The sequence below is a fragment of the Hetaerina americana genome, unplaced genomic scaffold (assembly GCF_022747635.1).
Source record: "Hetaerina americana unplaced genomic scaffold, ioHetAmer1.1.p SCAF_2, whole genome shotgun sequence".
Lineage (NCBI taxonomy): Eukaryota > Metazoa > Arthropoda > Insecta > Odonata > Calopterygidae > Hetaerina > Hetaerina americana.
In genome coordinates this window covers 46,800,257-46,911,933 of record NW_027286763.1, presented here as the reverse complement: position 1 = coordinate 46,911,933, position 111,677 = coordinate 46,800,257, and the positions used below count along the sequence as shown (strand labels likewise).

The window sequence follows — 111,677 nt, the reverse complement described above, 5'->3', positions numbered from 1 at the left end:
GCGTTTGAGAGAGTGAATTGGGAAAAACTAATGAGTATACAGCAGAAAATAGGAATAGATTGGAGGGACAGGAGACTAATCCGCAACCTGTACATGTCTCAGACTGCGCAGGTCAGCGAATCACAAGCGAATGGGGAACGGGGAGTCCAGATGGGTAATGTTAGGAAGAAGTGTAAGGCAGGGTTGTCTATTATCACCGTTGCTGTTCAACCTGTATGCAGAGGAAATGGTTGAAGACGCATGGGAAGAATTGGAGGTAGGAATGAAAGTCAGCGGGGAATTCGTAAAATCAGTTAGGTTTGCTGATGACCAAGTTTGCCAGTCAGCCAATGGGTTGCAAGCATTGCTGAGTGAATAGGAAATTCAGTGCGATAGATATGAGATGAGAATCAATATTTATAAAATATAGGTTATGCGAGTTTCAAGAAAGATAAAGGCTAAGCTTAACATTTAAATCGGAGGGCAAAAACTAGAGCAGGTAGAACAGTTTACGTATCTTGGAAGTGTTTTGGACTAAAATGGTCAACGTAGAAGCACTATTCAAAGAGGCTTTCACAAGGAGGAGGGAGTTGATGACAGAGACTAGGAGTACCGATGTTAAGAAAAGGCTCGTCAAAACTTTGATACGTCGATTAACTTAAAATATATAGGGAAAATTTAGCCTTTTCTGCCCTTTGGTCACTGGGTTTAGAAGACGAGCCAAGTAAAGAACCGCAGGAAGGCGAAAGAATCTTTGCCGCATGATAGAAAGAAAGTCCATTCTGAAAGTTTGAAAGGTATTTGGGCAAAAAATAGCAAAAAACTTTGATGAGGCGGGAGGACTTGTGCGTTCTAATAACCTCTGAAGCTATTCTGGCGGGGGGTGTCAGTTACTCTTGATAGGATCACGAGTGCCATATAGTTCGAAAGGTAGGATTCAGACGAAAGGTAGGCCGCTCAGAATCTCTTCCCGATGAGGCGGTTGCAAAGGCATCTGACTCCAAAATGAGTATCGGTGTCACATGAAAACACTATAGAGGAAGCAACGGGAGAAAACCTCAATTATTCATTTCCCCCATAGTACTACGATCTGCATAAATCGGAGAATGCGTCCGGGAAATTACGGGATGCGGCCATATCGAACCAGAGAGCGGTAGAGGCAAGGCTTCCCGCCAAGTACGTAGCGTCAAAGAACCCGTACAGGATACAGAGAGTTGTAATCGTACCTATGTACTTTCCTGCGATTATTCCATTGTATCAGTCATTACGAGATATTTGTGGAATCATCACACACGTTGATATGTCATTCTGTGTTAAATTTGTTTTTTATCCTTTATAATCATGTTTTTCATGTATTCTACGATTTTAGTGTAAATACTGTGAATACTGCTCCTAGGCTAACGTAATTAACTAACTGTGCTACCTATCGTTCCGGATATCACGACACACCGGCGTATTAACGAAAGAAAATCTGCCGAGAACTGGAGGCTTAAGTCATTAGTGAAAATGTGAAGGAGTTGAAATCCCGATAATGAGCGGCTACCCTGAATATTCACGACTCCATCCTTAGTCTTTGTCTTTAATACTTGATCATTTCTCGTAGGACAGGAGTAGTTGTATTCCGACATTAATGAAGTGGAAGGCAAAATCAACAGTGAGAAAGAAGGGAAGATTTTTCTCATGATGGATCACCTTCCCATTGTGTATCTCCCTTCAATGAAACTTGAACGTTGAAGTTCTTGTTCGAGTGTCCATCTACACAGATAAGTGTTCCATTATAACTATCTTAGATATTAATATTACCAATGGTTAGAATTACTAGAATATAGCCAAATTGCATCGTTATCTGGTGTACCAATAATTAAATATCTCAACGAAGCCAATGCCCTTCCTTCTAAGAGGAAATTCAGTGCTCCTCGAGGCGAGAGTTATGGACACTGAGAATACTCGTACTTTGGGAGTTGAGTAAGGGGAAATATTTAGAAAATATTGAGCTTGAAAAGATTTAGCTTTTGAGTGGGGAACTGTCTCGTCGTCAAGCGGAGAAAAGACTATGGAAAAAAGAAATACGAGGGTCATCCGGAAAGTAGTACCCGTTCGTGCCGCATGAAGTGCTGACGACGCGAGTAGCCGCTGGACGAGGTCAGATAGCTTCAGTGGCTTGTCTGCCTTCTCTGAGCCAAGTTGCGTGACGCTAGCATTGCCTGTGTTGTTTCTGTGATTGTTTACAATGTTTAAAAAAATTGAGAATGCCGCCAGTTGTGAAGTGAGGGCAGTGATTAAATTCCTCAATGCAAGAAACGTTCGCCCATGTGATATTCATCGCCAATTAAAGGAGGTGTATGGAGACAATGTAATGGACGAGTCGTCTGTTCGGCGGTGGTGTCGCAACTTCAACATGGGGAGGGGGAACACACACGACGATGAGCGTTCGGAGAGACCGTCTGTCATTACAGACCAACTGGTGAGCTCAGTTGACGAATTCGTGAGGAACGATCGGCGCGTCACAATTGATGACATCTGTGAGCATTTTCCCAATGTTTCTCGAACAATTGTTCATGAAATTGTTAAACACCATCTGCATTATGCAAAAATTTGTGCAAGATGGGTCCCTCGCGTATCTCAATGAGCTGGCGGCGAAGGACTATGCAGCAGGAATACAGAAACTTGTCACACGTTATGACAAATGCCTTAATTTGCTTGGAGATTATGTTGAGAAATAGTTTAAAGTATCCTCTTTCAAATAAAATTTTTTATGTTTGTTAATATTTACTTTTGTGTCTTTATTTCACGAACGGGTACTACTTTCCGGATGACCCTCGTATTATAATGTCACCGCTTGGCCTGCTCCTCTGACAATCGATTACAACAGTAGCATACACTTATAGCAAGCCAGTGAATCATTTCCCCACTAATTTGTACAGAAAAATTAATAGAAATAAAATTTTAAACAATATAAATAGTGCCTCAGTATTTAAAATTAGCAATCATCCACTGTTTAAGTTAAGATGCTAGCACGAGCACTGTCCTAAGACCGCGGCATCTTCTGGGTCCAATGTCGCCAGCAAGACACCGCCTGATGCTGTAAGTAGCATGAATTATCTCGTGGCTACGAGAGAGAGCGGTATGTTCCGAGGGCTCATCGTATGAGCCGCATCGTTCGGTTAGCGGTCCCGCTGCCCGCGGAATCAAAATTTAAGCATGCATTAGGCTACGTTTTCATGCATCCGGTTTTGCATTGCGTTTTCACCGCAGCGTGTGTCGCCGTGCACCGCTTCAACGCATCACCAACAAGGAAACATAAGACAAGGATGACAGAGATGGGTACCTGCTCTTGAGATGTGTGGCGACGGAAATCCGAATGCATGAAATCGAAACTCGATCGGTCACTTGAACGAAGCCACCAACCCGAAGTCGCGCGCATTGTGTGTGCGGTTGTATATGTATGTGCGTGTGCAATATATATATATATATATATATATATATATATATATATATATATATACACACACACACACACACAGATATATACATAGAAACATATTTTTATTCATTAGGATTTATATATTTGTGAGCACTATATCCCATGTAACTGAATTTCATAGAAATGATAAAAACCAAATACATACAAGACAGGTATCCTTGACTCCTCCTGGCTCTCCAGCACATATCAGTGATGAGTCAATACCTTTATCTAACCAGGATGTAGTTGATATTTCAACTTCATATGATTTATTGCACGTAGACTGGTCTATTACATTCAATTCAACCTTTAGGAGGTCAGGACTCAAATCCTCACCTAAAGTAAGAGAATAAACCATTTCATGATTATTTTGCCTCAAATAAACTTAAGTAGTAAATGATTACCTATCTAAAATAGATTACAATTACAATGGCTATACCTACGCTGTAAAATTAGCATATTAATTCTTATATGTACTAGTTAATTAAATTCATACCAACATTTCAAAGGTCCTGTTTCATTCAATATAATTTAATAATCAGGAAACTGCTCCAGGAGTAAATATTATTAATTTACTGTGAGACAGACTGAGGAATTGCCATGAAATAATTAGAATGAAAATAAGATGAAATTATTGGCTTATGGTCTGACTACAATGCTGTTCATTAAATAACAATTTTGATGTAGAGTAGGATGTTGTGTTTTGTTAGGGGTCACAAATTATTTAATTAGTAATTATGTCCATCAAAAAACCTACCATAAACGATAGATTACCTAATAATAAAAATAATAAAATAAAAATTTATATGGGCATAGATCTAATTTGCCTTTTAAATATAATTATTTTCAAGATATGAAATAACTTTAAAAAACTTTTCACCATAAAACCTTTTCCACCTTTCCTCCACTAATGGAAGAAAAAAGAATAATAGCGTAATATATGCAAAATCCACCCCTGAACCTTTTCTATATTCTATAGTTTAGTGTCTGCACAATACCATATGAACCACTGTGTTCTATTTTTAACAATCACACTTCATATATAACATATTGAACCATGGAAAAATTAGAATTTCATATTTAATTAAATATAATGTTTAAGTCTACCATTAAGAAGTAATTAGTTTAGCTAACCTAGTCCAACTCTACCCCAGCCTGTAGCAGTTGCCCTGGAAATGGACTCATCTTCATCTACATGCAGACAAGCTGGATAAATTGAAGTACTCATGGTGGGCAAACTTGCATCCCCGTTAGCTGGTCCAAGTTCCAACAGGGCAATGTCGTTATACTTGGAAGGAGGTCTATAATCAGGATGACGAATTCGACGAACAACTGGGTGAGTCTGACCGGACATAGCTGCTAGAGTCCCACCTCTAAGACTGTCTTGCAATCTCTCTGCACCCAAATGGACCCATTGAGCTGGTCCCCTGGGCAATACCACATATAAACATACATAAAAAAGTAATTAGAATCTTTTTAGCTAAAGAAAATGTTACTTATCCATGTTAGTGAAATTACCCAAGGTATTTATCATTATTTAATAAGTACCTATAAGACTGAGCTTTTTTCAGTATAGGGGATGAGTATTAAATTTATCATTTTGAAAAACATGTATTTTCCATGGCATCTGCTGAAGGGAATAATAATATGGCAACATTATCTAAATTAACTATGTCAGATACATTAGAAAGAAATTAATTTAACATATAAAATGTTGATTGTCATAAAATATTTTGATCAAATTCCCTTTGTATTACATAACAAATCTTTTCCACAAAATTTTATTTTTTTCTGAACATATATGATGAAATCAATAATCATTAACCCAACAACTTCCTTCACACATTCATTTAACAAAAACATTTTAATATTATTTAAGTGGATTCTAATAATCTCTTCTATGAGTTTTTTTAAAGTTGGCATCTAGAATAATCAATATCTCACACCAGAAAATGGCGGAGCCACTTCTAAATTCTAAGGCCTTCTTGAAAGGTAATCTTCACAAGAATTGCGCTCTTTGCATTATATAGATGATTTCAACACCAAATGTCATTTTAAATGAATTTTTGTCATAAAAATTTGCTGGATATAGGATATTATTTATTTAAGTGCACCGACTAAGTTTTATTGGAAAATTCATTTTATATGCAATGCCCTTTAATAGCAGGTCGAGGTAATCCAGGGGGTATAGCATTGGGCTGCTGCCCGGAGGGGCCCAGGTTCGACTCCCGGGAAAGTGTCTGGGCACCGACAGCTCCACCCAAGCTATGTGATTTTTTGGTACCAGATCTTCCTGGGAAACCATAACTGGCACATGGAAAGAAACTGGCCCCCCTACCCTGATGTGTGAATTTTACATGCCCTCAGGCTTAGTTTTAGGGTGAACTCTACCATCACCTACCAAACCGACCTTTTGGTTGATTACTGTGTTTATGGTAAGAGTCAATTAATATGAGCCCCTAAAGCTTTCAGGTCATTTCTTTTCTTCTTCAGAAAAAAATATTTTAATACATTTTCTTTCCTTTGAAAGTCTTTTTAATAGGCAAAACATACAAGTTTAATACCTTCATATCAGGTCATTCAGGAGATTTTGCAAAATTAAAATAGCTATTTTTGATATAATGCTACGTTAGAATTACATTAATTCAACCTTGCTCATATTGAAACATTGACAATTTGACTTTCCATATTTTTAAATTACATTTGACTCAAATGAATAATTCATAGCAATGATAAAGCATGGTTCAAGAGAATATTTCTTAAAAACATGGCTTAACTCTGATCTTTGTATTCAATTCCATTGAGTTGCAATTGTTTCCAGAAATTCAAGGTTGCATGGTGGCCTAATAGTGGGAACATTCTACTACTGACTTGAGGCTCCCATGATCTTCTAAACATAAACGACTTGATTCATGCACCACTTCACCAATTTAGCTTAAAGAACGAATGCAAGGGAATCAGGAGTGTGAAGTGGCTAATGAGCTAGTTTCCTATCAAGGAAGCCCAGGTTCGAATCCTGGCAGCAGCAGACCTTTTTCACTGGTCTCTCGATCCCTATTTAAGGTACTTTGTGGAGAGTACTATAAGTGAGTAAGTCTTCCGTCGGACGGGACGTTAAACTGTAATCCCCTTGCAGCCTTTGGTTAAGAGTAGGCTAAAGCCGATGCCAAGTTTCCCTCCACCCTTCCACCTTTCCCATCCATCCCTAATGACGCAAATGACCTTAGCTGTTGGTTGCCTCCCCCAAAAATTACTACTATAGCATACCAATTTCATCCTTTCTTTGTAAACTTTCCATAACATTGCCTTGTATCTTCCACCATGCTTCTTTTACTCTATATGTTATCTACGTGAGTTTATTATTTAGCTCTTCGTACTTCCTACTACCTATCTCTGTATTTACATTCTTCCATATCCTTCCCATATCTTTCTTATCATCTTGTCTATAATCCATGGCTTCTGGCTAATTATATGATGAAGTAATTTTCATAGAAATCACATTTCATGGAAAAATCATAAAAAGTTGTTTCTTCCAGATTCCTATTCTACAGAAGTTGAAAAAATATTTCCCTTTCCTTCATGAACCCTGAAATAAATTTCCCACTCACCCCAATTGTGATACATTCCATTGAGTTAATTCCCTGGCTTGCTTCAAGAGTGTTCCATCAACCCAATAATATATTGTAAATGGACAGTTCAGATAATAAATTTGCCCCAAGCTTTTGTTGCTTTTGATTGCCCACTGGGAAGTGATCTCTTCATGCTGAAGAATGAAGAGTGTGTCTCATAACCAAAATGCGGGGACTGCCTGCAGACAATGAGGATTTGAATTCTAAATTCTAAAGAATCATATGGTTTCTTGAAGTAACATATTTCTTGACCCATAACATGCATTTTTTTACTTCAAAATACACTCTAAAATCACCATGAATCTTATGGGCCAGGGGTATATCGGTAAAATTACAACCTATGCCCTCTTGAAAAATACTACTGCTTATTTTTTCCTGCATCATGAATAGAAAATGGTTGCCATTATTTCCAATATCAATACTATCACTGTTTTGAGTCAGTGGTAAGCAACAGTTTTAATAACGAAATAATTTGATCTTTTCTGGCACACAAGTATTTCTCTTAAATTCTGACCTGAAAAGTCAGGGTACATCTTGTGGGCTGGGAAATATGGTAATCAATTGTGGAAGGAGATGATGAAACTTTAAGAAGGGAGAAAGTAATAAAGGAAGAATAGAATGGATGACCACGGAAGCATCAGAAGTTGTGGAAGAAAAGACGATACGGTATTGCATTGGTTGGATTTTAGAAGTGTTGGACATTAATTGTGTACAAGGCATACAATATGAAGATCGAAATACTGGTTGAAAAATTTTAGGAGGATGCATGAAAAAGAATGTGGTAAAATAGGTCATTCTCTGGAATACAGAAGATCTGCAGAATACTGGATGTTAAGAAACATTAAAATGATGAACAATCCTGAACCAGCTTTACAGTCATTGTGTATAGTGCAATGGAATCCATTTCAAAGAACTATTAGTTCAGAAAAGAATGGATTACAATAAAATTGTTGGGACATTATGCGAACTCAGGGTATTGAGCCCATTTTAGAAGTAGAAGTGAAACAGGCACTTAGGAAGGCATGGAATGAAAATGCTAGGAGACCAAGGGAAATTGTGATAGAATTATGGAAATATAAACCTTTGCAGTTGATAGGGCTCATCTGCAAAATGCTCAACCAGATTCTTGAAGGAGATGAAATAGTGGAGGAATTTAGTTTATTATATTTACCCACTTTTAATAATGAAAGATAGGGGGATTAATAATGGCATCCATCAGTGGAATTTTTAGCAGTATTCAAAATTATAGGTTGGACATTAAATCAAAGGGAAGATAAAGGAAAATAAGTCAGGGTGCACCATGGGATGATGCTGCATGGATCATATTTTTACCCTCAGGCAAATAAGTAAGAAGATGAATGCTATGGGTCAAGGAGTTCATTTGATATTTCTGGATAACGAAAATGCCAATGATTCTGTACCTATTAGTCAGCATTGGAACAGACTGGTTTTGGATCACACTGAACATTACTTATTAAGGATATACACCAGCAGTTTCAAGCATCAATTAAGATAGGAAAAAAGCTCTCTGCTTTGTCCAGAACATCTGAAACAACTTACACTACTGGAAATAAAGAATAGAATCCTATATTCAGAAGTGCAGAGCCTACAGACTTATTGGGCACAGATCTGGTCATTGAGTGAACGCAAGAAAAGTAAAATAAAAACTGTTGAGATGGAGAGGATCAGGTGAGGAGCCAGGATATTCAAGTTAGAAAGGGGAAAATTAATCCATTAGACTAGTAATAGATATGAACTAATCAAAGAATCCAGAGGCAAGCTCTCCAATAGTATGACCAGGTTCAAAGAATGGATGAGGAAAGATGGCTATTAGAAAGAACTCTATTAGAATGATCACTACCATGAAGAAGTAAATTTGGATGGTCTAGGAAAACATGGAGAGTGGAAATAGCCTTCATGATGCAGGATTGAGGCTTTGAAGAGGGATATCGTGATGACCAAGAAGACTGGAGGATGGGAATGCAAGGTTGCAGCTTAAAAGTGGAAGGGCCTTTAAAAGATAGAAGAAACATATATTCAGTACAATAATTTCATATAATTTTGTTGATCAGTAATGTTTGGGTCCTCTAAAATTCTCATGTTCCCTTTTAACCATTATTAGCACTTGTTTTAGGTTTTCTTGCAAGTGCACTGTGTTTTACCTTAAAGCACAAAACACTGCTGCATCTGAATCACACTGGCAAGCACCAAAGGTCAGTTTGGGTTGCTTAGTGCCTCCATTTGTTTCCGACTTTTTTGAATTTGGTGCTGTAGGTCTACGGCACTTGAACTAACCCAAACTGACCTTTTGTGTGAGGAGTATTACATACATAGAAGTATTGTGAGAAGAAAGAAAGGTGATAAAGATGATTTAGCTAACTACCGCCCCATTTCCATAGTCCCCGTTTTTGGTAAAATTTTTGAAGCTATTATGAAAGATCAAATATGTAATTTTTTTGAGTTAAATAATCTCTTTTCCAAATCCCAGTACGGCTTTCGATCTGGGAAATCTACAATTTTGGCAGTAGAGTCCATAGTTAATTATGTCATTAATGCATTTGAAGAAAAGGAATCAGTCTCAGTGACACTATGTGATCTTAGTAAGGCCTTCGACTGTGTTAATCATTCAATATTACTAACAAAGCTAGAATATTATGGTATTAAGGGAGTTGCACTGAAACTAATGAAGTCATATTTGGATGATCGCCACCAATTGGTTGAACTTGATGGCTGTCGGTCTGCAGCTCTTAAAGTAAAATGTGGTGTACCACAGGGCTCTGTGCTTGGCCCAGTACTTTTCATTATCATGATTAATGATTTGCCCTGTAATATGAAACCTAGATCTGTTTTATATGCTGATGACACTACTTTTGTACAAAAGTGTCAACATCCAGAAGATGCAAAGTTACGATCTAGCCCTACCCAAAAACAGGCTAAGGAATGGTTTGATGTTAATCATTTACAATTAAATACTAACAAAACTCAGCATATTGTGTGCAGTCTTAAATCAAAAACGACTAATATTGAAACTGCTAAAATACTAGGAATTTATATTGATACAAAACTTAATTGGGAGACTCACATCAGTCAGACCTGTAATAAACTTAGTAAAGCTGTTTACATGTTAAGAAAGCTCAACTTTATCATTTCAAATGAGTATCGTTTAACACTTTACCATGCCTTCTTTCAATGTCATTTGAATTATGGTGTTGAGTTATGGGGTCATTCCCCTCATGTTAAACAAATTTTGCTACTGCAAAAGAGAGCTATTCGCTCTCTTGCTAATATACCACCACGTGATTCCTGCAAACCTTTTTTTATTAGGTATAGAATCATGACTGTATTTTGTTTGTATATCTTTAAGGCTCTGATTCATGTGAAAGTTAATCTAGAAACTTACCAATTAAGATCCAACCTCCATAACTATTCCACAAGAGGTAAATCGAATCTAAATACTACTTATTGTAGATTGTCATCAACTTACAACACATTTCACAATATGAACATACGACTGTATAACTATCTGCCTACTCAGTTGAAATCAGATGGTATCCAGAGTTTCAAGAATAGGGTATATACCTGGTTACTTGCTCACCCACTTTACTCATTGGATGAATTCTTTTGTGACAATCTTCATCACATTTAAGAACTTATGTTTATATATTAAGTAATATTATGATTGACGACATTTAATATGGTTGTACCATTTTTAAAATGAATAAAGTATTATTATTATTATTATTATTATTATTGCAGCAGGGATGATTGACAAAATAGCCATAATTCCTTCTATTAATTGCATTTGGGTACTCTTGACACAGGTGGGTTGTATAGGGAGAGGGGGAGAGATTGTGATTCAATGTCCCTGGTTTTCATACTCATTCTATTTTCACCATTTTCAAATTATTTTTAGATTTTAAAGAATTTTTATACATTTGTATGTATGCATTTTTCCCTTTGGCATTCTTTCCAGTTCCCCAAAATGCTATTTTGCACTAGATTTTCTCACCAAAATTAACTTCTGCTAACTATTGTCAGTCAACTCTGGCCCCTTCTAGCACACAGTTCACTCTTCTTCTTTCCCCAGGATTAGGAGAATATCCAGGCCCTAGAATATCACAATTTCCAATTCCGTCCATGTCTTCATTTCTCCAAATTAAACTCAACATGTATTTTACCTGTATGGCCTACTCAATGATGGATGCTCTTCTGGGGGACAATACTGTAAATTCTTAAAATGGGTACTGTTAATCATGTATCTGAAATTTCAAAGTCTACTTTAAAATAAGTATCCCTTTTGAGGTTTTTCTTTTTCATTCACTGTGTATACAACAATGGACATGGCTGGCAAATATAAGAAAAAGACATAAATATAGCCATTGTTGTCGAACTCTCCCTTGATTTTTTATTCACACTAAAGATCAACGAAGATCTACCCTTTTTTGTGTCATAGAAACAGGTGGAATTTGGTCAGGTGAGGAAATGAGTTTCATGATAATACACAGCTCTTCAAGAATTTAAAAATAAGATATTATTGTAATTTTAAAAACTTGTTTTAAGAAATAAATATCAACTCACAATGTCCTTGATGACAGGCAATGAGCAGCAGTCAAAATAAATTTTTCACTGATTAGTGAACCTCCGCATAGCCATACAATATTGTCAACATCTCCATATCCAACAGCAGCCTGCAGAGAATCAGAATAAAAGTCCATTAATCCAATTCCAATTATTCCAGTCACTAGGGGAGGGAACTGAGTGATGACATTCATGAATGTCATCATTTAGAATAGTAATTAGGAGAACTTGACACAAGAACAAAATTACTATCACAAGGTAGTTTGTTATGTCTATCACTAGGGTGTTTCTTACGTTAGGTAGTAGCTCATGTTAATAAATACATTCAAGGGAGTATTTCAACCTGTCATGTTCATGTATTGGGCCCACTTATCACATATTAGACTAACAGCTAGCATAATCAGTCTTAGGCAGAGTAGACTGCTTGAATATTGAGGAAGGAAAAAAACTCAGGAGAGATGTTACACAGTTATTTTCAGGCTAGTTATCTTTGGATGTGAGTCTACTAAATAATACCATTGGTTAAGATTGAAATTACGTGCTCCCCTATAATACTGCACAAATTCCTATGAGAATGCATAAATCAATGATTAATCTAAAAGTATAATGTGATAACTTTAGAAGCTCAAGGTGATGAAAGCATTTGATATCTAGCTTGATATATTGATTTGCAAACTGTACAGCATGAAACTTTTCATTAACTCAAAAAATCATGTAATTCCTGAATAGATGATGATAATATGGAATCTACAATAACTAAGAGTTTGTTACAAAATACCATTTTGGCATAAATTATGCATAATTAAAGTAACAAACAGGGAATCATTGTGCCTAAAATAAACTTACACAGTGAATGAATTTACATTAATTTTATGGTTCAGATTGTTCTCTACATTAATCTTTACAATAAAAACTTCAAACTGACATAAAACCTATTCTTACGAGCTGATATGTAATGTATTTCTCCCATGTTTAAATGCTTTGAGATATTGTGTTAATGTTTACATTATTTATAATCCTACATAAAAATCTGTTTTTGCTAATCAATTTTTATAAAAAAAAGAATTTTCAATAATTAACAAAATTTCTATCAAAGGAGTAATCTGCCAGCACATACATAAATGTGAACTGCACAAAATGCTGTCTTTTATGGCAGGAGTGAAGCTCTCGAGATCAGCTAAAATGATGCAATAGATGTTTACTGACCTCAGTTTATACCCTTTTATTTTAACATTGATTTATACTGCTTTAAAATGGTTCAAAGATTAAAAACATTGATGGTCAAGTATAAGCTGGAAATACTGCAAGAAGTACTACTACCTATGAATATGTTATATGATATACAGGACAGTTTATATTAAGTATGGTAAATTTGGCCTCAAAAGTCAACCATTGTTACAAAATGTAATTGCAAGTTAAACATGCATGCAATCGATCACACTCTTAGAACTTTAGAGAGATTAACAATGCTCCATGGGCGATTAGTGAATAATAACTAATTTCCATTCTCCGATCCATTAATGTACAAGGTCTGTCCCTAAACTAGTAGGACTTATATTTTCCCAAATAGACAGATGGACGGACAGCATCCCCTCCTCCTGGACCTCTGGCTGGATAACACTGGGAAAGAGACTCATAACATGCTCAAGGCAGCTTATAGTGATAATGCCATGTGTAGATCAGGTGTTTTTGAGTGGCATAAGTTGTTTCGGGAGGATAGAGAAGATGCTGAAAATGCTGAATGTTGAGAACGTCCTTCTACCTCAAAAAGTGACGTAAATCTTGCAGGAGTGAAGGCTTTCTTGGACAGGGATCACAGATTGTTTGCATGGTTTCTAACGAACTTGGCATCCCTTATAGTGACATGCATTGATTTGTGACCGAAAACATGGTCATGAGAAAGGTGTGTGCAAAGTTGGTGCCATGTGTACTCTTGGACAAACAAAAGGACACTCAAATGCAGATCTGCCAAGAGCTTCTTGACCATATAAGTAAGGATTCAAATTTTTTAGACATATCCCACCAGACTTATTCCTCTTCCTGTGTCTCAAATCTGTGCTGAAAAAACGTCACCATGGCCCGATGGAAGCGTTACAACAGGCTGTGACAAGGGAGCTTGGTAGCATTCCAGGCGCCACCTTCCAGAAGGTATACAAGGTGAGGAAAATCTATTGGCAGCGGTGTGTGGAAGCACAAGGGTGCTACTTGGAAGACTTTTGAGTGTATCTATCAATTCCGGCAATACATTTTTTCCAATTGACTCATCCTACTACTTTTGGGACAAACCTTATATAAATGTCTGATGCCTACTTCAAGGTGAAATATAATGTTTTGAATGTTACTCGTTGGTTCTGCTTGAAAATTCAAAATATTAATGCCAATCAACTGTAGTTCCTAACATTTTTGCACATATCTTGTCATATGCTCATACTTACTGGAAACATTTGAATAAGCAGTCAATAGACAATATGGAGAACGAATACTCAGCCTAAATCTCTCAGGTTTCCAACATGGTCAATTTCTTCATTTACTCCTCTAACATTTCGACATGTTACTCTCCCATCATTTTCATGGATTCAGGAATCCAAAGGTGCCATTCTGTCAAACTTGACCAGCTAAAATACAAAGTTGAGCAAGTCAGGTAACCACTGATTGTTCAGCCATCATTGTTTTCTCCCAATGATTCATGTCTGGTGGTGTGTTGTTACCCCTGGTCTTCAGGAAAGGGGTAACATGGGCTGTACAAGGGGTTATTGTAAAAATTAACTCTTGCTAAAAAATTTCAAAATAGGAACTTAATTTTTATTTGATATTCTTAAGAATTCTCTATGTAGTCACCATCCAGGGTAATATGCTTCTTCCAGTGTTTCTTGACCTTACAAAAGCCATCATGGTAGAGCTCTGTGGATAGCATTGAAAGCCATTGTTCCACCTCTTGAATTGTGTCATTTGTGTCGCCAAACCTCAAACACGCAATGGTTTTTTTGAGTTCTGGGAATAAGAAAAAATTGCTTGGGGTGAGACTGGAAGAAAAAGGTTGATGTGACAAAATTTCAAATATGTGGCAAAATCACTGTGATTGCCAGTTGTGCCGTGGCTGTGATTGCTGGTCGCACCATGTTTGCTTCTGAAAAGGAGTCAGTAGTAGTGGAACCTAATGCAATTGTGTCTTTGACATGAGCAGTTCTTCGTGAATAATTTTCCAGACACTACTGCAGTTACACCAGTGTGACTGGAAAAGACTGGTCAGTCTCATGAATGATCATCTAGATAGTTGCCCTTTGTTCTAATAGGATAAAGGCCTCCACTTTCTTCACTGTGGCAGCATCATCCATGAGTGATGGCCTTCCATTTTTTGGATTTTCTGTGAGAGGAATGTGGCCAGTTTGATAATTTCTTTTCCCCCTTACAGCTGTGTCATATGACAGAGTTATCATTTCCATAAACATAAATTCCTTCATTTTATTATGGATTTCCTGTCATTAACCTTAATGGCCAGAAATGGAGATTCTGGACATGGAGGTGTCTATGGTGTTCTGTTATCCTGGTTTCAATCATGTGTCCAAACTCACAAATATTGATTTCACTAAAGAGGCATGGTATCAATCAGGAACCTGGGCCCCTCAAATAAACTGGCAAAGTTTGATGAAATAGCACCTTTGTATTCCTGGAGCCTTGAGGATGATGGGCAAGTTACACATTGAAATATCGGAAGAGCAAATAAAGAAATTGACCTGATTAGAAATCTAAGAGATTTTTACCTAGATTTTTTTACCACCGGGAAAGAATTAAGTTGTATATAACTCTGTATTCAGTCAATACTTATGAAATTATTTTGCACAAAAAATTATTCAAAAAACTTCTTTTATCTATTTGTGGCTATATTTCCCTGGTGTAAAGTGCCTGAGAAGCTGATTGAATAGCTAGTATTAGGATGAATGGCATGCAAAAGGCTTAACTTTGTTGGTTGCTGTACAGGTCTCCAGAATTCCAACATATGTTAACATATGAAGGTAGATTTAGTGAATTGAAATTAACTTATAATACTATCATTACAATCAGTTTTAAGGAGTCTTATAGCTTATATATTACCTGGAGAGTCTTAAAAGATGTATGAATATCAGCAGAAAGCTAAAAAAAGACCTGAATTTTTATTTTGTAACTCTGGAAACCCCTGAATGAGTCTAGGAATTTTTTGGGTCTGTTTGACCATCCATAAACTTGTTATTTTGCTAACCCAATTATTTTCCAAAACTCCTTACTACCATGTCCATTATTGTTCTGTATACTGCCCAAATACGTGAATTTTTCAACCTGAGTCATGCGATCCCATTTTGATGTTTCAGCTAACATGATTGGAAAAATAAATATAGTTAAAATTTTTAGGAATATATTAGCCATTGAATTTAATGTTAACAAACTTTTTTGAAAAATTATATTGTAGTTTAAAATACTTTGGTAGGAATTAATTTCACCATCCCTTTTGGTAAGATCTTCCACTGTAAATGATCAAATAGGGACATGACATCATATGGATATAAATCGAATGTACACATTTGATTAATGCAAATTATTTTCAATCAATGCCGCTATCCTTCAAACATGTCTATGGCATAAGTGAAGCATAGCCGGGATATATTTCATATTTAACCTAAAACATTTTAATAAATTGCTTATGAAGTATTGAATGGGATATTCTACCAGAATGGAAAATACACAAATATTGATTGCCATTCAAAAATTGAAAAGAGATCTTAAGTCAAAATGAAGAGCAAAATATTTAAAATTTGAGCAAAAACTAAGACTTACCATATGAGGAAATTCATGTTCCAGTGTTTTTTCTCCTTGAACAAGAAGCTGGTTATAAACAGTTCCTGTAGTGACATTAGTAATAGATGTATTAGGGCATACCTGTTCCATTATTTCAGAGCACTCTGAAAATAAAATGAGGGCTTCAATGAAAAAGTGTTATCAAGGTATGCACACAGTCATAATTGTGGACAAAATTTTATATGCCAAAATTAGTGATTATTTTACAATAAATTTACTTTGTTGGGCTATTTTTCCAGGTGATTGTTTTTTCCTGAGAGTTTTATTTCCAATAACAGTCTGATTTTTATTTGAATCCCCATTTTCATCTGGCAGCTTCCTTCTTCCTGAGAGTTTATTCCAATTCCTAATTTTTTTTATATCAAAAGTGTAGTCCCCATAGAATGCATCATCCACCTCTTCATGGACTGGTGCTGGTGGCTTTCTGTTGTATGGTTTACTGGCATACAAAGGCTTAGTTCTATATGAAGGAATCTTTTCACCAAAAGGTTTGTGTTCTTTGTTGGATGGGTGATAAGAAAAAAAGTCCTTTTCTGGATCCTCATAGACTGGTGCTGGTTCAGGTTTCACAATCCGTGATTTCACTCTCCTACCATATGCACAACATATTATTGGGTCTCTCTGCCAACCAGAAAAACCACAGGGAGTGGGAGATACATTTCGATAGAAGTCCTCATGAGCAGATGAGCACTCCTTAAGCAGCTTACAAGTCCCTCGACGACCAGAACTTGTGTAACATACACCACCTAATCATGCAATTGAAAAAAATAGATACTGTTATAAAATATTAATGCACCATGCTAAGAACTTATTTATTATATAAAAACTATTTTCAAGACCTTTGGAAATGTTATTTGGTAAGATGCCACTACATCACTAGGGAAGGCCAATTAAGATACATATTTGGTAGTAGGCATTGAAATGGGAACAATAGATTCTTAATTAACTATTTGAGGTAAAATACTTCTTGACGACAATACCAGTGTAAAAAATAAACATCACATCCATGGAGGAATGCAACACATAAAATAAGTTCATGACTGATCCATGAATCTCTTAAAGGCAGGCCAAAAATAAACATGAAGATTTAATCAAATCATTTGAAGGAGAATCGAATGATAAGCTTTGTCAAGCTAATCTTATGGCTAATGATTACTGACACAATGCCATTTAACAGTATAAAGAATTCCAATATAAAAAACTCAGGATGGTATTAGTAGTAAAAACCAAGAAGAGGAGACATCCCATATCCTTTATCCTGGGCCATAAAAACATATTAAGGCTAAAAATGTATTTAACATTGTTTAATAAGTATTATGTTCATTACATTCCTCATAAACATATCTAATTATGCACATAATACACTTTATAAGACACAAATAAAATTAGCATGTACATATATCTTAACTATTGAATCAAAAAGCAAGCTACTCTCATACTTTATCCAACTAATATGAGAGAGAATACCTCACTATGAACAGTAGGCAAATTAAATACTCTAAGTTTACTACACACTGCTTAAATAATTTAAGTTTACATTGCATGTACATGGGATTACAAGGTTTATCCCTCAAAAATGTCCTCAGTCTCCACTTTTTTTCCAAATGTATAGATTCAAAATTATTACATTTATAACTGAAAGTTATTCTGTAGTTTCTCATTACCTCATACTTTCAAAAAATCAAATAGTTGAATGATAAAATTAAGTGATATGTCATTAATAGATATGAATTATGAACTGAATATCCTTCAGACAAAACCTTGCTGAAAACAATCCATCATGGTTTTTATGGCTACCAAATAATGTATCTTGTAATGAATTTTATCAATGAAACTTTTAATTTAATTTCAGAATCAAAACCAAAAAGATGAGTAATTCGATGGGAATGTGTTGCTTCAATCATAATTTATTAGTCAAAGATAATACAGGAGTATACATACTTATATATAATTACTTCCACAAATAAAAAAACTGGATTTTGGAATAAACTCATTTTGTGTAATAATCAACGACTTTTTCTTCCGAAATGTTAATATGTCATGAATTAAACAAAAACTTAATTGAATAACCAAGTTTTCCCTCCATAGGTAGATAATTAAAAATATTCAGAAGTCATTTCTTTCCTTCTTATCAGAATTCGTCAGGTACGGAGCAAAATTGAACTAGATTTGCAGATTAGAACCCTTATATCCGAGGACCTATGATAAGATCTCCAGTACCCAATGAAATGTCTTAATGCCGAACTATAATCCCTGTATTTCTTTGATTTAAAAGTTAATGGAGAGCAAAAGAGATAAAAAAGAGTGAAAATTGCAGATGATTACATGGGGCTAAATATAATGCGACATAGTCCTAAACGAACATGGACTGTAAACGATTGCTCATATCCGGTCATAAATGAACATAAAAAATCAAAACAACCGTAACATATTTACACGCATGCACTCCGCACTTCACATTTCTCTGATTTTTGTCGCTGAATACTAAAAGTAGCCATCATTTCGCTTGCATATTCCCTGCCACCATTCAGTTAATTGATAAATTATCTCAATATTTGTTAATATTTCTTCCTCCAATATCCTTTTAAACTAAACTATTTTCAACATTAATTTAAATATTTTTTTTAAATGCGACAAACAAGTTAACTCACTGGGATATGAAGACACCTGTCGTAGGAACACAATGAAGAACAATGATAGAATCCATTCACCACACTCCATGGCAATTTCAACGCTTTGTCAAAAAGAACGTCCGACAATCGTCGAGAAAACGGTGATCTGCATCCATGCACGCTGGAAGGTGTCACTCACTCGTGGATCTACAGGTGCAATCAACTGGCCTCCAGAAAATGGGTGCTCTCACTCTTGGACAATTTGCCCTGAAATTCACTGCAAACCGACGAGCCACAAATCACTTCTGATCACACTCGGGTAATCTTCTGAATTGTCCGCCTTTTGAGAGCGCAAGTTAATAGGAGAAACGAAAACCAGCTTTTCGCAAGGTCATTAATTACCTGGCGCTCAACCGTATTATGCTTCCGTCCATTTAAATGCCGACCTTGAAGAGAGCGTCGATTCAGCCCTTAAAAATACGTCAATTTTAAGAATTCTCACTTAGAATGATGAGGTTTTTCTCTAGAGATTCGCCGTGGTACTTCGTCGAGTACTTAATTAAATTGACGATTTTCGATCATCAGTTTTCACCCCAAAAAATAATAATAAGTACCCTAAATTGAGCTGGGATTTTATAAACAGGAGAAATAAGCCACTTAATAAATAAGAAACATTTTATTTAGCTTTTATATATTTTGAGAAAACTAAAATATGTACGTAACCCTCGGTATGATTCTTGATAAAAATGAAGAAGTTCCCGAATCGTAATCATACTGAGGGAAAGGTAATCAAAGCCAAAGTTAATTACTTGGACCAACATTGTACACAGAGTAGGGACGATCGCCATCGGACAATAATATGGGGGAATGATGAGAGGAATAACACGACATTCATCTGAATTTAATGAATGTCATAAAAAATCATACGCGAGAAGTGTTTCGGGAAGTCCTAATGGATAATAATTTCAAGTCCCGTAGCATTCGCAATAACCCGAGTTCAAAACTGTTTTTTATGCATTAAAAGCTGAGATTCCCCTCGAGAGGAATCCGCAACCAAGCGAAGCGAATCATTCCGCGGGGGAAGGTCATCGTGGCTCCCGGAAACGTTTTATCTCGAGATGATCGCTTCGATAAGACAAAATTATGGCGAGAAATCGAGCTGCTTTCAAATTTAGACACTGTAAATGGCAATCCAGAAACAGAATAATGGCAACTCATTAACGCAGTAGGTAGGCAACTTACATTCCATGTCACTCCCTACCCACGACAGCAATTTCCAGTCTGCACAGCAATCCCTCATAGAAAATGTCAATGTGCAGAAAATGTGGGCGAGAACTTATATTGATCATTTATATTTTTTAAATACCAATTCCTTCATAGCCCATCCTTTGGGAAAAGCTTCAAAGCTAATGAATATTACACTGAAAGTAATTTTATTGGTGAAAGCAGGACGTACATCCATGAAATTTCTCTGCTGAAAGATTTTGCATTGTTTTTACAAGCCCTCCAATGAAGTAAAGCGCTGAAGGACAAAGTCCAAATGAGCATAAGCCATGGAACTAATGAATGAGGTTGGTGTGCAGTAGATATTTTAAATAACTGTTTATAGCATTCATTTGAGATGTAATTTCCTATCATGGCTGTATTCTGCCATTTTTTTTGTATAATGTAGTTTTTACAAATTTTTCCGTTCCTATTAATTTTATTGCATCCAACTGTATCCAGGTCATTCCTATTGCAAACTTGAAATAGCATGCACTGTATTTAAAGATTGTGTCACAGTCTTCCGACCCGCAGTAAAAATATTGAAACATAAATATAAAATAACTTGGCAAGCAAAGAAGTATTGGCATTAATCAGTGACAGTTCTTGCCTTAAATACACCCTGTCATCCAGGTATTGCACCAACCTCAATTTGATGGCAGCAAATGTTAGTGGTGGTAAAGTATTTTTGCACCCTACTGAACTTTTAGAATTGTATTTTAATGTTCAAGGCTTGAAGAGAAGATGTTAATGTTACATTTGAACCAATCTCAAATGAATGGACCAATTGATGCTACGCCTTGCAGTTTTATCATGCTCTCAATAAGCTTTTGACTGATGCCAACTGGCATAGCTGAGCCACAGTTTCTGGCTTCCTGTGTTAAGTAAAGGTAAGTTTTTCACCAAGTTCAAGGTTTTGAGCTGGCATAATTTTTTTTTAAACTTAGAGTTAAACACCATTTTATCCAATCATTTAGCTTGCTTGTCACTCAAACTGTACAATAATGGTCAACTGCCACACCACAAGTCTCAAAACAGAGGTGCCCTGTCTATAAAGTAGAGAAATGAAGGTAGTTAACCATGCAGTTTTATTGATAAAAAATCAATAGATCTTGAGAGATGTATTCCTTTGAAAAAGTAATTAAAAGTTAAGAATATCTTCAATAAAGAATTGATAATCACATTGGCTATTACTACCCTGGTCATTGGCGATAATCAGGTGGTGTCTTCTACTGCCAATGGCTTCTGACAGCTGAAAGAAATTTGAGCTATCACTATTCTAAGGGAAAGAGGCAAAGAGTTCACAGGAACAGCTGAGTACTGGAGAGAAACATTGGCCATAGCTGAAGGCAGGAAGGGCAAAGTAGGTGATTCCTTGGCCACTGGACATATGATTGACCAAGAAATTTACCCAATTGATGAATAAGATTGAGATTTTTAAGAGAAAACATCAGGAGCGGAATTTTCAGTATAAAAGCATAACTGTCAAACTTTGTTCATATCTATCATGAGAATGTATTTTTTCCACTGTGATTGCCATTTAGCCATGCACTGTTAAGGCAATGCACCATCAGCAAGTACTGAGGGTGGTATCCATTTTAAAAAATCCTCACATATCAAGGAAGTGCTCCTTATCCAAATTAGAGGTTTTTTGCTTAAGAGTTTATCTTAGGAAAAGGTGGGCTTTAATCAGTCTGATGAATGAAGTTTGAAATAAATCTGAATTTTAGCATACCTAAATAGATTAATTACTTTTCTACTGGTCTCAGAACACAATTTGTACGTGAATCATGCAGCAATACTACAGAAACAGTGATCAAGATGATGAGATGCAAGAGTGTTGGCATCTCACCCTGATGACCCCATTTCGAATCCCAGCAGTTGCAGGATTCTCCAAGATTATCCCAACCCTTAATTGGGCACCATGGAGAGAACTCACTACCACATGGGATGTTGAATTGTGGACCCTGTAGTGCCACCAGAAGAGACTAGGCTAATACTGATGTCGGGTTTCTCTCCACCCTAGATCACCCTAACTAAACCAATCACCCACTTATGCCTAATGGCACAAATAACCTCCTTTTTCAGGAGGCTCCCTTAAAAGCAACTACCACTATAGAAACCAAAGTTACATTTTAAGAAGTGTTAACAATAAAAGAATGCATATAAAAATGAAAACAGGGTTTTATTTGAAATAGAATACATGTATACATTATAAAAATACAAAGTTAAATAAACATAATATAAAACAAGAATATGAAGACACTAGTGTAATAACATTTATTACTGTTTACCACAAAAGTAGCCTTGTCTTATTGCTCCCATTAACATCTAAATTTGTAATAATCATTTGTACCAACATTTTCAGAAATAGCAAGCACATACCCACTATTTCAATATCTTTCAAGTGGATCTTTCAGCTGCTTGTTTCATTGCTTCCTCATACTGCTTTTCCCAGAATGCTGGCTCAGTATCACCATTAACCTAGGGTAAAAAATTGACTTTTTAATTATTTTATTCCCATACAACAGTATTAAAAGTGGAGCTCTCCGTCTCCTTTGCGTTACAGATGAACTAACCCCCCTCAGTAGGATCACACCCTATTTATAGCCCCCAACTAAGTTTCTTTCATCATCATCAACAACAATTTAAAAAATCTGACAGGAAAGTTTGCCCTTTTAGAAAAAATATACGATTTCAAGACCCATATGTACTGGACCACATCAAAAAATCATCCAATCACAAACAGGAGTATAAACAATGGACTCCTGGTGATATGGGCAAATGAAAATGTAAGAACTGATGGATACACCATGTCAAGAGAAAGTGTCACATGGGCATAGCCTATCAAGTATCTTAAAGGCAATGCTAAGACTTCAAAATGATCACAAAATACATCAACAATTCACTGCAACATCGGAATTCGCAAAACTTTAACCTGTTAAAACATACACCATGGAACTTACTAAACTTACTTTGCAAGCAAATTCTAAAATCTCCTTTTTGCTGATTTCTTCTGTTGCTCGCTTACCCCATTTGAATTCATATTCAACAGGATCTGTTCCCGGTATCACATCATAATCTAGATAAGCCCATCGCACATATTTCTGAAATTGAAAATGCAAGAAATTTGAGTAAAATTTGACACATATTTCTGTGATATTTTATTGGATAACTTTTCACTGAAATATTTGCCATTCTATTATATCTATCACAATACATTATGCCACACCTTTTGTACTGCACTATGTTTATTTACTATCAGTAAGAGCATCACCATTCAATAGCTCCACATTACAATCAGTTATAAAATATTGAAAGGAATGTCAAACATGGTACTTCACCACACTATTTATTTAATAAATGTAACTGATTTTAACTAAATAAGGCATCTTCTGGAATATATTTTTTTTTAAATAGCATGGAAAATACCACATTAGTCACTTCCTTTGAAAACTGGCTCCTACACTATCATAAAACTATAAACACAGTAATCAACCCAAAGGTTGGCTTGGTAGGTGATGGTAGAGATCAACCAATACTAAGCCCATCGGCGTGTGAAATTCAAACATCAGGGTAGGGGGGCCAGTTCCTTTCCCTGTGCCGGTCATGATTTCCCAGAAAGATCTGGTACCGGAACAATCGCATAGCTAGGGTGGAGCAGCAGGTGCCCAGAGAGGCTTGCCTGGGAATCAAACTCCAGCCCTCCGGTCACTAGCTCCACCCCTGGATTACTGCGTCCCACTGCACTATCATAAATAACCTAAAATCTGACACAAACCATTCCACTCTAATCATGTGACCCTGGAATATTTTTCCAAATGCAGTCCTTATGTTACATGGATTGATGGTCAACCTTTGGTTTTTGAGGTATCAACAAAAAAATAACAACCAGGTATAATAAAGTAGACGAAACTACCTGGACATCAATTCACCATTCATTTTATTTCCTTGAAAGTGATAATTGGCAATATTGGATAATGAAACATTCACACTCTTGAGAAACTTTTTTTTATATTTATTATTGGAGCAACAAAAATGAAATTTCGAATTACCTACTCCTGGAATGCGACTAACTGCCAAATTATGATCAATCACTTTGCTCTAATTTGGTTCTACCGAGTTTATTACACGTGAATGTGTCCATTCACAAGATCAAATAGAAATCAAGTTTAGAGACAATGAACAATATAAGGCATGAACTCAAAATTTATAAAATGACTAATGCTACCAAAATGAATAATAACTTGATGTAAAAATTTGCCTACCTTTTTAATGGCTGCCTCAACATCTCCAAAATAATCATGCTTCTTAATTTGTTTTGAGCTTAAAATTTTTAAGTGCCTCAAAACTTCAAAAAGTGTACCTGAAACACAATCGCTCAATAGATTATAGTCATTTAGAATATCAGCTTAATAAAAAAATGTAAATTGGACTCAGACTTAAACTGTATGAGTAAGGAATTTATGATGTTGAAAATCATTTCTTAAAATCATGCAATGTCAATCATCACTGTCCTTCAATATTAGCTTCCACGTTTGCCCTTAGTGTGGATGGATATAATAAAACATCCAACAGAAATTAACATGAAAATGAGGATGCTTCAACTGTAGTCCTGGTAAAAATATTCATACTATGCAAAATGAGTAGGATGATTTTCAAATATCCTCGCAGCATACCTAACATACAATTTGCAACAACTTATTTCCCTGCTGCTACATGATTTAGAAAGCTTGCCTTTCCGTGTATATTAATATACGTAAGCTGGTCAAATGTAATTAATAACACAATTTGAATTTTATCATACATACAATTTGACGGGTTACATTGGAATAATACAGCACCTAAATATACTGCACTAGTATAGTGGTCATATATGTATTGCAAATGTGGAAGTATCACTTTAAAGTATTGTAGTAACATGAAATGTATTCCATCAGAAGTTATGTGCAGCAGCTATTTATAGATTCAAGACCTTCTTCTGGCCAGACAATGCCATCTTCACATCCATACGCATTAATGAAAGAACTTCCTCCTCATGAAACATTTAGTTGGTGGTCACCTTGATCTCTAAAGAGGAAGTGCTGGAGTGACTCGGTTGCAAGGATCCGAGGTCTCATACATGAACTTCCAATTTCACAGTTCAAACTTTGGTGCAGATGACAGGGATTCAACAGTATTCGGGGGGTTAACAGAAGAGATATGATGATACATGAAAAATTTAGAATATTACCCAGTGTGGTGACTTATTTCCCAGAGTCCAGACTCCCAAATTCACCCAACAATGTTCTGCCTTTTTACCCTATTCTTCTTTCCAGTTTTTGGAATCTGACCGAGTAATTCTTGCTTGAGTAACCACCCCTTCATATCATCATCTCATGGCATCATCAAAATTAGTCTTGCTATGGTCCTTGGTTTCAGAGTGGCATTTGATATGATTAAAAGCAAACACAAATTGATCTCCAAACTAAAAGGAACAATTTTCAATAGAAATTTCCAATGTCAATACCATATTCCAGGTCTTGATATCAATTTTCTGACAATTTCAAAAACTTTTGGCCATTTCTTCATACTATTTTAAAGATGTATGTATATTCACAACTTTTCCCAGATTTTACCGACTAACACTAGATGCCACCCTCTGCTCCCTCGTCTTTTTGACAATTTTGTTTGTCATGATTAGTCCCTGAACTATTTCGACATTCATTGCTTGCCTGTGTGTAGCATGTTTATTTAGCGTTTGACATTGACACCTTAATGCATGAGCAATATGTTCAAACAATAACCAATAATGTTGTCTATATGGTCTCATTTCATATTTTTTCAAGCTTGTTTGGTAATTTATTCTCTCGTAAGGTGACACTAGGGGAGAAGAGCAGTCATTCCGCCACAGCATCAATCTTGTAATTGACTGCACCATATCAGAAGTCCCCATCAGTGTCATCGTTCATTTTCTAAATAAAATTCTAACAGAATAGGGAAAAAGACTTGGACTGTATGTACAAATTTAGCCACGAATAGATAGATAATTATTACCAGGCAGAGTTGGGCATCATTATACAGACATAAATTAAGTGCCTTGAGGTCACGGTTTTTCATGCAATTGTTGATCTTGAAAAAAAACACCACTGAATTACTCACACTCCGTCATCGTGCCATTGTTCATGAATATCATGGTTAAGACTATAATTAACAAAGTCCTATCGGCTTCCAATTCTGCTGAAAATGTGTTTGACTTACTACGCAGACGATTTATCAGGGCGTATTGCTTGTTTTGATCGATGGCAACTAATTCCAAGTTCAGAGTCTGGAAATTAAAGACGGTTGATCTCGTTTAACATGGAACATTAAAAAATGCAAGAGCTAATACCATCACAAACTGTCAATAAATTCATCGCAGGCAACTTACCTCGAGCAATAATGTCTTCACCCTCTCTATAACGGTCGGAAAATGTTTCTTTTTCTCTTTAAGGATATACTTCACGATGTCTTGTCGTTTGATCAAATTCAAACATTTTTCATCGTGCAGAATGTACAACACTGTATCATTTACTAAAGAATTAAGTTCGTCGGGAGACAATACACTCTCAGTTGCCTGAGATTCAGCCATCTTCGATTTTACTTCTAACAAACTTTCAAGATTAATACAAAATACTGATCAATAAGCCGTAAGCACTGTCTCTAAGTTAAGGTGAAAACAGTTCTTGTTCCAGGTTTCCATTCAAATATGGACTACTTACTGACGCAGTTATTTTGTTTTCTATTTCATGATACCGTACGCGGAAGAATGTAGTTAATGAAACATCGCGATCCGAATTTCGCTGCTAGCACTTGCATGTTTTATAAATTATACATTCCCGATATGCTACTATTGTGGAAATTAAGGGATAGTAATATTTTAACTCAATCATACATATATACCGGAAATTAAGTTTGAATCGCTGCGGGGAATACTGTAGTCAAGTTCAACTGAAGCGCACCGTGAGATCCCTAGAGGGCAATTACGGAATAAGGCGCGAAACAATATATTCTATTGTTTCAGGCTTCACTTCGCGGAAGTATTTAATATCCATACTAAGAAGAAAGACTTGTACTTTTCCACAGATTTTATTATATGGTACAACGCGTTTCACCGACTTGCGGTACAGTATGTACGTGCCTGATGGTGCCGCAAGTCGGTGAAACGCGTTGTACCATATAATAAAATCTGTAGAAAAGTAGAAGTCTTTCTTTTCAGTACGGAGAAAGTGAAATAAGATAAAATAAGTTTACCTGATTAAAAATGCTAGCGCAATTTGAAGCATTTCAGGAGATTTTAAGAATACATATGTAACCCAAGGAAGTGGATAATTACGAAAAATTCATAAAATGGCTATTTTGTTATCAAAGCTTGTTTAATGTTTTTAAAGTAATACCGCTGGGTGTTTCCCGATCACTAGAAACGATATCAGTTGATTATATCCAGCGTGCAAATGCTTCCAGTATTAGTTTCTTGCATCTTTCACTTCAAGGTATAAATCTTATTTAAAGGGATCTTAGTGCTACATTTAGTTTCAAACTTCATTGTAGAGGTAGTCAATAAAGAACTGGAGAGGAGAATTGTGAAGGGCAGAAACAAGTTCCAAAAATCCTGCTATTGACTTCAAAATGCCTTAATGAAACACCACCATTTTTTTGGGCATTTGGTTTGATGAGGGGTGCGAAGATGATGATAAATACACTTATTCTCTTCAGTATTACATCTTATTTTTGAGTTGGGTACAAGGCTTGCATAAGAGAAAGATCTATTTTCTAATAAGTCACGATCATCTAAAAGGAAATGGTACAAGTTCCTAAATATAGGCTATTGAGCATGTTCACCTACTCCTGGGTAGGTATAAACCCTGAAGTGGTATGTACAGTGTTGGAGGCACCAGATATTTGTAAAAATATTTGATCAGAGATGAAAGTATTTGACCCAAAATGTTAGGACTGGTGGTCAATTCTGGCCTAAAATTGGTAGGTAAAAGATAACCTCTAAGGATATTATCAATCACAATTATTTGTCAGAGATTGGCATAGTGGTAAATTTTTGTTAATTCAACATATATTTTAAAAGTTTTTTTTAACTGTCATTTAAAGAAACCTATCAGACTTTATCTAGGAATATCGTTTCTGCTACCTATTTTTAACGACAGAAAATGGAAAGAAGGGTTGGACACACCCCATCCCCATTGATGCTGGACAATTTAAACCAGACAATGGATCAACATCTTCAACACAACACTCCACATGAGACAAAATAACAGGCCCTCAATGATAAATTAGGCAGAGGCAATCATGACAGATGAGAAACTGTCATTGAAGGAGCAGACAGCAAAAGAATATTCATCGAGGTGATGGAACAGTGTGTGGTAGCCTCAGGAATTAGTGGCTTTGCTAAGCCACCTGATGATGTTAAAAAATGTATTATTTCAAAATCATTATTTTGCAGGCAGAAAATTTCAACAAACCAACCAATACTCCTCATATACCCTAGTTATTTCATGAGAAAGTATTAGTATTAGGTGCATAAAAGGTGACATTTTATATTGAATGAAAGATTATAGAATGACATTGCAATTAAATACCTTATCTTTAAATTTTTTTCATTTCAATTCTGCATGAAAATCAAAAGTGAAAGTATATTTTTAGGGAAACTTATTTAGAGTGAATAGACTTGTAAGTACTTGTACTATCTTTGTTTTAATTGATGCATTTAATCAGATTATTATTTTATTCTTAGAATATCCGTTATTTGTTGATTGTATTTTAAATGGCCAAAAAATAATTCTCACTCTGTATTTACATATACAAATGTGAATTTATAACGATTATTGTATCTATGGACACAGAGTAAGTATACTTTGAAATATTTTTCAAAGTGCATTCTTTAAGACTGTATGCACTTAAATTATACCATAAAATCAAGGCAAAAAATCCTTTGCCCTAGGGCAATACTCTCATTCTTCCACACTCCAAACCAATCTTCCAGCCCTTGGTCACCTTCCTGAAGCTAAAAATAAATTATATCTCAGCAAAATGTATAGTGTTAAACTCATGATGCAACAAAAAATTCAGGAATTTTCTCTAAATTAATTATGGGCGGACAATTTAAGCGGTCTGCCATAGCATTCTTCCAGATGACAAACAAAATTAAAATTCTTCTGCATGGCAGAGAAATACCTATGTCATTGAACAAAACCTCGAAGTCCACTAAAAATTCTTTAACAAACAAAGACTTAACAAAGCAGACAAATCTAAAGAGATTTGGAAAATTATCAACAATTCCAAGGGTACACATAATTTACAACTAGATATTCAACTTCATGACTCCACTGGAAATCCCATTCCTGATTTATTCAAAATGGCCTCCATTCTGAATAATTTTTACCTACCCCATCAAAATCCCAGTTTCAGTCAATTATTCTCATATTGTTAAAACATGAAATTTATTTAATCTACTCCCCAGTTCAGCTATGGAACTGACCAACATTATCAATAAATTCCCAAGCAAATTTAGTCCTGGATTAGATGGCATCCCAAGGTCAGTCATTAAATGGTCATTCAATACAATTAAAGTCCACCTGTTAGTCTTGATTAATGAATCCCAGTGAAGAGCAGGATATGAATTTTTAGTGAACACAAAGAAATAGAACATATGAATAGATATGAATACTGTGGCACACATCAAATGGAAAATTGGAGATGCCAAGATGAGATACGGATGAAATAAGGTATTGTAAAACACATACACAGGAAGATGAGTAAGATACTAAGCATATAGTAAGTTAAAGAATGATCTAAGGAAAAGAATTGCTCAGTGTTTTGCCATGTAATGTCGTATGGGTCTGAAAGATGGACAGTATTAATGAGAGAATAAGAAAGTCTTCGGAGATGTGGAAAAGAATACTTAACATAAAGTAGACAGATTTGGTGAAGGACAAGGTGCTGTCACAAAGTTACAGAAAAGCATGATACAAGTAATAAAAAAAAAGGAATTGAGGGGGGCCATGCATGGCAAATGCACTATAAAGGGATGTGACAGAAGGAGCGATGGAAGAAAAGCAAATACAGCAGATGATCTAAGTGGTGGAAGGTATGAAGATAAGAGGAGAACCATGGCAAAGAGAAATATAAGGTGAAGAGGTAAATTAAGGAGAGCAGAGTATTGACGAAGAAGATAACCATCCTAATCAGATATTCCCTTGCAATTGCAAGTTATCAACAGTGTATCCTCCCATAGGAAGATGAATTTCTAAGAAACTAACCTAACAAATGAAACCTGTATTCTGAGAAAAAATGATGCTTGTTTCACTGAAATGTTACCCTAAAACAAGAATTCCACAACTGGAAAGATCAAAATCATTTTTCACTTCAAAAAGTTATCACTCCTATCAATTGACATGAACCCTGAAAAATCACTTGCTTACAAGAAAATCTCTTCTTGATAACTGAGGAACAAAATGAAATAAAAATATATGGGCAATACTCGACAATTATTTTCACTTTATGCATGAAGCACTGCTTTTAATTTGTGCAATCTCAAAAGGGGATAAAGTAGGATAAGGGCTGTGAAGAAGACCAGAGATACATATGTAAGTGTGAATCAATACGAATTCTTGACCACACCTAAAAACGATATAATAGGGTTTCTATGTAAAATATGTCAAATATATATATATTTCCCAAAACATCAGCCAAATTCCACAAGCTGTCAATCAAAATTTGCAAGTAGAAAAGCAAAATTCCCTGAGTTGTCCAGGTTCATGTAAAATCTTAATTATGAACAGTAGATCTAAACAGTTAAACAATACATAAAATTCTAATAGAAATTTAAATTCAAGTACTGCATTAACATAAAGACCAAGAATGTTAAAACACAAACAAAATATAAAGAAGGGGAATGAAAGAATGAATTACAAATATCTCAATGAAAAAACTCTAACACCCATAAAAAGTGAACATAAGTGTTTCTGACACAATAACTTGTAGGTCACCAATTTTTTATTGTCACTCGCAGGCTACCAGAAATCACATCAATTTTTCTGCCACTGTCTCCATGTGCATTACTTTCCTCCTCCCATGAACTACCACATTTGTAGCTGCTGTAAGGGTCTACGACCTAAAAAAAAGATACGATTCTGTAAAAAGACAATAGATAAAACATTACTTCACAAGACATGAAATTTTCTCATACGATGCAAAAACCTTCAATACGAGGATGTTAAATCAAATGCACACAAAATGTTGTTTATATTATGAGCTAGTTATTATGTTATGAGTCTACCATCTTAAGTTTTTGATAGATCCTTGCACTACACTTCTGTGATCATTATCCTGAGCCAACAAGACAAAATATACTTTGATGCCATTACACATGCTACTGTAAATGTAGAAGTTTGGTATTATGTTCTTAAATAAATTTTTCACTAAAATATTTCAGACAAACAGAAGGCAAATTTAATAATCACAGATAAAAATGACAAATTAATGATTTGTGCTCAATATAGCCTATCTGTATTTTGATACACATTATTATCAAATTTGCAATATTGTTGGTATTTTTGTGCATATTTTTATGCTACCTATATGACTGAAGATTGAAGAAGCATTGTATTGACTTTACAAAAAGTCTAGATGAGACTTTTTAAGAACAAAAATTGGTGCAGGGTATCAAAACCATTTATATATAGTTATTACAAATTATTGAGCATTTATAAAATTATCCAGGGGAGTGAAAGACAGCCAGTGAATGGGGGCAATTGTATTAAACTTATACATAGGAAGCAGCATAGTCAACATATAGTAGGTGAGTAACAGAAGAGGTAAAAGCTGCATAAATTAACTTGGTCATTATTCAGCTTTACCTGTCAACAAACAATCATGGATAAGAAAAAATAACACGGGGTACAAGGTCAATCAGAGAAAATAATTTTCACTGAGAGGAAACATTTGATGGTGATTAGGGAATGGAAAAGGGGAATATATGAAGGGAGAGATGGGAGTAAGATAGAGGACCATACAGCTTAGGAAAAAGAAATGACCTCGGGGCGAAAGCAATCAAGTTCTTCAGCAGAAACGGTTAAATCATAACAAACAGTTTGAACATCACAATGGCCATACGAGGGAGGACCCAAAAATAAGAGGAATGTTGTTATAGATTCTTTAGTTCTCAATATATTTACATTGAATTTCGTTCACCTTCAAAGTATTCCCCATCGACCACAATGCACTTCTCCATATGATGCTACCATTGTTCGAAACATTTCTGAAATTCATTTATTGGGCTGTCCTTTAGGCCTTCTAGCGATTTTTGTTTTACCTCCTCCACAGCGTCAAAATGCTTTCCTTTCATGTCCCTTTTGAGTCTGTGGAACAAAAGGAAGCCACAGGCAGCTAAATCCGGTGAGTAGGGAGGGTGGACAATCGATGTCATGCCGTTTTTAGTCAAAAACTGCATCACGGAGAGGGCGGTATGAGCCGGCGCGTTGTCATGATGGAAGAACCAGTTGCCTGTGTGCCAAATATCTGCTTTTTTTCTTCTGGATACACTCCCTCAACCTCTTCAAAACCTCCAGGTAAAACTTATGGTTGACAATTTGACCCTGACCCGGGGAAAGAACTCCCAAGTGCACAATACCTATGCAACTGAAGAAACAAATGAGCATTGTCTTGATTTTTGATTTCACTTGGCAAGCTTTTTTTGGACAAGTAGAGCCAGCTGTCTTCCATTGGCTTGATTGCTGCTTTGTTTAAGGATCATATCCATAGCACCACGATTCATCATCAGCAATCACCTTGGAAAAAAAATCAAGGTCCTCTTTGAGCTGATTTTGAAGCTCAAAACATGCCTGAACTCGATGCTCCCTTTGCTTGTTAGTGAGATGACGAAGGACAAAATTTGGCTGCAACCCTTTTCATATGCAAATCTTCCGATAGAATCCTCTGACTTGAACTCCATGACACTCCAGACATCTCACAGAGTAAATCAATGGTTCTGCAACATCGCCTCTTCGCCATATTCGTCTTCATGAATGAGGGCATTGATTTTGTCAACGTTTTCATCAGTTCTTGATGGTGAAAGGTGGCCTGAACGGGGTTGGTCTTCAATTGATTTTTCACCTTTTTTAAAATGTGTAAACCACTCGTAGACTCTGGTTTTGCTTAGGGCAGCTTCCCCATAAGCAGTCTTGAGCATCACAATAGTTTCCGCGGCTATTTTCCCCAAGAGGAAAAAAAATTTCACTGCAGCGCATTGCTCTTTATAATCCGCCATCACGTTTTTCACCAAAATGAAAAAAGTTGTTTTATTGAATCAGCTCTCACAAACGGACCGGTCCAGTCACAGCGACAGCCCTGTGCATACTGATGCAGGAGTCGTGAGCCTGACGTATGACTGGCCGAACAAAGGCTTCTCCCCCCCCCTCTTGTTCCCCACCGCAGCCCAAATCCCATTACTTTTGGGTCCCCCCTCGTAGGATATGGATTCAAATTTTAATTTATTGCCTATGAAGTCTTATGACAGATTCAAGGATTACCAGGATACAGAACAATATATGAGTGAGCAAAGGAATATGGATGGGTAAAGTAAAAGAAAGATGGAATCAAAAAAAGAGATTTCAAAAGCTTCAAATGAGAGTATGAGTATAGGAACATATATTAGGAAATAAACAAGGAAACCTTGGATTACTGATGGGATGATTTAGAATATAGCCAAGATAAGAAAGGTGTTGCATATATTGGAGAGTAATAATTAATATCTAAATATGCTGTTATCGTCTGAGATATGTAAAAGTAAATGATTCCCAAAAAATACTCACCCAATCATCAACTTCGGGTATATGTCTTGAATTCCCACGACTTCTGTATTTTGGATTTGAGTATCTGTAAGGATTTCTTTCAACTGGAGGGTCGAAGTCTTCACTTCTGCATAATTGGTGCGGGTAATCTTCCAGAAGATCAGTTCTCGTGGACCTGAAACTCTTTGGTCTTGACAGTGATACAAGCTTTTCATTCCTTCTATAGTTGGCTGCGGGTGAATATGAATTTGCCTCATCGCGACCTTCATGGAAATGTAGCCTCTCATCAAAATCCTTAGATCTTCCCAAATCTCTTGGGTTACATTTGTGAACACCACGAGAAGACCCCCCAGTGTCTAACGACTTAGAAGATTTCAAAAGGTATGTACGACACTCAATACGAGAGTCATAATTTTCCTGCCAATGTTCATGTTGTGCCATTTCATGTAAGTGTTCTTCATATGGCTCCCATTCTCTGCCTTTATACCCACTGAAATCATCATGAAAAGGAGTATCACTCTTCCTTGAGTGTATCACAAGTTTTTGCTGGAGACTATTATTATATGACTTTCCTACACCTTTTGCAAATGTCTTCTCTCCTAAGTATGTTCCCCCACCAATACTTTTATTCACTTTCCACTTTCTTTTAATATCACTCTCTTGATGTTCACTACATTGTTTGACTGCTTCTTCAACCTTGGAAAGCCTAGGTGTGCCTTGCTTTGGACAAAAACTTTTACTAGAAGGCTTACATTTCCTGTTTTTTGCATCCTTCTGCTTAGATATAAGCTTAAATAAGTGCTCACAGTTTTTACCTTTGCTCATGAACACCACGTCCCCTTCACTATTTATAAATGAATGAACTTCAGGAATGTCATCCAGAACTTCTTTTATGGAATGGTAGCCTAAATTTTCATAAGGAATGGATTCGCCAGCTAAATTTCTGTAATCACCTGTTGAGTAAAAAATACTTTCTTTCACACATAAATGTTGCTGAGAATAACAACAAAACACAAAATGATCAAATTGCTAATTAAGAAATACTTCAAGATACTTTAATTCTAAATTGGGTTAACCATGAAAGATAAAATTATAGATTTTAAAGCAGTTATTAACTTAATCTGACCTAACCAGTAGAAAAAGCAGGCCTGACATTCATATTCAAACTAGAGAATATTTTGGCTAAATGTGGAGCTTTCAATTAAATTTAATTTCATTTACTAACATGTTCTATTAACCGTCCGGTCCATAACCGGGTATCCATTTCATATTTGTAGATAGAATTAATTAACTTTCCCTTAAAAAAATTGTATGAGAGCCTGGATCCCCAAAATTGAAGTAGTTTCCCACCTATTTTTTGTAAAAAAATTTGCAATCAATGATTCAATAACAGTAATCAACTATCAAACTTAATACCCCCTCTGTCATCACCAGGTACCCACTAAGGTCTGTGTGTATGAAAGCCGGTTTATACACACTAAGGGGACTGTTTATCACAGTGTTTATGTAACTTGACTTTTGAATGAATAATCAAAAATATCGTTTGCTATTTCCTTCATTTAAACAATTTTTATAAACAATAGTAAATATAGAAGGTAAAAACACATCATTCTGTTTTTTATTTGAGTTATTTTTTCTTTTATTTATAATAACACAGTTCCATTCAAAAAACTGGCATTTAATTATTATAAATAACAAACATTTAATTACTTCGCACACTCCTCACATGTCGTGGTTGTATTACAATGTTCATCACAAACAGGGAACTAACATACCAAACATGACTTTGGAGTTTTGAATTTGCTCTGAAAACAAATACGGCATGGACCAGTAATTTTTTTCCTTCCGGTTGAATCTTACTGTGCCCGAGGTTTCCTGGCTGTTGGCTGCGCATGCATACGGTCAACCCAAAAAACTTACAATCGCCACTTACGTTACGAAATGCCTAATGATTTGTGCATTATTTGAACGATTTAGGGAGTACACTCCTCTCTTTCCAGTTGCAATAAAATAATCGTCGTTCATAAGTTTTTTCGATAGCAATTTATTATTCTCAAAATGAAGAATATATGCTGCAAAGCAGGCGATATCGAGAATATTATAGAAAAATGCTAGAGGCCAACTGCGAGTTGATCTTTTTGCAGTATACCAACCAAGCATTATGTCCATCGTGTCCATCCCAGCCTTTGACCAATTACAAAATTCAATAATTTCCAGTTTTCTCCATGCACCATTACCAATCTTTGCATCCTGATGCATTGATGATAGTAAAATTACTGTCTGGCTTTTTTGGCATATAACTGCACATGGTTACTTTTTCATGAAAGCCAAACACAGTGGATAATTCTTCTTGTGTTTTTGATGCAACCATTGCTGCTGGAATGTACGGCTTATTTTTCTTCAAAGTGCCCACAATTGTTGAATCTCAGGATAGTAAACATTTTGCCAATGGCAGAGTAGTGAAGTAATTATCCATTGTAATATTTCTAACGGATCCTTTTGTACACTGCCACCAAGTCTTTGAAAACTCTCTCACCAACTTTTTCTCGAGCCTGGCACTCAATTTTCCTGTGTAAAGCTGTCCAGCCAGTTTATACAAACTTTCAGCATCACATATCCACCATACTTGCACCGCACCGAGGTATTGCAAATTAGTCGCATACCAACATACATTGGTCGCTTGGAATATGCATGTAAAATTTGGGAAATAGATGCCAGAACTAGCAGACTCAAAGACTCCTTCTTCCCATGGACAATATGGGATAGCAACTGCAGCGTTAATATAGCAAAAATTCCACATGCCACAATCAGCATCTAGGGAATAATTAGTTTCTACTCAATTGCATGCTCTTTCACTAAAGTGTTTTGTTGTCAAAACCCATTCTTTCCGAATGACCTCATTAGTGTTCTGTTCATCTGTTTTTAAGTCTCCCCTTCAATCCCTCATCCCAGGGATTGGGGGATCTGCCCGCTACCTGCAGTGTTGGGTCGCATTCCCTACCTTTCACAGTCACCTTAGGGAGGAGAGCGTTTTGTATGGCATGTTCATTCGGTGGTAGAGTTCCGCCTTCTTGCTTGTGCATCGTTGGATGGACTTCACACTGCATCCTGGGGTGCAGTTGTTTGTTGGTTTATGGTATGTGTGTTTGCATGAGTGTTGTATGAAGGCATTTTTACATGAGTGAGTGCTCCCCTGTGGATGTAGTTTTCCATGTTGTTCATTTTGCATTTGGTATTGTTCCTATTTACGAGTGGTGACCTAACACCCCCCCACCACATGCCTTTGTGGCAGCTTGTGGGGTATCATGTAGATGTAGATACTTTGATTCCATACTTGCCTGGCTTTGATGGAATATATTGGGTGAATTTAATTCGACCCCAGTAGGCAAAAAGTTGCTCGTTGATTGTCAGGTGCTCTGTTGGCTTAAAATGTTTCGCCAAATTACTATTGAGCATTGTTTAAAGGTTTTGCATTGGAGCAGCCTTGTTCATCCATGCACTGAGCACTAGTATTGGCATCATCAAATCAAATAAAATGCACGATGTTCCAGAAATGATTAATCCTCATTGCTGCACGGTACAATGGATATGAGTAAGACTTCAACATTTCCCTCGCATTGTCAGTATTTGAGTTACTGGCGTCAGAGTTTATCAGAATAGCCAGGAATGTATAAAATTCCTAACGCTGAATACCTTTCCATACAAGTGGTTTTTTCCCTGGATTTTTTCACTATATGCTGCATATGTTGAGCTTGCTTTTTTATTCGTATGACGCATAATGACATTAGTGTTCCATTTCTGGAGTGAAAAATAATGTGATTGAGTTGCGAAATGACAGCATGTTGGTGTTCCCATTAGGTCCATATCTCTGTCGCACAACATTATGCCTTGCAACTTAATGTTCCCTTTTTTCTGTCATTCCTGAGAGCAGTAGGTGGGTAATGGCTTATTGAACGAATGGTGAAATTTTGGTTATGGACCAGACGGTTAAATTGTAGCATTGAAATTGTCTCTGAAAAACTGGATTTCTCAATCCATTTCCTACAATGCAAAGAGCTACCAACAACATGTTATTTTGACTCGATATGTATGTCCGCTCAAAAAAGAATACTGGACAAATTATGAATGTGATAAAAAACCTTAGTAAAAACATTTTTAAGTTTATGTGGTCCTTGGCATGACTCTTTGGGATTATGTTTAACGTGGTTTGTATGTGTAAGATATTTTGATACTTTAACAAGATTTAAATCATAGTGTTCAATAAGTTAACCATGTTGTTAGCGACGATTTTTCATTTATACAGTATATATGTGACAATTACATTTTTCATTTCTGTACATAGATTTGAAAACTGTGCAGCACTGATTTCCATAGGAGGTTATAGTGAAAAAAAATAATAACTCACCATTGATATTCTTAAGCAGAACTCCACCTTTTTGTGACGTGATGACAGATTTAATGACGTCAAACACGTCAGTTTTATCACACATTATTATCCTAATGAAAAATAAAAATGTCATAATCCAATAAATCATAAAATAAATAATATTATCAAATTTTCTCCAACGGTATCAATTTCATTATGCCATTTGACTAATATGAATGCCTATTACGTGTACCATCATGTGTGTTTAGTATTGTGAAAAGAAAAAAATTAATTCTGATAACTGAGGCTTAAAATTGCAAAAGTATCACAAGTGTCATTTTACTTTAACCTGTTGTTATGCCGAATTCATATCTACAGCTGAAAAACATCACACGAAAATGTGTTGTCTTATTTCTAAGCTGCTTTACTTTAATACTACATTACGAACTGGAAATATTCCTAAATAGGAAAAATGACAATCGAGAATCTTTTACCTTGTTATTCAGAAACAGGTTGAAATATGGATATTTAAGACAGAGATAACAAGATTATTTAATGAAAAACTAGTAGGAACAACTTACTGGAAAATCTATGATAAGAAACTTGAACAGAACATCGGTTTTAGAAATAATAACAATACTTACCGATGATTTCCAGTTTGTAAGAAAGGCTTTTGGATACTTTCCGGCTAATTAATCAACCTATGATTGAAAATTGTTTAGGGCAGATTGTTACATGCACCAATTGTATCTAATAAACACCAAGATATAGAGCCACGTTAACATTCACAAACATGCCAAATGTGACGTAGCCTCAAGATTACCATGGAACTGATACGCCCAATACGATTACACTGACCGGCCAAAACAACTTTCGTCCATGCTGCTCATTCTGAACTGAGTCCCGTCTTAGAGCGGTAGCCGTAATTGTCTGCACAACTTTCCATTGGTCCAGTGTCAATCCAGTGGCGGGAGGTAGCAGGTTTGAAGAAAGTAATTTCATGACGACACAAATTTTCCTCCAATAAGAGAGAACTTAAATGTTCATCAAAGCAAAGAGTGTATTTAGTCTGTTTTTAATGGTGTATGTGTATTTATCGATATATTGAGCATTGTGGCGAAAGCTACCGTTATATGTCGGTCAAACCGAATATTAAACGTGGCTTCATTAACTCGAAGACGACTGAACCAGTTTAGAACTAATTTATATAAGGGAAAACCGGTTGTGAAGAAACTAATCATATTTTCCCCTATAAAATGGGAGGAACGAAATGCGCAAAATTAAAATCATGGACTAATAATATTATTATTAGTCCATGATCCGGCATCGCCTTTAGTCATTCAAAATGTATGGTAATGAGTGCGTTAAAGGGATTTCATAGCGAGTTGTATTTTTTAAATAATGTAAGTTGGATAATTTTCGGCGTTGTTGGTCTTTCCCTAGTCATAAGTTCCAACACTGAAGCACTTTGTGACTCGAATTTAACCACATTATTAAATCTAGCTTTAAAAGACGAAAGAATTATTTTTCAAATCTAGCAGCTATGATCATCCTATCCAATAATTTACGAAAAGAAATGCAATGTTTACCCTTTTCGTTTCAGATTGGGACCTTCCTTGATGGTTGTTTTGGGTTACTTTATCATAGATTCCATGGAATGGCATGGACACACTCGGCTGTAAAATTTTTTGTTTTGTGCCTTTTTGGTACCCTAATGATGTCTTGTTTTTTAGCGATTTCGCCCATGATCGGTAAGTAGCATTTTTTCAAATTTGGAATCCCATGTCCTTTTATACTTGTCTCCCAATTAACAGTTTTGGGTTTACTTCAAATTCTACATGGACTGCCTCTGCCACTTATTTCAGATACCTGTAATTGTAACCACAAAAAAACCCACAATCGGCCAGTAGTGGATGGAAATGTTTTCGAAAAGAAAGTCCAGAGTTCGGGTCACAAGCTTGCAGTATTGGTGCCATATCGCGACAGATTTGAGGAGTTGTTGGTGTTTATTCCCCATATGCAGAACTTTTTGAAAAAGCAAAACATAACAAATCACATCTATGTAATGAATCAGGTAATGAGCACGTTATAATAATAAGAATATTCACTCTATTGTGTGCACTTGTTTGCCTACATTCCCATATATATAAAGAGATTTTAATATATTCATGAAGTAAGTATGAAGTTAAATGTGAGCGATGGAGAGAATTCAAAGGCGGCAGGAAAGGTACTCGTTTTTTTTAAATCCCAAATATTTTTTTCCATTATTTTACTGTATTAGTTTGGTAGTGAAATGTAAGGTGGGCCACGAATGTTCTTGATTACCTAATACAGTCAATGTTCAGTGATAGAATCAAGACTTTGTTAGAATTTGTAACTGTTATTTAGATGTGGTTAAAGATTTGGGCAAATGAATGAGGGCCTGAAGTCAATTATGAGCGATGCCTCTGACCAATTTTTTTAAGTGCCAGATCTTACCGGTGGCGCAGGGTAAGGAGCCACCCCCTTACCCGTTTGCGTGAATTTCATAATCCTTTGGACTTAATATTAGATGAGCTCCACAAACCAGCTTTGTGTTTTGGGTTGACTACTGTGTTACATGAATCGTACCAAGCCTGGCTCATATACTGCATGGAAGTAAACATACTGTAAAGTTTATGACTTACTGCTGGGGAAGTTTAATTATAAATAATCATGCTATGGAAATGAACCCTTGTAAAAATTTCCTACTTTTTTATGGTAGTTTATTATGGCAAAATTCAATTAATGAGGAAGAAATCCAAATTATATAAAAGTTAGCATTTACTGTGACAGAATGCTCTCATAATTATTGATATGTAGTTGAAAAATACTCCGTTTATTATGAAACAATTTCAAAGCATAAAAATCATCTATGTTGACCACAATCCCAGTCAAGGCAAATGATTTGTACACTTTGTTACAAATTACAAATTGTTGCATTGTAATGCACATTAGTGGATGCTATCGTTAAAAGTTAGTTTTGGCATTTCCCTCAGTGTCTAAAGTTGTAAATGATGATGTTTGTGATGTATTGAATCAGTTATCTGATACTTTTGCTTTGAGTACCTTTGTCATTGAAAGAGAATTTATGAATTTCAGGAATAAATTAGGAGTATTTTCTTTCCTGGAGCTACTCATGTTCTCAATAGCTGATAGAGTGCTGACACTACCTTAATGTTTATGCGCCTGTCTTGTGCTGATTAAAAATATAGATAAAAAATAGATTAAATATAGATTAAAAATAGAAAATATAGATTAAAAATAGAAAATAGAGATATCAAAATCAAGCTAGTCCTGCAGGCATCCACTGCCAATGGATTCTCTGACAAATGACCGAGCCCTTTTAATTACAATTTTCATTTGATCCATACTTTTTCCTCACACAACTCCTTAGTCTATCTACTTCACAATAATACCCATTGGCGTCATCCCTATTTAATCTATTTCTGTATGAGGTCTAGGGATTCCATGTGATGATGTAAATGTTGATAGGATTTCTACTATTAACGAGCCAAATTACTTGAGATAGATTGCAGTCTTTAAATAGAAGGAAATATGAGGAAGGTTTGACATGCTCTATGTGTACTCAGGGCACACTGTAAAGTGATGCGGCAGAATTAGGCAGGATATGAACGTATGAGGTGGATTAAGGAAGTATATATTAAGTGGATTAAAATAATTATCTCTGGGATGGATAAATGACACAAAATGAAGCCTGAAATAGTTTCCCCCATATCCATAATTTTTTTACCATTAAATGCTCATTTATTCTTTCGATTTACCAATCTCTCATTCAGCTCACAATATTCTTGAAATATTTCTTTAAACGTAACATGTGTTTGGAAACTGTGTTTATGATTTTTTATGTGAGACCATGCTTCTCATTGTACTTTATTCAGGCATTGGCAATAAGGTGTATACCCCCATATTCATAGCTCTTACTTTCTTTTGTTCACTCTCACCATGCAAAAAATGCTGCAATGTTGTACTTTCTTTGAGGAATTTTTCAGTTTCTTTTCTGAAGTTGGTCACACATGCAATCCTTTTCATCCTCCATGTAATTACTTGCCATCATATTCACACCCCTGGATGTCAGCTAAGTTAGTTATGCTTTTTTTTTGTCATTAGTAGATTTGTCCTTCAATGGGATTCATTTAGTTTCTTTCAAGTGTATGCTCTTTCTTTTGGATTTCTGTGAGGCTACTGATATGTTTCTGGTGGTAATTTTTTTCCGCATTCACCAAGAAAGTTATACTAATGTTTTCCAATGCTGTAGGAATCATGAATGAGTGAGGAATTTGGAATAGCTGGAAATTTCATGAAAAACTCCTTCATGCATATTGAAATCTCTGGTTAATACTCTCCCTGAAAAAATTTCCATTCCAAGCATAATGGAATAATTTTAATGCATCCAAATGCTCAGGATTGTGATGGCAGATTATTACCTATTGTTTGAAATCCATAGTAGTGAAGAGAAATTCTGTGGTAAGAAGAACCCACTAATAGTAAATTACGGTAATTTTCCTTAAGGATTGCACTCTCTTTTTTAATGACAGCGAAGGTCATTTGCCCCATTAGGAATGGATGGGACATAACAGGACATTCACATTCAAGTTTGTTCACAGTTGAAGTTGATGCAACAGGAAGATGGGAATTTTATTTCAAAGTTTATCTCTGCAAATGAAATTTCATTGTATATTTGATCCTGAGAGCAAAAGGCAAAGGCTTACGTAGATATTTTTGGCATTACCAATACCCAAAAAGATACTAGTCTCTACTGAGTAAGTCATAGTATAATCATTTTTTGATAGTCTGTGAATGGTGTATCAGCATATTAAGACAGCACTCACAACTGTATATGGAACATAATATCAGGCATAGTGAAAATTCTCCCAAGGTTGAATCAAACCCAGAGGGCCACATCACATTTCTGTGCAACAGGCTGTATACTGCAACACAATAATGTGTGGCTGCACATTCCTAATGTTGTTGCCAAATATCTTTAGAAAATCAATGTGAAGTGTGTACTATATGCCCCCAAATAGTCCAGATCTAGCCTCTTGTGACTTCTACCTTTACCCTAAATGAGAATAAATGCCTATCTGGAAAGCATTTATCTTTAATGAGAAGTGGGCTTAAGTGAACTAAACATGTTTCAATTCGCAACAGCTGCTGCTGATACAACACTGGAGTCAAATTGATGAAACTTGTACCTCATATACCTTACATGTTAAAGCTAATGATAACATTTTCTTTGCTCATCTGATGCCTCTGGTGGCCCTTGGGGTCCCATTAACCTCTTGGCTTGTCATCAAGCTTCCTAAGGACTGAACCACCAAAGTTGACATAGCACCTATGCCTGAGGTGAGAGTCAATATCATAACCTTTGAGTGAGTAGGCAATTGTATTGCCCACCTGACTTGCCAAGTTGGCAAAACATGAGACAGATTTTTAAGCAATGAATTATGCAAATAAAAAACGTATGATTACTTTTTATTGAACAGCTATGGTATCATTTAGCATTTATGAAAGGCATCATAGGTAACATAATGCTTACAATCTAATGTAGATTCCCATCTGTGTAGGGTTGCCCTTAAATTCACTATAATGAGTGATGTAAACTAAGTAATTTTGTGTTTTTGCCATGGAATACTCTCCTTTCAAAGGCATATTTTTTCTACTAAAAATATATGCTAAACCTATTATAATAGGACTTAAGATGCACTGATCCAATTCCATGAGAGTTACCATAAATTGATAAAATATATTGAGATGTCAGTAAATTACATGTATAACTTGGGTCAATGAAAATTACTGTAATAAGTGGAGGCATTTTCATACCTCTAATTGACATAGTTACTCCCATTATTTTACTGCTATTCCCAACCAGTTTTCTTTTTGTGCTGATTATACAGCTGTTATAATGGATATCTTTGTAAAGTATGAGTTATATGCTATCTCCAACTGTAGAACTTTAAAAATTAAACTTAATAGTCTTGATTACAGAAGGTCCCTGACTTTTCCAAAGCTTGTTTTCTTAAAACTGGTTCTTACTTTTATCTCTTTAGTTCAGCTACTTTTTCTGTTATCACCTACTTTGCTTGAAAGCTTTCATTCGTCTAAATTGTTTTCCTGTGATACACATATTGTTTATCTTTCCCAATTGTGTTTCATTTAACTATTGTGTGCACCAGACCTTTTCTAATTATTCTCCATATTATCCTAAGATAATATTCTCTACAACCTGAAATGGTGCTTAATCATCCATATGTTTAATAGTTTCTTATTTCTTCAATCAAGTCCTTAGCCATTTGATATTTTAAAAAGCACATTTTTATAGTGCATAATTATTTTCATCCCATCAACTCTTAAGTGCAACTTCTGTTTTTTGTTATTGCCAAACTGTTCCTCAACATTCCTAATTTTTCTGTGATATTTATTCTGGCTGTCCTTTCCTGTTTTTATATTTCCATATAATTACTGAGTACAACAGTTAAATCCAGACAAATGAAACTTTTGTTTAAAAGCAAATGTATTACAAAGATACAAATGAAAATCCTTTTTTATACAAGTAGTGGTATCTCTCCATGGTAACATCTCTCAATGTAACCCCCTTCAGCTGCAACGACCACCTCCAATCTTGTCCTGAATTGATCGCACGCACTCTTTAAAACAGCGCTGTCCATATTCGCAAATGCTGCTATGATAGTGGTGCATAGAGATGCGATATTAGGGTGCCTCGTCAAATTGGTAACTCTTTCGACTATGCTGCAAGCATAGTAGTTGAGGGGGTTCAAGTCTAGGTTACTCAGGGGCAAGAACTCCTTTGATCAGAATATGTAAATGTTGTCTGAGAGCCAGTTTTGGACTAAATGACTCATATGAGCTGGTGCACCGCCCTATTGAAAGCCATATTGTCTCCCCGAGGCCACAGTTACCATCCACAGTTTCACAACATTCTTCAAATTTGGCAAATTCGCAAAAATTTGGAAATTTCCTCTGAAATCAGTGCCTGAGCATTTTCCTTGAATGAGGTTTCCTCGCCGGGTTAGCGAAACCTTCCCCAGACTTCTCCAAAGCATTATACTTAGCCACAATATCGTAAACAGTTGATGTTGGGTACCTGAGGAATTTAACTATTTCACTGGGCGAACGCTCAGCACAAACACTTTCAATAATAGCGGCTCTTCGATTGCACTCCTCACTTGTACGTAACATCTTGGCCATTTTGAGGATATGGCTGTTTACTAGATGCCTATAGCTTTCAAGAATGCCAATCGCAACCTCCAGTGGAACTACAATATGGAGCGAAATTCAAATTGAAATATTTCCAAAGGTAACCGCCGCACCCTGCATATTTTCAAAAATTTTGGCCTTCATTCCACATGCTTCTCCTGTCCTACTTATTCTCTTTAGCATACTCTGTTAATACTATTCTTTATCTGAAATTAGTGGTTGATTAGCCAACTTTCTGATCCAGTCTGATGCTAGTTAGGATCTTCAGCAGTATGTTCAAATTTTACTTTATTGATTTATATATACCCTTTCCCATTGATGATGAGCGCCCAATTTTTTCACTGGATATGTAAACTTTGTATATTTTTGCAGTAAATGTATTATGGTGCTACCAGTTTTGATGCATGGGCCTCATCATATGGTACAGATTTCACAATATGGATGGGAAATATGTATGCAAATTTTCTGGAGGGGGGGAATGGGTTACATGGAGGGAGGTGGGTGGAGTTGGTGGTATGATTGGATGTCAAAGGGAGGGTTCCTAATGCAGCAGTCAACGTGGGGGAGAAGGACAAAGTTGAGCCTTTGTGATCCATATCCCATAGATGTGTGTAAAATAGTATTTGATAACATTCCCATTTCGGAGATTTGATTTTTGTTCCTCAGAATGAAGTTTGAACAATCTTTGCTTTTTAGTTCTACGTTGACTGCACTGTATTCAGGACATTTTAGTTTATGAATGCCACTTTTTGTGAATACACAACCATTCAACCCAAATTGTTGAATTCACAATTTCCTTGTTTAATTATATAACTCTTTCCTTTAAGGTAGTTATTTGTCTTTACAAATACTAATATTTACTTTTACCAAAAATGGCTTTAGATGGCTGGTGGAATTTTTATTGTTATTTTTTTAAATAACTTTAGCTAGCCATTTCAAGTCTATATGGCTCACTTAAGCCTACGGCCTGGAGTGTAGAAGCAAACCTGAGAAAAGAGTGCAAGACGACTCTCTTCCCTGGCTTTTTTTCCAGATTTGGAAAAAGCATTGTTTTATCCCCTTTAAATTACTGCTTTGTCAGATTCTCCCTCAAAAGAAACATATTTTAGACAGAAGTGATGAAATTTTCAATAGACAGGCTAACATTTCTGAAACTCACAATAGAGGTGGACTGAACAAGTAGCCAGTTTTCTATACAATATCATCAGAATACCATGTGCTTATATGCTCTGGGATCAACTATGGCTCCTTTGTTTACCTCTCTCGATGAGAAAAATATTTTAGACTTTTGTCTCTGGTCCACAATACCAGGCTAGAGGATCAGGATATCCACTCATCAGTATATACATGGACACCAGAGAGCCACACAAAGAGAAACATTGCTGTGCAAATATGTTGCTAAGAGGTTTATCTACAAAGACACCAATTTTTCAACTTTGCTCTTAAAACCATCATTTGTAGAAATTTTTAATGTAAAGACTAGGGTTATGATCAGGCTTTGTTTTACACTATAAATTCCCTACTTCTGATTTATGATTAGTATGAGCTGCTTTTCTAGGAATCCCTCCATGTGCACTTTTACTTCATTTCATTACATTCAAATGGCTTTAGACTATATGAAGCTTGGAGGATAAGGATAGTGAACTGGTAGTGTCCTGGCTTCCCACTCAAGAGGGCCCAGGTTTGGATCCTGGTGATGGTAGAATTATTCATTGGTATCCCAATCCCTACTTGAGGTGTTATGTTGAGAGAACTTTCAGTTAAGTATGTACAGTTTTTCAGATCAAACATTGAACAATGGACTCCATGGTGCCTTAAGAGTAGGCTGATCCTCATGCCAAGTTTCTCTCCCATGTTCTACCTTTATCAAATTACCTGCCTATCCATACTGGCACCAGTGACCTTAGCTGTTGGTTGCCTCCCCTAATTAATACTATTACTCAGAATAAGCTTCTACATGTTTAGTTGTATCATTACATCATGGAGTTCTCAAGAAAAAGCTTGTAATCGTATACGGTAGAACTCTTTGTCATTAATTAGCTCTCTGTGGTCTGAAATACAGTAATGCCTCATCCCTAAATGTGCCAACTCTTCCAGTGCCCTGCAATCTATCTCAAGTTTTGTCATACTATCCCTTTGACTAGGATTTTGTCTGCCATCGTATGCTTTAACAAAACAGGAATACCCAACAGTGGAACCCTGGTTCCATTGCAATGTGTGAATAATTGCCAATGAAAAGATCGACTCAGCAATTGAAGATGCTTTGAGTGATCTTACTTCGATTTCATCACCTGAACCTATAGATGACCTCAGGGCTACATCACAAAATGTAGCCATAGAGAATTAGAGCATGGGCTTCAGTGAATAATGAGTGCAGAGCATTTAGCGAATAATATCAGTGTTTTCCAGTTCTGTCAAAGTGATCAGAGGGAATGGTTTGCTGTCACTCACTAGAGAATAGGGCACTGTCACCTTACCCACTTGTATATCCTGATAGAAAAGAAAATGCAGCCTAGATGTAATGAATACAAATCTTCCATGAGTGTCGCACATCTCCCGATAGTTAGAGATAAATATTAAGTTGAACACCAAAGGGTGAATGTCAAGGTTGGCCTAGATAATTTCCTTAACTATAATGCAAAGATGTAAGCCACATTCTTAAATTTCTCATGAAAGTATCCTTTTCATCAATTGTATTATTAAATCATATGGTAGAATCTTCTATTTGGAATATAGTAAATGTCGTTTTCTTTTAGCAACCTTTACCTCTGAGCTAATTTATTTTGTAAATATATATTAACATTTGTAAAAATATAAATAGATATCTATAGCAATTAATGGAGCATTGATTGGTGCAATATGACAATATTTGACGATGCACCCCCAAATCAAATCCTAGAAATACCAACACCACCAAGTTAAAAAATTAGTCAAATGTGGATTAAATCGTTTCTCCACGCATTCAGGGTAAGGGGTGAATTTTTCAACAAGTAGGGAATATGATACACAAAGTATGAATTTGCGATGAGAATGTAATTCCTTTTTTTATTGAGAGCAGTTTGGTGTAGGGCATCATATGTGCAAACATTTTCAAAAATCAAAATTACAGTGGACGCATTGATACCGGAGGTATGTACAGCCATAAAGGGTGATTCACAAAGGTACCTTATCAGATTCCAAGCTCTGGAGTAAAAAACTGGTTTGTTAGGAAAAAGTGACCATTCTGTTATCAAAGCTTGCCCAATCGTTTGCCGTCAAAATTCGACAAACAGAAATTTATCCATTCTGAGGGAGGAAGTAGAAATCAGAATGAGTCAGTGAGTTAAAGTTTTTACCTTATTGCTTTTTTTATTGGTTGAATCTTAAAAACCAATTATTTAATGTTAATTTCAAAATAAGTTTTATGTATATATGAGATGTCAATCTAATTAAGCTCCCATGAAAATTAAAATTGAGGTTTATTTTTTCATGGGAAACTATTAGTTCTTTAATTATTTTGTCATAATATGGTTTTAGTATTTTTTATGTTAAGAGCATGTGCAAGTAAAAATTTTAAAAATATATGCTATGTATAAATAATTTAGAATAGGTAGTCTAGTCTAAAAATACCTCAATAAGGCTGCAAACATGAAAAATAAATGAAATTATTCTTTATATTTTTCAGGTGGATATCTATCGTTTTAATCGAGCATCTTTGATAAATGTTGGCTTTGAGATATCCATGATAGATGGTTGTGATTATGTAGTCATGCATGATGTAGATCTTTTACCACTGAACTCAAACTTGTCATATGCATTCCCTGCTGATGGTCCAGTTCATTTGGCTGCTCCAAACTTGCATCCTCGCTACCACTATCCCACCTTTGTTGGCGGCATACTTATTCTTAAAAGGTTAGTCAAGTGAATTATTTGTCAAATTCTGGGAATTCATTACACATAACATTTGCTGAATAATCTTTTTTATTCACTGTTATCCTTAAAATCATGTTTTTCCTTAATCCCAGAATTCCAAGTTATGCAACAATTCTCTACTATAATTCAAATGTAGTTTAATTACCATTTTCATGTATTGAATGTTTATTTCAATTGACTTTGAGCTGAAGATGTGTGAGGACCACTGTTTAATCATTTTTTTTCATTTTGATTCCAATGCCAATAATTAATGGAAACACAGAACGCATTTTAAGCAGGTCAATGGAATGAGCAACAAATACTGGGGTTGGGGACTTGAAGATGATGAATTTTATGTCCGTTTGAAAGAAGCTGGTTTAAATATCACTCGTCCACAAAATATTACAACAGGCACACATGATACTTTCAGGTATGAATATAAAAAGCATAATTATTACATAGATGGAATCAGTTAACCAAGTATTAAGCTGAAAATAATTTTCTCTAACAAGCCAGTCAATATGCAGTCATTCATGGTATTTTTTTACTTTCATCAGTTTATAATATTCAGATTTATACTGGCAAACCTTTAGTGTGTAACCAATTGTTCAAGTATTAAGTATGTATTATTGTTGTTCTGAAATTATTGGGGTATAGTTGAAGTTATTTTATTTATAATAAATAAATACATATCAAATGATTCACTGTGTGGAGGTCAGTTTTGGATAGTCCTCCAGATTTTTATTGGTCAAGAGTAATCTACGCCCTAAATACCTATCTCCTAAATCATTGTAGAAAGCTCTAAAAAATTTTCTATTCCTTTTCTAAAACTCCTTGTATAATTCTTCCTGGATATTACCTATCACAACTGCCTCGCTTCCCCATTTTATTTTTTTATTGTCTATCGTAAATGAATAGTGAGATTGCATCAAATGGATAGGTCAAATAGGGAGTAAGGAGGTAATTAATAGGGTAAATGATGAGAGCTTATTACCTGAATTAACAAATGGAAAAAGAACTGAGTAGACCATATATGGCTAGGAAGAGACTGCTCTCCAGAGGATATGATAGAAGGTAAAGTAAGAGGATGAAGGAAGTGTTAAAGAGAGGAAGGAGAAGTGTTAAAATGATAGCTAGTTTTAACAATGAGGAAGGCATGGAGGGACAGAGAGAAGGGCAGAGGAAAAGAATAACTGGGTGAGCCACAACAAATAGGACCTGCACATGCAGATAAGTTATGATGATTGTGTTCGCTTAGGACTTAGGAATGGATCAATGTGAGAGTGCAGCAGAGTCTTGGAAGAGAAAGTGCTAATTATGACCTCATTCATATCAATTTAGGCTCTGTAAATCATGTAGGTGCACACAGGAAATTTCAAGATTTAAAAAGTGTATGAACCTATTTAATCATGGTTAGACAAGTTTTTTTGGAACATAATCATCAATTTACAAAATTTCCCAGGTACAGATTTTTATCATAACTCAATGGTTTGTACATTTGATTAAAGTTAAAGCTTAATTTAAAAAAAACTGTATTATTTGAATGATTAAGCTTGAATTGCAATAAAAAGGAAAGAAAACCAATAATAAATTGGCAAAATTCCAAGTAAATATGAGGGATATGGAAATAATTTGGTTAAGGTTGTAAGATCTGAAAGAAGGGCATTACAAAATTAGATAAGGAAACATTGAAAATGGTGAAAATTAAACGAATTAGTTAAATATGCATTAAAGGATAAATTAATAAGAATATAGTAGAGAGAATGAAATGAAAGTTTGTGAACATAGAGCTGGAATGGAATGCAGACTTCTGAAAACATATGACAAAGGAAAGGTGACAGAAAGATCATTACTCATAAGTGGAGAAATTGAGATGGCTGGCATAAGTTGGTGAGCTATACAGAAATATGATGGAACCCTTGGGATGTAGTAAGGAAAACTGATAGCAATAATAAGAGATAAGACAGAAGATTTATATATGTTAATCTAACAAATCAAATTATCAATAGCTGTGGATATTGCTTATTTGCATTGAGGGTGTATACAACAATATATGCAGATATTTCTTTCAAAAGGCAGAGATTGCTTTGAAGTGTTTTGCAAACACTTTTAAACTAATAAAACCCATTATTATTATTTTGATATACCAGTTGTAATTGCCAAGTCAAAAAAAAATCAAAATTTTTGTAGCACAATTTTGTATATTCTGTTTATCCTTTCTGACTTTGCTAATTTACTTTTTCAGTTATTTGTAATTTTTAGTTTTTTAATTATCTTCCAGTATTCCTGTTGTGGATAAATTTTGCATCAGCTTCTTAAATCACAGAGGGTTTTAATATTTCAAAATGTTATTCCAGGCACATGCATGATAGATTGCGTCGCCGTCGTGATATGGCCAAATGCTACAATCAGCGTGAAATTACTAGAAAGAGAGACCGCCAGACTGGACTATCCACTGTACAGTATTCGTTAGAATCTCATCGCAAGTTTTCTATTGATGGTGGTGATCAAGTGTCATTGCTGGGAGTGAGATTGTATTGTGACAGAACTATCACACCGTGGTGTGAATGTATTCCAATTCCAAAGACTTCACCAACAATTGCATCCTAACCTCAATGTCTGTCATGCAGTTATTTCTCCTGAAAGCCAGCCAAGAGAAATTTGTTAAGCATTTATAATGAAATCTAACAATAAGCTTTAATGGTTTTGCTCCCATTTTTATGCAATTTTTAAAAATATTTTGCTTATGGAGTATGTGAAGTTTTGCTTCAGAAGATATTGTGTAATCATTATTTATGTGTTTCCATTATACAAGTCTGCTGTGTGGACATAATTCCAGATAAATAGTGTGGTATTTTTATTAATTAAGCCACTCATTTTTATTGCTGTTCAAGCCAAAGAAAAAAGTCTAGGCGTGTGGATAATTTGATCAAATTCTTAGTGGTTAGTTCAGTCATTTTTTTGCTATTTTATCAATTCCAGCCTTTCTCTCCTTTTTAAGTTTTATCGATTACATACCATTTCATAAGAGAGTATTGGAAAAATTTGGACCATTCCCACTGCCCATGGAATGAGAGTTAAAGAAATACTGTTAAATAAAACTTTTGTGATACCCCGTGTAAAATTATTTTTAAATTACTTAAGGGCTTTTAAAATTGTGCATCATATTTGATTTAATTTACCAAGAAATTAATAGGAAATGACTATTTAATTCATTCACGTATTTGCTGATATGGTGCCTTTCTGTTGTTTGTAATTGCATACATTTCATGAGAAGGCTGTAATGAGCTGTTTGGTTGAACCATAAGCATGGTATTGTCTCCCAAGTGAATATTTCAATTGGGTGTCTGTTGCATTTAATGCCACTGAGCACATTTTTGTGCTCATAAACAGATATAGTTGTTTAATGTATTAATATATTTTTTATTTGGATCTGTATGTATTTTTTAATTCTGACTTCAGTGAGAAAAAAATTTCATTGGGTCAAGGTTAAGAATTTGTTATCAGCTAATGAACTAGTTACTACTGTCGGGATTATTAGTACATATACATTAGTGTCCAAAATTCAGTGGGTAATACCATACGACTAAAATGGTAGTCACTGTGGGTGGTTACAGGATTAAGGCCACAGCTTGCAAGCTGCATCTGAATCCGGTGATCTCCAGGTTAAAAAAATAGTTCTTTTATTCTTTTAGAAACCCACATAAGATTTTTCCCTGTAACATGTTAGTGTTAACTTAAACCTCCTTTTTGATCATACATGCCTATCCATGGATTGGAGTCTTTTCCCCACCTTCTTCACACTATACAGTACATAAATTATATGATATAACAACAAATTTTGCTACTGAGAAAACTGTTACAAATTATTTCTATATCAAATCAAAAATGGAAGCTTCATTCTTGCCGTAAACCTTGCAACTTACATGCAATTTTAATTTTGTCCAGGAATTTTTAATGTTTCACTAATAGAATTGGCATAGATGCTTTTTTGTGGTTTTTGTGTCACTACAAGCCACACTTCTCTTCTAGTTTAGGGCCATTTTTAATGTAAGTAACACAACAGGGCTTTCTGAACACAAATACTGTGATAATGCAGCAAGTATGGGAACAAATTTTGGTGGTGACAATGCAATAAACAAAATAAAGGAAAATTCGGAAGGGAAGCATGGTATGGGAACAAAGGGAAATGAGTTAAGTACTGTACATATAAATGCTGGGCATGTTTTGGGCTGCTGGTTTTCACCAAGTTATGGCCTGTTCTCACATTAAGCATGATTTAAAACTAATGTATCATTTTTTTGTTTTCTCTTTTTTGGGCTTCAATTAAATGATGACAAATACTGATCAGTGGCTCTGAGGGTATGATTTTTTAGACATCTATGATGATCTGAATGGACTTGGAGCACGCTCTATGATGTCACGACCCATTGTCAATGCTTCAACATAATCTGTGTGAAGGCAAACTTCTTGAAATGAAGTAATAATTGTTACAAATAATTTTTATAATGCAGAAATGCATATATTTTTTGTATTGTATACATACAATATGTTTATGTTTAATATTATTTTGTGCAATTAATGGCTTTAAATGTGTTTTGTGCAAGTCAACAGTGTAAAGTGATGAATTGTTTTTCAGTTATTTTACTTAGTTTGTTTTAATAGCCACTGATTGAATTAACAAAAAGGTTCAAAATGTTATCCATTGCTGTGCCATGTATGCCTGAATGATCAGACAGTGGATATTTAATAGACACTTCAGTTCTGGCCTTGTAATGAAATGCATTTGAAATTCACACAATCATTTGGAATTTGAGTGCAAAAGGGTGTGAAAATTCCAAACCTAATTGAAGTGAGTGTTGTGGGCGAGGTTGATGGGGTTTTACCGAAAATAAGAAATATATCCAAAAATATTTCAGTTGTTAACAGAAATTCATTTTTCAACACTTTCCCGAAAGCAATTAATTAGAAGCAATCTGTAAACTGGTGTAAGTATGCAACATGTCTATTAATAGCTTCCTTAAATATACATCTCATACAATTGAACATTTTCTTGTTCTATGTAAACAGAAAGTAATATTGTACATTTATATATACTTGAATGACTCTTTTTTTAAGAACATAATAGATTTTGGACAGAGTTGTAGAATTCTCTCTGCATCCTGATACCTTTTGTTCAGGTGTAGGTCAGTAGCTTGGGCAAATTCTTTGAAAATTCCATGAATTGAAAAGTTTAGTACTTAACCTGGATCCATTTGAGATTTTTCATGCAATGATTCTGTCATCTAGATCCAATTTCAAAATGTTTTACATAAATTATTTAACAATGTTGTTTTGATGGCATATTTGTATTTCAATAGGTATCAGATTATAGCTTTTTAGATGAATATCTTTAGTCTGCTTTATATCGATAAAGAGAACCATGGAATCTGCAGTGAGATGTGACAGTTGTCTTGAAATAAGTGGTCAGTTGCAATGTAGATACATCGATGGTGACCATTTTAAACCCAACTGAAAAATTCTGGATCATCTACTCAGAAAGCTGTCATGACCATTAGCGAATGACCTGGAATTTGCTAGATTTGAGCACTACATAGCTAATAACCATTACAACTTGATGGATGCAGACACTGGGCCACCTTGGACCACCAAGCACATGTTTGGGTCAGCCAAGTGGCACAACAAATATCATCAAGGCATGGCACATCATCATTTGAAGTCGTGTCACAGTGATTAATTCAGGTGATAACAGTATCTTGACAATGGTGTTGTGCTTGAGTCATCCTTTAAAAAATCCAAGTCTAAGTTGTAATTTGTATGGTGTTTGTTGAAAGAAAAAATCAAAATAGGACCCCTTAACTGCAAGGTATCAAAATTTCTTGCCTATTCTTGTGGAACTAAATGATTCTAGTGTGTTGTATGCTCGAGGGCTTACAAATTTGGTAGATGTGTCAAACTTAGATGATTCCGAAGATTGACATGGAAATCAGCATTTCAACTAAGGGAATATTCAGAATCTTAGCAGAATTATAATTCTGAGAGATTGTTATAATTCTTGCAACTGCGGCACAAATTTCTCGTTTCAATTTCATTCCATTCCCACTTAATTCCCCAGTTGTGGCTTGAACATTGGGGGTAATAGGTTCAGTTATTCTGATTATCTTTTACCTCAATATTTATTTTGCCATGAGTGTAGCATTGTTCAGGTAATTTTGGTGTTAAATCAGTCTGTTTTCTTTGAGATTTTCAGTACAATAAGAAATCAGTTTTTCAGTACATCTCTTGACCCCCCCCCCCCCATTAACTTCTAACAAACCCAATGATAATCATGTTACCTCAAGGGTAAACTATTCATTCGCATCAGGTGCTGCTGATAAACCAAGGGAGAAAGTTTTCCTATAGAGATGAAGACAGATGGAGTTACAGGTTGAAAATGTAGGGTAGCCAGATTTAAAAATTAGGTATTTGAAAACAAGGTTTCGACAGCAATAATTAACTTACATGCACTTTCAAAAAAATATTTTGCAAACATGTAGAATTAATGAATGGAATTTGTCAGTTTTGATAAAACTTTCCAAAATTATTGAATTTTGCTAACAGAAATAATGTATTAGTGCCATTAATGTATGCATGAGTGATTTATCTGATTGAAAAATGGTTGAATACATTTTTCTGTTGCATACACTGTTTTCATAACATTTGGAATACAAATCCCTTCGTGGCACTGTCTTAAATAATAATATGTTAATTTGCCCTCCAGACACCGTGTATGTTATTAGGAACATATGACAGATGTATAGGACACTTCAATGGGTTATAGACACATCATTCTAATATAGAAATACAGTTATGACAAGAAACAATGCACATGCCGAGACAAATATGCTCATTTAAGTTTTACATGGCTATTCATTTACACTATAACAACACTCGTCAACTAGATATGCAAATAGATTCTTCTTGAAGAGTGAAATTCTTGTCTCATTTTTTAAAATGGTTAGGCAGGTTGTAAAACAATTGATATTGGTCCTTTAGCTATTATAGACAGGTTTAATAATAATAATACTTGATTCATTTTGATAAAAGGAACCACCATATTAAATGTCATCTATATATATTACTCAGTATATAAACTTAAGTTCTTAAATGTGTTGAATATCATCATAAAAGAATTCATCAAATGATTCGAGTGGGTAATTGTAAAGCCATTCTTGTTTTTCATAGAATAAATCACTGCATGATAGATGTATACACAAAATACAGTCAATATTCCTGAGTATTTAAAAAGAGGTTGGCAATGTGCACAATAAGGTTGATTACGTTTGAGTCTTACTATTTTTTCTGAACTAAAAATACCTGATTTTATGAGGACGATGTCCCACAGATTACAAGACCATAAGAAGTTACACAGTAAAATAAGATACCATTTTTAGGACATTTAAACATATATTGTGTTTTAAAACTAATATCTGGTTGTAAACTGAATTAATTTTCTTACATACTCGGGAGACATGTTCATCTCACTTAAAATGAGGGTGATTACTGCATGGATGTTATCAGAATTAAACAGTCCTAGAATTAATTCATAATAGATTTTTTATCTAAAGTCACCAAATTAATTTCACATTTAGAAGAAGATAACATTTTCAGATGAATAAATTTGAAGCAATGTAAAGTATACACTTATTTATGCAATTTATAAAACAGGAATTAATAGCTTTACCTAAGTCATATAACTGGAAAAAAAGTTGAGCATTTCATGTAGGAAATCATTTTAATACATTTCAAAGAATTTGACCACAACTGATTATATTGTCTTTTCCACAATATATGAACAAGGTGTTACTCCCAAAATCTTGGACAAAATACATATGAAGTAGAAAGATTCACTATATGAAAGATGCTGTTGGGAAATGTATTGGTGTGACATGCATACAAATTTTGCCCTGACGTTTTTATACCAGTGAAGTTACACATACGTTGAGGGAAATGTTGCACAAAGTACCTTGGGGTGTACAATAAAACAGGAGGGGGTCTGCAATTTTCAAGGAGCGTTTTCATATGTGAGCAAATATAGTTTTCCAAAACAGAAAACTGCAAATCATGTTAAAACTAGTCTCACTGATTCAGATATTGCAATGCACCCTGTTGAGTAAAACTTGATTATTGGTGGACTAAAGGTGTTGTTGGGCATATAAGTAATATTAATTTTAAATTTTATTAAAGCCAAAAGGAGTTGCTTGTGGTCTAGTTTCACTGCATGTAAAACCAGACAAAAGCCCCATTTGAGCTGCCTTAGGGGCGCAACGAACCCTAAAATGAAATAAATTTGATTGGAATAATGGAGTGCATAACATTATTATCTTTTAAAGCATAGTATGGGCGATACCTATGGCTGTTTGTGGAATGGAAATTGAGTCGCAAGGTTTCATATCTGCGTCAATCTTTAGGACCTGTTGTCCGATTCATAACTGAAGCGAAATATAGTACATGACGATTTACTGCTGATAAATAATTCTACGACTTGTATAATTCGTCATGATGATAAATTTGAAAACCCCGGTCGAAACCTAAAACGTGTAGCCATTCATATGTCAACTGTCATGCACGAGCAACAACATGAATTGGTGGTAAAACCGAAATAAGGTGGCATTTCAGTGATCGTTATTTACTACGTTTTTAGGTGAAATCGAACGATATACGCAACGTGATAAAAATTAATAGGTTATGCTCTGTGTTGGACGGCCATTCCTCATTTTTCCTTGACGGCTTATTGAATTCAGCGAAATGGGATCCAAAAGTCTCATATGCGTTCCAGGTAATGTTCCTCACTTTCCTTTTTTGTATATCAGTGTTACATTATATAAAAAATTGCAATCACGATCGAGCAGTATCTAGAGGAATCCATTGATCTTTTACGTAAAAAAAACTTTAGGACAGAGACTCTGCCTTTCAAACGACACGCATATCTCTGGGTGCGGAACCTATGAAAGACAAGGCTACATTTACAGCACTCTTGCTGGAGAAGTGCGGGTAGTGGAGAAAGACAAGGCTAGTTAGTCATTACTTTTTAAATGTTGACTTCTAATATTGTATATGGTTTCAGTTTTACTTTTTTAATCTTTTAGTCCACCGTTATCGAAGTCCATAGCAGCAATGACCAAAGTATTGTGCCAACCCCCGGAGATATAGTGACCGCTATGGTAAGAAATAAAACTCTATCCGAATTATTACTTGGTAAAGTTTGAAGCGTGGTTGACAATATTATAAAGGTGATTTTGACAGCAAGAATACTAATATTTAAACCACCAACTTTACGTTAGGGGTAACAGATTGGAAAAGCAGCTTGCTAAAAGGGCAATGCCTACGGCTACTGACTAAAACAGCTTTGTGCCATGGTTTAATGCACTATTCCGACTTTGTATACGAACAAATATCACTAAATCGTTCGCCATTCAAACATGTTCATGGGTAATTCTCAAGCAATTGAACTCTGATGTAATATTTATCTCTCATTCCGTAGATAATAAATATGCTTAGGGTTAATTCCTTCAAATTTTACGGTAGTAGATGAAAAATAACTACAAGTGATTCACAGACACTAATTGTTGCGGTAGCTAGTGAATATGGTGGTCGAGTTATCCTGAAGCAGTAAAAGCAAAGTATAATGTTATCGCATTGTGGTACTTAGGTTAAGACTTAAAATTCGTTCTGGGTAATTCTGATTCTCCGACACCCCCAAATTTAACTGAAGTAATATAATAATAATACTGTTATTTGCTGGCATTAATTCTTTATTTTCTTAGCCTAATTTTTTATTCACTCAGAAATTGAATGTGAAAGGTCATCATTTTATCCTTCTTCTCAGCGTAGAGTACGGTACATCCAAGGCTTTTGTTTATTTATTGAAATAATTTGTGCCACAATTTTCTAGTTTCCCATCATTTTGCTACGGTACACATTGAAATTGGCAATTTAGAGGCTAACAGCATATTCTGTGTACAAAAGGCAAATAGTATATTATTTGTGAATCAGTTTTTTCTTCCTTGGCTACCTTCTTTGCTATATGTTGTGCGTCAGTTGCTGGTAGCCTTATTTTTTGTTCTAAAAATTACTGTGTAATCAGTACTTTGGCTAATTTTGTAGTACAATCCTTATTAATTATCTATCATCTGGGTGATTCCTTCTGTCATCATCTGTGAACACAGGTATCTGGACACTGATCTAATAACTGGTATGGAAAAAATGTGAATGTGACAAAAATAAATTACCATTGAATTTTGATTTTTATGAGCTTACATTGATCTTTTTAGTAGAATTAACATTAAAATTAAGGTTCAGCTATTAAGTATATTTTTGCCATTTGCTGTGCATTACTTCAGTTTAAAATATTCTGTATTATTATTTAATATAGTGATTTTTATTTCAGGTAATGATGGTTAATCCTCGATTTAGTAAGTGCACCATAAAATGTATCGGAGATGTAGTCCTTACACGACCTTATCGAGCAATTTTACGACGAGAAGATGTGCGTGCCTTCGAGAAAGATTCCATTGAAATGTACAAATGCTTTCGTCCCGGTGACATCATTTTGGCTCGAGTTGTATCCTTTTTCTTCACCTAATGTGCAAGAAATATGTATGTTTGGTATGCAGTCAATGCGTTTAAAGGGTGCTTTGTCAACCATGGCAATGGCAGTAAAACAGAAAATTCATGCTCAAGGTGGAATTCGAATTTAATGATTCTTAAAAACCATGCCTTCTAGTGCAGCTAGCATGCATGGTAATAAGATGAATTAATCTCATTCTTCTAATATTCTTATTTATTGTGTGCTTGGCTCCAGTTCTTTGATTGCCTCTTATCAAGAATATCTTGTACTGTGGGCATATTATTTTCAGGTATAGCCTTTAATGTGTTAGGATTGAAAATAGTATTTACTTTGCAATAAGTCCTAATACACGATTGTCATAAAACCAAGATATCATTTTGTTTGATATTCATGTAATCAAGTATAATTGAGAAATGTGAAAGTGTGTTATAAACTACAGTTATAAACATTTACAAACACAGTTATCAACTAGGAGGTCACTTTGATTGGCAAGGCAATGGTAGATGATGGTAGAGTTAGTTCACCCAATACTAAGACTAATGGCTGATGAAATTCAAACATCAGGGCAGGTTGCCCAGTTCCTTTTCTCGTGCTGCATATGGTTTCTCAGGAAGTTATGGTACCTCCAAAACCACAGCTTGAGTGAAGCTGAAGGTATCCAGAAATTGAACCCAGACCCTCTGGTCAGTAGTCCAATGCTCTACCCCTGGACTACCACATCCCTTGGAAAACTTTATAAAGTTGCATATTTCGGAAAGATGGAAAACAGTCAGATGATAACTTAAAGTAAAAGTTGATAATTTTGTTTGGGATATGAGAAATGCAAATCGATGATAACACACCTCATTATTTCTATCCCATGTATTACAAAATATCAGGAATCACCAAGCAAACCTAAGAGTAGTCCTTGTACTAAAGCATAGGACTGCATGCTCTTTGAAACAGATAAATAAATGAAAGTAAAAAGGAAGTTCATTTCTTTCAAATCCTTGGGTTTCAAAATAACAAGGTTTTACTGTAGATGTATTGGGCCAACTGAATAAGCCAATAGGTCAAAATTTTCAAATAAAAAAAGAAACTAATGTGAAATTAGTTTGTGATTCATCCTGTTTGAAACAAAATACCCCTTATCTTTTTTCTGGTATTAAGGTAAGATATACATGTACTCTTGATTAGTAATTATAGTTATTCTATTTTAACCCTTCAATCCCACCATTTTCTTCTCTAAAGATGTAGTTATTCTGTCACTGTTTATAAAAGAAGAATAAGTTAAGCTGAATGCCAAGTAGTTTTCACTAAGGAAGAATGGTACCTATAATTAAACTTATGCTCACTTAAATCAGATACATCATACTTGGACCGCAGAAAGAATATCTGACCCTCATACCAGTTGCTAAGGATTTTCATGTAGTCTTTACTCACACCCAAAAGAAAGTATTGGTGTTTATCTTTTCTCATGTTGCAAACAGATGCTTTTTCTACCTAATAGCCATTGTTAGTTTGATGAAAAAAGTTTGGAGTCCTCAGAAAGTTACAACTTTCTTCCTGCTATGAAAGTGTTGTATGGCTGTGTACGAGTAAGCCCAAGATGTGTGGCTAGCAGTATTCTTTCCTGATGAAAAATATTTGGTTACAACCAAACTTATAATTTGGTATTTTTACAGTAAAATGATGTGGCACACACAACCCATTTCAGAGAGGGAATGGACTATCTGCTTCTTGACTTGTGTCAAAGAATATTGAAATTCATCGCATCAACTTTTGTTCAGATCCATTTGTCTACAAGGGTTCAAATCAGTTTCACTAAAAATTCTCAGGACTTGGATGTTAATTCTTTGACCATTTTACAGCTTCCCACCACTGATATACATTCATATCAGCTTTCCACAGCAGAAAACGAATTAGGGGTTGTAATTGCCCACAGTGAAGCAGGTAAGTTAAAAAGAGGGATGAAATAATGAGCAAGCTAAAAAATGCAATTTTCCACAGGATGGCATACAATTAAAACCCCAAATTCGATTAATTGCATCATCAGCTTGTGCAAAATGTCACATCAAATGACTGATCATGCATGATATTGAATCAGAGAGAAGCTAGGGGATGTGGGTAGATAGGTGAGAGGGTTTGGTGATGGTTAAGAGTGTGAAGAAGTTTGCAAGAGAAGAATGGAACTGCAAAGATTCCACTAAGTGGGTGGTAAGAATTTGGGCAAGATGAATATTCTATAAGTTCCAAGTTATAATTAGTCATTCAGATTTGCTGTTATCCATTACAAATATATTTCGATTCACCCATCAAGAGATCTTGTAGATCTTTTGAGTATCCATGTGTAAAGGAGAGGCTGTGCATAACATGAGAGGTGACTTCATAAACCTTACGGGGTCGGACTTCATTTTGTGAAAGTCTAATGTATCCGTCAAATGAAATAGAGAACGTAATATTCCTCAGAATTTGTTTTGGTGCAACACCAATCACTGTGACATGACATTTTCAAGTAACGCTTTGTACCAAACCAAATAAATTCTGAGGAAAAGTGTATTCCCTCTTTCAGAAGTTTTCTGTACACTTGTTATGGTAGAACACAGGGAGCTGAAGGAGGCAAACCAAGTCTAAGTGCACTAGTATTCTACCATGCCCTCGTCATTTATATTGACCCTTTAACAATTGTCTTTGGAAAGTATATCCTCACCTCAGCAACAAAGATTAGAAACATAGTATTTTGTGTGGCATTATCAAAACACACCAGTCACTGGTAGAATATTTATTTCACAGGCTATTTACTCTTTTCTTCATGCACACCTTTCATTTGTATAGGTACTGAAGGAAAATCAGGAAAAGAGTGTGACCTTGTGTACTGTTTACTAAATTTCCCCCTATTGATGGTTTGAAGAAGCAATACTCACACACTTGATTCAGAGTGAACAATATTTTAAGTAATTTTCCACAAAGTTAATCAACGTTTTTCTGAGAAGACTATTCATTTTGGGGATAGTTCAAAAATCCAAGCAGATCACAAAATCCATGTGCTAAAAGGAGAGAAAACAGACAAGGGCTAAAATCTGGAATTCAGCAGAATGGTGTTGATGAATCTATTTCTGATCAATTGAAAGCTGCCAAACATTTTATCTTGCTCAACACTCAAGATTTGGATGCCCATGTAACAATACCATCAATTCCAAATCTGAAGTCTAGTTAATATTGATTTTGAAATTGTGTGTTGGATATACTTTTCTCATGAAGTAATCTGTGGCTTTAACTCCCACCATAAATTATTTGTTGTCTGTACGATATTCTTTGTATAATATTTATGTTAGCTAAACTTCAGTCATTTCTTTTGCAGGAGTTGCAATGGTTCCAGTCAGTTGGACAGAAATGCAGTGTCCTAAAACATATACTAAGGAACCTAGAAAAGTGGCTAAAGTGGTCCCAGAAACCATCCCAGTAGATGGTACTTCTAAAGAAGCAAATTAATGTAGATGTGCAAAGAATGTAAATATACTCTCTCAATTAAACTATATTGTTTTCATTGAAATAATTCCAATTTTTTATACAAGCATAATCCTTACCTAGTGCTGCTAGTTAGGCTCTTTGAACATATGCTCTATAAAATATTGTGATAAGATTAATGAATAAACCACACTCAACCATTCAAAAATATGTCATTGCTATTGTATAAAATGAAGTTGTGATATGGTGACCCAAAACTGAGGAATAAAGGTTGAATTTAGTGACGAATGGTAAATAAATATGTATGTACCAATATACATACTTCCTCTCATTTACTCATTAAAGAAATGTATTATTTTCAACAAAGGTTGAAGTGTAGAAGGTAGGTGAAAGGAAAGCCATACCAGACAAATGAAAATACATGCAGTGTTTGTTCACCGTGTGAACTACCTTTTGTCTGGTTCCAACTCTTTGATTTATTAGGCATCTACATCTATACCTTGAAACTCATTCTAATGCGTGCTTAAAAACATTAAATATTCCCTGTGATCCAGCTTGGGTCCTTGCAGCACATTTTATTAAACCATGTCAACCACTCTTCTTTATTATCAATAGTCACCTCAGAGTCTGAAACAGTTTTGATCTCCGCCTTTGGGTCTGATGTTCTATACCTGGTTCACTAACATTAATTTTGGCAAAATATCACTCATCTCACTGGTTATTGACAACTTTGATTCTTTAAGTGGAATACTGTTCTGGCCTCTGCCCTTTACTCTGCAGATTGTTTGCAAGCCACATTCCCAGGTCACCTTTGGATCAGAATGCCAGCAGTCCTTTCTTTCCCCAAATATTGTGGGATATTGATGTCCTTCATATACACCCTCATCAAAATTGTGTATTTGCAAAATAAAAAGTCTGAAATTTTTAGTTCATTCATTAGAGTTGTTAATTTTGCTGTGAATAAGCAAATAAAAGATTAATGTATATCACTGTCCACATTTTTGTGACATTAAACCTCCTGTCATTTTGTATTATTGTGCCATAAAAACTGACCCTGTATATTTTTGTTTACGTTTGACTATTTGTGGTTCAAGTTTAGTGTAGTTGTAGACTTGTGGTATTGTAACTCATGGCAGAAGTCAATGTAACATAAATATGAATAATGGAAATAAATGGTTGGCTACAGTTCTCTTGGATACATTTTTTTTCAGATAGGGTTGCGGTGGGGTGGTATTTGTCACAAAAGGACGGGAATTTGATAGGAAAAACCTTGTGAACTTTATCCTTGATTGCAATAAAGATTTACGTAATCAGTGATATAAATTCATCTTTTCCCCCAACAAGTATTTCACTGAACTTCACCTATATAAAACTAAAAGACAGCAATGCATCATATTTCTTCTTGCTCCCTAATGAAATTGAAATAAAATCATCATAAAGATACTTGAGAAATCAAATTGAACTTTTTGACGGTGGAATTGGTAATGTCACACAAAAAAAATTACTCCAAATCCTGACCAAACAAGTGTCAAACTTGTTTACTTAGCTCTCAAACTTGGTGCGGTTCCTGATGTTTTAAAATCATCTTATATCACAGATATTCATTGGGAAGAACCGCAATATAATCTGAATAACTATAGGCCAGTGTCTACTTAGCCTGCTTTCCCCAAGATATTGGAGAATATCATACAAAGAAGAATAAGCACTGGTGCTAAGCTGATCACATCATTCCTAGGGTCAAGCATATAGTATAGTGTGTCTGGGTGCCTACTGAGTGCCCTTGTGGCATATGTTGGAATTCCTCAAACTGGCTAAGAGATGGAAGAATAAAAATTTAAAAAAAAAACATTTTACTCAATTCACTATGATTCAGGTACAGTAAATCATGTCCTTAATATTGTGATAACGATTCAATAAACCTAAGATCATCACATATGAATAGCTACTTTATTTACGTCTTATTTATTTAGTCAGTCATGCTAAATTATTGAAAAATTGCTGTAAATATGCACCTGAGGAAAAAAACAGAAATTGTTTGAAAGTGATCTTGGCAATGGAAAACATTCTGTTATTGTGAATAACATATCTAGTCAATCATTATCTGCACTCAGGTTCCTACTATTTATGCTCAGGCACTCAGTACTGGGACTTTTTATTTATAATTTAGTAATAACAATATTAATGATATATTGCACCTTCCAATTCAAGATAAATCCATCCCATCTACAGATGATTAAACCTTAACATCCACATCCTGTGAGGATAGAACAATCAGTGGTAGCACACAACATGACAGAGATTCTGAGAGACTGGTTATGTGAAAATCTAATCATAATCCCACTTAAAGCTGTTTTTGACTTTACATATACTGAACTAGCTACCGGAAAGTATGCCCTCTCCATATTAATGGTGTCCTACTAATTGCAGCTATCATCTTCTACATACTTGGCCTGCATGTCAATGCCTGCTTAAAAAAACAATATCATTTTTCTTTCATACAGCAAAAAATTAGTTATGAGACAGTCTTCTCTCGTGTATTAGAAGTAAACTGCCATTGGAAGTAGGTCTAATTATTTACTTTGTTACGATTAATTGCTACCTTCAATATATGAATCCTGTTGGCAATTAGTGTTGCACAAAAATAATGCACTCAAGTGCCTCAAAAAAGTGTTAAAATTATTTGTAGACTGGATAATAGAACACCATCAAAACCACCTTCTTGTGCAATCTTCTTCCTATCTAATTATCCTGCTGTGAGCTTAACCTATAAATGATCTACAATTTTACCCATATCAAGTCATTCTTCTAATTGGTGGCTGAAATTCACAATTTTACCTCATGAAACAAAGATAACTTTTACCTTCCTGTTACAAAGTGCAAAATATGTATTAGTAGCTCTTAAGGCCATCTTAACTCATTTACTGGCTTACCTAATCAAATTAAGCTCTCCAACAGCCTAAATTGACAAAAGAAATCTGTAAAAAAATCTGTTTCATCTTTCTAGGTACTCAAGTTGATTTCATAATGCTAATTATTTGGTCAACTCCTATGGCTTAACCCTGGATAAAAATTTAATGCTTGTATCTTTTTCTGTTACATTATTTAAAATAGTATATGCTTTTGAAGTGTACAGATATTTTGTTGTTATTTACTTGCTCAATCTATTCACCATGTTATTGTGCCGATTTTTGTGGGAACCTGCTTTTGGATTTTGAAATAATTATTATTACTACAGGTATTATATTCTCTCTCCTAATAAATGCAACCCAACATCCTGCTTTCCGTATTCCTCACTTTAATAACATTCTACCGTCTATCACAGTCTTCAATATCCCACTGCCTATCAGTATGCTTTTCACCCATTTGCTCTGCCTCCTTAATATTTCTCCCAGCAATCCCCTCTCCTCACCCACCATAACTAGCTCCAATTCATTTGTTTTCCTTTCCATCCACTTAACCTTCTCCAAACCCATATTTCAAAATCCTCCAATCGATGCCTATCATCCTGCTTCAATGTTCATGTTTCCACTCCATATCAATGTTTTAATGAGCTTTTTCTTAACATCCAACATCCGTCATCAATCTCTCCTCCTCGTGAAAGCTTCTTTGCCTAATGCAATGCTTCTCCTTATATGCCTACTACTCTGACCATTTTGTTCCAAAACACTTCCGAGATATGTTAACTGTTCCACCTGCTCTAGTTTTTAATGTTTAACCCTCTTAGTGCTGTTTCCAGCCAGAGACACTAGCAAAAGTGTGGAGGGTAATTTAATCAAATTTATCATCTGAGGGAAAAAAATATTTTGAAGTCATTTTTAAAGATATCCATGTGCAGGTTTTTTTAAATTGTGTATAAACTGAATTGGGTAACATTTGTGAAAGAATTTTAATCATCTTACAAAATAATTGTAATTGTTTTAGTCTACTAATCATGAACAATAGCTCACGTTTGAACCAATATATTGGCCTGCTTCACTTTTTACCCTAAATGCAAAAGCTGCTATATCTGCCCAGTGCTTTTAAAGGGTTAACTTACGCTTTCTCTTTCTTGAAAACTGCATAACCTTTATTTTATTTATTCTTATCCCATCTATATTGCACTGAAATTCCAATGCACTCAGTAATGCTTTACAATGCAACAATTTCAGAGTGTAAAAATCATTAACCTTGACCAGGATTCGAATCTGGATCCCTTGACCTTTGTATTACATTGATACTCTGAAATTATTGCATTGTAATGCATATTAGCGGATAACTCCATCAGAAGTTACCATTGTGGCATCTCCCATTGTTTCTTGAAGTTCAGCAATGCTTCCTTGAAACAATCAAATTTCTTACTAAAACGTTTTGCCTTAATTAATACTTGGTTTAATTTTTTTCATAATGATGATTATTCTAGTGTACCCTATCCCTCATTAAAATTGACCCTCATATTATTACTATACTTAAAAACACAGCCAATCGTATATATAGTACCTATATGATAAATCTATTGTATTGACCTTTTCCCATTTTTTTAATATTCTCGTTAAATTGATTGCAAATAAAATTGGATTGTATCAATTCTGTGATTTGTTGTTGTTCTCTGATTTTGCTATTATTTCATGTTACTTGTGTAATTGTCTAACATCTTTGCTCAACAGCTCAGGAAATTACTGTAATATCTTTTGTTACCCTCCATTTTTCCAAGAATTATAATTATTATTAATCTGTTTAATTCCTGTTACACAAGAGTCATTTGTAGCATTCTTCTTAAATAAATAAACATGGCAACTGTTTGCTTAAGTTCAAAGTACACCATGCAATTAATATTTTACAAATATTTACAGAGCATTTTTCTAAATTTGTTTTAATAAGCATTGGTTAAATGTACATTATAATGTTACAGATAAAAAGGCACCTCTTTGGGCATCAGAACTTTACATTTAAAATAACATAGTTAATGTCTACCAACTGCGTGTATTTTTCTTAGAAGTTGGATACATCACATGAGATTTTAATTCAATTTTTAGGACCATTTTCAATAATTTACAACTAATTAAAATCAAAGATCAGCAATATACATTTATCCAGTACAAAATTATGCAACTGCTGCATATATCTTGTTACACAACCCAAAGTTAGAATAAACTGTGACATATATCACATCAACAGCAATCAATCATTATTCTTCAATACTTCACCAATTTCCAGAGGGTTAAGGCATTTTTCTTAGAAAAATTTGGTCTATGTTTATAACTTTACATTAGCTAATTGATCTCTCAATTTATGAAGATTGGGTTTAATATAAATACATATCTAATCTTACAACAATTCAAAGATGAAATTACAATTTTCAGTAAATAAGTCTACAGAGTAAGACACGAAAGAGAAAAGTAAGAATGTAAAATACAAATTTAAATCATTTTTCCTGAACTCAATGGCAATTAAAGTTTACATTACAATGAGATTCAAATGCAATGCAAAGCCTGTTAAATGTTTGATGAGCTCATGCCGTACTTACAAACAGACGAAAGATATTGAGACGAAACAGTTTAAGTTGTCAAAAGATGTCATTAAGAAACTTTCCCCTGAACATTGGCATTGCTTTATTTAGATGGAGTACTAAAGCTGTGAATATATACTGCACTAAACTGTCTGATATTTGCAGGTGTAAAAATATTATATCACATCAAGTGAACCACAATAGCCCAAACAATAACTTTATTAAGTTCATCATTCATTTATAACTAAACCAAATAGATATTAAAATTTATCACTTGGAAGCTGAAGTTGTGTGCTAATTTAATATATGAATTGTCTTCATATTCAGTGTATGGATAAATGAAATTAATCGGTGTGCATATGTTGACGTAATTCACTTATAAAATGCAATCTTAACAAGGAAAGTTAGCAACATGCACAATATCCATCTTTAAAAGTGTACATGAAGTACATTTCTGTTCCTCAAGCTATTCTAAAATTGGGAGATAAAATTATGAAATATTTATATAATTTGAGTTCTTTAAAAAGTAATGCTCTTATTACAACTTAAAAACATAATGCCCTCAAGCCCATGGATGTGCTCTACTGATATAAGTATTGTTAGCGTGTGGCTGCTTCGTTGAGCATATATTTTAACTGCTAGCTTAAAAATTTAATGAATTCAAAAAGTTAAATTAGGTATTATTATAAAAATATTTTTATCTTAGCAAAATGGACCTTTTACCAGGATCAGTGAAAATATTTCAAATCACCCTTATCAACTCCTATTACCCTGGAATGCAATACACACTGGGAGTCACATAATGCCTCCATGAATGAAGTTAACTTAATTGATTGCGGAAATATTCAGGGTTTCAAAATAAAGTAAATTCAGAACCATGTATTGAGTAATGATTCATGGATCAATGCTTGGGTTAAGTTTATACATCATAAACAGTTCTAGGGATCAGTTAGTATGGCTTAAATGCTTAAAGGATTAAGCTCTGGTATCATATAACAGAAACAGTAAAGTTAACTCCTTATCCAGTTTTGCTTCACCCACTGGATGCTTTATTTAAGAGTCTCAGTTTCTCTAGAGGGTGAACTTTCAATTACCAGTCAACAATTAATTCCTTTTTCTACAATATTGAAGATTATTAAACAATTTTTACTCAGTTTATGACCATGAAATGGTATTCTGGATCCACTTATTAATTAATTGGCTAATTTTGAGCCAGTCAAGGGTCCAACCTTGCAGTGGCCTGATAAGAGGGGGTCAACGGTACATTGGTAATTTGAATTTATCAAGCATGGGTACATAACTCATCACGTTTGATTTCATATAGCAACTTCATGATTATCAAAGTAACTTAATTAAAAATTCCCTCACAGTTCACCTTTTTTCAGGCCTAAAATTCCAGATTTTTCTGATAAGCACACAACTAATTCCATGTCCAATAAATACAAAATTGCTTACAAGTCAAATGATAAGCTCAAAATAATAGCATATTTTCTTTCTTATGTAATTATTTTAATAGCATGTAATAATGTTTTATTGATTGCAGTAAAGGATCAGAATCGCTATTATTGGGTGAATTGACCAGAGATGGACTTGAAAAATCACAATAAAAAGATACCAGATAAAAACATAAAATCATTAAGAAGTGAAGTCTGAAAATAGTTTCAGATGTTGAATGATTTTTTTATTCTAAAATTCAATATAAAATTATTCTCACAGCACCATATACATATAGGGATATGGGAAAACAACATAATAAACTTCTGAAGTTTAAAATACTTCGGGCATAATCCACAAATGAAACTTGCATGAAAGAAAGAGTGCCGCTAATATTGGTTAGTTTTCATCAGATTAAGTTCCACTGAACAACTACGCAAACCAAGTGGGACCCAAATTTCCTCTAACAAGGCTGTTATAATGGCTTAGCAGTCAAAGGAAATCAATGATAGTGGCAGATAAAAAAAGCCTTGGGCAAAGCTTGTGTAGCAATGTTATTGTAAAAAAAGACAAAGTAATGATTTTTCATACAAAAATATACCCATGTATTGTATGCTGTATTATACATACTAGTAGCTTTCAGGGTAAATGCTTAAAACTAACAAGTATTATTTAAACAGTCATGGTAGTAAAAGATGAGATTTTTCGTGTGCACACAGTGAAGTTGGTTCAACATGAACTTCCCACATGGGTACTGGTGGTTCAACATGACATCACTCCTCTTAAAGTTATTTTATTGGCTGGCTAGTCATCACATGAATGCTAAACCAATTTTTCAAGCATCTAAGAACTTACACATTAACATCTAATAGGCTCAGATGCGATGAGTGGCATGGATCGGTCCACCAGCACCATGGAACAAGTGAATTGGGACAAGGTTACCATTTTGAAGATTATTGGTGACATCTGGTGATTTTGGACTACTTCAATGCCATTTCAGCAGTGTTTCTCATAAAACACTTGGCAACTTAAGGCTGATGCTGAGAGTGCATATGCAGGATGCTGTGACACAAATGATGCCTCTCTATTTGTGCTCACTTCAAGAGGAGAAAGTATGTGATGGAGGAGGGTGTGATGGGATCCTCACAGTCACTGGGAAGAGTGAACTGAAGAATTAAATGTGAGGAGGTAACATAAGGAGAGGGAGTGCAGTGGCAAGGCTAAAATGCAACACATGACTGACTATCTGCCAGTAAACGGAATGCTTCCATAAGTTTTTTCACCTCAAAATATTTCGGAATTGATAAAAATATATCCGACTTTGCCCCTCTTTATCTAACACATTTCAAATCCCTGGAATTTCCGTTCTGCAGCTACACTACATTCTATAAATCTATATTCACATAAACACATTTATGCTGAGAACACAAGAAAACAAAATACCACAGCACATTTAACATGTATGGTGTAAATGTACACAGAAGAAAGTAAATTGTTATTTCATAAAGTAACAAAATTAATACACACTTAAAAATTCATGAACTTGATCTGAACATGGATAAGCTGCATCAGAGCCATTTCTAAATTAATTGAGGAAAAGAATTGTTTCAAATGGAAAGTTAAGGATGTAAATTAAAGTTTTTAATTGTGTCCAGATAAGAGGGTGATACAGGGGTGGGATACGAGATGTAACTATAAAGGAACAAGAAGTGGGGAAGGTATTTACAATGCATTGTCCATCCCACTTAATACCTGAAAAAAATATAATATGCAAACTGTTATTTCGGTTGAATAGCACCTATGTAAAAGTTTTTTTGCTGTTGATTTCTAATAATAAAGTATCTTCCAAGATCCATATATTTCTAAAGCACCTTTTCATCCATATTGACTACAGTTCAGAAACTGATTCAGTGACAGCGGTCACCATTCCCAATGTCCAGAACCATCAAATAAATGATTCGAATCTGATCTTTCAACTCACAGCCAAAATGATATTTTTTTTAAATTACAGACCTTATATATTTATATAGAGAAAATATAACAATTTTGTGAACAAAGAGAAGATTATAATGTTTCATCAAGTGTTTATAATTTTTTCACACCTAGAACAGAGCTTGACTTACAAGAATTTTTTTGGCATATCTAATAAAACTTTTTTTTAAATCTCATAGTGTGTTCTTCCTGCTGAAAAAGCTATTAACAGAAAACAAAAAAATAGCGGACTAGAAATAACTTTATTTGGAAAACTCAACAACAGGCCCAAAATAACCAAATAGATGTTGAAATATCTAGGCAAGCTTACTTCCGTGAAGACACTACAAACTAATGTGTACTGTACTTAAATTTTGGTCACTATGCGTATAGGCATGACAGAAGTAGAGAATGTATATTTAAACATTTGGGTGAATGAGGAAAAAATTATACCTGGCAAATGTGTATGACTAGCAAGGTGGATGATTATGGCAAAACCATTTTGATACTAAATAAAATATTAAAAGAAGTGACTGACATGGTAGTTTTTCACATTATTTATTTAAGTATTAATAATGTGATCAGTTTTGTCTTAGTAAGGCATTTTCTGGCAACATTCTGAAACATGCATCTCAGTATATGAGAAGTGTGGGCAGGGGAGGGAAGGGTATTTTGAGTTGAAATATTTAATTAAAATTGGGGGAGGCAAAAGGCAAACACTAATGGACAAAATATACACATCAGCCAAGAAGAGGATGACCATGATTGGAAGGGTGTGAATATGGGAGTGCCATCTTGCCGCCCCAAGAAAACAATTAGGGGATAAGATGTGGTTGTCTGGGCGACTAGCACATCTCATAATGGTGTTTGGGACTCAGACACTTGACCACTCCTTTGGTCATGATTCCACAGCAGTCAGGAGCCTGAGAGCGGGGGTGGCTGCTCGCCAAGCGAGTGAATTATTCTGGGAAAGGAAATTGGTTGGAAGTAGAGAGGAGGAAGTTGTGAACAATTGTTTTTTATCAAGAGACATACCTACTAGAAACTTAACAGACACTTGATAAATCTCAACCTGTTCTAATGTGTCAACTTTAAAGCCTTTTAGTAAGGAATAGAGTAAGCTTGGCTGGAATTTACTCCTATGAACATTGTCCAATAAATTTTTGGCAAATCAGAGTGTAGGATTGACATTTTAATAATATCTCAAATGTTCCTGGGAGCACTTCAGGACACTTCTTCTGCTTTGGCCTTTGTAACATGCAGAGCAGTCACCACAAATTAGTTTTTACTTGCCAATTTTTTTCTATTACACAAATATTTATCAGGAGTAATGGGTGAGTTAAAGGCAACCTTAAGTTTTGAGTGATGGGAATGGTGTTAAGTGCCTTACTACATACCTAAGGAGATGATAGATTGATTGATGAGGGGATCTATAAGTATGAATGGAGGTGCGGTAAGTCTTTGGGGATGGTATGGTTCTTAGCAGAGAGATTCCTATCAATGACAAATTTCTCTTCCAGTTTTGATAAGAACTATATGGTTCCGAAATTAATGACACCAAAATTATCTTTTCCCATGGTGAAATCAATACTTTTTTATAGGAAGTTAAAATTTTTTTCAGAATAACTCACATTATTTGTTTATTCCAAAAAAGGCAAAGGATAGTATCCACACAGCCATACCAATAAATCACATATTTTAGGAGAAGATCATCTGCTTTCAAAAAATTACCTTCACTGCGGGTATTTAGATAAAGGCATAGTGCGGAAAAATACCATGTCTCTTACTTCTTTAAATATACATGATTTACACAAGGTTGAGCCTGAAACTGCAAAGTTAGTCATATTTAAAATATTTTACCAGTAAAATTGTTTAGTGCATGGTTTAATTCATTAAAACACTCATACAATGTAAATTATTGCAATAATAAAATGGAATTTAATTTGAAAAAATTTGTCTATATTTCTGGGAATAAAAATTTAAATGAATTTCATGGTCTCAAGCTCAACTTCGTGGACTTTCATGATTGCCAAACAAGTAAACTATACTTATATACATTTTCACAGTAAATTTATTGCAGTACTAACAGTTTCGACACATGAATGAAATCATCAGGTACATGAGTGGCATCATCACCTACTGTATTGTGTTGTATCAGATGATGTCACCAATGCGGCAAAACCGATAGTAATAAACTAAATTTACTGTGAAAATATACACATATATTCATTGCAAGGGAAAACAGTTAACTCCTGTAGGTGAAAAATAAAAAGTGTGTTTTTGTGTATAAAATGAAACAAATTTATAATTTCAAAATGGATGCAAATTAAACTAACTAGTTTCATAAATTTGAAAAAAGTATATCATTGGGCACTCGCATTGATGTTTATTAAAGCAGGAAAAATGTATAATTATCTACATTAGAGCATGCTATTAAAAAAGCATATACTTATGTCTTCTATGTAACTATAGTTAACTTTAGACTCCTCATAGACAGCTAAAACATCCTAATTATTTATTTTGAAGAAACATATGAAAAAAATATTGAAGATAATCGGCACTACACTGAACCCATCATTAAATGGGTCATGCGTAGGATAGTTATGAAGATTAGATAAATAAAGTTTTAAGAATCAATGCAATCAAAGGAACAAAGTTTGACAGTCAATTCAATTTCAAAAGCTATCAAAATGCCTAGCCATTGGTGCCTTTGTACACTTCAGATATATTGAAGGTTGTAGAAAAATAGAAGGTGGCATGCGAGAGGCTGTACAGATTAACTCACTATGTTTACAAACAGTAAGTAGACACTGCTAGAGAAAATATTATCTTCACTGCTGAAGAACAATGGCAAGTTTGTAACAACAATGAAAGCTTGGGAGTTAGTGCAGATTGTCTTCAGTCACCTAGCATGCAGGTTTTTCCCTTACATTTAGCACTTTTACACAATTTGAAGGTTAAACAAGAGCAGCAGGCAAAGCAGGCTTCAAAGGTCGGGTACATTTCATCATTTCCACCAGCATCAGCAAATCTCTTACAGAGGGCATGCACTTCTCAGGGCCTGAAATGACAAAGAAAACAATACATGCAACATTCTTTAACATCAGTATAACCAATAAAATGCATGCCTTTGGAAGTATGTAGCTGTCTTACGGCAGAGGAGTGCATCCAATATCTACAGTACACGGATATTATTCTAAAATAATAACAATAAAAATTCCAGAAATTAGGGCATTAGCAAAATATTAACTTGATTTATCATTGGCTCAGTATTAATTGTAAAATAACATATAGTTCAGTTTTTTTTTTAATTTTGGAATAATGATAAATAATATTTGGTCTATTCAAACAATATAATTTGAAGCAACATTCTTTGCTAAAGGGCAAAAAAATTTGGAGAGATTTTTGATAAAATTAGAGATTAATAATGACAATTCCCATATTTGGGGTTAAATATCAGCTTAACAGCTCCAAAAATTCAATTTGTATATAATATTTTTTTAAATCTGCATGCCTTAAAATAAATTACATTTTCTCAGGTTTATCTTTACTTTTGTGTCTTGTATGCCAGATTTCACCGCTCAATTGAACAGGAAGTGTATACTACTTTCTCCCATATTTTCCATGCAAATAGTTATCATATTAAAAGAAATTATGTTGGAAAATTTATTGGTGTGATACCTCAATTCTATTCCACCCAAGTTTCTCTTCGGTTTCAATTACATTTCCATGACGTTTTCATTTTGGAATACATATCAATTACGTGGCTGGTGTATCCATATCCCGTTTAAAATAAATATGGTAATTGTTAAGTTCATTTCTACCTTCCTACCTCACATTATTGGCACTTTTAAACACACAGGAAATCATTCTTAATTTGATAGTATTAGAGCTTTTTGCAAAAATGAATTATTCCATTCTTCCTCTCTTATACATATACAACTTGGCTACTGGAATACCATTCATATTTTTCCTATGGCTTAATCTGTAATCACATTTACCAAATGAAATTAGACTTATTAAAAATTATTATTAAAATTTATTGTAATTATTATTTTTGTTAACATTTCTAATGTAAAAACAAAACAACTATATCTCATCTTAAAATGGCACAGTGCAGCTCAGACTGTAGTCAGTGCAAAATGCTAAAATAATGAAGAATATCATGTACTGACATGTTAACTTTCTTCAGATTATAATAATAGACACTATTAAAACAGACACAAATAAAAAGGACACACACATACAAGACACACACACACATATATATATAGATGAACAGGCTCACAGATATGAGTAATAATGTAAACGAAAAAGTGAGAAAGAACAAAAACACAGAAACACACACACAAATAAAACTCACGCGTACTCTGAATTTTCAGTAGTCAAACCACCTTTCTCAGTTCTTTCTCTTCCCTTGAGAAAGATGGTTTGACCACCGAAAAATCTGAATACGTGTGAGTTTCATTTGTGTGTTTTTTCTGTTCTCACTTCTTCATTTACATCATACATACATACATATATATATACATATATATAAATATATGTGTGTGTATATATATACACACACACAGATATATATAAAGCATAAACACAGTAATCAACCCTTAGGCCGGTTTGGTAGGTGGTGATAGAGTTCACCCAGTACTAATCCCAACAGCGTGACATTCATACATCAGGGTAGAGGGAGCAGTTCCTTTCCCTGAGCCGGTTATGGTTTCCTAGTAAGATCTGGTACCTGAAAAATCACTTAGGCTGGGTGGAGCTGCAGGTGCCCAGAGAGGCTTGCCCAGGAATTGAACCCGGGCCCCCCAGTCAGTAGTCCAATGCTCTACCCCTGACCACCATGGCCCACATATATATATATATATATATATATATATATATATATATATATATATATATATATATATATATATATATAGCCTTGCTCCTATAATTGAACAAATAAGAATTATATGCTACTTCAGTACCACAAGTTGGGCAAACTTTGCCCACTAGGGGGATAACCCTCCTCCTAACCATCCATTCTCCCCTTAACACTTGGCCCTCAAAACCCCCCAGATTTCTTCCCCTACACCTGCCATCTAACTATTACTACTTTCCCATCACTCAGGTTCCCAACCTTCTTCCTTAGAGTGAAAAAGATGATTGTGCCATTAAAATATTGAAGAAAAGTCATGCAAGTATCCTTTGGTGCCTGTCTATCAAAATTTAATTCTAATCCCTAATTGTGCTCAAACAATCTTTAATGAAAATAAATCTGTTTCACCACTTGTGTGGATCTAAAATCCACAAAACATGATTTATTGAATTCTGAAGTATGTTTATGACTTTTGAAAAGACAAATACACTTGTTATTTCAAGAAATAAACTCCACATCGTGCCTACACATTAAATCCAATCATGTAATACTTGTTCATTTGGAGTATATAGGATGTAATCACCTTGTTTATGTGATTACATTTCTTCAAAATGAACATCAAATGCTTCAATGCTTGATACCATTTACGTATGTAATAGTTGATTAACTATAAACAAAAGGAGGATTGGTTTTCCTGCCAAAACTTTTATGAACTGCACGAAGCATTTTATATAATGAAATAAAAAAAGAAAAATATCTTGAAGCTATCTCTCTTGAATATCTCTCTTAAATGGGATGCATGAAATAAAATGTTAAATTTTTAACAAGAGAATAAAACTTCTATCTCCAAAATGGTGCATGCTCATCCATAAAAAGAAGTAATCTCAGATTATGTCCTTATTTTTCGTTTTAGGGATGGGCCCTAAATATAAATACCTGGATCTTTACTTTTCTTTGGATATTTTCAACTAAGGGAGAGGCTTTCAGTTGAGCCAAATAGATTTTTCTTGGTAGTGCATTCCTTTCCATCATATAACCGAGCATATAGGAGCATGCATTTGACATAATGAAGTGCACATAAATAATCAGGAGCGCATTCTTATTTTCGTGCTTAGGTGATTGGAATTCATTCATTGGACTGTTTATTACTTAAATGGTGGTTATTTAACCTGAGAATGATTACTAGGGGGGAAAACTAGACAATAATAACTTGGCACCAGTAACTAGGGAAATATTTATCTGTATTGGTATTTAGGATAAGAACCATTGGTATTTTTCAGCATATGGATAACAGTACAAACCCATGGTTCAAACATTCAGAAGAAAATTTTAAAAAATCTACAGTAAATTACTAAAATATATTTCAAGTGTATTATGACCTTTATGGAGGAACCATGGGCCACATCCTTTCAGTTCAATGCCTTTGCTCTGAATTTCAAAGGGCATTAAAAAGTAAGGAGTAACCGGTCATAAAAAGATAACAAAAAAACAAAAAATGTTTATTACTGCCCTTCTCAGACTTGCCCCCTGGAATCAAATTTTTATCATATCTATTCGCTCATTCCTTTAAAAAATACCATTACTGAGAATACCAAGGATATTATAGGAATTTCTACCATGTATATTCTCAACCAATAATGTGAACTAATAATCAATGAAATTAATAATGTCTACAGATTCCCTCTATAACTACTTATGTATAACCCCATCTATTATGCGGATGATAAAAGTGTTCTCTTATTTTTTTCAGATGCTTCTAATAGAGCAAAAACATCTATTGCTTTAGTTTCCATTAAAAGCAAGGAATTAAGTATTCATTGAAAAAGGTGATTTCCACATTTTTCGGGCTGCATCCGCGTATGTCGTTTAAACGTACAACAGTTTCGCCAGCTATCCTGCTGGCGTCCTCAGGTCAAGGATGAAAAGAAGCTTGTTGTCCCGTCTTATATAGGAAAAATCCGGCGCCAATACCGGGAAATTTCTTGGCCAATCAGGGAACGTCCTCATATTTGCGCGGAATAATTCTTTTCCACGCACTGTGGAGTGGATATCCATCCTCTCTGTTAAAATTTTCTGGCCTTTTAACGATTTCAATGGCCTCTCTGATTATTCTCTGGAAGTATTTTCCTTCTTTCGCTATTATTTTAGCGTCGTCAAACAGAATAGAGTGTCCAGGTTCACTCCAGGCGTGCTCAGCGATGGCCGATGCTGTAAACTGTTTGGCCTTGGTTGCCCTCTGGTGTTCACTCATGCGTGTTTTCAGCGCTCTGCACGTTTCACCGATGTACCATTTGCCACAGGAGCATGGCACTTGGTATACGCCTTCTGATATTAACGGTGAAATTTCATCCTTGGGTCCGGGTAGGGTGTCAGCTATCTTGGTGACGCAGTTGAATCTGGTCACCACATCATGCTTCCTTAAAGCCCTCATGATTCTTTCCGAAGTCCCTGCGATGAAGGGGATGGTGACGTAAGCCTTCGGTCGTGGTCTGGAGTCTTCCTCCCTGTCAGGAACAGCGGTGGTTTGTCTCTTCTTTTCTTCCTTCTCGGCCCTTTTTTGGATCATATGAGTGCTGTATCCATTCCTTTGCAGGGCATTTGTCAAGTGTTTCTTCTCGTTGGCAATAGAATCGGAGTCACATATTTTATATGCTCGGTTGACAAATGTGTCTACCAGTGAGGTCTTCTGACTGGGATGGTGGTGCGATGCAGCATTAAGGTAGCGGTCGGTGTGAGTAGGCTTCCTGTATACTCTGTGTCCAAGCCTCCCATTACCTTTATTTCTCTTCACCATGACGTCCAAGAAGGGCAGTTGATGATCCTTTTCCACCTCCATAGTGAAGTGGATGGCTTGATGCTGTGAGTTCAGATGTTTCAGGAACTTTTTTAATTCTCCCTCTCCGTGTGACCAAATGACAAAAGTGTCGTCGACATATCTTAGCCACAGTGAGGGCCGCTTGTCGCAGGATTCCAGTGCTTTCTTTTCGAAGCTCTCCATGTAGAGGTTGGCCACAACCGGGGAGAGGGGTGAGCCCATCGCAGCTCCTTCCGTCTGCTCGTAATGGTCACCATTCCATAGGAAGAAGGAATTGCGGAGGCAATGCTCCACCAATCCTGGAAAGTCCTTAGGGATTCCGCGGGAGGTGAGTTCCTTGATGATATTCAGCGATTCCTCAATAGGGATGCTGGTGAAAAGCGATTCAACGTCGAAGCTGACCATGAGATCGTTGTCGTGGATGGTGATGTTTCTTATTACGTCAATGAAATGCGTCGAGTTTTTTACGAAGCTGGGTGTCTGTCCGACGTAGTCCTGCAGAGACCGCGCCAAGTACTTGGCGAGTTGGTAAGTCGGAGCGTCAATCTGGCTCACAATCGGTCGGAGAGGTACATCCTTCTTGTGAATTTTGGGCAGGCCGTACAGTCTCGGTGGTTTCAGTTTCAGAATACTTTCAAAATACTCCTAACATTTTAGAAAATCTACTCATTAAAATAAAGTAGTATAAAATTTTCATTTAAATTATCATAGTGAAATTAACTATTTATTTATACCTTTAGCCATTAATTCATTCTATTATCCATATTTTCCATCTCTATTCAAACATAATATACCCACCTTTTCCACTCACTACAGAAATATTTCACAGAATATAGTAGTGGTAAATAGATGCATACTAGTTTCGTGTTTTTGTACAGTTTATATGATAGTACATGAAATAATTATAAAATCGCATAATTCTGGCATACCTAGCATTAGCAAATTATGAGAGCAGAGAAACCATGAGCAAACTAAATATATCATTACCGCTAGTGTAATAGGAAAAATACTTTCTCGAAGTCTTCAATGAATGTTTACCATAGATTAAATGGTCCCATCTCCTGATTTTCTTATTCCCATATTTTACCTTTGAACAATATAATTAGATCTATAAAATATAAAGTTACAATTAACAGGCAAACAGATAAGCTCAAATTTACACAACAAACAACTTTTTAATGCACTTTTTTTACACCCAAATGTCGTTTTATACTAGTACTATAAATCATACAACTATCACATTACATACATGAAAGTATTAGCTTGAAATGCCACATATGGAGTTTATAGTTAATAAAATATGGCATATTATGGTAATAGAGATATTTTGAAATATCTTAAGTTTAAAAATAAGTATAACAACTAGTATTTTGCTGGTATCACATAGGTAGTGTTTCATACAAAACACTTAAATTTTTATGAGATAAGCAACTTACTATGAATTATCCTCAAATCTCACGGAAGTAAATATTTTTTGATTTAAATGTATGCTCTTTATCATTTTTTTCCTAATTCTGTAATTTTTTTTCATATTTATAACCATTTATATATCTATTTACAAAATTCAATTTTTGATTTTCACGTCAACAGTGCACACACTTACAGTTCAAATTCTCACATTAACATCTTTTAAAGCCCTAATGACACATCCCTGAAGCAATATCCTACAATCAACCACACCAAGCACTTCAGGCCAAAGGCTGAAGTAATTAACATAATAGAAAATGCCTCAAAGCAAAGGTTCAGAAACAGAAAATCAATCAGATTTGCTGATGCTTCTAAGTTCCTCAAGAATCAAAAAACACCATACACTATAGTTTTGCTATTGTTATTATTGTATTATTACCACACAGAGATTCACAGTAGTAACAACACATAGTTTTAATGAGTAAATAATTAGTTGTTTGGTGGTATTTTTCTTGCCTGAAACTCTTCAGCAATTCCTATTTAAATTTTATGATATTTATGGAAATATTTACCTGAAATAAGTTGAAAATTCTTCCTCTACTCAACATGGCGCTTTCTATTTTCGCATACATTAATATTCTCACAGCCCAAGGATAAAATGTATTTCCTCAGGAAAAATGGTTTTCAACATACTATTTATCAGTGAGAACACTACTTAATTTAATTAAAAGCAAGAATAAAAGTGACTTTTGAAAATGGACATCAAAGTAAGAATTATGAGTTTGGATAAATGAAATTAGACCTCTTGGTACTGCTTTCACTCAATCGACTTTACCGATTGAAAAGTTTACATAATTTCTAGTCTAGATATACTAGAATATTTTGTATCAAGGTTTGTATGACTTTAGGACACGAAGATTTCAAAGAGCAAAACCAAAATTTCTCTTGGACCAAGTTTAATAGTTTTGCCCACAAAATTACAATCAAATTATTTCATCTTTTCTGACAGGAATTTCATTATTTTGCATTGTAAAATTGTCAAAATAAAAATAGTTCTTATCATTAGGTTTTATTTTTCTGATATTTACAAAAATTAAGTAAAACAATGATCATTTACAAAAACATATCTTAATCGCAAATTTAAAAATATATACCTACAGCACTGGAAAAATGATTAATGCAACTAATATTTAAAGGATTTATGTTTTCCTCCAGTAAGTCCCAATTTTGATTGCATCCACAGTTAAACTGGAGGATTGTAATAGCTTTAATTAATGTGTCATTGATGTGACAGTATTTCCCACAAATTTTATTTCATTTTTCATCACTTTTTCAACCCATTCATTAAAAACTAATTATCAGAATGTGATAGATTTTACAATATTTCTTGAATTTTTCAATCTGTACAGTATGATATTAATGCAGTTTTGCTAACTGGGGCATTTCTATTAATAGGAGTGCTTCCTCAAGTCTTTTACCCAGAAATTTACACACTTTTATCCTTTTTCAAATAAAAAAATACATGATAAGTTCAGTTATCTGCTTTCCAATCTTAATTATACTCAGGATTGCCAAACCAGTACAAGAAATGCCTAAGCAAGAAACACAAAAAGAAAATTGAAAATTACAGTCATTGAATTTGTACTGTTTCCAGTCCTTCAAAATATACATAAACTTGGCACTTTTCATTGTATTGTTTTAGCATAAGGATAAAATGTTCCAGAATAATTCCATAAGAGATGGCATTATCACTGAATGAACTCTTTATTCAAAAGGCACTACATATTATTCTACTAATAATGGTGTTATCCAAGAGGAGATCACAGGAATATAAACTTTTCCAACACATCCCTCCTACAACAGCTGGCATCTCATCTATTCCCTTTGTTAGATATAAATCTACTAACATCAAACCATGCCACATTAGTTGTGGATCTGAGGCAGTACCTAATTTCATCACCTCTTATTATAATATGCTGTGTAGAATAAAGAAATCATACAATATTTGAGCACAAATGACTAGTAAACTTAAAAAAAAAGTGTGGAAAAATATTTAAGTATCTGTTTCTATGATACATAAATACAGTACCAAACCACTAATTATCCAGATCAGGTAATGCTGTGTTTGGAACATTAAATAAAAATGGGAATTAAGCATTTGATAAACTTGCATTTTCATCATTTCAAAACCATGTTCAAATGCCATATCATTACAGAACCACACCAAATAGAAGCCAATGAATCATGACTGATTAGGCATCAATATATGCAATGGATAAATTAAAATTGAATCACACACAAAAATCCTAATCGACAGATGTCATTATATAAGGAGATCAAATCCAAAGTTAGATTTTATCCATGATCCTACAAATCAATGAACTGCCTGGGTCAGGTATCAATTTAACAGCAGTGAATACATGAAAAATATATTTAGATACACATAAAAGATTGGATTTTAAGAGGTGTGGATAGATGATCAAGTCAGTGAAAACGTTTTAGAAAATGTGGGTCAACGGAAATTCACACTATCAGGCTCCAACTTCTGTATACCAAAATCAAAACAACCAAACTCTGTATACAGAACTTTACAGTTTTAATAAAAAGTGCTCAAATACAATTAGTGCAACTCAAATGACTTAAAGAGAATTACCACCAGCGTATTGTCTATTTTTGATTTCAGAAATTCATTCTCTTTTTATAGTATATGCTAAATTTATACTATGAACATGTTTACAGTGTCCAAGAATAAATCCAAAACTATATCAATACCTTAAACAAGAACGTCTCAACTAATGAGTAGTGAAAGACATTCACCAGACAATTTTAAAGCCATCACAAACTTGAATAAAGGCTACAAGCCGAAAAACTGGCAAAATACAGAGATTGATTAATTCTACCTAGAAGTTGAGGCAACATGATCATTATTTTTTTATAATGCTTCAGAAATGATAATAAAAGGCATCATCATCATGTAGTTCTAGTTAAAGATAGATCGCATTTCTTCTGAGCACAGAAGAAAATGAATTACAAATGAATTCAATAACCCATTTAAATTATTCCTTTCTTGGTCAGGTGTCCACAAGTGACTTAAAAGCAGACTTTTAAATATGGAGCTAATAAGCATTTACATACAAGATAAACGTAATGATTTCTCTGTTGTGCATTGAATATTATCAATTGGAGAAACATATGCTGCCAGCAGCCAAATTCAACTACAATATATAATGGAGATTCAAATTTTTGTGCTTTATTTATGCATTCAGTTTGAAAAGGGAACCAATGATGGATTTCTTCAGTGTCCATTCATCGACTCTTTATTATATTAGCTGTAAAAGTATTATCACCAATGCTGTTATCACACTACACAAATGACGGTGCTGATTTAATTTATATTTGGAACTAGTTAACATGCCCGGAAAGTAAATAACCAACTTTTTCAATTCTCAGTGACAAGACCTTAGATCCTACAATACAAAATTAATGCACAGCATTAAAGAAATCTAAGGCCACACCTAATAGACATATGCATAAAAAACAAAACCACAAACGACTCAAAAACCAACCAATTACAATCAAGGTCCATCCCAGATTGAAAATTGTTATCACTCATGTTTTGTACCATTTTTATCTGTTGAGTTTCCTGAGCCTTCAGGAATTTTGTGACTCTTGGAAATAACTGGAGTAGTATATATACTTAAAGGAATTGATTTTTTTCAAATTAAATGTAAATCATCTTAAAAATCTTTTTTACCTAGGGCTACGTATTCAATTGATTCTTGAAATGTTTTTAATGTTTGGTGACCCAAAGAATGCACGGAGTCCTTGGGTAAATGAAAAGTCAAAATCAAGCCTTGGATCAAAATAATCCTAGGGTAGAGAACTTTTATGGTGCCATTTCATTTCTTAAAAGTGATCAAAATCCATTCAATTAAGCTTTAAAATGTTCATTTTCACTAGAGAAAGAATGATAATGTCCAAGTGAACGTATCTATTTCCCTTAAAAACAATCTAAAATGGACCTTAATCATTATTCCATTCTCTTTAGAAGCAAATATTTTTAAAAGAGCTGAATTTTCTACTGATTTAGAGCAAAAATTATAAATATGAAGAATAAGCAACATTATAACTATAGTAAGTTTTAGAGCTAAAGAAATCAGTCTCATGCTTTTATATTAACCTCACAAGGATATTTAAGAGAATGGCAGTGAGTTAATGGCAAAAATAATAGGAAGACAGTCTTCTTAGTTATACATTAATTGTTAAGACTTTTTTCTCGGTTTGTGCGATTATTTTAACTATCAATATTTAACCAAAATTTCAATGAATACTGCTTTACTAGTATTAAGAATCTAGAACACTTTGGAAAATAAATTGGGTAAAATACGCGGCCACCACTATTACTTCTTTTAAATGTGTTGCTACAAGCCCATATTACAACTTATAATACTGCAGTAGATACTTAAAATATAAAATCAGACCATCAAAAATTATATAATACATTATCATAGTAATATATGCTGTACATATAAAACAATTCCCTGAATAAGTAAATGTATTGTATTTGCATAACTATATTTCCTTGCAGAGTGTAAATAACTTCAAGTCTCTAGATGTTTAAACTGCAATAGGAACTACAGTATATATAAATTTTAAATAAACCCATTTTCTTAATATGTAAAAGTTAATTTCTACTATGGGTAACTATTCCTACATCCATCATCAATGAAAATACTTTTCACTAACAACCAAAAATATCTTAAAAGTCTCGAACATATGGGTAGATCAAGAGTCATCTATTTAATTTTAAAAAAAACTAGTAAATACCCGTGTTGTTTCATGTGCATCAAAAGAAAATTGGGTCTCTAATGGTGGTAGAGTAGGAGTCTCAATAGTCCTATGCCGAGCAGGAAACCCTAAATTTGCCACATCTTGTGAGGATCCTAGATTAACTCAGCATGTCATCTACCACTTGATACAACACACCCATGAATAAGTTGTGTGAATAATCTGTACTCAAGATATTAATATGGTGCATCAACCCCACAAAAATGGGTGAAATAGAGATGGAGAGTACTCACAACACGTACTTTGGAATTCTGTTTTTAACTGCCTTAGCCTTTTGAGAGTAGATGAATAACAACATCTTTAAGGTCATAACTTAGTATTAAATTTGTAATTGAACTTCCACCATAGCTAGTCCTAAGTATACCTACAAAAACAGGGGAATGGAGGGACATGTACCTCATAAAAACTCTTGACCTGGCTGTCTGTGTCAAGGAAGTATTCCAACCTAGAGTCACAGTAATAAGATTTTATTTCCCCTGGTCCTAAAGATTTAGAATTGAAACCGCCTGAAACTCCTTCAGGAAATATCCTGTCGTGAATAATTCCAAAAACATGCCTTGTAGAATACTGTACTGCTTTTAGATTAAGATATTCAATAATCGGAAATTAACTTATATAATGTGATGATGAAAATTTTTTACGAGTAGTAATTATGTTTCCAGAGCTGACTACATAATAAATGGACATTTTGGTACTCTTGAAATGCAAAGAAAATATAAATAAAATAATGGGGTATAGACTCTGACAATTCATTAGTGGAGGATCACTTTCAGCTGTCTGTGAGAAACAGGCAGAAAAAACACCCAAGTGTGAGTCTTTGAGAGCAAGAATAGTGTCATTAGGTATGGTGGAAGGACTTGGGCTACCATTGGAATAGATGCCCAAATAAATAATTTGACAATAAACAAAATATCAATACTCTTAATACCTGGTAATGGCCCTAGAATGTACAAACATGCATATATTAATTGGATCGATGCATGAATGACAATTGTGAGAAATTGAATGCCCAAATAATGTATTATCAATGGGGAAGTTTGACAGAACAAGACAAATCACTATTGTTAATGAGTGGGTATTTTAAGGATAAAGATACACATAACTGAGTACATACAATGTATTTAAAATTTAACATAGATTAATAAATAATAAATTTAATTTGAGTGTGAAAATTAGCAACTTCTAGGTATTTACTGTTAAACTGAACCACGAGTGATTTCGGCTGCTTCACCTGAATCAAAACTAAAATTCAAGAAAGAGAATGCCACAAAACAGATGATATAAAATAGAAATGGAATGCTTTTAAATATTAAAAGAATGTCTTTATGTACCAAGGGAAGTGGTATCAATGACTTACAGGGTCGCCCCCAAAAGTGGTAGGACTGATTTTCTCTGGCGCGAACGGAGCGGTGGATGGGGGTCTGCCTGGCAGGGTAAGGTGGAGGGGGCTCTTAGCAACAGACCGACACAAACTTCAGTCACCTGCGGGCTGTCGCTGAGTGAGGACACCGTTTTTAGTGAAGCAAGTTTTTTGTCCGCGTCGAAAAACAAAATGAATCTGAATTTAGAGCAACCTTATTCCGTGAAGTTTTGGGCGAAACTCGGGAAGACGGCAACTGAGACCCTCGATATGATCAAGCAGGCTTATGGGGACACTGCCTTAAGCCGTTCCGCAGTATTTGAGTGGCACAAGTTGTTTAAAGAGGGTAGGGAGCTCGTTGAAGACGACCATCGCTCCGGACGGCCGTCGACGGCAAGAACCGAAACGAATGTGGACAGAGTGAGGACACTGCTGAACACAGACCGACGCTTAACCAGTGAAGAACTTGCAGACCAGTTGGGTGCCTCTGCATCCAACGTATTATTTCACAGGATTTGGCCATGCGCAAGGTGTGCGCCAAGATGGTGTCGAAAATTCTGCCATGGCGCGCTCGTCGTCAGACAGTTCCTGGCCAAATACGGCGTCGCCACGTTGCCGCACACGCCCTATTCTCCCGATCTGGCACCACCGGACTTCTTCTTCTTCCCCCTGATGAAAAGACAGCTCAAGGGACGACGTTTTGACTCGATAAAGGCCGTTCAAGAGGCTTCGACGAGGGTCATCAACGGCATCCCCAAAGAAAATTTCCAGCGGGCGTACGGGGAATGGGAGCAACGTTATACTAAGTGTGTAGCAGCTCAAGGAGCATACCTTGAAGATTATTAAGTCGATGTAAGTATATCGTCAATAAAATTCTTGTAAAAAAATCAGTCCTACCACTTTTGGGTGCGACCCTGTAATATTGTGCCAGTAGGGATATGGAAAAATATTTCAACATGAAAAAAGTTCTTCAAGTGATTGTTTAAGTTGAAGGAAAAACTACATGAATAAAAATTAGCACTTGGATGGACGATGCCTCACCGTCCCTAGTTAAAGACTGTGGACTAGAAGTAGCTGGCCAAAAATGACTCTAAAAATAGGCAAAACATACATGAAGGGAAAGAGTATGACTAGGATAAATTAATGAGAGGTTTTAATTTGAACACTTCTAGAAATAAGTGAAAGAAAATATAAGGCTACAAGGACACACTAACAGGATTTAAAGTCCTGGTGGCTAACTCAATAAAATGTTCCAATCCATTTCATAGTTTATGTTCTAATGCTTATAGACAATGTTTCAAAAACCTCTAGAAGAGAGTAAAATATCTTGATAACTTCTAAATACAAAAAGATTAATGACGGCAAGGAGTAAGCTGTACCCATTTGAAATGATAGATTGGAATAATATGTAGTTGCTATAGTGCAAAAAATACATTTAAAGCAAGCAAACTGGACTTAATCCACTATGTAACCAGCAACAAAGAGAGAAGGAAATATACAAGGAATTATATTAATTGCAAATAGACTAGGGGAATAATGGATTAAATGTTTATCCATTTAATTAAAGAATTTTTCTTTTAGTAACTCCTAAATTGTGAAATTATTCTTCCGTAAATTTTTTACATAAAATGTCATTGATACCAGATAAAGCTTAACACAAAATGTAATAGGTTAAACTGAATTGGTTTGCCAAAGTGGGATCCTCATTAGAAAAGCTGTCGCTTGTTAGTAACACAAAACAGTAAAAAAAAGAAGGGAAAAAGAGTCAAATTCAATAAAACCTTATTCACGGAAATATCACTATTTGTCAATTTCTAGGATAGAGGTGCAAAAAATTTATATATTTCTCATTATTAAGTAATTCTCATGATGGAGAGTACTTATATTTATATTTAGAAATATGGGAGAGGAAATGAATAAAGGAAAATCATAAAGCTTGGTCATAGCAGCAGTGGGCATGGGTATGGAGTTCAATGTATTAATGTAGTAAATGATCACATGGACATGACACAAATGATAAGCCTAACAAAAACAACCTAAGGAAGAGTGATTATCAGCAGTTGAGCAAGAAAATTTACAACAAAACCTATAAAACCTTAATCTTAAAAACCTGTAAATCGCATAACATATTCCCTGATTTCATAAACAACTTATCACTTTACAAAGTAAAGCATACTAAAACCAATGAATAAATAAAATGAAAAATTCTCAAATCTGAAATCATAACCCATTAAGGCTTAAGGAAATATTATTTAATACAGTTAACCCTGAATATGGAGATGCAACTGCAAATTTACTCTAAAATACAAAGATCAAAATTATGTTACGAGGGGAAAATGACATTAAGTGGAAGATATAATGGATTACCATAGAGATTAGACAGTTACTATGGTTTTGATACCACTGAAAGTCAAAAATCTAAATCCTAAAATCCAACCAAAAGATTCTCAGGCCCATACTATTTTGGAATATACAAACTTTAATTTTGAATAAAACGCTAGGTTTGTAGTTGAGGAAGGCTAATTATGTGTGCTGAGAACACTTTAAAACTTCTACATATTCTATCCCTCATTCTTCTACATTTTGAGGATAGACTAACTGTTTACCGAAGTAGTTTTTCCAAAAATGATCAAGAGTGTTGAAATATACATGCTCATGCCTAATACAATACCCCTATATTCCAGCTTCTTATTTTATCACTACCAACCATCTAAAAACATTTGGTATCACATTTTGTGGCAGATCACAGTTACGCTAGTGTAACACTAACTTGGAACAAAGTTGCCATATGATCAACTTTCAAAATATCAGTTCACAAAAAGAAAGAAGTTGATGTACAAATTAACTTTGTGATGCCATTATAATCAATATGGCTTAATCACTAAAAAGAGTCCAGGACAGTGTTCCCAAGGCCTGTTGCTTACTTGTTACTAAACTGCTATGTTGCTATAAGTTAAAACATTTTTGCCAAGATGTTTATATGCTAACAACTGCCATTAGCTTTGGATAGATATATTACTAGAATACATTAACATTTAATCACTGAATTCTATTTGAAGAGTTTATTATTTTTTTTAGATAAGACATTGCTCTAGTTGCATTACATCATAAGCCCACACCAGAAAAAATTGCAATTACAAAACATCCCACCCTTAGCTGACAAGCATATTACCAACTACACCAACGAAAATGACCAACTGCAATTATTGCAGCGGTGAAATGAATACTGAGATCGAAAGAATTTTTTAACATATTTTTTCTTAACATCAATAAATTACCAGGCCTTCCTACTTAGATAACACTTTTTGCCACATTACTTATTTTGTATCCACTCCTTTGGTGAAATTTTGAATTGTGTAGAATTGTAGTAAAAAAATTACAGGTCTACTATGGTTTTTCTAACTCGTACATTTTTTATTGCTCTCTCCTATGATACCACTCTCTCAAAACCCTTGACTTGTGGCAACTGCCTCATACCCCACAAACAATAATTCTGTTGTGATTTTTCAATTGTAACCATTTCTTTGGCTAATTTTTCCGAAAACATAATAGAGCAAAACTTCATTCATGGAAACAAAATGATAAGATAAAAGTGAACACCTGGATAAAGATATATTTTCAACGCAGTTGTTGCAGCATTTGTGCCAAGTTTGGCAACTGGTAATCAATGCCCAGTAATCAAATCCTCTCATTCATATTTCATAAACTTGGCCCTGCTTTTCCATTTTCATTAGTGATTTTATCCAGAATATTACACACAAGAAAAGATACAATTATAAATCTTATCATTAAATATTGAGAAGAATAAAAAAGTTCATGTGTATATTTTAACATTCACAGTAGAACATGCATAGTAATATTATGCCTAAAAAGGAACTATACAGCAGAGAGCCAATAATCTAGAGCATGCTAGCATATCAGAACTTTCTGCACATCTACAGTACCTTCAGTAATGTTCTGAACAGTTCCCTTTAGTGCATCACAATCATCAAAGCTGTGCCTAATTATCACCCAAGGCAACAAAGTAATCACATTAGGTGCTAATGGAAGTTGCTTTTCTCTGGAAGATGAGTACAAGGCTGCGTTGAGCAATCAATTTTTCAAGGGTAGCCATTGGGAATCTACAGGAGATTATGTAGATATGTACCTAACATTATGCAGTACACCTAACTGCAAATTTTAAATCTTTATCAAGAGGGTGAAGAAAGAGCAACCACTATCAATATTTGCGTTGAAGGAAATAGATAATTAATTAATTAGTTAATAGATAAAAGAAATTATAAGACCATATATTCATGGAAAATGTAAGGCAATGATACATCTAGATCATATATTTAAAAATCACTCTACTGAATGATGTTCAAACAGCCCCTGATAGTATAATTTTTCCTACTTTAACTTGTAATTAATTTAACTATATTATAAAATAAATGTATTATGAGGGCTTATATAATCAAATAACTATAAAAATAAGCACAGTGGCAAAGACATTATATGGCACATAAGAATCCCATTGAGCAGTCTTTCTGAATGCAGTTAAATAGAAATGCATGCATCCTACCTAACAAAGATAAAAACCACTATGATGAGGCATTTTCACTTTTAGTTACGAAACAGCAAACTAATGAAAAATAACTGAAGATGACCAAATACCCTACTACTACTATTACTCTATCACATATTAAGTGAAAGATAAAATTAATTTTTATGCTACAAAACAATGAGACCATAAAAAATCTATTTATATATATTTAAAAAGAATTTTAAAATTACTCCACACTTAAATTAAAAATAAAATCTTCCTTACAACCTCACATAAAAGATTTTGCGTACAAACAAATCTAAATAAGAACCACTCTCATGGCAATACAAAAAAAAATCACAAAATTAAGCAGTAATCCATTAGTCATTAAGCACAAATTGGAATCACTTCAATTCAGTACTCTACTCTTCTTACAACTGGAAAATTTTTTTCAGAGAAGTTAATTAGTCCCTTTGAGTATATCCATGAAAACTTAACAGGTTATAAGTTTAAATATTTTTGTTATTAAAAGTGTTAACTATATTTGTTAACTCTAATAATTACAGTAACAGTTTTTATAAATTTACAACTTCACCCTACATAAAATACTCAAATATCATATGAAAATTCATACCACCCCCATTCTCTCATCACATATAAAATAGTTCAAGCTGTTGAAGAGGTAATTTTATCTCAATTACTCCATAATATTTTATCTCTAGGCATTTCTCAATGGTTAAAGGATGTTCTGTACACATTTCTAGTATTAACCGTTGTGGTCAAGTGGAAATCAAAACTTTCCTACTGAAAAAATGGTTATTTATTGAAATTTGGCAATTTGTTTTCATTGAAATCTCTAAAAAAATAGTTATTGTTTTACATTCCAATAGAATTCTAGAAATAGATGATGAACTGAACACTTTTAAACTGTTTACACTGTACTAAATAAACAGTATGGATAAAATTAAATCAATAGATCAGTTTTTGCTTTCATTCTTGGAAAATTAATTATTTATACAGAAGTTAATATGACAAAAAATAGATAAGAAAACCTATGTCTTGTCATAAATTCAACAATTTGTGGCTCTAGCAGAGATGCAACTGCATAAAACATGAGCATAGAGTATTTTATGGCGTTGAAGTCCAAAAAAAATGAGTATAGAGCTATAAAATATTTTGTCCAAATGGATATACAAGTCTACTATAAATCCTAGATATGATGAAATTCATAAATATATTGAATCGACCTATAGACAAAAATAGTGATTTTGGCACATAATTCAGAGAGATCAATACATTGTACTAGGAAACCTTCCAAATCAAACAGTAGTTTCTTTGTCACTTATAACTTTGATTCCATCTTTTGTAATCTCAATTTGAACACGAGCCACCGGTTCCTCAGCTTTTGGGCCTCCACTCTCTCTCTCTTCAGCATGTGTCTCACCATTAACCTCTTTGTGCGTTACTTTGTTCTGTTCCCATTTTGGTCCTCCCTCGTGCTTTGGGGTAGGGACCTTGGAGCTCACCTCTGTCACAGAATTCTCAGAAATTCTTTTTTCATTGATGCCTTCATTCCCCTTTGAATACACCTTCACGGCCGCACCTGGGTAACCTGTTAATATGACAACAGAAGACCCCCTACTCTTGACCTCACCATTGACTCTCATCACTCCTTTCTGTGCATTCGATTGATTAGATATATTATTGTTCTGCCCACTAGGATATAAAGGGCTTGGAGAATCCATCACTGTGTCAGTTGGTGATGGTGTGAGAAAAGAAAGATTTTTCATATCGTACTTACTGTTTCCATCCAAAATCCATGAGAAAGCACAGAAGTAGAAGAAATACTAAATTTAGTACCAGATTACAATGCACTATATTACTATTTGAATACCTCTACATTTAACATTCATCTGATAAAAGATACCAAGTAGTTCTTAGTTACAGTTTATTCATTAAGAGAGAGAAAAAACTTTTTCTGAGTTCTTTCCCATGGTGAAGAATATTTCTAAGATCAGTAGTCCCTGCTCATTATCCTCTAGATGAGCATTGTTTGTATAGAGTCACATTAATGGATTAAAATGTTTTTCAAGCTAATGGGACATGACAAACTGAGTTCCTGACCAGCTGCAAATGGGTGTAGCATAACATGCATGAACACATTCATTAAAATTGACACAACTGCAGCTCAAAACATTTGATAGAGTAGGGACAGAAATTACCATCTGGCTATGCTTGTGGTTGATCATGCCCAAATACCATTTCACCTCAGAATGAAAGAACTAGAAATGACATATGGACCTGGTGTTAATGATATTGTTTTTGAATGTCATTATCTAGTCTTTCATCGACAGTGTATACATGACGGCATCCAGCTTGAAGGGATTAAAGACATGTATTTAACATAATTACTTTAAGTGAAACATAACCTATAGTAATGGCACCCACAAATAGTGCAGGGGTGACCTTTCTAATTTGATACGGAGAGACGGCAACCATGGTAACAGAAGCATACATACATGCTACTCTACTCAGGAAATAAGTGAATTAAGACAAACATTTACAATGTGTTAACTGACAGGTCAAAGTATGGGAGTATTGTCTCAAGCAATTTCATTATTAAAAGAACATCGCAGATTAATATTATTAACACTAAATAGGATAGAAATTTTATCCTATATTGCTTTATCAGTTTTTGACCAAGGGAAGCTGAAAAATTGTTAAGTTAAACAAGTAAAATTAGCAAATTTGAACAAAAAAAATTTTGGTTTCTGAAATTTCATAAAATTGATGGTGAGCGAGCACCAGTAAAATGCATGGCTTGTTGTTAAAGTAAACAAGCCATAAATACCTACGACAAATCAACTTTATCAATTAATTTACTCCTTTGCAAACATGGGCTCTGCAACTCTAGTGAATATCATGGAACAGAAAATAGATTCAAATGCTGACTTCTCAGTTATTCATATTTGGCTATGACTTTTACATTATACTACTACCCTCCAATGCATATCAGAGAAACTTACGAATGGAATCTATGCATAAAAATATGGGTCATTTTGGAAGGCTCTGAGAAAATCAATTTCAACTTTTCAATGAAACTATTTTAGATGAACTTCCTCAAGAGTATGATTTTGATATTTTAAGTAACACTCGATTTTTGTAATGGTTTAAACTTTTGAAATACCAAAAGTAGCAGAAAGCTTGAGGAAAATTATTTTTGTCAGCTATAGCAATTTATCACATGAAAATATTTTTGCAAATAAATTTCATTTGAATTCATATGTACAACCTGATTTCATTGAATGACTATATATTCCCAGTTACTAGTATTAAATCTATATGTACGTGGTCTGTGCAATAAATCTGCAAACTGGTGCAATCTGGTGGCCATGATGCAGACTATAGCCTCGCCCACTAGCGGTGCTAGTTGCCTGAGACCCAATGAGCCATATGTGCTTGGCAGATCGTCGAGCTGTGGGTATGGTGCCAGTTATGTTAGTTTCTGTTGTCATTGTTTTTTCTGTTTGTCGAAAATGGAAATTGACGAAATCACGGAGCAATGAATTAGCATAAAGTTTTTTGGTGAAGTGAGGTAAAAGTTATCAAGAAATTACTGAAATGTAGACAGCTATTTACAGTGATCGAAGACTTTACTCTGAAGAAAACATCTGTTTTCAAGCGGATTAAGCATTTTAAAGATGGCCGACAAGACGCCACAGATAATGCAAGGCCGGGATGACCTTCGACCACCTGTGCTGACGACAACATTGATCATGTGTGGTCCCTTGTCCTTACCGATTGTCGAAAACCTGACCGAATGACAGCTGATGAACTGAATTTAGGAAAATCATCAGTGCACACTATTTTAACCAAATGATTGATGGCTCCTTCACCATGACAATGCACATGCATAGTCAGAATTAATGGCTCGCCAGTTTCTGGCAAAAAATTCAATCACCATCCTTGATCATCCTCCTTATTCACCAGATCTCACCCCCTGTGACTTTTTCCTGTTCCCAAAATGCAAAAATGTGATGAGGGGCATCACTGGGAAGATGTGGACACAATAAAACAAGAAACGATGAGAAAACTAAATAGCCCAACTGCCGAGGACTTCTAAGGGTGCTTTAAACAGTGGAATAGAAGATGGAACAAGTGCATAGTACTTTGAAGGGAACAGAATCAATGTACACTAAATTTGGTAAAATAAAGTTTTCATGACCTCAGTTTGCATATTTATTGGACAGAGTAGTAGAACAAATTCTGAGGGACAAGCATTGTCTTTTGAGCATATCATTCCAACATTGCTTCCCTCTGGTTAAACCTTTGGAGATGTTCTACTTAGTCAAATGACCTAACAATCTTTAATACAGATCTCTTCCATGGGCTCAAAGAGGATGAATTCACTAAAGGTATGAATTATAGCCACAGAAAACTAATGTTGCGAACATTACATTAGGTATGTGAAAATTGTGAAAATGGAAATGTGGACTCTACAGGAAACTGGAATATCCTATGTAATCATTCATTAGAAAGTACATTGGCATCTGAAGTTCAAGATCGCAAGAAAAATAAAAAAAAGGCAAATGACCTTAACCATAATATTAGCACTCGGCTTTCTCCACAATCCTTACCAAAATTACTCCGACTGGTCAACTGCATCCATTCCCACCTCCATAACCTTCCCTTATCTCCCATCACATGATTGCTAACTTATCTCAATCCACTTATCTTATGCAAAGATCCAGTTTGTAGTACAAATGGGATGTAAAACAAAATGTTTCATGATACGCAATAATACTGTTCAGTTCACCCTATAAATTTTATTTTCAGAAATGACCCAAATTCTTCCATTGATCACTGATCTAAGATATCAAGAAAGCACACAAAATCTGCCTGCCATTATGCCTGCCTGCCCGTATGTACTGCCATTTTTCTTACAAGATAAATAATATTATAATATACATAAGTAATCATAATAAATGTTGCGAGGTGAAGTATACCTGCAAGATAGGTGCTTTTAGCTTAACATTATTTAAAGATAAGTGAGTACAGAGTGGTTCAGAACACGAAATACCACTAATGGTCAATAATGTGTACAATGGCATTGAAATGATGATGGTGTTATGATTTGATTGTGAAGCACATAAAAAAGGCTGAGCCCTCCCTCGCTCTGACATTAGTATGATAACATCCTATGTCATAACACATTATTTAGAATCAACTAATGAAGTAAATAAAATAATCACACCAAGCATGATAAAAATAAACAGAGCACCAATTAGTTACAAAGGAGAAAAAAAAAATAACAAATAAGCATATAAGCTGTTTTATCGGTGATATTGGTCATATGCAGTGAAAACTGCCATTTTGGCATGCCAATGGCTGAGGCTATTTCAAGATGTCAACAAAATTCAAAATATACAAAACAATGATAGAAGTATGATTTAAAGAAAAAATTTTTTCATGCCAGAATGACCACGTTTATATAGGTTCAGCATTGTTAGAAAACATGTATACTACGACCTAGTAGGCACTTATACATTATATATTTAATAATCTCATTTTTTTCCTTGTAGAACTCAAATAGATTAACCATTTTATATGATAAAACTTTGACCTTTTTACATACATTATCCATTCACTTATTTATTTAATCAGATACAAACCCTACTGATATCAAATGATTTGTATGAATATGAATGAATACTGTGTTATTATAAGTAGTCATTTATGTCGTTTTATTTGACCTCATTTGAACTGTATACAGAATGCTATTTGCCAGTAAGCATCTACCTTCTAGAGCCAGATGGTGAACAACAGAATGGCAGCTATCACGTTTATCTCTTCAGAATGAAAGAAAGCATGGGGTATCATTCAGTTTTGCTCGCAGCATGATCATGAAAGTGCATCAAAACTGACTCTTAGATTGTCATTTATCTTAGCAGGGTATGCAGCAATTGGTAGCCTCACACACTCCATCATTCATTACTCAAAAACTCAAGTATAAGTTTCAGAAACTGAAGACATGTTGGACAGCAAGGTCATATATGATTGGTTTATCAAGAAATAGACATGGTATGGATAAATGGAAGGTAATAAGTATGCATAAAAAGGAACAATAATTAATAATGAAATTATTGTAAATGAAGAGAGTATGTGAAATAAAGTGTAAGGAGTGTAATATACTTGAAATTAATGGTAATGATTCGACATTGTGGTCAGAGGAGTTGGAAATATTGTATAAGGCAGCCAGAGAGAGGCTAAGATGGGTTAAGATCGATGACATACGAGTATGTACCTCCTACAATGCTATTGAATCAAAAAACAGTTGTAATGGAAGAGCTATAATTACAGCTTGATTATGGATGCTGAGAGTGAAAGTATGATAAACGAGTCCTGGGGAAAATTGAGAGAATTAATGAATGAGTATGACTCTGGTGAAAGGATAATAGTATTAAAGGACATACACTGGATTGATGTTAGAAGACAATCCATGAAAAAAGTGCTAGGAACATCAGGTGACTCTGAGTGAAGAATAAGTGAAAATTTATTAAGTACACGCTCATTTTGTGGTGATAATAATTTATAGTCATGGATATTAGCATGGAAGCTTAATTGTCATCACTTGTTTGATACGTTGCTGAAGACTGTACAGTTGATGAAAAGATTTTTCTGCACTTTTGAGATGTCAGCTCAGACTAGAATGCTGATTACTTCCTGCTACATACACTGAAGGCTTTGGGGTACAAAAATAAATAAGTCACCCATTGATATGATGGAATCACTGGAATGCTAAGGAAACAGAGTTACAAGTAAAACTATGTGAACATTGCTATATTCATAGATTAAACCAAGTGCTTCCACAATCCGCCTGCTTTTTTAAATCTGTTTAAGTTTTGTTTTCTAATCTTGCTGGCTTCAATAAACGACCACAAGACTCAGGCATTAGACAACTATGCAAGAGTTTTCCCACCCCTTGCTCTTAATTTAATTTTCAGTTACTTATAGAAACAAGCTCAGTTTATATTAATTTTGGGTAGGTGTGTGAAAGTCACAGCATAAAAGAGACAGATTTCCCTGAAGAATCATTGTCAAGGTAGGTTAGTACTAGGTAACAAAATCATACTCCAAAAAATACAAAGACATGTATGTGCATGGATCTTTTTCATACTCCTGTGGAAAGATAACATTAATTAATGGGCCCTCACAAACAGGCTACACTTTTAAAATCAACTAATATATCATAAATTGCACTAGGCCTTCCGAAATACCGCAGAAGAAAATCAATGGATCTAATGTGCGACTAATTAGGAACATTATTCAGTGGATAGACTAGTTTTTCTCTGGGGACACCACAATATCAATGACAAGGCACAAGCATGTCATGATGTTTATTGTATAATTTAAGGCCTACTTCTTAATTACTTAATTTGCTTTATACATAAAACATGTATATTAACAATTCGCCTTATTTACACCACCTACAACCACATCATTGGATCTGGCACTATGAATACAACTTATGCATATGAGCATATCATGCAAGGCACAAAAATTAAATAATAAGGAGCACAAAAATTCTTCTTAATACAAACCATAAATGTCAAGATTACTGTGATCATGAACAATATAACTGCAATGAATGACTCAATATATATAAGATTAGCAACTAAATCTTTAGAGTTAAAATATTATCCAAAAAAGAAAATTAAGTTCAGCAAGAACTCAGTCATCCTCTTTTTTTGTTTGAAAAATACAGAACCACACAACTGGTTACCTTCTAAAGCAGGAAAAAGTAATAAAATACTTTCGTTAAAATCTGACAACAAAATGCACATTAACAAGGAAATGAAAGGGCTACAGACAAATTTATACTTGGACTGGGTCTATTAAATTACTATTCACCAATGGCATAAATTGTCAGCATTAAATATGTCGAGTGCATAATACAATTTTAATATGTTATCCTCAAATTCTACATTTAAAGTTCTGTACATATATAATACATAATAATTTGTATAGAACAATATAAAAGTGATGAAGGGTCCAAAAATAATATAGGTGAATGATTAAAATGACCATGAGTTTCAACCACCATGTTAATCAAAATGAATAGGGAATTAGGGCATATGCCGCTAAGTTAAAGAAATGAATTGAGTTCATAAACAAATATATAGGCAAAGGTTGCAGCATAAGTTTTTTTAACAGTTTCCATAAGTTTATTTAACTTGATATGCAAAACAGCCCAGCAATTTGTGTTTTCAATTTTGAGTATCAAGAATACACAATAAAAGGAATACTATTTTTCCAGAACATACATTTAAGTAGAACTTGTTTCAAACCATGGGTGCCATCTTCCCAGGTCTTAAGCTAACAGCCATGGATTAAAACCAGTTGTTTCCGAATATTTAAAAAAAAATAAATAATGCTGCTCATTTTGTGTATATGAGTTTCTACAGTCAAACCCTTCAATTTATGTTCGTAATAAATACATTCATAATTAATGCATGAAATAGATATTGGATAATGTTATTTATTACAAACCTCTCAATAGGGAGGCATGATTAAAACTGACAAAGTCAAATGTTATCCATTCTATAACTTTTTTTACTTTTCTTAGTCACAAAAACAAGAGGTTCAAAAAGTCCAAAATGAAAATTGAATGATTTCTATTACTCACTTGTTACCATCCTTCTCACTCTTGTACAGACCATGTTGTTCGATGAATTCAATAACAGAGTCCTGAATTAAATACCGTACACTTTCAGATCTCTGAATGGCACGTCTCACTTTTGTAGAACTCACTTCATTGGCAATCCACTCAGTCACAATTGATATGTTGTTCTATAAGGAATAACAAATTTCAGATTCATTTAAAGAAAAAATTATACATTACGCATGACCACGAAACAAAGACATGTAAGCACATAATAAAAAGAGACTGGCACAATTCTTGGTACCAGTTACCCTCTATTTAAACATTGATCTTATTTCATAATATGGTAGAGTGTTGGTTAACCAAAGTCTGATTATCTGCTAGACTACCATTCATTGGCCCCTCTTAGAGGCATACCCTCTCCTCCTGACCACTCCCATTCTTCACCCTCTTACTTCAGTGCTAATGGTAAATGTCATTTAATCCATTGGAAAAATGTTTCCTTTTAAAATTCAAGTAATTGATTCATGTAACTTATGTAGTGAATGAATTGAATACAGATTGAGACTGAGATCTCTGAAAGGTAATTTCAATTAAAGAAACTAAGCTATTAATAAAATAGGAGGAAACGGATAAACAGGTGCTTAATTTAAGAAAAAGGTGATATTGATAAGAAGTATCCATGAAATAAAGAATAGGGAAAATATATCTCGAGGAGGTATATGGATTATTACAATTAATACACATTGATACAGGCAATTGAAATAATTTTGTAAGAGAAATACCTACATTGGGAGAAATTTCATTTACAGAAAAAATTGAATTCTACTCAAGAATTCAGAAATGATCATGAAAGAGTTACAAGGAAAAGCAATAGCAGTTGCTCCAGGTTAGCAAGAGTATAGCAACCGAACCTATAGAAACATAAGGAATTAGTGAGAAAAGATGAAAAAATTACGTATGAAAACTTCTTTGCCCATTTGCACCAAGTAGGAGATGAACTAAATAAATAGCTATGAATTTTTAGATAATTTCGTTTCAGTAGATGTTTGATAGCAAAAAGTTCAATTTTGATCGAATATCTAAGTAGGAGTAGTAGCCCGGTCGAGTTTAGATACACTTCTTAGCCTCACCTAACAAAAGACAACCTGATACTACAGACTAATAAACTGTTTGTCAATTCTATATGCTTTCTATCCCCTTTCACTCCATCTAACATGTCACTCATGCCCACGTCCTTTACCTACCCCTATCTCACATGCCTATCATCCTCTCCTCTACCACAGTATTCAACATTTCATTTCCAATCAAATTGTTCTGCATCCACCTTTCCTGCTTCCTTTGGATTTCTCCCAAGAACCCTCTCTCTTCCTCACCATGCCTAGTATTTACTCAGATGATTTCTTTCCCATCCATTTCACATTTTCCATCCTTCTCCATACTTACATCTCAAAGGTCTCCTATCTACCCATCATTCTGCTTCAACAACCAAGTTCACTAGCAATACACAGCCACACTTAATACAAAATTTTTCATTTGCCTTTTCTTAGCCTCCTTACTTAACAGCCCTGTCATCAATTCTCTCCTTATGAATACTTCTTTGCCTAACACAACTGAATCATTTTTTCAATACAGAAATCGTAGTTAGATAAACATTAATATTATCTATCTATGACCAATATCTCTACTCATTGTAAGATCATGCATTGAATTTGAATAGGATTTCATCAAATTTAAAATAATTACCTGGCATTTATACAATATGTCACTTTCATAAATGAATTTGTAAGGATTGCTTCCATCTCGAGTGACGACAACCAGTCCAAACTTATTTACAATAGCTTCAATCTGCAGGGAAAAATTTAACAAGTTAATTGTAAACTTTATGGCATAAAATGCATTTTTTCCTTACAACATACTTGCATCAAGTCCATAATAAATAACATTATTATTAATAGTATATGTCTAAATACTTACATCCTCTTCTTTCCAAAGTCCAGGCACAGCAAATGACTCTAATAGATCAGCACCACAAAGCAACTTTACTTTAACAGATCCAATTCCCCCGGATGAGTAACGGATTTCATCCGGAACCCAGGAGTAATCATCATTCCTTTGACGTTTATTGGGTGAAGTGTTTGATATTTCATTATTTGCATTTAGCATAGTGTTAATAATATCCTGCAATTTTATAAAATGCAGTCCATTTTATTCATTAATCATCAGGTTGAGTGGGGGGGGGGGGGTGCTCTGAATTAATAAAAGCTATTTTGATTCACAAGTGCTTCAATATATTTATAGCAATTTTTAATTACCTGGTGATGCTCAAGTACCTGCCTCGTTGAAGTCCAGGACTCTTGTTGGCATTCCCAATCAGAAATATGAATCCATCCTGAACTCTGTAAGGCCAACTTAAGCATTGCACACCGATGATTAGAACATACTAAGCCCTGTAGAGACAATGGTTTCATTAATTAACTCATAATACCCCTTGCCAAGCAATTTTCACCATCTATTTAGATAATATAACTACTAGAATAGAATATTTATTCTGCTCAGAGATTATATAGTTCAATGATGCAAAGTAAGACAGATAAAAATAAATGACTGAGACCTTGAATAAAAAACATGTATTAAAATGTGCTTTTTAATAAACATAAACAGGAGAGTTCCATTTGCTGTGTATCTCATTAATTAGACAATAAAACAGGATTTGTACAATTATGATTCACTTTTTATTCTTACTTAAGTCACCTTGAGTCAACAATTTCACAGCAAAAATCACACAATAAAATAACCCTATTGTTGCTTTTTATTTCCAGGAGGATGCTACTTTTTCAGCATGGCTAATTAAAATTATTAAAAATAAGTAAATAATTTACACATTGTTATTTAATTATCAAAACCATCAGCTTTCCACGGTTTTAACATGACAATACACTCCCATTTCCCCCATAATTTCTTAGCAGGTTCAACTTCATAAACGAAGTAGGTATGAGGTTTCACATCCTAGGGGATAAACCATATTTTGAGAATAAGTAAGAGGGCCTCTCACAAGCTTCTGTCAGTCCCTGTTGGATTATTTTTTGGGTGTGATTATTCTCCACACCCAACTATCAGTCAAAACCAACGAATTTGCCTTAGCATTAGAAATCCAAGGATTAAGAACGCCATTATACTCAAAATAAGTCTAAATATCCTACTTTGAGCATTTAGAAGGTATTGAGCTGAAAATGATTGAGCCTCCCTAGGATGCCAATTCATGCCATCATTCTTTTCTTATGGATTTGAACTCTACTCCTGGTCAAGGGGTAATGTTTCACTCACAATTTAAGATAATGTTTACCTGACTGGTTTGTCAGTTACCTTCCTCTCCTACTAATGAATCATGATACCTTGGTGGTCCTTCCTAGTGGCATTTAGTATCTCCTTCGGAGTTCACATAAACATTGGTCTAAAACTGTACCCTCCTCCAGATAATTTTGTCAACAGTCAGTTTTCTGTTAAACACTCCTCCTTGAAATGATCAGCCTTTCCATAATCATAAAGGCCAAGAAAACTGCCTGATATACCATCCAATCCTAAGAATTTGACTTTGTACACTTCCTCCAGCTCGCTAATCACATTTCATGGCTTGGTGTTTATCATGAAAAAGATGATTTTGCCCCAAACAAATTCCCAATCCCATTTTTCTCAGAGTCAATGGGCCAATATAAAAGTAACTTCTATATTATGAACATTATAAAACTCTCAAATCCAGAAGATTGGGTTTCTTCCATGATTTTTAGGTACTCATCCTTCCCTCACTGGATTAAAAATCATGCAAAAACTTTTCTCAGAATCCATCTAAATCCAGCCATTACCTTGTCACAAACTTCCACTAGGGCCACAAATCTTCTCAGCAGTTGTGCAAGCACTACACATAAACTTCCTCTGGTATGACGGTCCTCAATAATAGATTGACAGCAACACGAGTGAAAAATTTAGGATCCTCTTCTGGATGGCAATAATATTCTAGCACAGTGTCCTTCAAGGAATTGGGGTCCAATTCTTCTTCTCTTACACTCATGACTCCTTCCATACCTTCTCCATTAGCTTGACAAAGAACTCTAATGTACCTCTTCCTCCTTGTTCAATAATCTTTATGGAATCTTGTTTGCTTGTTACTTGCTTGGTTCTCAGCTGGATATTTCACAATTTTCAATATCATTTCTGGCATAGAACAACTTTCCATCTCACTGGACGAAACAAGGTCACCAGCTCTGAATTCCTTCCATTCTGCACAGATGCATCAGTAATTCCAGGCTGGCATAAATTTCATCTCTACAAGTGTGTCTGTCGCATTCCTAATACTATAGCTCTTGTTTCTTCAACAAGGATGCAATGATACCTTGCAGAAATGTCCTGCACCACTTCTAAATGCTGCTGATGTCTGGTTAAAATATCTGAACGTTCTTTTAAACAACAATATTTTTATAAACCACTCTCCCCAAAATCCCATTTTCACAGCAAAAAGTGAAACTCCCTCTCTCCCATTGACTATGCCCTTCAATTATTTCACATCTAACCACCCCTTACTCTCAGTATGCGTCGAACAACCCTTCCCTGATAATGTCCTCCTTAGACTCACTCATCCCTTAATCTGTCTCTATCCCTTCCATGTCTCCTTCCTGCATAACCCTTCTTTATTCTTCCCTCCTCCTCACGACCAGGACACCAGCTACCTGCCACCGCCCTCTCAAATAATGACCACAAGGGCTTATCCCCCTTCTTTTTACCTATCCATTTCTTTAGTTTCCCTGTTTCTTTGTGTTTCCCCTGTTTCCCCTCTTTGTCCCCACCTACCTTACTCCTCAATCTTTTCTTCCCCCTCCCTTCCTCAAACAGGTATAAATATGATGTATCTCATCTTGAATCTTGTTTTGTACCTAAAGATGGTTGGATGAACTGAAATGCATTGTACTTTACAAATAAATCTATGGAAAAGTGCAAATTTTGTTTTTATCATAATGTCGAACTTCCACCACATCTTTCCTATGTTTAGCATCTGCTGAATATATTAAAATATCATCTACATTTCCTGTGATTGGCAGTCCTTTCTTCTTCAGCTCTTTCACAAGTTGAATACAACTAAGTTTAGTGAATCGTATTCTCATTATTTTATAAGTGAAAATCCAGATTCCTATCATTTTCTCCAAGAAATTAATATTATCTCTTTGTGAGCAGAGGGTAAAATAGTTTCTCAAAATGTTGGTTTCCTAAATTCAAATTTACTATCAAAACAATCAACTCTCAATAATTCTATCATATTTTAGATTCAGGAAAAAGGTATTATATTCTGCTTTTTAAAATATGGAGGCAGAATGTCTGTCCAATGTAACTAACTGCTTCTTCACACTTCAACTGAAATTATAGTATAAGAAGAGGCATCTCTGATGAGTGTTTTGTGGGTCATCTGACAGTGAAATCCATAAACACATAAATAATGATGTAATTGCATGCTAAAACCAACACACTGATAAAAGGTTTAGAAATGTACTTAATTTCCTGAGTTTTTTTACTTTGAGCTTTGTAAAAGGATTTCATGCTAATCTAATCATTAACATTTGAACGATTCTTTCTTTTTTTTCAATACAGACAGACAACCTATAATTTTTCCTAAGTTGAGATCTAGGGAGTTGTTGAATGCATACAGCAACTTAGTGGCAAGTATACTATTTACTCACGAGGAGAATTAAGGATGATATTGGTGTCATTGGCATCAATCTGGTCAAAGCTCTTAGCAATTATATTTGATGCACACCAATAATTTCACATGTCCATTGCTAGATCCTCGAGGGATGACACAATTGGTAATCCAATCCTACTTCTTCATTACTACTAATACAATTTCTTGTTGCTTGTCAATGATACGTCATGATTTTTACATTCACAATATTTGGAGAATCCAATAACATAAGTAGACATTCATATTTAAGAGGATATCCACAAACTTCATTGAAAACATGAAAGTTCATATATAAATGCTCACTTTTTATTTTAATGGATAAATACTAAATGCAGATGTATCACTGATTATCTACCTATTAGAAGTAGGCATAAGATGGTCCTTTGAAACAACTACATGGTTTGTGAGCACTGTTTTTTCTTTGTATTAAAGTTTGCTTCAGTTCTTCAAAAGCTCTACTCCTGGTGACCAAAAATTCTATTCTCCCCCTTTATCACCCCCCAATAATTCAAAATTAACCATAACAGGTACTTCCAATATCTGATCCATCGACATAAACTTGATGGTAGGTATGGTAACTTTGAGTAATCTTATTTTATTATCATGAAAAGCACTTCAAAATATTACACACTCATCGAAAAAATAACTCCATTGGTTTGTACACTAATGCCTCATTATCAAGAGGTTACCAAAAAAATAAAGGATTAAATGGCTTGTTTGAATACACTGAGAATAGTGATGATGGAGGGAGAGATTTTACGGTTATTGAGGGAGAAGGTTTGGGGGAAAGGTCAATTCTTCACATGACCATGAGTAGTTTGAAGAGAAAGGACTTGAACCCCCCTAAGGTCAGCTGGACTAAGAGTTTATGGACATTGAAAGAGAAGGATGGATGAACAAGTACAACATCATTTAACAATCTATTACCATAATTGTGAGCATGGTTGGCAGTTTCCACCTGTTCAAAATACTCACACCATAACATAAATGTTAAATGATATTGTACCTTTACATCCATCCTACCTTTTCAAGGTACCTGTACCATTTTTCCAACTGAGTCTGGACAAAGAACCTTTGGTTTGAAGCCCTATTTCTTCAAACTACTCTCATCCATAACCAAATCCTCCCTTCAAACCTCACTCAACCACACCTATTCAAACATAATGATAGCCTGTATAGCCATTGCTATTTGTGATTTAATCTTATTATCAAAACCAGTAAGGATCTTTTATTACAGCGTGCAGAATATCATCTACCCTTTTCATTTCTTATCCTCCATCCATACTTGCTGACTGCTTCAATTGGTGTCTACAACCCCCTATCTTATCCAACCATATGCTTTACCCTTATTTTCTCCGTATATTTTAAAGGCATCAATCCTTGTCATTTCTCCTATGCTATACCAAAAGACAATGAATGAGTAAGTACTTGGTATGGTCGGCAAAGAGAGCAGTTTGTTGTGAGAAATCCTAAGGAGGCAGGAAAATGGATGAAGGGTGTATTGATTGGTAGTGGGGTGTTGAAAACTGTAATAGAGAGGATAATGTGAGGCAAACGAGGAAAGGGAAGGAACAGAATAGGGATGTTGGACAGGATGAAGGAAGTACTCAGAGATGAAGAGGGACCTGATGTTGAGTAGGTTGCTGGATTGTGTTTTGTTATGAGTCACAAAATATTTATTTGGTAGTTGTGTCCATCCAAAAATCTACCTTACCCGGTGGATTATGTTATAATAATAATACCAAAAGACCGACAGTTGAGCTCGTTGAGCCAAGTGCTCCATTCTGATGACTTTATAAATCTTTTCTTTACCTCCTTTCCCAGCATACTGACCAATCCCCTTCTTCTTAAATATGCTTCTTTTGCCAAAGCAATTCTTCTTATGTCCCTCCTACACCCATCGTCCACCAAAATACTGCTCAAATCAGCAAACTATTCCACCTGCTATACTTATTTCTTCCTACTTCATCGTTTAACTACAACTTCAGAGTAAGTGAATATCTATCGGTTTAAATAGATGCCCTTTCAGTGGATAACACTGAAAATACGCTATATATTAACTTATATATACAACTAATTTATCGATTGAAACGGAGGCCAACAGGTCATTCAACTTCTGGGGTCTCACAAATTTTAAGTGTACCAGAAATAATATATACTTAGTTTTAAGAGTCATCAAAATAAATTATCCAACCACTTAGTAACAAAACTCTATTAAATGATCCTCAATTATCTTGTTTGTACTTAAGAGTAAAATGTACCTCCAATTATTTTAATTTTCGTGTAGTTACCTTTTTTCCATACGAGTCGTGCACTGGGGACATTACCCCTCCAATGACTTGGTAATAATCAAACTTTCTAAAATGATCTCTGGCGATTTCTGAAACCAAGAAACGGTTGATTGATTACCTGGACAACACCCTTCACGGGAAACTTTGAGAATTGAGATTCAGCACCATTTTTCTTTACCGCAAAGAATAAAATGATCTTTAACTGAACATCCTCTTATTGAATAGTGGCAATGCAATAGAAAATAATTAAATTCAATTTCGGCAGTCTGAGACACCGTATAAACTTACCAAACATTCTAAGATGCATGTTAGTGGGTGGATTGAACGATCCACAAGCTAGAAGCATCACCTTCGATGGTGCCATGGCTGACCTGTTTATAAAAATGACACACGATCACACTAAATTAAACACCAGTTCTTACATGATTTATAAAAAAACAGAATGTCATGTCATCAGCTGATGACATTCAATGTAATAAAAGCTGGAGACTAGCCAGTAATTACCGCAGGGTTCAATGGACATGATTCTCATGAACCTATTAAGAAACTATGCACAATATTCACAAATATTCTCTTTAAAATTTCAATGCAGCAATAATTTTTCAGTGTAACGTTACCAGAGTCATCAAAATATCAATGAAACCAAGGGAAAATTTGTACACGAAGTAGCCGCAGTATTCAACTTGCACAAAATTCGCAAATCAGTCGTCTATTCTTGTTTCCGAGCAAGCAACTTAAACCATCAGATTTTTGCATACCTTTTACATTATAACAGTCACTTAATGTGTACGCCGACGGTTTTCTTTCTACTACGTCGAATTAAAATTCACATGACGGAGCTAAAATGGACAAGAAATCGACCGCTTTCCCTGGTCTTGCGCTGCTTGACGGATGTTATGCTAACCAAATTGAACATTTTTTGTTTTTGCAAATTATTGAAAGAATTTGAATGGATTTTTCTTGCATTGATATCTCCTAATTTATTTTAAAGTTTATATTTATTTTTATAACTACATGTTTAATTGTGTTGCACAGGATGTTATATGCAGCCTGTCAATATAAAAAAACCCGCCATATTTTAAATGAAACTTGCCCGAAAAATGTGTGGATTAATAAAAAAACATTCGGGATTTTTACTAATGAATAATGAAACAGAAATACATTAGTGCATCATTTTTATTAGTGACTAAGTTTCATGCATGCTCAGGTGACTTCTACGTTTAAAGTGCATATGTATTTGAGCATCAAACCAATGCAGCCGCACCTGATCTGGACATTTTTTCTGAAACAATATATTTCCTGTATAATCATTGTAAGTTTTCCCTAATTTCAGTGGCAGCATTTATCAGAGGCCAATGCCTTAGGAGGACATGTGGGTTTTTTAAACAACTTTGAAGTCATATATATACATTATTCCTGGCAGAAATTTTTTCTTATATTTTTATTACATTTTCTATAACAATTTATCATCTTAAATAATAATGAATAATAACGTCCACTTGAGCAAATCAGCTCTCAACTACAACGGAAAAAAGTGTTTATTAGCTTTGGGTATACAATTACTAAAAATGTTTAAATTTAAAAGAATAATTTTTATTATAGTATATTGCTAAGAAAAACATGTTATTGAACAGCTGAAATCTTCAATAAGTATGAAGCCAAAGCATAGTCATTTAATAAAGGTGTTCATTTCATAGATTCATTATCCTTCATGAAATAACTTCTCCTTTAACCTGAGGTCACCACTTGCATAGCTATTATTATTATTATTAATACACAGTAATGGCTGTTAAGAATATCTTTCATTGTACTTTAACTTTATCTGTGTACATAAACTCCGAAAACTCCCACCCCTTTCATGCTATACTCTGCTTACTAAACAATTTCCTTCCTACCATGGCCTTTTAAAGGACCTTCCATCTGCCTTTAATACCTGCCTTCTTTGGATTTTCATTGAACTTTCTATTTTTTCCCCACTACATTTAAATCAGCTATCCTCTCTGTCCACTTTACTTTCTCAATTCCTTCCCAATCCCACATCTTAAAATCCTCTAATTGCCATCAGGATCGCAGTACTCCAGGGATAAAGCGTTGGACTACTGAGAGGAGGGCCCGGGTTTGATTCCAGGACAAACTTCTCTAGGCATCTGCAGTTCCACCCAATCTTTGTGATTTTTTGGGTACCAGATCTTCCTGGGAAATCATAGCTAGCACAGAGAATGGAACTGGCCCCTTACCCTGATGCACGAATTTCACACAACGTCGGGCTTAGTAGTGGGTGAACTCTAACATCATCTACAAAACCGACCTAAGGGTTGATTTCTGTTTTTATGGTTTTTTATATGGTCATCCTCTCACCTCAAAGACCAGGTTTTAATACCATGAGCATTGCACCTCATATTAAAGTCTTCAAGGAGACTTTCCTTAAGTCTTATCTCAGCATATCTGTCATTAATTCCCTTTTTTTGCAAATTCCTCTCCTGTTGTCCATACTACTAAGCCCAGTTTTCTCCAAAACACTGTCCCGGTACATGAACTAATCCACC

The 111,677-nt window shown here is 34.7% G+C and overlaps 6 protein-coding genes across 13 annotated transcripts in view; 2 read left to right on the top strand and 4 right to left on the bottom strand.

The window, feature by feature from the left end:
* The window catches only part of LOC139688085 (serine protease snk-like), a gene marked incomplete at its 5' end in the record, with an annotated part of 21,958 nt that extends 5,443 nt beyond the window's left edge, over nt 1–16,515 (bottom strand). Inside the window, 4 exons of the mRNA XM_071585509.1 lie at nt 3,609–3,778; nt 4,577–4,869; nt 11,650–11,759; nt 16,459–16,515. Of these exons, the coding sequence (XP_071441610.1) occupies nt 3,609–3,778; nt 4,577–4,869; nt 11,650–11,759; nt 16,459–16,515 (630 nt within the window). The remainder of the gene's footprint in view (nt 1–3,608; nt 3,779–4,576; nt 4,870–11,649; nt 11,760–16,458) is intronic.
* Nucleotides 16,516–22,520: 6,005 nt separating this feature from the next.
* MAGE (necdin, MAGE family member) lies at nt 22,521–27,286 on the bottom strand. Of its 2 annotated transcripts, none has more exons than XM_071584914.1 (5): nt 26,764–27,286; nt 26,496–26,661; nt 24,623–24,720; nt 23,330–23,461; nt 22,521–22,838 (listed from the first exon to the last, which is right to left on the bottom strand). In XM_071584914.1, exons 1-5 carry the CDS (start codon nt 26,962–26,964, stop codon nt 22,758–22,760), a joined length of 678 nt encoding a protein of 225 aa, XP_071441015.1. In that variant the 5' UTR covers nt 26,965–27,286; the 3' UTR covers nt 22,521–22,757. The 2 variants fall into 2 exon arrangements, with proteins under 2 accessions (XP_071441015.1, XP_071441016.1); XM_071584915.1 differs by having other exon boundaries at nt 26,595–26,661.
* A 3,585-nt stretch (nt 27,287–30,871) lies between these two features.
* Nucleotides 30,872–39,505, bottom strand: LOC139688432 (uncharacterized). Of its 4 annotated transcripts, none has more exons than XM_071586004.1 (5): nt 39,399–39,505; nt 39,185–39,241; nt 38,580–38,671; nt 34,196–35,127; nt 30,872–31,497 (listed from the first exon to the last, which is right to left on the bottom strand). In XM_071586004.1, the coding sequence occupies exons 3-5, from the start codon at nt 38,662–38,664 to the stop codon at nt 31,369–31,371; spliced, it is 1,146 nt and encodes a 381-aa protein (XP_071442105.1). In that variant the 5' UTR covers nt 38,665–38,671; nt 39,185–39,241; nt 39,399–39,505; the 3' UTR covers nt 30,872–31,368. The 4 variants fall into 4 exon arrangements, with proteins under 4 accessions (XP_071442105.1, XP_071442104.1, XP_071442106.1 ...); XM_071586003.1 differs by having other exon boundaries at nt 39,364–39,487; XM_071586005.1 differs by having other exon boundaries at nt 30,872–31,516; nt 39,185–39,487.
* A 272-nt stretch (nt 39,506–39,777) lies between these two features.
* Nucleotides 39,778–54,603, top strand: beta4GalT7 (beta-1,4-galactosyltransferase 7). Its single transcript, XM_071586007.1, has 6 exons — nt 39,778–39,943; nt 40,144–40,291; nt 40,406–40,614; nt 49,462–49,688; nt 49,972–50,118; nt 52,046–54,603. The coding sequence occupies exons 1-6, from the start codon at nt 39,890–39,892 to the stop codon at nt 52,296–52,298; spliced, it is 1,038 nt and encodes a 345-aa protein (XP_071442108.1). The 5' UTR covers nt 39,778–39,889; the 3' UTR covers nt 52,299–54,603.
* A 3,699-nt stretch (nt 54,604–58,302) lies between these two features.
* Csl4 (exosome component 1 Csl4) lies at nt 58,303–64,917 on the top strand. Its single transcript, XM_071585382.1, has 6 exons — nt 58,303–58,506; nt 58,624–58,739; nt 58,817–58,891; nt 60,118–60,291; nt 62,148–62,229; nt 63,638–64,917. Exons 1-6 carry the CDS (start codon nt 58,476–58,478, stop codon nt 63,766–63,768), a joined length of 609 nt encoding a protein of 202 aa, XP_071441483.1. The 5' UTR covers nt 58,303–58,475; the 3' UTR covers nt 63,769–64,917.
* A 3,660-nt stretch (nt 64,918–68,577) lies between these two features.
* Nmnat (nicotinamide mononucleotide adenylyltransferase) lies at nt 68,578–110,004 on the bottom strand. Of its 4 annotated transcripts, none has more exons than XM_071585713.1 (9): nt 109,890–110,004; nt 109,420–109,502; nt 109,132–109,220; nt 103,428–103,562; nt 103,090–103,293; nt 102,859–102,960; nt 101,137–101,300; nt 93,977–94,250; nt 68,578–75,695 (listed from the first exon to the last, which is right to left on the bottom strand). In XM_071585713.1, exons 2-9 carry the CDS (start codon nt 109,493–109,495, stop codon nt 75,669–75,671), a joined length of 1,071 nt encoding a protein of 356 aa, XP_071441814.1. In that variant the 5' UTR covers nt 109,496–109,502; nt 109,890–110,004; the 3' UTR covers nt 68,578–75,668. The 4 variants fall into 4 exon arrangements, with proteins under 4 accessions (XP_071441814.1, XP_071441817.1, XP_071441815.1 ...); XM_071585716.1 differs by lacking the exon at nt 93,977–94,250 and having other exon boundaries at nt 68,578–72,415; nt 75,565–75,694; XM_071585714.1 differs by lacking the exon at nt 109,890–110,004 and adding an exon at nt 109,749–109,845.
* Between the last annotated feature and the right edge of the window lie 1,673 nt (nt 110,005–111,677).

Coding starts and splice junctions, on each gene's coding strand:
- LOC139688432 (XM_071586004.1), bottom strand. CDS start 38,664: ATGTGTGATAAAACTGACGTGTTTGACGTCATTAAATCTGTCATCACG. Junction 35,128..38,579: donor TCTGCTTAAGAATATCAATG/GTGAGTTATTAT, acceptor TTTACTCAACAG/GTGATTACAGAAATTTAGCT. Junction 31,498..34,195: donor TACCCGAAGTTGATGATTGG/GTGAGTATTTTT, acceptor TCTTTTTTTTAG/GTCGTAGACCCTTACAGCAG.
- Csl4 (XM_071585382.1), top strand. CDS start 58,476: ATGGGATCCAAAAGTCTCATATGCGTTCCAG. Junction 58,740..58,816: donor GGGTAGTGGAGAAAGACAAG/GCTAGTTAGTCA, acceptor TTAATCTTTTAG/TCCACCGTTATCGAAGTCCA. Junction 60,292..62,147: donor ACATCATTTTGGCTCGAGTT/GTATCCTTTTTC, acceptor ACCATTTTACAG/CTTCCCACCACTGATATACA.
- Nmnat (XM_071585713.1), bottom strand. CDS start 109,495: ATGGCACCATCGAAGGTGATGCTTCTAGCTTGTGGATCGTTCAATCCA. Junction 109,221..109,419: donor CATGCATCTTAGAATGTTTG/GTAAGTTTATAC, acceptor TCTTGGTTTCAG/AAATCGCCAGAGATCATTTT. Junction 103,294..103,427: donor AGGTACTTGAGCATCACCAG/GTAATTAAAAAT, acceptor ATAAAATTGCAG/GATATTATTAACACTATGCT.
- beta4GalT7 (XM_071586007.1), top strand. CDS start 39,890: ATGGTAATGAGTGCGTTAAAGGGATTTCATAGCGAGTTGTATTTTTTA. Junction 39,944..40,143: donor AGTTGTATTTTTTAAATAAT/GTAAGTTGGATA, acceptor TTTTCGTTTCAG/ATTGGGACCTTCCTTGATGG. Junction 50,119..52,045: donor GGCACACATGATACTTTCAG/GTATGAATATAA, acceptor ATGTTATTCCAG/GCACATGCATGATAGATTGC.
- MAGE (XM_071584914.1), bottom strand. CDS start 26,964: ATGGCTGAATCTCAGGCAACTGAGAGTGTATTGTCTCCCGACGAACTT. Junction 23,462..24,622: donor TTGAGGCAGCCATTAAAAAG/GTAGGCAAATTT, acceptor TTTCAATTTCAG/AAATATGTGCGATGGGCTTA. Junction 22,839..23,329: donor TTTTAGAATTTGCTTGCAAA/GTAAGTTTAGTA, acceptor TTTTTACCCTAG/GTTAATGGTGATACTGAGCC.